Raw genomic sequence first — 144,179 nt, 5'->3', positions numbered from 1 at the left:
TTAACTTCTCCCTCAATGTAGACAAATACCCAACCTTGAGCATTTTCTAACCACTTGAGTTCCCACTTGAAATAATGAGGATATCCACTCCCCATGTCAAGTTCAAAAGCTCATCCATGAGCATTTTCTTTAAAGAAGATTAACCACCTTCCAAGGTTCATGAAAAATAATTTTTCATGTCTTTAAAGAGTCCCTCCCCTTAGAGACATGGTGGTAACTTCTGTCATTACACCAACAATGACTTGGAATCCCTAAACCTTTAGGAAACCCAAATTTAGAAGTTTTGAGGTTCAAATGTTCAAAATTTGAAACAAACCTCAACCTTAACTTCAACTTAGCCTTCCTTAACCAATCCATCCTTGTTTTCAACACGAAACACCCTTTTTATGTACACAAATGTGTATTGAGGGGTTTGGAATGGTTACGTAGACTAAAACAGGTTCAAAATGCTGAAATCAGGCCTTCCTAGCCAAAAATCAACATCTTGGATCGATTGGAGTTGGGTTCCAATCGATTGAACCTTTCTGAATCGATCCACTGATCGATTCAGACTACCTGGATCGATCGGCTGATCGATCCAGCGAGCTTCTGCTCGCGGAGACTTGCCTTCTGAATCGATCCACGGATCGATTCAGGCACTCCAATCGATCCATGGATCGATCGGAGCTCTGATAGTTGCTGAAATTCCATTTCAGTCAACTTCAGAAACCCCTAGAAAATTCTACAAAAATCATGAAATTTCGTGTAGACATTATTTAGGACAAACTTTATCAAGGAAAAATAGTTTTCTATGAAAATACATCATATTTTCAAAGATTGACACAAACTTGAAACCTTGCTAAAACTTTAGTGTTTTCTTCAAGTTTGTGTCTAACTATTCAATGGTGATTATTATCAAAAGATAGCCTTCACCAAGGTTTTCCAAAAGCATTTTAAAACATTTTTCAAACCAATATCCCACCATGTTCCTTGGTCATAATGCACATGACTTGTATATTAGCTTTCCCAAAGATGGGAAACACACATAACTATGTGTTTTGATGAACCTAAAACTCAAAAGAATGTACTAAATCAATATCTTGAGTTTTGTTCATCTTCCTAACATCTCACTTGTATCTAATGTGCACTAAAACACATACAAGTCACCTTATAGTCCTTGTGAGATGTGAGATTTCGGTTTTGCCCTATTCTAGGGATCATGCATATCTATCTAGGCATTTGAGAGATATTAGACATCCACCTAGGATGTCACTTGTTAATAAGTGTTGTTAAATGCTGTTTGTCCTTAATTACAAGGAATTAAACTTAATGCATGATTATGTTATGGCATACATCAAAATGAAATTATTTTCAAAAGAAAATATATATCCTATAACTACATGATGTATGGATGTCATGACATGGTATTTTTGGACTTTTCATAATAAAACATGAATGTAAACATAAATATGATGTCATGGCATATAATGGGCAAGCAATCATGGCAAGCTTTAGCATAAATAAGAAAATATACCTAGATTACCTATCTAAGTATCCTTAAACACTTAGCTAGCTCAAAATATACCACTTGTTTTAACTTAATACGTTAAACCTAGATTGCCCTAAATGCTTCAAAGAAATGCCAAAACCTAAATTGACATTTCTATTTCTCTTGATTTGTTTATGCCACTTAAAAATTAAGCATATCCTCAAATGTTGGCATATTCCATTTTTCCTCAAGAGTAATCACATAAATCAAAGCCCGGATTGCCTTAAATTTCTAAGAGAATACCAAAATCCCAACTTGGTATTTCTCTAGGTTTTCCCAATTTATGTCATTTTAAGATAAAATCAATTTTTCCACCATTAGGCATATTTTACTCTTTCAAGGAGTAAATAAAAATTCCATTTCATTTTCAAAGGTTAACAAAAACCTTGAAAATGCTCCTTGAGTGTCAATTTCCTCAAAGTTGGGTTAACTACCCTTCTAATCAGAGTTGACACTCTCTAACCCATCTATGGGGTAGAGAAGATGCTCCTAGGAACCCAACACCTATTGGTGCTCCTTGGATGCTCTAGGTACTCACTAGGGATAACTTCCCTAGATACCTTCCTAGTGACCTTGTTAGTAACTTTCTTAGACTTCTTGGAAGTCTTAGTCACATTGGTGGCAAAAATACTCTTAGGGATGACCTCCCTAGTATTTTTGACTTGACCTCTAGACTTAGGGTTTGTTCCATAACTATATGGAACCCTATGATAACTAGGCATATCCCTTTTTGCTTTGGGTTTGTATCCCAAACCTCTATGGCCATTGGATGACTTTTGTACCCCTAAACCTAGGTTATGCCCATTTTGCCCTAATAGGATATTTTCCATCCATTTTAGGGTCTTCTCCATTTTATCAAGTCTTGACCTCAAGACTTGATTTTCCTTCACTAAGTCCTTTGTATTTGATTTTTCATTTGTTCCATGAGCATTTTTATTCTTGGGCTTGTATCTATTATCCTTAGTGTTTTTGCCCAAAAGTCTATCTACCTTCCTAACCTTAGGTTGGTTGGTCTTGGCATGTAGGGCCACATGCTTTTCCTTAATGCCCTCATGCTTTCTATTCTTATGGTAAATTGCATTAAAATGATAAAAATTTGAACTATCATGCTTTTTACCATAATGTAAAGGGATAGGCTCAATGAATGTTACCTTCTTCTTTACCTTAAAGGCTCCCCCTTGACTAGAGCTTCCTCCATGAGCCTTGACCACCTTCTTCCCCTTAGGGCATTGACTTCGGTAATGCCCCTTTTGATTGCAAGAGAAGCACACAATGTGCTCCTTGCTCTTCTTTGTCCCGGGGGTGGTCTCCTTGGGCTTCTCCTTGCCCTTTTGTGCCACTTGACCCTTCTTCTTGGCCAATTTAGGGCACTTGCTCTTGTAGTGCCCATGTTCCCTACATTCAAAGCATATAATATGATTTTTATTATTAATTGAAATGTTTATACCTTTGCTTGTAGGGGTGACATCTTCTCCTTTTGATCCGGAGGTAGAAGCTTCCTCTTGATCCGAAGATATTCCTCCATTTGATTTTGCTTGACTTGCGGAGGTGGAAGCTTCTTTATCCTCATCTTCTCTTGACCCGGATGTGGAGGATTCTTCTTGCTCTTGCTCCGGTGTCAATGAAGATTGCTCCCCCTCAATCCTAGAGGTGGAGGCTTCACCTTCTTCTTCATCCTCTTGTACATGAAACAAGGAATATGCTCCTTCCTTGCTCTTTTGATTGCACTCCTTTGAGGATGAAGCTTCTTGGACTTCCTCTTCTTCGGAAGTTGAGCATCTCTCAACTTCGGAGTCCTCCTCTTGATCTTGCTCCAATGAGTCACCCTCTTTGGATTCCTCTTGATTCGGTACAGTGGAGGGTTCTTCATGGATTGTTGCCAATTTGCTCCAAAGCTCCTTGGCATCGTTGAATTCTCCGATTTGAGCCAAAATGTGGCTAGGCAATAAGTTGACCAAAAGCTTGGTCACTTTATCATTTGCCTCGCTCCTTTGAATTTGCTCCAAGCTCCATTTGCTTTTCTTGAGAAGCTTGCCCTTGGAGTTTGTTGGAACTTTGAAGCCTTCCATTAGAGCAAACCATTGCTCTATCTCCATCATAAGAAAATTTTCGATTCTTGATTTCCAAGAATCGAAGCTTGTGGATGTGTATGGTGGAGCCACCCTTGTGTCAAATCCAAGTCCATCTTGGAATTACATCTTGAAGTTGAGCTTCTTGAATTCTTTGACTTTGATGAATTTGCTCCAACTTCTTCACCCTCTAGCTTTGCTTGTTTTGTTTGCCCCTTCCGGCGATGATTCCGGTGAAGAGCGGTCTCGCTCTGATACCACTTGTTAGGACCAAAAGTAGCTAGAGGGGGGGTGAATAGCTCGTCGCTCGGTAGTTACTCGGCGTTGCTTGTTTCTTCTAAGATGTGCAGCGGAAAATACAGAAACAAATCACACAACGCTAACACGGTTGGTTTACTTGGTATCCACCTCACAAGAGGTGACTAGTCCAAGGATCCACACCACGCACGCACCCTCCACTATGAAAACACTCCTTTTCGGTAACTACCAAGGGCGGAGAAGCCCTACAAGACTCTCAGTACAAGAAGAAAGGAAAGGGAAACAAAATACAAGCGCAAAGCTTACAATGAGTACAGAAAACCCTAACCCTAGCTTCTCTTCTTGCCTTTGATCCGCCTCTTGACTTGGAAAGCTTCCAAGATCCTTCAAGAACTGGCGATCTGATCTTTGAGAGCGCTGTGGAGGAGTTGGCGAGAGATCTGGAGTGAATCGGTGAAGTAATACCGAAGGAAATGAACGCTTGCGGCTTAAATAGACGCTAACGGTCGAATCCCGATCGATTGGAATGCTCCCAATCGATCGGGGAGGCTTTGGATCGATCCACGGATCGATCCAGAGCGCCTCTGTGCTCTGGAAAAACTTCTGGATCGATCCACGGATCGATCCAGCACTTATCGCGCAAAGCAGCAGCGTCCCAATCGATCCACTGATCGATTGGGACCTCTGGATCGATCCACCGATCGATCCAGAGGGGTTCTGTTCGCGGGGACTCACCGGATCGATCGGTGGATCGATCCAGATCTTCTGGATCGATCCACTGATCGATCCAGATCTGCTGGATCAATCCACGGATCAATCCAAACCTGCTGGATCAATCGGCTGATCAATCCAGATCTTGGTTTTTGCCCAAAACCAAGCCCAAAGCCCCCTAAACCAACATCTAGTCAACCATGACTTGTTGGTACATAAGACCTAGCATCCGGTCACCCTTGACCAGCTAGAACTCTCTCACCAAGTGTCTGGTCAATCCCTTTGACCCATTTGGAATTTTCTCTTCTTGCCAAGTATCCGGTCACTCCCTAAGACCTACTTGGACTTTTCTTCCTCGTGCCAAGTATCCGGTCAATCCCTTTGACCTACTTGGACTCTCACCAGAAGTCTGGTCAACCTTGACCCATCTGGATTCCTCTTGCCTGGCTTCACTCACCAGGACTTTCCCAATTGCCTAGCTTCACTCACTAGGTCTTTCACCTGGCTTCACTCACCAGGATTTTCCTCTTGCCTAGCTTCACTCACTAGGACTTCCTAATTGCCTAGCTTCACTCACTAGGTCTTTCACCTGGCTTCACTCACCAGGATTTTCCTCCTGCCTAGCTTCACTCACTAGGACTTCCCAGTCAAGTATCCGGTCATCTTTGACCTACTTGACTCTTCTGCAATCAACCTTGCATTGTCAAACATCGAAACCCAAACCAAAACTCAAGCTTGGTCAATCAGGTCAACCTTGACCTGAGGGATATTGCACCAACACTATGCTCCTCCAGATTTATAATACAAGAGGCCTATGAGCTTCAATGGAACTATGACTTTCCTCCATACCTAGCCACCCTTACTTCCAAGGATCGTCCTCATCTTCCTCCTCCAGCGAGTGTGGCCATCTTCTGGGAATAGGTCCTATGTGGTTTCAGGTTCCCTATTCATCCCTTTTTTGTTGATGTTAGTAGGTATCTTGACCTTCCTCTAAATCAACTCATCCCCCAATCATTCTCTATTATGGTTGATTTTGTTGTCGTTTCTCGTTTACTTGACTTTCCCTTATCTTACTGACTATTCCACCATTTTTTCATTCCTCGTCAAGTGGAAGATAGTGTTTTTAAGTTTCAATCACGCCCTAAAACCACTCTGTTCCATAGAATTACTCCTCCAGGAGAATGGAGGGACAACTTCTTTTTTATGCATCTTCCTTCTCCCCAACCATATCCTATAACCTGGCGTCGAAACCTTTCTCCCATTCCCCAATTAGGTGATATTTCTAAAGATCCCGCTCTTCGCTCTTCCATGGGAAAATTAAAAGGAGCAAAGTTCAACCTACCTGCCTTAATCACTGAAGGCTTATTGTTTGTCTTTGGTCTTAGTCCATGCGACACAACCTTGGATGTTCCCTTTGGTAAGATTATTCTCCTTATGTATGTTTTTGATCATTTTCATATTGTTTTTAACATGAATTTCTCTCTTTTTCTAGTTGATGCTATTCTTCCTACTTTCATATACAAGAATACTTGACTAACAACGGCAGTCTTTACTAGAATGGGGGAAGACTTACTAAGGGATCGTGTCTCAATCACCCTTCCTCTTCTTTTGATTTATTACCTCCATCTGAGTAACCCCAGGAATCATCAAGCTCATCAGATCAGGAAGATCCCTTCGTTGTGAAGTGTAAAAAACCTCGTGTCTCCTCCCCATGTCCACTTGCTTCCACCATAGCTACTTTTGAACAAATTCCTATTACTTCTTCCTAAAGCTCCTACACTAAAGGTAAGGAACTCGCCCCTTCTACATATACTCGTTCCAATTCTACACTAAGTATGATGAGGCCAAGGCTTCTCACTCCTATGTCTCTTGCTATTCCTCTAGCTGTTAATGCTGAGAGGAGTAGGTGAGATCAAGATGATCCCCGGTGAGGGAACAATAGACTTCGGTTCAACCTAGAGTTTCGACGAAACTCAAAGTCAGAACCGGATAGTCAGAGACTGTCAAATTTCAGTTTATATATATTATTTTATGTCTAGACTAACTTTATTTTGCAGAAAATAAGGGACTGGAAAAATTTAGTCCGGGCGCCCGGAAGGGGTTCTGGCGCCTGGAACTGGTCTGGGCGCCCAGAGTCAATTTAGGTGCCCAGAACTCAAAAGTTATCGCCAAGTTAATGTGGCGCGCGTGGAGTGGCCGAGCCACGTGGTCCAGGTGCCCGGAGCCCCTCCGGGCACCCGAAACAACTTATAAAAGTAACTTCGACCAAGAGCTTCAGGACAATACAACGAACAACTTCCGCTTCTTCGAGCTGTTCAGAAAACACTTCCACGACCCCCGAAAGCTCCAACGACGTTTTTTCTAAAGATTTTCTTCTGTCGATATTATTTTTATTTAGAGGTTCCTTGTACTATAACTATAATCATTTTGTATTATTTCGGATTGATTAGTATTACCCATCAAAAGTAATCTTACGTGCGGATCTTGGAGTAAAAATCACCATAGACTCCGAACTAAATAAAATCTTAATATTTATATTATATATTTTATTTTTCACTGCATATTTTATTCTAAACTAACAAATTAACCATGCATAGTATTCATCTCGTTCCCGTTCTAACGCTTTCTATCCTCCTCCTCTCTCTCTTGATGTCTCCATGTTTGATTTAAAAGTCCGTAGTTTTTTTTTTCTTCGTTCTTTGAGATTTTTTATTAAAATGAATAAATTTAGAAATTATTAACTAGAAAAATCTAATAATCTAAAAAATTTCCAACAGGAATTAATTTTTAAATTTTATAATCATTTTTCTATTTGCAAAAGATCACGCTGTTTGCACAATTGTTGTAGCTAATTTTTCGACATTTTGAGATATATCTAAATTCTCTAGAAACCCCATTACATCAAACTTTTTTTAAAAAAAATCTAGTCTCCAATAATCCTGCTTATTATATGAAACAAAAACAAATCAACAAAGATAAATGACACCACAATTTATATGGATTTTTTTTTCAAATAAGACGCGTAATCCTGGAAGATTAAATTTATAGATTACCCATCATAAGTACTTTTCAATTTACCTTATAGTCAATAAAAAATTTCTATCAAGCTGAATCAGTAATACTAAATTTAATATTACCTAATTCTTCTATCTAATCATCTAATACGGGTATCTTCAAAATTAATTGATTCAAATTAATTATATATTTAGTACCAATTAAAAATAATAATAATAATAATAATAATAATAAAATAAAAAATATTAGGTCATAGCTCTATTTTCTGTCCATGAACATTGAAAATAATTGTCAATGTCATTTTTTAAAAGAAAACTACATCTTCTTTTGAATAATTGGAATATTAAAATTTGTAAGAAGTGTCAACCTAATAATATGTAGAGAAAAAAAATCTTACAAAAAATTTTTAAAAATAGATATATAAATTTATAGCTCATTATTATTATTTTTATAGGTCTATCACTTTAGAATAATAATATTTCAGGAATAGATATATAAATTCATACCTTATCATTTTACTTTTATATTTTTCATCATTTGATATGTCTATCCTTATATATATATTTTTTTTTTAAAAAAAATTTCTATCATTTATTATAAAAAAAATATATTTATTAATTTCCTGATGCAAGTTGTAGGCTTCACAATTGTTTCCTATTTGCAAGGCTCCACAATTGTCTTCCCATTCATTTCACCAACTACCTACCTACCTGCTTCCATCAAGATGATGATGATGATGAAGCCCGCGTGTGTGTTCTCTTGCTCGGTGGCCGTGCTGCTCCTGCTCGTCGGAGCTCCGATGGTGGTGGAGTCGGCGACGTGTGACCCATCGCAGCTGTCTTCTTGCGCCGGCTCAATCTCGAGCTCGAGTCCGCCGTCCAGCCAATGCTGCGGAGCATTCAGGTCTCAGAGCCCCTGCTTCTGCCAGTACATGAGGAACCCCAGCTTGGCTCCCTTCATCAGCCGAGGCCGGCAGGTGGCCGCCACCTGCAGAGTGTCCCTTCCGAGCTGCAATTAGCTGCAGCAAGCAGCTCGATCTCATCGTCACCGATCGTCTTAAGTCTTAACTATGGCCGCATATGCATCTACTAAATAAAAAAGAAAGACACTGGCTCTGTTTCGATATCTATATCTATATATGCACTTCATCTTCAGAATAGTTTAATTTGGCTGCTTTTAATTTGTAGTACCATCTCAAAACACACCAGAATTTAGATCAGATTGGAGTAACAACAGAATCATATCACTAAACTCAAACTTTGATGTTGAGGAACTAAAACTGAAATGGAATTTCGTCTCTGACTAATCTGACAAAAGTAGATAGATATCTGTATCATACGGTAATTCTCGATCGGTTTTGTTCACTGGGCCAACCGATGTGCAAAGTTTTCATCAGTAATATTTCTTAATTAATCAAGTTCATTCGAGTAAACGGACAAACTCTTTTTCCATGATGGGACCCGATTACAAGACAGATTCAAACTTTAATTAGTCCCTTAAAGAGTCGATCATCTCAGAATAGTAGAGAGTGATTTATTTATTTGCTGCTCCAAGTTTAACTTTTGAGTTTTGAAAACTTGACTGGGTCAGTGCTTTAGTCGACATGCCCTTAAAGCAACGGAAACTAAAAATAGACATTCTAAAATTCATCGTTTTAAAAAAAAGATTATACAAATAATTTAAATAGTCTAAAAAAATCTAGCATTGCAAAAAATAAAAATAACCTTAAAAGAAATTAAAATTTTTTGAAGCTCCACTTTAAACGACATTTTAGAACTAACATCGAGTCGTTACCGATTAAACCCATAATCAATTATAAATATCTAAATTAATTCTAATTTGATATATTATATATTTCAGGATCCAACCAAATTAAAAGTTATGATTTTTTAAAATGTATTACTCCATAACATAACCGCCAGTCAAAATTTCAAACCTCTAGGCTTTATACTCATAGCCTTGCTTTGGTCTGTTTATGGAAAAAAAAAAAATAGAAAACACAATAAATTTGCTATAAATTTTCCTTATATTGGCCGATAAAAAAAACTACTGTCATTTAACGACAAATATTTTTGACGAAAAATTGTCACTAATTTACGGCAAAATTTGCAATAAAAATATAAATTATCTTAATTTAGCAATCAATTTATGACAAAAATATTTTCTCACAGATAAGCAACAAAATGAGATTCATCCCTAAAATCATTGGAAAGTAGAGATGAACTTTAATATTCGTCGTAGATTGATTTGTCGCAAAATCTGGGACGAATAATAGATTCGTCGTAAAATCTGCAATAAATTCATGGATTCGTCGTAGAATAATAATTTTTATTTTTAAATTTAGACTTTTCAAAATAGGTTGAAATACCTACAGAGCTCAGAATGAGATGAAACCAGTTCTTATGAGTTCCTATAAATCTCCTGATTATATAAATGCCCTCAAATATTAATTATACTCAATGTATGGAGATCAATTATTTTTCAAAAACAATTAACATTTTCTGAACACATTTGCATTAAAAAAATCATCGATTGAACAAAATTAGTATTTGAGGAAACTTATATAATCATGAGATTTATAGGAATCCATAGAAAAAGGTTTATGTTATTTCGAGCTCTCTTAGTATCTCAACTGTCTCTGAAAATTTAAAATTTATATATAAAACTATTTGTCAAATGTGCGACGAATTTAAAAATTCATCGTAAATTTGAAACAAATTTGTAAATTCATGGCAGAATGTTAAATTTTTTTTTTAAAAAAAAAAACATTCAGAAGCTAGTTGAGGTAGCTAAAGAGCTCGGAATGACATTAAATAAATTCCTATAGGTTTCTATAAATCAACTGGTTATATAAATGCCTCAAATATTAATTTGACAGAATATATTTTTTCTTCCAAGGCTAAATCAATTACGTGCAGTTAAGACTTAGTAAAATTCCTATAAGGAGTTATAAATTTAATAAATTAGACTTATTTTGAAATATTCGAAGATGGTTGATGGACCTAGAGATCTTGAAATGACATAGAGCCAGTTCCTATGGGTTCTAATAAATATTATGATCGTATAAATGCCCTCAAATATTAATTTTACCTAATATATTAAGATCAGTGTTTTTTTGAAGGCGATTAACATTTTTTGAATAATTTACATTCAAAAAATCATTGGTTAGGTAAAATCAGTATTTGAGGGCATTTATACGATCATGATATTTGAGAAGAACTAGTTAGGTAAAATTAGTATTTAAGAAGAACTGGTTTTATCTCATTCCAAGTATTCATCACAAAATGACAATTTCTTTATTTAATTTATACTTTCTGAAATCGATTGAGGTACCTATAGAACTCAGAATGAGATGAAACTAGTTCCTATGAGTTCCTATAAATCTTCTAATTATATAAATACCCTCAAATATTAATTTTACCTAATATGTTGAGACCAGTGATTTTTTGAAGGTGATTAATATTGTCCAGGCACATTCACATTCAAAAAATCACCGGTCGAATAAAATTAGTGTTTGAGGAAATTTATATAATCAGGGGACTTATTGAAACCCATAGAAATCGATTAATATTATTCTGAGCTCTCTAAGTATCTCAACCAGCTTCACAAGTTTAAAATTTTTATATAAAAATATTTGGCAAATTGCAATGAATTTCTAAATTCGTAGCAGAATCTTATTTTTTTAAAAAAAATAAATAAACTTTTTGAAGCTGATTGAGGTACTTAGAGAGTTCAGAATGATATGAAACAAATTCTTATATGTTCTGATAAATCACCTAATTATATAAACACCCTCAAATAATAATTTAACTGAATATATTTTTTCTTCTATTGCTAAACAATTGTGTGTACTTAATACCTAGTAAAATTTCTATAAGGTGTTATGAATTTAACAGGTTATACTTATTTTAAAATATATGAAGAAGGTTAATGAATCTAGAGATCTTGGAATGATATGTAACCTATTCCAATAAATATCATGATCATATAAATGCCCTCAAATATTAATTTTACCTAATATATTGAAATCGATAATTTTTTGAAGGCGATTAACATTTTTCGACAATTCGCCTTCAAAAATCACTGGTTAGGTAAAATTAGTGTTTGAGAAGATTTATATAATCAGGAGATTTATAGAACCCATAAAAATTGGTTTCATCTCATTCTGAACTCTGTAGGTACCTCAATTGGCTTCGGAAAAAAAGGTCAGTCTGGTGCACGAAGCTCTTGCCATGCGAGATCCCAGGAAAGGATCCATTATACGCAGTCTTATCTTGCTTTTTGCAAGAAGTTGTTTCCAGGATTCTTTCGGAAAATATAAATTAAAAAAAAATTATCATTCTAGGATTCTTCGCAGAATGATATTTGTTTTAATTTATTTTTTTTTCAAAGTCGGCTGAGGTACTTACAGAGTTCTGAATGAGATGAAACTAGTTCCTATGAGTCTTTTAAATCTCCTGATTATATAAATACCCTCAAATATTAATTTTACCTAATATATTAAGATCGATGATTTTTTTTAAGATGATTAATATTTTTTGACACATTCACATTTAAAAAATCACCAGTAGGATAAAATTAGTATTTGAGGAGATTTATATAATCAGGGGATTTATAGAAACCCATAGGAACTAGTTTCATATTATTCTAAACTCTCTAAGTACTTAAACCAACTTTAAAAATTTTAAATTTATATATATAAATATTTACTAAATCTGTGACGAATTTAGAAATTCGTCACAGTTTTGTGACAAATTTAGAAATTCTCCACAGATTTGAAATGAATTTCTAAATTCGTCATAGAATGTTAATATTTTTTAAAAAAAATAAACTTTCTGAAGCAGGTTGAGATACTTAGAAAGCTATATGAAACAAGTTTATATAGGTTTCTATAAATCCCCTGATTATATAAATACCCTCAAATAATAACTTGACTGAATATATTTTTTTCTTCCATTGTTAAATCAATTACATGCACTTAAGACTTAATAAAATTCCTATAAGGAGTTATGAATTTAATAGGTTAGACTTATTTTAAAATATCCGAAGATGATTGATTGACCTAGAGATCTCAGAATATTATGAAACTAGTCTCTATGAGTTCCAATAAATATCATGATCATATAAATGCCCTCAAATATTAATTTTACCAATATATTGAGATCGGTGATTTTTGAAGGTGATTAACATTTTTCGAACATATTCACATTCAAAAAATCACTGGTTGCATCAAATTACTATTGGAGAAGATTTATATATTTAGGAGATTTATAGGATCTCAATGGAACTAGTTTCATGTCATTTCAAGCTCTTTAGGTACATCAACCGGTTTCGGAGAGTATAAATTAAAAAAAAATGTCATTCTACGACGAATCCTTGGATTGGTCGCAGAATGCAAATTTTTTAAAATTTTTAATTTAGACTTTTCGAAGCTGGTTGAGATACATAGAGAGCTCGAAATAAGATGAAATCAGTTTCTATGAGTTCCTATAAATCCTCAAATTATATAAATACCCTCAAATATTAATTTTACCTAATATATTGAGATCAATAATTTTTTTAAGATGATTAATATTTTCTAGACACATTCACATTCAAAAAATCACAAATTCGATCAAATTAGTATTTAAGGAGATTTATGTAATTAGGATATTTATAGAAACTCATAGAAACCAGTTTCATGTTATTCTAAACTCTCTAAGTACATCAACCAGTTCCAGAAAGTTAAAATTTACATATAAAAAAATTCATTCTACGATGAATTCTTGGATTTGTCCTAGAATTCTACAATGAATTTGTTTTCATTGCAAAAAAACCTTAAGTTTTTAACCACCCAATCCCTTTGCCCTATTGGCTTTTTGCGACGGTGGCGCGTGCAAGCTTTTTTTTGTGGCGATTTTTGGCAAGGTAATATTTTTACCCTTCTCTTCCAACTCTGATGACTGTGCTAACACTCGGCCAGTTGTGGCTGGCCCTGGCTGGTCGCGACTAGCCCTGACCGCCCGCGGGAGCTCGCAGCGGGCCCTGGCCGACCGTGGGAGGCCACGACTGCCCCTAGCCGGCCGCGGCTGCCCCTGGCCACCGCTAGGCTTAGCCAACCGCAGGATGCTGTGCCACCCTTGATAGTCCTTGCTCGGCCCGTGCCGCCCTTGTTTGGCCCTCGCCACCCTTGCCATGCCAAGCCGGTCGAGATTTGTTGGTTGACTCCAACATTGTAATCATGTTTATAGCGAGCTTATTTGTGTTTCTCGACATGTATAATAGACTATGTAATATTGTTTCGGCATGTCTATATTAGACTTGTTTGAGAGACACTCGACGTCTTTGTCGACCTCTATTTAGTATACCTACACCCCTGATTTTAATTAATAATGATAGCATTATTATACTATTTCATGTTATTTATTTTTATTTGTATGTGCACTTGGTACATATTGGCCATTAGTGTGTTGTCTAGGAGTTTTTATTAATATAATTTATTGGAACAGACAAAATGCAGAATGAAAGAAGTTGAATGTATAACAAGAATTTGTCTGACTGTCGGGGATTAACTAATGAGTTTATCACTAGCTTAAGGCAATTTTTGAATTTTACATCTAGTCAAATTGAGTATATGGAAGTAATAATATAAGGTGCTCGTGTAGAAAGTGTCACAATGACATATTTTTACCCTATGATAAAGTTGAAGAACATCTTTGTAGATTTGGTTTTACCTTGAATTATTATAATTAGATATCTCATGGTGAACCATTCATACCTGTCTATCTGATGAGAATTATGAACGAAACATACAAATCTCAGTTAGTGGTGATCAGAGCTATTATAATCAATTAAATTCATATCAAATGATAGTAATAGATGCAGCAGGTCAGAATTTTAATCCTGACTGACACACATGGTACAAGTTCTAGTTATCCTCCAATAGTTGAACAAATGTTTACTACTTATACATCACCCTTGGAGGAGGTAGATGTACCAGGTATTGATGAAATATATCTTAAATTTCAAGAAGCGTTGAGTGCTGTTGATGAACCATTATGGGCTAGTTGTGACATTCACACTAAATTATCTCTCACTACAAGACTGTTGAATGTAAAGACAGAGCATAATGTGTCGCAAGATTATTTTAATAATTTTGTTCAAGCTTTTGAAGAGGCATTGCCACATAATCACATATTGCCTCCTGGTTTTTACAATATATCTTAAGGAGGTTCCCCCACCCTTTGTTTTTTCCACCAATGCTAGAGTTTCAAGGGAAGACAAGGAATAATAGCTAAGTACTTAAGGCATGCTCTCAACCATGTTATTGTTTTAATTAGCCTTTGTCTGGTGTAGTTTCAGATTTTATAGCTTGTAAGGTTGACTTGTTTTCCTTGCTATGATATCATGTTTAGACCATATGAATTGGGTATGTTTTCAATTATGATAATTCTTTAGATTAGCTTCTATAGTTTTGTGAAGTTTCAGATTTTTTTATAGCTTGTAAGGTTGTCTTATTTTCCTTGCTATGATATCATGTTTCGGACCATATGAATTGGGCATATTTTCAATTATGATAATCCTTTAGATTAGCTTCTATAGTCTTGTGAAGTTTCAGATTTTTTATAGATTGTAAGGTTGGCTTGTTTTCTTTGCTAAGGATAACATGTTTCGGCCTAGATAAATTGTGCAAGTTCCCCTACCTTGATTCAAGCTCTAGCTAGTGTGGATTTCGGATTCTAAAGTTTTGAATTTAGTCACTAATTTTATGGGATAGTTCCTCCTAATGATACCTCTAGAATGGGTCCATATTTTCTATGCATTTACCCCTAGAAGGGGGAGTACCTTGCATGATCAAATTATAGAATAGGAGTCCCATGTTTCGGGTTGTTTGTGGTGAGTTTCAAATTTTGTCTAGAACCTTAGTCATCATGATCTTGCTCTACAAGTTGTTCCGCATTCTTTCTATTTGCATACTCTTGGGAACTAAGGAATTGTGCATGCTCAAAATAAGTTATAAACCTTGCAACTTCGGACATGATAAAAGTAAGTTTAAGTTTTGTTCTTAAGAGGTATGTATATGGATGCTTCACTACATTTTTAGCCCTATGCTCCTAGTTGTTTCCATTAGAAGATAGGAAACTTTTCCATGCTTAATTCAACTTGCAAAACTAGTAAATTTCATATTTATGAAGGTATGTTTAAATTATATTTTTAAAGGTTAATTATTATAATGTTGCACTACAAGTTCCTTCATGTCTATCTCATAGCTTGACTTATTTTAGTCTCTTAAGTTCATGTAGGTTTAGGGTACCCCATGTAAGTTTTGGTTTTGGTTGTATGTATGTGTTAAGGAGATGATACCATGTTAGCTTTTATAGATTTGTAGGGTTCGGATTGTATAAGTCCTCATGCTCTTTTATTACTTAGAAGTTGATACCATGCTAGCTCCTAGAACTTGTAACTTTCGGATTTCTATTTTAAGTAGGCTTATGTTTTCTTCTTGCTACTCATCATAATAACTTCACATGTTTCATGTGACTTTCGGATTCTAGTTTAGAAAAGGTTTGGATTTAGTTAAGCTCATGTTTCCTTTCTCATTATGATAACCTTAATATGCTCATGGAATAAACCCACTTATGAAGATACACCTATTAATAATGTATGTTTTGGAATTAATGATAATATTCATGTTTGTTTCCTTGCTTTAATGTGTTAAGGGTGAGTAAGTGCATGTTCTAGGATGGTGGTATGATCCGGGGACTTACGCCCGGTGAGCGTGCCAAAATCAATTATGTTATATTCTGGGATGGTAGTATGATCGGGGGACTTACGCCCGGTGAGCGCTCTAGAATCAGTTAAGTTATGTTCTGGGATGGTGGTATGATACGGGAACTTATGCCCCATGAGTGCACTAGAATTAATTTGGTTAAGTTCTAGGATAGTAGTATGATCCGAGAACTTACACTCGATGAGCACGCCAAAATCAATTAAGTTACGTTCTGGGATGGTGGTATGATCTGGGGACTTATACCTGGTGAGCGCGCTAGAATAAAGGGAAACTCTGATCCTAAGTTCGGACCCCCACCAACCTAGCGCCAGCGTAGTTGTTTGATCAATAACTTATGTTACGGTACTACTAAGTGAAACTAGGACACCATAACGATATGTACGCGTGCAATTATGTTCAAGATATGTTCATGTTTATGCTTATGTTTACGTTTACGTTTATGCTTATGTTTATGTCTATGCCTGTGCCTATATTCACATTCATGTCTATGTTTATTTCATATTCTTATGTTTATAACAACCCATATGATTGTCTACACGTCTAGTATATACCAGTAACCAAGTCCTAGGTACCTAGCGCATGTTTTCCCCTAGTACACTAGGGTATAGATGTTAACTACTGCTTAATATAGTTTTGAACATGTTGAGTCCCTCGACTCATAGACTTTGATTTTTTTTTCAGACAACGAAACCAATGAGGCAGGAGACATTGACCAGTGAACCAGCTTAGAACAATGACAGTACAACCCGAAGACCTTCCAGTTTAATTTTGCATTTAGCTTTGTTTATTTTTCTTCAAGTCGTTTATGTAATTTTATTTGAACCAAGAACCACTATGGAAGTATGAGTATGTGGCGTCTACAGTTTATGTATTATTCTTATAAAAAAATTAGGGGTGTTACAGAATTAGTTCTTTCGGTGGAAAGAATTGATGTTTGCAGAGACAGTTGTATGCTACATTGGAGAGATGATGCAAATGCAGATGTTTGTAAATTCTATAACAAGCTACATACAAGAGTAATAGAAGGAATCAACAGTGACGTAATGTAGGACCCTTGGTGGCCAGCTTAAGGGGGGTGAATAGCCCTGCAAAGAAAAATGAACCTTCCTCAAAATTTATAGCTTTTTATTAAACTAATACTTGCATAAAATAAATACGAGACTGAAAAAGAAGAGGCACAAAAGGGTTTACTTGGTTACAAATGGAGAGAATGTTAATCCAAAGAAGTTGAAAACTCACTAAACTCTTCTTCAGGCGGAGAAGACTCTTTACATCAATTAAAGAACTCGATTACAAAACAAAACTTAAAGAAGAATCAATCACAAGTGTGTACAAGTGTTGTTTTGAACCATTGGGACCAGGGTTGTATTTATAGGCCTAGTCGGGGCTCCTGGAAAGGTTCCAAGTGCCTTTAGGGGGATAAAACTTTATCCTCGTTGTAACGGATCGCGTCAAATGTGATCCGGATGAAATTCATGGTCCGGGCACCCGGACCTAAGTTAACTTTATATTAACTATTTGGTCTCGATTCTTGCTCCGGCTCCGCTCGCTTGGGTCTGAGTCTTCCACTCTGACTCTACTTGCTTGGATGATTTCGGCCACCGGAATAGGGTTCACCCAAACCCAACTTCCGGCCTTCGAGCAATCTTTCGCTCCGACATCTCGTCCCTCGGAAACGTTACACGCCTCCTTCTCGTCCACCCACATACTCTTCCACAGCACCTCATCCCTCAGACGCATAGATCCTGTCAACTCTCTCCCGTGCCGTCCTTCTCGCTAGCTACGTCTTTCGGTCGACTTCCTGTGCTCCTAAGTTCCTGCACACTTAGACACAGGGGTTAAAACCAACAGGATCTAACCTGACTTGGTTGATCATATCAAAACTACCTTGGGGTACTAACAATCTCCCCTTTTTTGATGGAACAACTCAAGTTAAGTTAGGATAAACAACATAAAGAAATAATAACAAGGTAATAAATTTGTAACTCACTAATGTGCAAAAATTTACATTACCCTCTCCCTAGACTTAATCTTCCCTTTTCTCCCTTTGATCACATTAAATAGTGTACTTTTAACATGACTTTGGAAAATCTAAAATTAAAGTCTAAGTAAAATCATAAAACTTTTTAAAATTTACATTTGGATAACTAATTTATAGAAAATTTTCTAATGGATAAAAAAATTTGAAGAATTGTTTAGATATAGAAAAATAAATTCGCTAAAATAATTCTAACATATATGATTTTGTCAAATGAATTTTAATGATCAAAATTTTTTTAATAGAAATTTTGACAAATAATTTAAAGCATTAGTTAAAATAATTAAATGCTTTACAGTTAATCAATTATATATTTATTTCAGTAATTAGCTTCTAGGTTGTAGCGAGATACTAGACCTTCTTGGTTATTGGAACAACAACCACTTCTAAACAAAGTCATTTAAATAAATTAAACATTTAATTTTCTTTCTAAAAGCTCTAAGTCCAAAAAAAAAATAATCAATCTAAATATGATTTTTAAAACCAAAATAGATTCCTTCCTACAGAATTAATCAAGAATTTTTTAGGAAAATATTTCTGTGATATTTTCCTAATTTGACCCTTATGATATTTGAGATACCAGTTAAGTCCTGAATAATTTCTAAAATTAGAAAGAATAAAAGTTGAGCATGCACTACTTTTCAAATTTTCTATTTCCTTTTTTAATTTTTCATTTTCTATTTTTATTTTGTCAAAATCTTCTAATCGACAAGAACCAGCTAAGGATGATTTTAACTCCTTATTTACTTTCTCTAACTTGTAGCAATTTTTTGATAATATTTTCATAAATTGGAAGAACTTGTCAAGAGGAAGAGACCGTACCTGACTTACCTTGTTGATCCCGTAATCTGAAGATCCCCCTGAAGTACTGTTTTCTTCCGATGTCACTCCCCCTTCATCGATGCTCTCGATACTCATTTTGGATGAACTTGCTTCGTCTTCGTCTTCTTGATGACTTGCCACTAGCACAAGTCCAACGAGGGCCTCTATCTCCGATTCGGACGACATTTCGTCTCACGTCGCCTTTAGATTATACTTGGTCTCGGATGACTTCTTGTTTTTTCCTTGTCCTTATCCTTGCTTTCCAATTGTGGGCAGTTATCTTTCACATGCCTTTCTTCATTGCAGTGGTAGCATCTTACTTCTCTTTTTCTTGTACCCTGCACTTGATTAAATTTTTTAGTTTTAAATAACTTTTTAAATTTTCTTACCATGAGTGTCAATTCATCATCATCGAGAGAAGATTCAGAGTCTCGTTCATCCATTACCTTTAAGACAATGTTGTGTTTTGGCTCCTTCTTCAGATCTGCACATCTCATTTCATGGAATTCAAAAGTTAAAAACATTTCTTCTAAAGTACTTGATTCTAGATTCTTAGATATATAATAACCATCTACTAATGATGTTCATTCAGTAGTTCTAGGAAATGCGCTAAGCGCGTACCTCGAGCCTATCAGCTCTCTCCTGTGTCGTCCTTCTCGCTAGCTGAGTTTTTCGCTCGATTTCCTATACTCCTAAGTTCCTGTACACTTAGACATAAGGGTTAAAAACTAACAGAACCTAATCTGACTTGGTTGATCATATCAAAACTATCTTGAGGTACTAACATGTAAATCATACAATCAGATGTTTTATTTGACTTTAACTCCTAGGTTACTAAGGTTTTATGCATCAAAGGAAACTACTGAACACATGTCTTGACATGCAAAATCAAACAGAAGAGGGGCTAATATGTCATCCATCATATGTAGAGGCTTGGAAAAATTTTGATAGAACATATCCGGAATTTACAAAAGAGATTCAAATATTAAATTAGGTTTATGTGCTAATGGTTTTGATCCGTTTGACAAATCGGGAAGCAATTATTCATGTTGGGCAGTTATCATAACTCTGTATAATCTTCCACCTAGGATGTGCATGAAAACACCATATATGTTTTTAACTTTGGTTGTGCCTGGCCCGTAAAATCTGAAAAAGTTAATAGATGTTTATATGCTACCACTAATTGAAAAACTGAAATAATTATGGGATGAAGGTTTGCCAACATACGATGTTCAAACTAATTAGATGTTTGTAACGAAGGTTGCTCTTCTTTGGACCATAAATGACTTTCCGGCTTATGGTATGCTATCGGATTAGAATATTGCTGGGATACATATAGGGTGCCCAATATGTATGGAGAGATTAAAGTTAATCAAATTGAAATATGGAAAGAAGATGAATTATTTTGATTGTCATAGATAATTTTTACCACCAAATCATATTTTTAGAAGAAATAAAGATGAATTCACTAAGAATAAAATTGAAAAAAAAAACCTCCATTGAGATTAACTAGTGAAAAGATTTGGTGGCGAGTGGTTAACTTTCCATCTGTTATTGAAGACCCATATGATACAACATATTAATTTGGAAGTGTACATAAATGGACTAAACGAAGTATATTTTGAGATTTACCATATTGATTTAGTCATTTGATTCATCATAATTTCAATGTAATACATATTAAAGAATATTTTTGATAATCTGATAATTACAATGATGGATATCAACGAAAAAACCAAATACAACTTGAATGCAAGAAAATATATATGACTCCTTTGTAAAAGACCTACTCTTGATGATGATGAAAATAATAGAGGACCAAAGACAAAGGCAGTTTATACATTAAATAAGGATCAGAGACGTATTGTTTGTGAATGGTTGAAATTATTTAAATTTTCATATGGGTATGTCTCTAATCTTGGAAGATGCGTCGATATGAAAAGGTACAAATTGATTAGTTTGAAAAGTCATGATTGTCATATCATCATACAAAAACTCATTCTTATTGCTTTTAAGAAACTTTTACCAAATATTGTATGAGGTATCATTACAGAGTTAAGCATTTTTCTATATAATATTTGCTCCACAGTTTTGAGACAAACATATGGAGAAGTTAGAAAGAGAAATTTCAATCATTTTGTGTAATTTGAAAATAATATTTCCACCCTCATTTTTGATTCTATAGAACATCTTTTGATTCACTTGTCATGCGAGGCCAAAGTTGGAGGACATGCCCATTTTCTATGGTTGTATCCATTTGAAAGGTAAAAGTTTTTTCTTTTATACTTCGACAATCTGAATGCATAAAAAGTTCACACTATTTATTATATATTAATATCTAATAATTTTTTTTATTACCATCAGATTCCTATTTCATTTGAAAAAAAAAGTGAAAAATAAGACACGAATTAAAGCCTCTATTGTTAAGGCATACATTGTGGAGGAAGTAACAACTTTTACATCATATTATTTTAAGTCTCTCATTTAGAGCAAAAGGAGAAGACTAGGAAAAAATGATGAGGATCCTATTGATCCTAATTTGTACTCATTCTCAATTTTTATGTATCTTGGTCGACCAAGTGGTCCATGTAAGTAAAGATATTTAATTGGTCAAGAATGGCGAGCAGCCCATACATATATTTTATTAAATTGACCGGAAGTATCATCGTATTATGAGTTAGTATATTATTTTTATTTTTTAATTATATTGCTTATGCCGTAACTTTTAGTGTTATAATTTATTTTTTTATGGTAGGATTTTTGAAAACTTATATTCTAAATTGTCGACACATGAGCTTGATCGCTTATGCCAAGAAGAATGTGCACCATGGTTCAAATCATATGTAAGTAAATAATTTAAATTTGGTTTATATATATGCAGACTTTTAACAATTATCATATTTGACTTTAGGTTCATGATAATCGAGCTCACCTTGCAAAGAAATGATATTCTATCTTTCATGGGGTCCAAAAGTATTAGTACGCACTTGCCCAACTTATTTTATAAATGAGTATAATTTTCATACTCAAGAGTATGGAATGAGGAAGAGTACAATGAATAGTGGGGTTTGTGTACAATCATCCAATGATGGAGATGAAAGCAATAATTTTATGCTTTGTTGATGAAATTATAGAGATAGAATATCCTGGGCCAGAAATGCAAGTTATATTATTTATGTGTCATTGGTTTGACCCTGTCAAAGGGATGAGGTGCATCCACGGTATAATTTGGTTGAAATAAATTATAAGAGATTGTATAAGAAATATGAACCATTTGTGTTGGCACAACAAACAATTCAAGTATTCTATGCTTCATATCCTAGTTTGAAGCGTGACAAAATTGATTAGTGGGTTGTTTGTAAAACGAAATCATGAAAAAAAATTGAAGCACATTGGGAAGACATTGCATATCAACAAGAGAAAGTTGTGAATACATTTCGAATCAAGGAATATATTATTACAACATTAAGAGCTCCCAGAGGAGTAGTGATAAACATGGATGCAGGTGAAATTGATGATGATAATGAGGAGGAGGAGGAGGAGGAGGAGGAGGATGACGACATGGATGAGGATGACAATGACAATGATGACTTCAATTGTTGATGATGAGTAAGTTTTGTTATCTTAATATAAAAAAAGTTATGATCTTTTATTTTCATATAAGGTATTGATTGGTTTGTTTTGACTAACTTTAGTTTAAATCTATAAATTTAGAAAAATCATAGCTTAATGTTCTGTACTAATATCTTATTCATAAACTTATATATATATATATATATATATATATATATTATCTACTAATGCTCTGTATTTTTTGCTATATTTTATAGGTCATTAGAGATGATATCTATCGACGCAGGATTCTCAGACACTCTCTCTTAATAAATATGGTAAGTTTTTTTCTTTATTATGCATCATTATATTTTTAACTTCATCCTATTTGTGAATTTTCAAAACATCTTTAGATGGGGTGGACGTAGACTGAGTTTGCACGTCTAGTCAGCACCTAGCAGTGCACCTATGCCCCCCTGATCAAGTTGTAGGACTATCACATTCGCCTTCACCAGTACCGGTAGGACCATCACATTCCCCTACGCCAATATAGACAGGACCATCACATTCGCCTTCACCAGTACAGGCATGACCATCACATTCGCCTATGCTAGTACCTTCACCACACCAATTGGCAAATCCAATTCCTATCATATGCTCATTTTCTGAGGTACAAGATGTTCAAGAATCTATAATCCCCTACGGATATTCGCAAGTATAAAAATAATATTTTAATTTTTTACCTGTATTTTATAAGTCTTATTATAAAGTAGGATTAAAACTTGGTTGGATCACTTCAATTGTCAATTTTGATTGAGTTTATTTATTTTAATAATTGAGTTCTGAAATGCATCAATTATGTATTTTATTCTATTTCATGATCTACTAGTATACTCATCCTCTACTTATTTTAACAACATTGTCCACATAATGATTTGGTAATGCTTATATTTCATGATGTTTTAATGAGTTACTTTATTTTCAACTAGATCATAAGGTTACTTTATTTCATCTTTATTCATCCTCTCATTTTATGATAAACTCTGAAAATATTTTGATGTGCTACTTTATTTTCAAATAGGCATCTTTATTCTCAATAATGAAAAACTCTAAGAGTTGTTTGATGTGGTACCCTTTAGATTAGTGTATGATCATTATTCTTTTTCTCATGTATTTAAAACTCTGAATAATATTTAATTAGCATCCAATGACACTCTTCATGTGTTTAATATATTAAATAATTGGACTATTCAACCATTGGATTGGATTGGATTGGATTGGATTGTGGTATTTATAAAATATGGTCAATTTTAATTGCTAGTTTAGGGATCTTAAAAATATGATCACCCATATCTTCTATTTTCAGACTTTTCTTATTACTATTATATTTAATAGTCACCATTCAACATAGGTTCAAAAATTTGGTGCATATTATTTAAGAAATTAATTGAATCATGAATAATCATTGGATGGGGGATTTAATGTCATATTCAAGCACTTCTATCATCAATAAAAGAGTTATATGCTGGAGTGAGTTTAAGGTATAAATGATTCATTTTATATCTAAAATAAAATTAACTATATATGCTCAATTGTTTTATTTTATATTCAATGGATATATAATTGGGACCCTATCTATGAATTGGAAATTAAGAAGATTTTCAAACAAAAATGTGGCGATCAGGGAGGGAGCCACTTTGTATCACAGAGGATAATTGGAGTAAGATCAACAATTTTTGGGCAACTAACGAAAGTAAACAACGAAGTCAATAGAATAGATTAAATCAATTTTATAATTCTAAAAATTCATCTGTGACATATGATGCAGGAGATTCAATTAATATAGATAAGCATAAACGCATAATGGTAAATTTTTCACTCCCCTAATAATTTTTTAACTCTCTAAATAATTTTTTAATATGCAATTATTTAATTATTTCTAATCCTGTTTTTTTAGACCAAAGATATAGGGAAGGAACCTTCATTCATAGAACCTTTCACCAAAACTTTCACAAAAAAGACAAGTCTTAGAGCGGGACTAGAGCCAGGGGCGGAGCTAGGATATTAGTTTAGTGTAGGCAATTGCAGCTACCGCTGACGGACATGTTGCGGAGGGTGCCTCGTCCAGTTCCGACAGCAGCCCAACAATAGTGAAGCAACTAAAGCTCTCCGCTTTACAAGTCATGTTGTCGTGTATCATGCTAAATTTTTTTTTAACATCATCTGCCTAATTTTTTTCTTATACTTGTATGGAAAACACAACAAGAAAAGAAGTGTATCAATATGTATCTTGCTTTCGGCATACTGCATATGCTTGTTATGCTGTTTAATTAGGAAAAAACAAATACTAGAGGAGAGAATCATAAAATTAAGGGTGGTTTCGATGCCTACATCTAGCAATAGAAAAAATATGTAAAAAATTAATGTTTTTATTCAATAATGTATTTGAAGTACAATGAAATTTTATAAAGAATTTGGGATTGTAAAAAATATTATTAACATGCATCAAATATTATTGTAACAAGACAAAATGAACAAACATTTTTTCTTTTTTTTTTTGTGTCGTCTGCATCATTTATTTTTTTTCCTAGATAATGTTAATAATATTTTTTAAGTGGGTCATGGCCCAGTGTGGGCAGCTGCCCACACTGGGCCTATGCTGGCTCCGCCCATGACTAGAGCAAAAGCAGTGAAGGTTTGGAGTAATTAAAAACATATGTGTTTTTAAATTATTGTTATAATAAATTTATTTTAATTTTGTCATTATAATACAGGAAAAATATGATGAGCTCGAGATAGCACATAGGAGTTCATGTGCTAGTGAGAAAATTAAGTCATCTGTCAGTAATAATTTAGATTTATGGCTGAAGGTTAGTGGGGGACAGAAAAAGGGAAGGATATTAGGAATGAGTTCTTTAAGCAAAAATCATAGAGTTTTTTAAAACAAAAATCATAGAATTTCTCATAAATCCTATTCCACCTCAACAATAGTCACGACTCAGATTAATACTTTGACTAAAGAGGTTTCACATTTAAAAGGCATAATATTAGAAAGAGAAAAAGAAAGGAGAGCTAGAGATGCAGAAATGAGAGCTAGAGATAAAGAAATTGGAGTTATGCGTCAACAATAAGATTTCATTATGAGACATCTTCATTTAAGTTCCGCTTAAAGTCATTTTCCTTTTAGTTTCTGTGATAATGGTGACGATGATGATGGCGATGATAGTGGTGATGGATCTTCTTGTATGAATATTATTTATCTCATAATTAGTATTTTTTAAAAAAACATTAATTATTTGATTATGAATGTTTTTTTTTGTTAATACTGCTAATTTGTTTGAAACAGGATTGGTCAAACACAATAAAAATCAATGTCAGAGTAAGTAAATATTATTTTTTGTGTTCATTTGTAGTAATTTCTTTTTTGTAATCAATGATATTGTTTGTATTTTTATTTTGATCTAGGTAAAAAAGGATATTGAAAGATGGAGAAGATGATTTGGTGATGTTTGGATATTTGGTGATGTATGGATGGTTTAAAACTTCTTATGATGTTTGGATTGTATGGATATTAAATCTTTTGTGATGTTTGTATTTTGATGTGTGAAATGTTTGGATTGTGTGGATATTTTGTGATGTTTGGATTTGATATATGAATTGTGATTTGGTTTAATGTATAGTTTTATTTTGTTAGATATGATGTGTTGGATAGGATGTGTATAAATTTGATCTATAATTTGATAGATATTTTTGTATTAACCTGATTAAATATAGAAAATAGTTCATTATGGATATTTTTTACGTTTTGCGATGAATTTTGTGAGAAATTTTTTTTGTCGCAAATCTATCGTAATGCATTGAAAAAACAATGATGAAATTTGCAGCGAATCTAGAAATTCGTCACCGAATCTATGACAAATCAAGGAATTCATCGTAGAAATCTACAACAAATTTCGAAAGTCGTCACAGATTTTGATAATGAATTTAGTTATTCGTCATTGAATTCAGCGATGAATTTCTTAATTTGTCGCAAAAATTAGCAATGAATTTCGTTGGAAAATCTGTTGATCCTACTCGAAAATCGTGGAGACAGAAAGCTGATGTGGTTGCATGTTCACTGGATGTAGACCACTCTCTGATCTGCAAACACAAGAAACGTCATTGTCGAGCTAGGGAAGGGGTCTCCGGCTTTGGTCCTCCGATGCTTAAGTCAGTCACCAGCATGAAGAAGAAGACGGAGCAACTAGAATACAAGCGCAAAAAGTGAATTACGCGTACCTCCGCTGGTGTATAGACCCCCCCCCCCCTTTTATATAATGCTCTGGTGGGCGACGTGCACACTTTCCGAGGTGTGGGTATGTTCTCCTATTAGTTGTGAACATGTTCCTCAATTGGTTTTAGACACGTGGTCACAGACACGTTCTCTAATTGGTCGTAGAAACATTCTCTGATTTGTCCGTCGTATGATCCGCCTGTAAACCCTGCTACGTGCCTACGGTGTCATCTCCCAAAGTATATCCAAATACACGTCAGCGTTCCTGCCGATCGGCCGAGCGGGGAAGCCGCTCGGCTGGTACTCTTCCGCTTTGTCAACACGGATATTCTTCCTTGTGGTGGCCGGGTATAGTAGTTTTTCTCCTTTTGCTCGGATAAGTGCTTTGGTGACCTTAGTGTTCTGCCATTCCGCAACATTGTTCTGAGCTAGACAGGGGCCGGCACGGTCCGCCTCTTGCCGATCAGACACTGCCCTGCATCGCTTGACACTTGTAGTCGCCCTCCTCTCTGCCACTATAGGTAAGCCCGTTGACATCCTGGCGTTGACCACCTTGGTTTTGACCTCTACGTCGGCTGCTCTCTCCGTCCTTTGACCCGCATTTAGTGGCCCCCTTTTATCACCGCATCATCTGCGATAAAAAAAAATTGTGGCAGATGTGTATCTAAATTCTGCGAAGTTCCAACTAATTTTGTGACAAAAATAAGATATTCATCGCAAATTTTGTGATGAATTTTATTTTCATTGCACTATAAACAGCCTCTTGCAAAAAAAACAGGGTAAGACTATGTACAATGGATCCTTTCCCGGGACCCCGCATAGCGGGAGCTTGTGCACCGGTCTACCCTTTTTTTAATTTTATTTTCATTGCAAAAATCAACAATAAATTTAAAAATTCATTGCAAAATCTACGATGAAAAAAATTCATTACAGATCTGCGTTCCTAAATGTTACTGAGTTTCCAACTAATTTTATGACTATCATATAATTTATCACAAAATTACAAAATTTACATTGAATTTTTATTTTAGTCACAAAGATTTGGGACGACTTTTTAACAAATAAATTTTGTCATAAATTTTTTTCAATGATTTTTTATTTGAAATTCGTCACAAAATTGGTCGAAACCCCCTTTTAGTGTTGGTCAGCTTTTGACAAATATATTTTTTTTCTTTCAAAATGAGGTGTATAAAAATAAGGGGTTTCTTTTCCCTAATCTTTCCTTTAGTTAATTACCTTTCAATCTATTTTCTTTTATTAATAATCTTTAGAGATTTATATTCTGATGATATCCTTTAATTAGAATATATATAGCTCCCGGGGTAATTCTTGCAGTACTATAAAAAAAATTATAATTGGATGATAATTTTAAGAATATCGGATTAATCAGTTTAAAAAATTAGATATCTGTATTAAAAAAATAATTTTGTGTCTCCATAATTTACTGATATTTATATTTTATATTATTTGGTTCTAATAAAAGGCAATAATTAACTAGCACTGTTGGCATATGTGAATCCCTAAGAAGAGAAAGTGATGATTTTTTTAAAAAAAAATGTTAAACCAAAACAGACAATTACCCTAAAAAGACATTATTATTATTATTATTATTATTATTATTATTATTATTATTATTATTATTATTATTTCGGTGTTAAAGTTATTATTTCACAATCTCTTTTAATATCTTTAAATAAGGATAAATCTCATCACTTTAAGTCTCTAATCTCATTAATTATATATTTTTTTCTTAAGTTATTTTTAAAGGCTCTTAGCTATTTTTTACCCAAAACATATTATTGAATACCAAAATAAGGATAATGATGTGTAAATTTTCAACAGAATGCCACAAATATTCATCATCCATATTTGGGCAGATTCCCATTTGTGGCCCCCTCTCCATTAATGATGGATACTTATACATGGACAACAATGGAAAAGGACTTCCGATTTAATTATCTTCTTAAAAAAGTGCATATTTTTTTCTTCTAAATTTAAATAATTTTAATTAAATTAATAAACATATTTTTATATAATATTTATTTTACGTATAATAATTTTAATTAAATTAAAATAATTCTATTGATAATAATAATAATAATAATAATAATAATAATTTATCTTTTAATACATGAAATATAGTCAGGACATCTAAATTGTATAAAATAAGAAAGGATAGCTTTAATAGCTCGATAGACAAAGACACTTAACGGGCCAAAGGAGGAGAGATACCCTCCCTTAGTTATCTTTTCAGTGACTCCACTTGGTCTTCAAGATGACGTATCTTTACTTTGTTCACAACTTCACTTAAGCGCGACTCCAACAAGTCATTCAAGGTTTGAGTCTGCCTCTCCATTGAATCGGTAAAATGCTCATGATTCTTCAAACAAAGTTGTGTCAAGAGGTCATTAATAGCTTCCAAGTCGGCGAATATTTTTCAACACAAGGCCAACATAGAGTGAGACAAAGATATGTTGGCTCCCAATGTAAAAGATCGGATCATAAAATGAATACTCAGAATAAAAAGGGAATCATTTACCATGCCCGATGTCCAGGAGTCTCCAAAGGAGGCAAGGAACCGCGATCACCCATCTAGGCCTTGAGAGTGTGATCGACGCAAAAAAATGAACACGGAAAGACACGAAGAAGAGAGAAGTAAGAAGGTTTTTTTTTAGCCCCTTCAGGGAATGCTAGCAATATTAATGGCAGACATGAAAGGTCACGCGATACCGGTGGTAGGAAGAACATATTCAAAGGAGACAATAATTATCAAAAGAGATATCTCCGAGCTGGTGAACATCAAACTAACAAAAGATTCAGAAAATGATAACAGAGGTACATCCAATTACAACAAGGAAGAAGGTCAAGGGGGTCAAAAGAATAGTCCTGTTCAAGTAAGGTTGCAAAATCAAAACACTCAATTATTTAGACCTATTTTTTGTGTGTTCCACTATTTGGTCATTTTTGTCTATTTTCTGTTCAATTAACACTAACATTAACTGCTTCCGAGCAACACTATAATGGCCAATGTGCAAGATACACCCCTACTGCCTTTGGGCACTAACACCACTATTTCTGAGTAATACTATAATGGTGTAAGTACCAAGTAACTGGTACTTCCGAGCCACTAATAGAAGTTAATGCGCCAAATATATTCCATCGCCCCGAGCATTGACACACACTGCTTTCGAGCAACTCTATAGTAACCTAATTAAGTATATTAAGTTATTAGAGTAACCATACAGAAAGAAGAACCGTTACCTGTAGAAATAATTAGACTTCATTCAACTTCACTTTTTAGTCTGACTTGAAAAGGGGGGGCATATGATTGTAGGTGGATTTTTTTTTTCTTTCTTTTCTAAAATCAGACTTCATTCGACTTCACTCTTCAGTCTGACTTAAAAGGGGGATATCTGATGGTAATCAGATTTACCTCGGGTTGAAAGTCGATAGGGTAATATTCTTCAGGCTAGCAGGGTAATATTTTTTTAAAGCTAGCAGGACAATATTCTTCAGGCCATCAAGGCAATGTTCTTTATATATGGACAGTAGGGCAATATTCCTTAAAGTCATCAGGGTAATTAATGGTAATCAAGTTTACCTCGGGTTGAAAGCTAGCAGAGCAATATTCTTCAGGCCAGCAGGACAATATTTCTTAAAGCCAAGAGGGTAATATTCTTCAGGTCATCTGGGCAATATTCTTAATGAGGACGGCAGGGTAATAACTTCCTTAAAGCTAGCAGAGCAATGTTCTTTATATATGGCCAGCAGGGTAATATTCCTTAAAGCCAGTACACAAATTGGTAGGGCAATATTCTTAATGAGGTCGGTAGGGCAATGACTTTCTTAAAGCTAGCCAGGCAATGTTCTTTATATGCCAGTAGGGAAATATTCTTTAAAGTCAGCAAGGCAGTATTCTTATGTCATTAGGGCAATATTCTTAATGAGGCCAACTAGGCAATGACTTTCTTAAAGTCAGCAAGGCAATGTTCTTTATATATAGCCAATAGGACAATGTTCCTTAAAGCCATCATGGTAATATTCTTAAGGCCGGTAGGACAATATTCCTCATACCAACAAGGTAACATTCTTAGCAAGGCTAGTAGGGCAATATGTGTAATAAAGACAACCGGGCAATATGATTAAGTATGTGTGGATTGTAAACAAATTAACACTTGATTGTCTACATGTGGTAAATCGGGAAAGTAATAGAGATAGCTCATTCAAAGGTCATCTTTCCCTTACGTGGATATTCTTGAAGCCTCTTCATCTTACGTGGAAGCCATGGATTGGTCTCACTACAACAAACTCTTGGACCTGCATCATCACGAACTTGGGCATGAAAGGGAGAGGAAGCACAGACTAGGATGACGTGAAGATTCCGTTTCTGAATTCTATATATACACTTTGGTCAGTGATTACGAGGTACGTTGATTTTCCATATCTGAAATTGTAGAGGAAACTCCTCCAAGTTCTCTATAGATGATTTTCTCTTATATTCTCGATCGAATACTTACTAGAGCCTCGGAGGAGTCGACCCAACTCTAACTAGTATTACGATTTCAAATCTTGCGGCATCAGTCATTGGAGGCGACTTGTGAAGCAGGATGATCCAGGAAAAGGAACCAATAGAGATATCAAAAAATTTAGTATGGTATAATACAGTATCAAAATTTTTAATATATCGTTAAATTGATATGATTTAATATATTTCAATATATATACAAAATTTTTGATATTTTTTTCACCGCCCTACAAACTACATTTTTTTTTTGTTTTTTTGAAAGAATATTAAAATTTGTATGAAGCAGTCAATATATATATATATATATATAGCACCTCTCGCCTGCGGTGCTTCGGTGCGGTTTTGGTGCGGCAACGATTACCTGGACGCCACGTCAAGGGAGTTAAAGCAAGTGGAAACAAGTCGCGTCAAAACAAAAACATCTCCTCTCGCCACGGTGCTCAACTCTCCAAATAAAAAACCCAAGCAGTCTATCCCTGCGTCACGCCTCTCTCCCCGCGATCCCTCCCTCGCCGCGAACATCTCCTCGCCGTGGTGCTCAACTCTCCAAACAAAAAAACCCTAGCAGCGATCAGTGCCTCTCTCCCCGCAATCCCTCCCTTGTCGCGGCACTCTCGCCGCGATTAGCCTGCTAGATCTCCCTCCCTCGCTCGCCTCTCCTGCTAGAACCCTAGCTGCGACCTCCCTCCCTCGTCACGGCACTCTCATCGCGATCAGCCTGCGAGATCTCCCTCCCTCGCTCGCCTCTCTCGCTAGAACTCTAGCTGCGGGCTCCCTCCCACCAAAACACCGCCTCTCTCGCCGCGAGCAACCCGCGAGAACCCTAGCTGCAGCCTCTCTCGCCGCGAGCAGCCCACGAGAACCCTAGCTCCTCTCTCCCCGTGCCTGGGTTCCTCGCCGCCACAAGGCCGACGAAGTCTCACAGGCGCCCTTCCATCCCTGCTCAGTTGCCGGTGGAAACCAGGTAATTTTTTATTTCCCAAAAATTATGTTGAAGCTTTCCTTAACTTGTTTTTTTTGTACTTATATTGTGGAACTATGGTTGCATTAGATGATCTTTTCTTGATAACCCTTATTAATTTTCTACAATTGTTTGGTACCTGGTTAATGGTATCATGAATTCTTTGTCGGATATACAAAAATGAAAAATATTAGATGACAGTTGCTCACTGTATTGTAGGATTGAGCTTAAGGTGCTATTTTGAGGATTTTGTTGATATTCCTCAATTGCTGTATAGGAATTACCAGAAAACCTGTAAATTTAGGGGAATTAACTTAATCATAATTGTGGAAAAAAATGCTCATATACCTGTAAATTTGGGGGAATTAACTTGATCTTTTCTGATTTGTCGTTCTCATTTTCCAAGGTATCTATTATTTATTTCATTACAATTTGTACATTAATTGATCATGGTTAACTTCTTTATGTAAAACAAACATATATAGATGTTGGGATCATGACCATGCAACTTAAGTTGGTTGGAAACAATATCAAGTATAGAGTTTAGAGGTTATAATGAACTACTATTGGATGCTCCATCCACTGATGTACTTGGTGAGTTACATCTTCTTTGGTTTTATGACTACTTGAATATAGTTCATGTTTTAAGCTATTTTATCTTGACCCCATAGGTCATCCGAGTTGGTATGTGGTGGGATGCTTGCCACATGAGGCCGCGGGGTCGAAACTCGGGGTAGTCGGGGCTTAAATCCCCGGTCCCTGTGCAACTCACCCCACCTGCCACATGCTCTCTCAGGATGCTATGATTTACCTCCCTCGTGATGGCCTTGGGTCGGGTGCGGCGGGGGCGCTGGGGGCGAGCGATTTCGCCTTTTTTGCCACATGTTTTAAGCTATTTTATGTAAAATGTTAATTAATGAAAAATTGATTATTAGGTTGTTATTTCATGGCATCATCAAGTTTTAGTAGCATCGAAAACACAAGATTTCAATCTGTAACATGTAGAGACTGCGGACAAAGAACATTGGTGTGTGTTTTTCGATCAACCAAGAATCCTGGAAGACGGTATTATAGCTGTAGGCAACATGGATGGCAAAAGTGGATGACAACCGATACTAGTTCATCTGGCAATATTGAAAGTGAACACAATACTTCTCATGGACATAATCTGGGAATAATCCAAATACCGAAATTCATTTGGATATCAGTGATGGTGAACTTAATTCTCTTAGCTATAATCCTAATTATGTTGTTAGTTCATCTTGTTATTTAGTGTTAAGTAATGTTCTTGCTGCCAATCAAAACACCAATCTCGAAAATATTGTAACAATTCTTAGCACTTTTAGATGCTTTTAATATTGTAATATTATTCCCTTGAGATGTGGTTATTGCATTATAGGCTCTCGAAAATGTTTCATGGATAGCAAATTGTGATCTTGGAGACGTTCTAGGAAGATATCCTTGCTTGAATCTGGGAAATCAGGTATATGATTAAACATTGAAAACTCTAAGTGTATAAAAGCCAAACTTGTAAAGCAACCTATATATTAGCTCTTATTTTCCGGATTTATTTGTCTAAATGCCACTCCAAAAGAAGCAACCGGTAGTATCATGTGCAAATGTCACTCCAAAAGAAGCAGACACACTACAAAATTGTTATTTTTTGTATAACCTAAACATGCAAATTGTCGTGATGAAAGTTTGAAGGCCAACTTCAAATTGTCATCTGGTTATGTGCTGCAGACTTCCAACATTCCGTTACATGACAGCATGACACACCATTTCGAATCTCTCCAGGGATTTGAAAGAGCATTTGAGAAGATTGCAGCAGCAATCTGATTCTAGAAGGTGGGCAGCAGTGATGGAGATGATGCGCAGGGTCGGCCCTGGAGGAGGGCGGCACTGGGCAATGGCCCTGGGCCCAGAATTTGAGAGGCCCATTTTTTTTTTTTTTAGTATTATGTATTATAGGCATGTAATTGGGGTCTTGGCTAGTTGGGCCCAAATTCATATTTCAGAATCTTTTCATATTGTCTTTTACTTTTATCTTTTTAGGCATGTAATTGGGGCCTTGGGTGGTTGGGTCCAAATTCAAATTTTAGATCCTTTTAATATTGTCTTTTACTTTTATCCTTTTAGGTTGTAATTTACAAAATGGAAAACAAATGAAAAATGTATTAAGAAAAATATTTTGAAAAATCTTGAAACTGATAATATTATAGGCGATTTTACAAATAGAAATGTTAGAAGAAATCGTTTAAATGAATTGCATATTATTAAAAATTTATTTTGGATTTTTTTTCGCCCTGGGCCTCTTGAGTCGAAGGACCGGGGCTGATGATGCAACAACGGGCAGCTGAGGTTGCAGGGAGAACTTGACAAAGAATAACGAACTTGTTCAATGGGCAGATGGCTCTGCCAATTAATCTCCCTCCACGATAAAAGATAAAACTTGATTTTAATGAAGAATGTAGTAGGTGTTTATCGAGAGATGCTGAGTTGAACCTTCTGTCTTTCTTACATTTATCCAATCTCTGAGACTTCAGTTCATCAATGATGTTATCAAGATGTATCTGGTGAGAATAGCTTCATCTAGGTTTTGCAACAGCATTTCCAATGACAAGGCCAAGCTTAATTGCTAAACATGGGTTGCAATTTTGCTTTGATGTGTTAATTGATGCAAAACTGGATGCTCGAAAATAAATTTCTGTTGATTGTGAATGAGAACTTGAAAAAACTTACGGTTTGTAGTTCATCCGCTGCAATCCTGAAGAGAATCAAATGCTAGCCTTACTATGATTTGTTATCTGAACAATACAGTAGAGTAATCCTTTGTCCTTTAGTTTTCTCTTCATCACCCAGTTCGTCCAATTCCTTCTTAGCTTTGGTGAAACAACTTTGGCAACAACAAATACCAATAATATCTGGAGAAGTTCTTCATCTGCCGTAGCAACAGAAACTGCTTTGTATCTTGTTACTGTCATTTGATCTATATGTTATGTTATGGAAGTAAATCAGTATTACTATAATGAATTATGTCTGAACAAGTTGTTGGCATATAAACGTTTTTTTGTTACACAGATTCGACAATAGTGCAAGTTGAGTTGATAATCTTCACTGGACAAAGAAATGTGGAAAAGGATCCTCTTTCACACACACACAAATGTGATAAGAACAAACAGCATATACAGTTGCACACAATGTATGGAAGATAAACTTACCAAGTGCAGTAAAATCAGGTTCAACTGTAGCTCGAACAAATAGGGTTCTAATTACCTCCTTTTTATTCGTATACAGTTGCACACAATGTTCTATTAGATTCTGGACCTTAGAAAGAATTGATAGTTGGGAATTATTGCAAAAAGACAAGTCACAACCAATGTGTGCATATGTGTTATCCTACATTGAATTAACCATAAGGATTAACATAGAAAAATACAGCAGTTAGCAAATTCATTTTGTTCGATGAGAAAAAAAAATGGTAGCAAAAGCAAACAATTATCTTCGGAGTAATATAATTCAACAACAATTATCTCTCTTCACGCATACATTCTACAACTGAAAATACATGAACAACTATCCATTCTAAATCAATAGGCTTGAATCCAAGAGTAGACCCGACCCCGGGCCGGGTCTGGCCCGGACCCGGCCCGGGCCCGTAACCGGGTCAACGGGCCGGTTGCCCGTTGACCCGGTTCGCCGGGTCGAACCGGAACCGGCCCGGCAAGTTGCCGGGCCGGTTCCGGTTCATTGGATGTAAAACCGGCGAACCGCCGGTTAACCGGCGGTTCATAGCCGTTGGAACCGCCGGTTAACCGGCGGTTCATAGCCGTTGGGAGGGTTTTTAGGTATTTTTCTTCAACTGTTAGGATCATTTGACCGTTTTTTGATCAATGGCTATGATTTAGTGTCCGTTACTATCAAAACTCTATAAATAGAGAGCTTATTTCATCATTTTTCACACACATCTTCTCTACTCTTAATCTCATTTTCGTATTCTCTAATCTCTACACGCTTTCGTTTTCAATTACAATGGAAGGAGGCCGCGTATTCTCATCTCGAAAGCGCATAATGAATCAATGGAGGAGGACCCCAACATTCAATCCACCGATGATGAGATCGAGCATCTTCCGAATCCGACACCCGACACACAAGGAAGTACCGATGCAATTACTTCTAAGGTTCGGGAACTTCCTCCTCTAAAATCTTCTATTTTTACTAAACATTTTGAGAAGGTCACTCTTTCGGGAGAAATGCGTGCAAAATGTAAGCACTGCAATGCTTCCTACAAATTCCAAGGCGGCTATGGGTCGTTGAAACGACATGTAGAAACGAAGCACCCGACGGAATATGGACTCGACCGTTCTCAAACACAATTATCAAGATTTTCTTCAACTAGCGATAGTACCGATTCCGGTTTATTTTTATATTCGGATAATAAATTAAGAGAATCATTAGCTAAATTTGTTTCCGTAGAACATCTTTCTTTTAGTTTTGGATCTAAATGCACATTTGAAGATTTTTGTAAAGAATCTCTTAATCCATGTGCTAAACGTGTTCCTAGGACTACACTTACTCGTACAATTAAAAAATTAGTAAAACAAGGAAAAAAGAATTTAATTGATGAATTTAGTAAATTAGATAATAAAGTTTCTTTATGTTCCGATATTTGGAGTGATCATTGGCAAACACATTCGTATATGGGTGTGACTTGCCATTGGATCGATAACTCTTGGAACCTCCAAAAAAGATTATTAGCTTATAGAGTTTTTGATGAATCACATAATGCTCATAATATCGCACAATTATTATGTTTAATTTTAGAAGAATATGGTTTAACTCATAAAATATTTTCAATATCATTAAATAATGCTAGTTCTAATACCGCTTGTATAGATGATCTAAAATTTGTTTGTCAACCTATTATTGGAGGTTTATTTTTTCATATTCGTTGTGTATGCCATGTTTTAAATTTATGTGTTCAAGATGGGTTTAAAATTTTTGAAAGTTATATTAAACCAATTAGAATTGCAATTTCTTATTTATGGTCTCATCCATCTATAATGAAACAATGGGGTAGGTTTTGTAAAATTAATGGAATGAGACCTAAAAATTTCACGTGATGTACCAACACGTTGGAATTCAACATACCAATTATTACAAGATTCATTTCAATATAAAGAATTATTATGTTCATTTTTGCACAAAACACTAATGCTAATATATATTTATTTTCACAACAATGGAATATTTGTAGTAGTATTTGTGAAATTTTAAAAGTATTTAATGATGCAAACCGAACAACTTTCCGGTGTTTATTATCCCACGGCTCAATTAGTTTTAGAAAATTTTTCTAATATAGTATTAGTTTTAAATGAACATATTAATAATGAATCTTTATCTCCTTGCATCTTAGCTATGAAAACTAAATGGGAAAAATATTTTTATTTAATTCCTGAAATTTATTTAATTGCATTTGCTTTAGATCCTAGATTTAAATTAGAAGTTTTACAAGAAATGTTAACTTTATATTATGATGCTTTAATTCCAATTAAAGATTCTTCTTCCCCTGATCCAGCTAATATTATATATAATGTTAGAATTTATTTATATGATATTTATAATCAATATTATGCAAAATATGGAACACAAATTAATATTTCTGAAATTCAACAAACTACTAGTAGTAATTTAAAACTTACAAAAGCACAACTCTTATTAAAAGAACGGACAAAACGTCCACGGGGATCCTCAAGTTCCACACAGGAACTTGAGAATTATTTTACGACTTCTTTTGATTTTAATGAAGCAGATAGCGAAAACTTCGATATCTTAAAGTGGTGGTCACAGAAGGCTCAAAGCTTTCCCGTTCTCTCCGTGATCGCAAAAGAAATTTTAGCTTGTCCAGTGTCAACTGTTGCTGTGGAGCAGACGTTCAGTGCCGGCGGCAACATATTAGATGAACGACGATCAACTTTGTCTCCCGACTCATTGGAAGCCCAAGCATTACTGGACGATTGGACCAGAGCGGAGAAAAGAATCCAAGGAATGCAACTTTCAGATGACGAAGTTGAAGATTTTGATACTGAAGGAACAAATACGACAGGAACAGGAAATGGAAGTGAATGAAAATGTAAAAGGATAAAAATGTAAAAGAACTACGTGGGCTTTGATTCCCCTAAAGGGATACGTAGGCAACTTAAATAAGTGCAAGCCCTTTTTTTAATAAATTTTAATTTCTAATTTTTAATGTTTAATGTTTAATTTTTAATTTTTAATTTTTATTAACATATTAATCTTGAACCGTGATGAACCGTGAACCGAACCGTGAACCGGCGGTTCTGAACCGTGAACCGTAACCGTCTTGGGCGGTTAAGGTTAAGGGTCGACCTGCCTGGAACCGTCGAACCGGCGGTTCCGAACCGTCGAACCGTCGGTTCCGAACCGTGGTCAGGTCTATCCAAGAGTTCTAGAAAGGATTAATAGCCACGTCATCCTTAGTGTTGCCTCTGTTAATTAAATGCTATGATAAGTTGAAGCAAGTGACCTAAAATCAATAAGAAGCTAATGATTATTCTTCTTAAATGTTTCATCAGTAAGAAGCAAGAGACATGATAATATAATAGAAAACAATTATCTTTCTCTTCACATGAACAACTAATATCAGAATATACTTGTTTGTGTCCCAATATATGAATATGAAGTTCCTGGGCACGTGTTTCTGATAATAATATATGAAAAATAGTTACTAGCAAACTTTAACCAAGTTATGCTACAATATTTGTATCAAAACATAGTGACAAGACTTATCCATGCAAACATAATAAACCTGACAGGAAGAATGCATCAATGGTCCAAATTTCTATTATTGAAATCTCTAAACTTGACAAGTTGGTACCCTACTGAAAACTGTTTTGTCAATACTTTCTTAGCTACTGAAACACTACGATGTGAGCATAGTAAATGTGCCTTTGATGGAGTTGAGAGCGGATGATTATGGGTTTCTACGAAGTTACACACAACCCAATTAGGCCCCGTTTGTTTCTTGATAAATGCAATATTTGACTTACAACCCGTTCTAACTGCGCCACATGCTCTTTCCCTTGTTAGTTGATTAGGGTTTGGATGTTTATTGTTCCGCATTAGATCTGTATGCTCTTCTTTAAACTGACAATTTGTTTCCATGTCACTTCATTTGTCATCTTATTTTTTCTGCTCGTGCTATTCCTTGAACTAAATCCGGCTTCTCGTGCATATTGGTTATAGAAAGAATATGTTGTTGGTGCAACCTTAGGTCAAGGTTGACTTGGTTGACCTGACTCGAGTTGGTCAAGGGTGACCTGACTCGAGTTGTATTTTGATGTTTGACAATGTTTGACGAGAGTAGAAAAGTTGTATTCTGATGTGTTGACAAGAATACAAACTTGGGAGATTATTGGTGCAACCGTAGGTCAAGGTTGATCTAGTTGACCTGAAAAGTCCAAGCAGGGAGCTTGGCACTGGAAAAGTCCAAGTATGGAGACTTGGCACTGGAAAAGTCCAAGCAGGGAGCTTGGCACGCGAAAAGTCCAAGTATGGAGACTTGGCACGGGAAAAGTCCAAGTATGGAGACTTGGCACTGGAAAAGTCCAAGCAGGGAGCCTGGCACGAGGGAAAGTCCTAACTGGGATGTTAGGCAGTGGAAAAGTCCTGGTGAGTGAAGCCAGGCAGTGGGAAAGTCCTAACTGGGATGTTAGGCAGTTGGAAAGTCCTGGTGAGTGAAGCTAGGCAGTGAGAAAGTCCTAACTGGGATGTTAGGCAGTGTGGAAATTCTGGTGAGTGAAGCCAGGTGAAAGTCCTGGTGAGTGAAGCCAGGCAAGGGAAAATCCAGATGGATCAGGGATGATCGGACATCTGGTGTAGAGAAAAGTCCAAGTGGGTCAAAGGGATTGACCGGACACTTGGTGGAGAGTCTTAGCAGGTCAAGGGACTGACCGGATGCTAAGCATGATGTACCAACAGGTCAAGGTTGACCGGATGTTGGTTTGGGAGACTTGGGACTTGGTTTGGGCAAAAACCAAGCTCTGGATCGGTCTGCAGATCGATCCAGCGATACGTTTGTGTATCTGATCGATCTGGTGACCGATCAGATAACAAACAGAAGGGTTCTGTAAGACATCTGATCGGTCTGGAGACCGATCAGAAGAGTTGAGCAGAGACACAGCCACCTCTCGTACAGAGAGGTGGGATCGGTCCGGGGACCGATCAGACTGGGGCCTGATCGGTCCCCATGACCGATCAGCAGGAAGCCTGATCGGTCCACGGGACCGATCAGGGTACGCACAGAGAGTTGGGCAACTCTCTGTGCTCTATTCTGATCGGTCTGGGGACCGATCAGCATAGAGCCTGATCGGTCCCCACGACCGATCAGACCAGCCCCAGACCGATCAGGGTGATGCCTGATCGGTCCACACACTAGCCGTTGCGACACAACGGCTAGATTCTGTGTCTTCTGTGTCTTCTTCGCAGGTGCAGGTATAAGACCTCTACAGGAGACGAAGAAGATAACAACTCTCTTCCTCACGACACTGCGATTTGAGCTTTGCTGAGCTCCTCTTTGCTGAAGCTTCGCGTGAGCTTCGTGCTGGTTTTCTAGCAGCTAGCATCCGTGAAGCTGCTGCTTCATCAACGGACTCCAGACGAGAAGGCAAGCTTGTTTGTTTTACATTCATATTGTTCTTGCTCTTCTTTGTATCTCCTGTATTGCTTTTGCAAAAGATTGTGGCGAGGTTTCTCCACCCATAAGGAGTTCTTGTTAGCCGGTTTTCCAGGGACTCATCCACCGACGGATTGATAGGCTTCGTCCACCTTACGGACACGCCGAGGAGTAGGAGTTCATCTCCGAACCTCGTTATATGGTTTGTCTTTCTTCTCTTGTTTTCTTTCTACGTTGTATTTCCGCTGCACTAACCTAATCGTAGGAAGAAACGCGAAAGTTTGGGGTCGGCTATTCACACCCCCCTCTCTAGCCGTACAAAGGATCCTAACAAGTGGTATCAGAGCGAGGTCGCTCTTCGACGGATCAACACCCGGGGGAGCACGGGCTAGAGATGGATCTCTATGGAGAAGATGTCACGATTCAACCCTTCTACGAGTCTCACGACAACTTCACATATTGGAAGGTAAGGATGATGTATTTTCTTAGGACTAATATGTTAAATTGGTTTTGTGTACAAGAAGGGTTTTCCCCTCCGATGGATGAGGAAGGAAAACCTATCAAGAAGAAGGAGTGGACGAAGGAGCAAATCCACCAATCAACTATCAATGATGAGGTAACGAAAATCATTGAATTCTCTTTACCTAATGATGTGTTGTGTAGGATAGGTGAATACAATAATGCCAAGGAGTTGTGGAACAACTTGGCCAAACTCCATGAGGAGAGCCCCACTTCAAGCCATGAAGAGGAGCCTAGTGAGCCAAGTAGCTCACATCGTGGAGGTGAGGAATTAGAAGTTAAGGGCTACTCAACATCTAAAGAAGAAGAGGAGGTGAGTTCTTCTTCAAGAACGGAGCACGAAGAAGAAGCTTCTACCTCCGGGAGGGATGAAGAAGAGAGCATCCATCCATCCTCGACCCTAGGTAACTCAAACACTTTAAGTTCAAGTAAATTGCATATAATGTGTTTTGAGTGTAGGGAATTTGGACATTACAAGAGTAAATGTCCAAAGAAGACTAAGAAGACTCCACCGGCGCCAAAGATCAAGGAAGTCGGAGTCCCAAAACGCAAGGGCAAGGAGCACGTGGTGTGCTTCCAATGCAAGCAACGGGGACACTATAGGAGTCAATGTCCAAGGGGGAGGCAATCTCACAAGGACAAAAGACCAAGCACATCGATAGGGGGAGCTAAGGCAAACCCTAAGGTAACCTCTAAGGTTCATTTTTGCAATTCTAATAAAATGCATGCTAGGAATTTTATTGCACTTGTCGATAATAACAAGCATGATAACCTTAGGAATCAATACATGTGCTTAGGAGCTAAACATGTGAGTCTAGATAAGGATAATTCTAGAAAGGCTAACCCTAGAATTAACTCATCTAAGGCTAAGGAGAACCTAGGTAGAAACCCCAAGACAACTAGACATATGCCTAGGAATACCTCAAAGAAAAATGATAAATCAAAACTTGAGGTATTAGAGAAAGAAAATCAAGTCTTGAGGTCAAGACTTGACTCTCTAGAAAAGGTTCTTAAGGATTTGACTCTAGGGTCTAGGGGTCAAAAACCCAAGTCCAAGGACAAGAAAGGTTTGGGTCACAAACCTAAGTCCCAAGTGGTCAAGCCCACTTATCATAGTGTTCCATTCGATTATGGAACAAAACCTAGGGCTAGGAAGACCACCACCAAGGTCACAAGGGGAGTCACCCCTAGAGTTGATCTTGATGAGTCCCAAATGACCAAGGCTTTAAAGCCTAAGAGGGTCATTAGGAGGGTTGCTAGGGAAGTCATCCCTAGTGAATATTTAGTGAACCCAAAGAGCTCAAATAGGTATTGGGTTCCTAGGAGCGTCTTCTCTACCCCATAGATGGGTTAGAGAGTGTCAACTCCGATTAGAAAGGTAGTTAACCCAACTTTGAGGAAATTGACACTCAAGGAGTATTTTCAAGGTTTTGAGAACTTTTGAAAATGAAATGGAATTATCATTTACTCCTTTGAAGAGTTAAATGTGCCTAAAGATTGGAAATTTCATTTTTAATCTTATTTGGCACAATTTAAGAAAACCTAGAGAAATACCATAATTGGGATTTTGGTTTTCTCTTAGGGATATATGGGCAATCTAGGGTTAGATTTTAAGTTAGCTAAGGCTAAGGATACTTAGATAGGGAATTTAGGTATCTTAGTTGTGCTAACTTGTCATGATTGGTTGTCATATGCCATGCCATGACATCATATTTATTTTATTATCATTTGAAATGTCATGATAATGCTTAGGCTAGTTTATATGTCATGCTTTATTTAAGTTTTCAAACTTTATGCCATGACATCATGACATTGGCACATGTTATTATGTATGACATCATTATATGCCATGTCATCATCTTGTGCATTAATGATCAATGAAATTGATTTAAGGATGAAAAACACATTTTGATATTGAGATCAAATTTGTGTTTAGAAAATGCATGAGAACTTAGCCTAAGTTGACCTTAATCCATATCTCACATCAAATTGACTTGAATGTGATTTGATACACCTTAGATGTGTGTGAGATATTAGGATCATGAGTTAGGATCAAGGTGCATAGTCCTTGTACCTAGATGACCCTAATTCAAGAAATTGAGGATCATAGGGAAAGCTTGTGTACAAGTCATGTACATCTAGCCCTAAGATTATGGTCCCAAATTCAAATGGTTTTAAAAGCATTTTAAAATTGATTTGAAAAATCTTGATGAAGTTTTCCTAGTGATAGCATTCATCATTGAACATTGTGATACAAAGTTGAGTTAAACTTGAACTATTTCAAAGTTTTTGAACTTTGTATCAAGATTGAAAAATGGAAGTTATTTTCATAGAAAACTATTTTTCCATGATAGTATATGTTATGAGGAATGTATCCTCAAAATTTCACAATTTTTCGAATTTTCTGAAATTTTCTAGAATTTCTGAATTTCGGGAAGAAAATTTAGAAATCAGAATCAGGTTGGGGACCGATCCGGAGGTTCCCTGATCGGTCCAGGTCTGTGTGGATCGGTCCGGACCGATCCAGAAAGCGTGGATCGGTCTGGGGACCGATCAGTGCGTGCCAGTTTCTGATTTTCAGCTGTTGGTCTGAAATTTCAGCTGGAAGTTGGGTTTTGTGGATTTCTAAAGTTTTGAAACTCTCCAAGACATTGTTGGTGCAATGGTCAAGGGGGAGTTTTACCTAATTGTCAAGGGGGAGTTGACTTTTAGGGGGAGTTTTTACTCCAAAATACTTTTGAGGATTAGTGATATGGGATTATCACTAAGTTGATTGTTGAGTTTAGTATCAAGGGGGAAATTAAGAGTTTCAATGAAAGGTATGGGACTTTCATTAGGAAGAAACTCTTGACCTTGATACCCTCCTTTTTCTTTTTGATGTGTGTCAAAAAGGGGAGAGCGTTCATTGGAGAATTATTGGAGAACCCAAGTTAGGTTATCGGGTTAACCTAAGCTAGGGGAAGAATGTCAAAGAATGTTCAAGGAAGAACATTGGAATTCTTTTTGATGTGTGTCAAAAAGGGGGAGAATTATTGGAGAACCCAAGTTAGGTTATCGGGTTAACCTAAGGGGAGAATGTCCAGAGAATGTTCAAGGAAAGAACATTGGACATTGGAAGATGGTTGGAAAACCTAAGTTAGGTTATCGGGTTAACCTAACTTGATTTTGGATTTTGTCAAACATCAAAAAGGGGGAGATTGTTGGTGCAACCTTAGGTCAAGGTTGACTTGGTTGACCTGACTCGAGTTGGTCAAGGGTGACATGACTCGAGTTGTATTTTGATGTTTGACAATGTTTGACGAGAGTAGAAAAGTTGTATTCTGATGTGTTGACAAGAATACAAACTTGGGAGATTGTTGGTGCAACCGTAGGTCAAGGTTGATCTAGTTGACCTGAAAAGTCCAAGCAGGAGCTTGGCGAAAAGTCCAAGTATGGAGACTTGGCTGGAAAAGTCCAAGCAGGAGCTTGCGCGAAAAGTCCAAGTATGGAGACTTGGCAGGAAAAGTCCAAGTATGGAGACTTGGCACTGAAAAGTCCAAGCAGGGCGCAGACGAGGGAAAGTCCTAAGGGGATGTTAGGCGGTTGAAAAGTCCCGTGAGTGAAGCCAAGCAGAAGTCCTAACTGGGATGTTAGGCGGTTGGAAAGTCCCGTGAGTGAAGCCAAGAAAGTCCTAACTGGGATGTTAGGCGGTGTGGAAATTCTGGTGAGTGAAGCGGTGAAAGTCCCGTGAGTGAAGCGGGGAAAATCCAGATGGATCAGGGATGATCGGACATCTGGTGTAGAGAAAAGTCCAAGTGGGTCAAAGGGATTGACCGGACACTTGGTGGAGAGTCTTAGCAGGTCAAGGGACTGACCGGATGCTAAGCATGATGTACCAACAGGTCAAGGTTGACCGGATGTTGGTTTGGGAGACTTGGGACTTGGTTTGGGCAAAAACCTTTTATTTTCATATAAGGTATTGATTGGTTTGTTTTGACTAACTTAAGTTTAAATCTATAAATTTAGAAAAATCATAGCTTAATGTTCTGTACTAATATCTTATTCATAAACTTTTATATATATATATATATATATATATATATATATATATATATATATATATATATAATCTGCTAATGCTCTGTATTTTTTGCTATATTTTATAGGTCATTAGAGATGATATCTATCGACGCAGGATTCTCAGACACTCTCTCTTAATAAATATGGTAAGTTTTTTTCTTTATTATGCATCATTATATTTTTAACTTCATCCTATTTGTGAATTTTCAAAACATCTTTAGATGGGGTGGACGTAGACTGAGTTTGCACGTCTAGTCAGCACCTAGCAGTGTACCTATGCCCCCCTGATCAAGTTGTAGGACTATCACATTCGCCTTCACCAGTACAGGTAGGACCATCACATTCCCCTACGCCAATATAGACAGGACCATCACATTCGCCTTCACCAGTACAAGCATGACCATCACATTCACCTTCGCTAGTACCTTCACCACACCAATTGGCAAATCCAATTCCTATCAGATGCTCATTTTCTGAGGTCCAAGATGTTCAAGAATTTATAATCCCCTACGGATATTCGCAAGTATAAAAATAATATTTTAATTTTTTACCCTGTATTTTATAAGTCTTATTATAAAGTAGGATTAAAACTTGGTTGGATCACTTCAATTGTCAACTTTGATTGAGTTTATTTATTTTAATAATTGAGTTCTGAAATGCATCAATTAGGTATTTTATTCTATTTCATGCTCTACTAGTATACTCATCCTCTACTTATTTTAACAACATTTGGTAATGATAATATTTCATGATGTTTTAACGAGTTACTTTATTTTCAACTAGATCATAAGGTTACTTTATTTCATCTTTATTCATCCTCTCATTTTATGATAAACTCTGAAAATATTTTGATGTACTACTTTATTTTCAAATCGGCATCTTTATTCTCAATAATGAAAAACTCTAAGAGTTGTTTGATGTGGTACCCTTTAGATTAGTGTATGATCATTATTCTTTCTCTCATGTATTTAAAACTCTCAATAATATTTAATTAACATCCAATGATACTCTTCATGTGTTTAATATATTAAATAATTGGACTATTCAACCATTGGATTGGATTGGATTGGATTGTGGTATTTATAAAATATGGTCAATTTTAATTGCTAGTTTAGGGATCTTAAAAATATGATCACCATATCTTCTATTTTCAGACTTTTCTTATTACTATTATATTTAATAGTCACCATTCAACATAGGTTCAAAAATTTGGTGCATATTATTTAAGAAATTAATTGAATCATGAATAATCATTGGATGGAGGATTTAATGTCATATTCAAGCACTTCATCATCAATAAAAGAGTTATATGGTGAAGTGAGTTTAAGGTATAAATGATTCATTTTATATCTAAAATAAAATTAACTATATATGCTCAATTGTTTTATTTTATATTCAATGGATATATAATTGGGACTCTATCTATGAATTAGAAATTAAGAAGATTTTCAAACAAAAATGTGGCTATCAGGGAGGGAGCCACTTTGTATCACAGAGGATAATTGGAGTAAGATCAACAATTTTTGGGCAACCAACGAAAGTAAACAACGGAGTCAATAGAATAGATTAAATCAATTTTATAATTCTAAAAATTCATCTGTGACATATGCAGGAGGTTCAATTAATATCGATGAGCATAGAAGCATAATGGTAAATTTTTCACTCCCCAAATAATTTTTTAACTCTCTAAATAATTTTTTAATATGCAATTATTTCATTATTTCTAATCCTATTTTTTTAGACCAAAGATATGGGGAAGGAACCTTCATTCATAGAAACTTTCACCAAAACTTTAACAAAAAAGACAAGTCTTAGAGCGGGACTAGAGCAAAAGCAGTGAAGGTTTGGAGTAATTAAAAACATATGTGTTTTTAAATTATTGTTATAATAAATTTATTTTAATTTTGTCATTATAATATAGGAAAAATATGATGAGCTCGAGATAGCACATAGGAGTTCATGTGCTAGTGAGAAAACTGAGTCATCTGTCAGTAATAATTTAGATTTATGGTTGAAGGTTAGTGGTGGACAGAAAAGAGGAAGGATATTGTGAATGAGTTCTTTAAGCAAAAATCATAGAGTTTTTTTAAACAAAAATCATAGAATTTCTCATAAATCCTATTCCACCTCAACAGCAATCACGACTCAGATCAATACTTTGACTAAAGAGGTTTCACATTTTAAAGGCATAATATTAGAAAGAGATAAAGAAAGGAGAGCTAGAGATGCAGAAATGAGAGCTAGAGATAAAGAAATTGGAGCTATGCGTCAACAATAAGATTTCATTATGAGACATCTTCATTTAAGTTCCGCTTAAAGTCATTTTCCTTTTAGTTTCTATGATAATGGTGGCGACGATGATGATGGCGATGATAGTGGTGATGGATCTTCTTGTATGAATATTATTTATCTCATAATTAGTATTTTTTTAAAACATTAATTATTTGATTATGAATATTTTTTTTTGTTAATACTATTAATTTGTTTGAAACAGGATTGGTCAAACACAATAAAAATCAATGTCAGAGTAAGTAAATATTATTTTTTGTGTTCATTTGTAGTAATTTCTTTCTTGTAATCAATGATATTGTTTGTATTTTTATTTTGATCTAGGTAAAAAAGGATATTGAAAGATGGAGAAGATGATTCGGTGATGTTTGGATATTTGTTGATGTATGGATGGTTTAAAACTTCTTATGATGTTTGGATTGTATGGATATTAAATCTTTTGTGATGTTTGTATTTTGATGTGTGAAATGTTTGGATTGTGTGGATATTTTGTGATGTTTGGATTTGATATATGAATTGTGATTTTGTTTAATGTATAGTTTTATTTTGTTAGATATGATGTGTTGGATAGGATGTGTATGAATTTGATTTATAATTTGATAGATATTTTTGTATTAACCTGATTAAATATAGAAAATAGTTAATTATGGATATTTTTTTACGTTTTGCGATGAATTTTGTGAGAAAAAAATTGTCACAAATCTATCGTAATGCATTGAAAAAACAATGATGAAATTTGCAACGAATCTAGAAATTCGTCACCGAATCTATGACAAATCAAGGAATTCATCGTAGAAATCTACAATAAATTTCTAAAGTCATCACAGATTTTGATAATGAATTTAGTTATTCGTCATTGAATTCAACGATGAATTTCTTAATTTGTCGCAAAAATTGGCAATGAATTTCGTTGGAAAATCTGTTGATCCTACCCGAAAATCATGGAGACAGAAAGCTGATGTGGTTGCTTGTTAACTGGATGTAGACCACTCTCTGATGTGCAAACACAAGAAACGTCATTGTCGAGCTAGGGAAGGGGTCTCCGGCTTTGGTCCTCCGATGCTCAAGTGAGTCACCAGCATGAAGAAGAAGACGGAGCAACTAGAATACAAGCGCAAAAAGTAAATTACGCGTACTTCCACTGGTGTACAGACCCCCCCCCTTTATATAATGCTCTGGTGGGCGACGTGCACGCTTTCCGAGGTGTGGGTATGTTCTCCTATTAGTTGTAAACATGTTCCCCAATTGGTTTTAGACACGTGGTCGCAGACACGTTCTCTAATTGGTCGTAGACACATTCTCTGATTTGTCCGTCGTATGATCTGCCTGTAAACCCTGCTACATGCCTACGATGTCATCTCCCAAAGTATATGCAAATACACGTCAGCGTTCCTATCGATCGACCGAGCGGGGAAGCCACTCGGCTGGTACTCTTCCACTCTATCAACACGGATATTCTTCCTTGTGGTGGCCGTGTATAGTAGTTTTTCTCCTTCTGCTCGGATAAGTGCTTTGGTGACCTTAGTGTTCTGCCATTCCGCAACATTGTTCTGAGCTAGACATCGGCACGGTCCGCCTCTTGCCGATCAGAAATTGCCCTGCATCGCTCGACCCTTGTAGTCACCCTCCTCTTTGCCACTATAGGTAAGCCCGTTGACATCCTGGCACTGACCACCTTGGTTTTGACCTCTACGTCGGCTGCTTTCTCTGTCCTTTGACCCGCATTTAGTGGCCCCCTTTTATCACCGCATCATCTGCGATGAAAAAAAATTGTGGTAGATGTGTATCTAAATTCTGCGATGTTCCAACTAATTTTGTAACAAAAATAAGATATTCGTCGTAAATTTTGTGATGAATTTTATTTTCATTGCACTGGAAACAGCCTCTTGTAAAAAAAATAGGGTAAGACTGTGTACAATGGATCCTTCCCAGGGACCTCATATGGCGGGAACTTCGTACACCGGTCTACCTTTTTTTTAAATTTTATTTTCATTGCAAAAATCAGCAATGAATTTAAAAATTCATTGTAAAATCTACGATGAAAAAAAATCATTGCAGATCTGCGTTCCTACATGTTACTGAGTTTCCAACTAATTTTATGACCATCATAAAATTTATCACAAAATTTACAATGAATTTTTATTTTAGTCACAAAGATTTGGACGACTTTTTTACAAATAAATTTTGTCATAAATTTTTTTCAATAATTTTTTATTTGAAATTCGTACAAAATTGGTCGAAACCCCCTTTTAGTGTTGGCCAGCTTTTGACAAATATATTTTTTTTCTTTCAAAATGAGGTGTATAAAAATAAGGGGTTTCTTTTCCCTAATATTTCCTTTAGTTAATTACCTTTCAATCTATTTTCTTTTATTAATAATCTTTAGAGATTTATATGCTGATGATATCCTTTAATTAGAATATATATAGGTCCCGGGGTAATTCTTGCAGTACTATAAAAAAAATTATAATTGGATGATAATTTTAAAAACGTTGATTATTTAGATGGATGTCTGTATATATTTTTTTAATGTATCCCGATGGTAGGTAAAAAATTTAAAAAAATAATTTTGTGTCTTCATAATTTACTGATATTTATATTTTATATTATTTGGTTCTAATAAAAGACAATAATTAACTAGCACTGTTGGCATATGTGAATCCCTAAGAAGAGAAAGTGATGATTTTTTTTAAAAAAATGTTAAACCAAAACAGACAATTACCCTAAAAAGACAACATTATTATTATTATTATTATTATTATTATTATTATTATTATTATTTCGGTATTAAAGTTATTATTTCACAATCTCTTTTAATATCTTTAAATAAGGATAAATCTCATCACTTTAAGTCTCTAATCTCATTAATTATATATTTTTTATTAAGTTATTTTTAAAGACTCTTAGCTATTTTTTACCCAAAACATATTATTGAATACCAAAATAAGGATAATGATGTGTAAATTTTCAACAGAATGCCACAAATATTCATCATCCATATTTGGGCAGATTCCCATTTGTGGCCCCCTCTCCATTAATGATGGATACTTATACATGGACAAAAATGAAAAAGGACTTCCGATTTAATTATCTTCTTTAAAAAGTGCATATTTTTTCCTTCTAAATTTAAATAATTTTAATTAAATTAATAAACATATTTTTATATAATATTTATTTTACGTATAATAATTTTAGTTAAATTAAAATAATTTTATTGATAATAATAATAATAATAAATTATCTTTTAATACATGAAATATAGTCAGGACATCTAAATTGTACAAAATAAGAAAGGATAGCTTTAATGGCTCGACAGACGAAGACACTTAACGGACCAAAGGAGGAGAGATACCCTCCCTTAGTTATCTTTTTAGTGACTCCACTTGGTCTTCAAGATGACATATCTTTACTTTGTTCACAACTTCACTTACGCGCAACTCCAACAAGTCATTCAAGGTTTGAGTCTACCTCTCCATTGAATCGGTAAAATGCTCATGATTCTTCAAACAAAGTTGCGTCAAGAGGTCATTAATAGCTTCCAAGTCAGCGAATATTTTTCAACACAAGGCCAACATAGAGTGAGACAAAGATATGTTGGCTCCCAATGTAAAAGATCGGATCATAAAATGAATCCTCAGAATAAAAAGGGAATCATTTACCATGCCCGAGGTCCAGGAGTCTCCAAAGGAGGCAAGGAACCGCGATCACCCATCTAGGCCTTGAGAGTGTGATCGACGCAAAAAAATGAACACGGAAGACACGAAGAAGAGAGAAGTAAGAAGGTTTTTTTTTTAGCCCCTTCAGGGAATGCTAGCAATATTAATGGCAGACATGAAAGGTCACGCGATACCGGTGGTAGGAAGAACATATTCAAAGGAGACAATAATTGTCAAAAGAGATATCTCCGGGCTGGTGAACATCAAACTAACAAAAGATTCAAAAAATGATAACAGAGGTACATCCAATTACAACAAGGAAGAAGGTCAAGGGGGTCAAAAGAGTAGTCCTGTTCAAGTAAGGTTGCAAAATCAAAACACTCAATAATTTAGACCTATTTTTTGTGTGTTCCACTATTTGGTCATTTTTGTCTATTTTCTGTTCAATTAACACTAACATTAATTGCTTCCGAGCAACACTATAACAGCCAATGTGCCAGATACACCCCTACTACCTTTGGGCACTAACACCACTATTTCTGAGTAATACTATAACGGCCTAAGTACCAGGTAATTAGTACTTCCGAGCCACTAATAGAGGTTAATACGCCAAATATAATCTATCGCCCCGGGCATTGACACGCACTGCTTTCGAGCAACTCTATAGTAACCTAATTAAGTATATTAAGTTATCAGAGTAATCATACGGAAAGAAGAACCGTTACTTACAGAAATAATTAGACTTACATTCAATTTCACTTTTTAGTCTGACTTGAAAAAGGGGGCATATGATTGTAGGTGGATTTTTTTTTCTTTTCTATAATCAGACTTCATTCGACTTCACTCTTCAGTCTGACTTAAAAGGGGGGCATCCGATGGTAATCAGATTTACCTCAAGTTGAAAGCCGATAGGGTAATATTCTTCAAGCTAGCAGGGTAATATTTTTTTAAAGCTAGCAGGACAATATTCTTCAGGTCATCAAGGCAATGTTCTTTATATATGGCCAGTAGGGCAATATTCCTTAAAGCCATCAGGGTAATTAATGGCAATCAAGTTTACCTCGGGTTGAAAGCTAGCAGAGCAATATTCTTCAGACCAGCAGGACAATATTTCTTAAAGCCAGGAGGGTAATATTCTTCAGGTCATCCGGGCAATATTCTTAATGAGGACAACAGGGCAATGACTTCCTTAAAGCTAGCAGAGCAATGTTCTTTATATATGGACAGCAGGGTAATATTCTTTAAAGTCAGTACACAAATTGGTAGGGCAATATTCTTAATGAGGTCGGTAGGACAATGACTTTCTTAAAGCTAGCAGGGCAATGTTCTTTATATGCCAGTAGGGCAATATTCTTTAAAATTAGCAAGGCAATATTCTTAGGTCATTAGGGCAATATTCTTAATGAGGCCAACTAGACAATGACTTTCTTAAAGTCAGCAAGGCAATGTTCTTTATATATAACCAATAGGGCAATGTTCCTTAAAGCCATCATGATAATATTCTTCAGGCCGGTAGGGCAATATTCCTCATACCAACAGGGTAACATTCTTAGCAAGACTAGTAGGGCAATATGTGTAATAAAGACAACCCGGCAATATGATTAAGTATGTGTGGATTGTCAACAAATTAACACTTGATTGTCTACATGTGGTAAATCGGAAAAGTAATAGAGATAGTTCATTCAAAGGTCATCTTTCCCTTACGTGGCAATTAATGAGTGGATGATATGCATCACTAGGTTAAGTGGATATTCTCGAAGCCTCTTCATATTACGTGGAAGCCATGAATTGGTCTCACTATAACAAACTCTTGGACCTGCATCATCACGAACTTGGGCATGAAAGGGAGAGGAAGCGCAGACTAGGATGACGTGGAGATTTCGTTTCTGAATTCTATATATACTCTTTGGTCGGTAATTACGAGGTACGTTGGTTTTCTATATCTGAAATTGTAGAGGAAACTCCTCCAAGTTCTCTTTAGATGATTTTTCTCTTATATTCTCGATTGAATATTAACTTGAGCGTCGAAGGAGTCGACCCAACTCTAACCAATATTACCATTTCAAATCTTGCGACATCAGTCATTGGAGGCGACTTGTGAAACAAGAGGATCCAAGAAAAGGAACCAACAGAGATATCAAAAAAATTAGTATGGTATAATACGATATCAAAATTTTTTAATATATCATTAATTTGATATGATTTAATATATTTCAATACATACTATATACAAAAGTTTTGATATTTTTTTCACCACCCTACAAACTACATTTTATTTTTTTTTTGTTTTTTTTGAAAGAATATTAAAATTGGTATGAAACGGTCAAAATATATATATATATATATATATATATATATATATATATATATATATTAGTTATGGAATGCGGTTAGTTGTAGGCTCCACAATTGTTTCCTTTTAATAGGCAATTTTTTCCTATTTAATAGGCTCGTCTCTCATTCACTTCACCACCTACCAACCTGCTTCGATCAAGATGATGACCAAGCCCGCGTGTGTGTTCTTATGCTCGGTGGCCGTTCTGCTCCTGCTCATCGGAGCTCCGACGGCGGTGGAGTCAGTGACGTGTGACCCGTCGCAGCTGTTTCCCTGTGCCGGCTCAATCAAAGGCTCGAGTCCTCCGTCCAGCCAATGCTGCGCAGCGCTCAGGTCTCAGAGCCCCTGCTTCTGCCAGTACATGAAGAACCCCAAGTTGGCTCCCTTCATCAGCCGAGCCCGGCAGGTGGCCGCCATCTGCAGAGTGTCCCTTCCGAGCTGCAAGTAGCTGCAGCAAGCAGCTGGATCTCATCGTCACCGATCGTCTCAAGTCTTAACTATGGCCGCATATGCATCTACTAAATAAAAAAGAAAGACACTGGCTCTGTTTCGATATCTATATCTATATATGCACTTCATCTTCAGAATAGTTTGGCTGCTTTTAATTTGTAGTACCATCTCAAAAACACACCAGAATTTGGATGAGAAAGGAGTAACAACAGAATCATATCACTAAACTCGAAATTTGATGTTGAGGAACTGAAACTGAAGACTAGTTCATCCATGACCGCCGATCAAAATGATTTCAAAACTCTACGCTCTGTTGCTCTGTTTCACCCCTTTATCCGATTAATTAGTGGACGAATTAATGACTCATAGCCTTGCTTTGGTCTGTTTTATGAAAAAAAAAGTCAAAAAAGACACAATAAATTTGCCTTTTGTATATCTACGTACTTATATCAGTTCAATAGTTTTGGGGATGTATATTTTAAGTTTGGCAGATCTACAAAGCAAGAGCATTATCGTAGGAAGATGAAAAGTAAACATGAAAGAGTAAAAGACCACGGCATAAATGACATAAATGATGATATATCCATCATTAATATTAAGTCTTATATTATATATATATATATATATATATATATATATATATGAGGTGTATGAAAATAAGAGTTTTCCTTTTGATTTCCCTAAACTTTGCTTTAATTAATTACCTTTCAATCTATTTTCTTTTTTAAATAATCTTTAGAGACTTATATTTTGATGATATATCGATCAATTAGAATAAACAAAGTTGTTTTGTTTTTAATAATTTAATGATATTTATATTTTATATTATTTGGTTCTACTAAAAGTTGCAATAATGAACTAGCACGATAAGCTGTTGGCACATGTGAATCCCTAAGAAGAAAAAGTGATGAACCTTTGGCATATGTGAATCCCTAAGAAGAAAAAGTGATGATATTTTCAAAAAAAGTTAAACCGAAATGGGCAATTGCCCTAAAAAGACATTTATTATTATTATTGGGGTGTTAAAGTTATTCTTTCATAAACCTCTTTTAAGATCTCTAAATAAGGACATTAGGTAATTAGAAACGAGATTAGAGACTTAGGCCAATTCAACTTTTAGTAAAGGCTAATAAAAGAGAATCAGTCAGTTAATCCATGATTATTCGATTGATACTCTGAAAAATAGATAAAGATATTTGGATCAAATTATCAATCGATTAATTGTTAAATCAATCGACTAATATCAATTTAGAATCGAACAAAAGTGAATTGGAATCGGTGAATCAGACTCACATGCTCAGTTCGATGGTGTACGAAAATAAGGATAATTATGTGTAAATTTGCAACAGAATGCAACAAATATTCATCATCCATAGTTGGGCAGATTCCTATTTATGACGTGATGACGTCCTCTCCATTAATGCTGGACACTTGTACATGGATAAAAATTAAAAAGGACGTCTATTTTAATTATCGTTTTTAAAAAAGTACATATTTTTTAAATTTAAATCATTTTAACTAAATTAATAAATATATTTTATATAATATTTATTTTATGTATAATAATTTCAATTAAATTCATATAATTTTATTCTGCACAGTAATAATAATAATAATAATAGTAGTAGTAGAAAAGTTATCTTTTCCATTTTTCTTTGGTAGAAAACGAGAATTCTGTCAGCCATGGATTTAAATCGGATTTATCATGTTGTCTCAATTTATTAAATAATATAAACGCATTGAATTAAAGTTTTTTAATTGATCATCAAATGAACCTAAACGACCCATCTCGTGCGGGTTACCAGTTCAGATGGATCGATTCATGAAGGGCTCGAATTAATTCACAGATCGAGAAGAAGAAAAAATTCAAAATTCAAAATTTAAAATTAAAATTAAAATTTCAATGAACTTCTGTTGACTGTTTAATTTTCAATCCAAATTTAAAAATTATAATTTTTTATGTTCTGTAATCCGTAATTCATCTTGGTCAATCAGGTTGATGGATGTTTGATGAGTCCGGCCCGCCCCGCCCCATCTTCGGCCCGTTTAACAGCTCTGTTTCCCTGACTAAAATAATAATAATAATAATAATAATAAAATAAAATAGTTATTTGTTTGTTTATTTTCTGCCAAGTACACCACCATGGTCCCTTCCGCATTAAATGCTTGGTACGCGCATGCACATAATTGGAGAGTACTAATAATGTGCAGGGCATAGAGAGGTGACGTGCTGCCCACTAAGCATTGTCTTTAATTAATTGATCATCTTAATTTCTAATAATCCAAAGGTAAAAGCGTCCCATTTTTCATCTCCATGTGCGTTAAATGCACGCATGATTCATGCATGCCTCCATGCAATAATGACTCGTTATTTAAAATGGTTACACTTTGTATATGAAGATCTATCAGCAACTTCAATTTCTCCTCGTGGCTGACCAGACGGGTGATGGTTTAAAGAACAAACTTTGGATATAAAAAATGAATATCCCACACAAGTTGACTTACAGTAAATTTTTTTTAACATTTGACCCTTATAATTAGAAGATGGGGAGCTTTGTTGTAATGATAAAGTCATTATTTTATTATCAAAATGTTACGAATTCAAATCTTACAAATAACTTCTTACAAAAAAAAAAAACAAGGTAAAACTTCATATAATGAATTTTTTCTCAGGATCTCATATAATAAGAGTTTCGTGTATTAAACTATCCTTCACCTTATAATTTAGAAAAGGACGATAATGAAAAGACGCCCCTCATTATTTTTTTGTATATTAAAAAAAGGACATTGCCATCCATAAGGATATTTTTGAAGAAGGATTTGATTTTTTGACATGTTTAATTTCAAATTTAAATTCTCAACTGTTTGATATGTTTAACCATATTCCCTTTTAGGAACCGTAACACAAATTAAAATATTTAATTTGTTTAAAATTTTTATATTATAATAATTGTAATTTTGGAGTTGTTATGATGTAAATTTAATTTGTTTACCTAATATTTATATTGTAGTCATTATGAAATCATAGCCGTTACAACTAACTCAAGTTTGTCATGTTCGTGTGCCAAGACTCTGATAGAATAATCCACTAGTGACGTGACAAAGGTATTGGCTACTACTACTACTTAGAACCACCGGGGGAAGGAGGTAGGAGGGAGGAACCACTATCTTTCGATAATAGAAATTGAAAATAGGAGTTAGAATGACATCGGGATGTCCCAACATTATCACTCCGATGCCCAAATAAGAATCAGTCCGAGGATGGAGAGCCAAGTGAACTAATGAATAGTTGAGAGTTATATTTTCAAAGAAACCCTATTTGCCTCCTGCTTGTTACCTTTTATGCTATCTTCGATGACTTTTTGTCTTCCTTGTATTAGTAACTATTTATTTCTCTTATCGATTTTACAGCTTTCTAGGGTGTTAATAATTATCATTAATTGATGTGCTAATGATTATCATTAATGCCCCTCATCTCTCTATCTTCAATAAATTGGTAGGTAAAGCTAGCATTCTCTTCCTTATAACGATGGATTATCTATTCAATGAGACTGTTCTTAATTTGGAAGGAACGAAAGCATAACCGCTCAATAGAACTTAGGCATTACCGGTCGAGGGCCTAGGGAATAACCGCTCTGAAAGATTGAGGCATTGCCAGTCAGGGACCAGGGAATAACGCTCAGGAAAAGTGTAGCATTGTCGATTGGGGACTCAAGGAATAACCGCTCGAGAAGACCGGGACATTGCCAGTCGAGGACCAAGGAATAACCGCTCAGGAAGACCATGACATTGCTGATCGAGGACCTAGGGAATAACTGTTCGGGAAGACTGGAGCATTGCTGGTCAAGGAACACTCATGGAATAGCCACTCGGGAAGACCGAGACATTGCCAACCGTGGATGGTGTCACCCGAATGAGTGTTGACCGAATCCTATTCGATCAATCGGATTCTAGCCTATCATACCTTAGCCAACTTATCGTTGACTTGACTCATGCCCTCCATGTTAATAGATATCTTGACCTTTCGGAGAAACACGCGAAAGCTCTTCTATTTCAACATATCAATATAGTCATTATAAATGTTATAGTAATTATAGTTATAATAATTATAGTTATTTAGTTATTACACTATAGATTTATCGTCCTTACCAGGGCTTGACATGCCGTGAATCCTCTTGAAAGAGAGGGGTGCCTTCGGGAACGCGGACACAGGTGGTGCATGGCTGTCGTCAGATCGTGCCGTAAGGTGTTGGGTTAAGTCCCGCAACGAGCACAACCCTCGTGTTTAGTTGCCACCATTGAGTTTGGAACCCTGAACAGACTGCCGGTGATAAGCCAGAGGAAGGTGAGGATGACGTCAAGTCATCATACCCCTTATGCCCTGGGCGACACACGTGCTACAATGGTCGGGACAAAGGGTCGCTATCCCGCGAGGGTGAGCTAACCCCAAAAACCCGTCCTCAGTTCGGATTACAGGCTGCAACTCGTCTGCATGAAGCCAGAATCGCTAGTAATCGCCGATCAGCCATACGGCGATGAATTCATTCCCGGGCCTTGTACACACCGCCTGTCACACTATGGGAGCTGGCCATGCCCGACGTCGTTACCTTAACCACAAGGAGGGGGATGCCGAAGACGGGGCTAGTGACTGGAGTGAAGTCGTAACAAGGTAGCCGTACTGGAAGGTGCGGCTAGATCACCTCCTTTTCATGTATATATATATAATCACTATATAAATATGATATTACTTAAATGTCCTTGATAATAATTTATAAAATATATTCTGACTGATTTATGATCATTTAACACTGCCCTAATAGGTGTAACAGGAGATAATGATCTCGAACAGACGAATAGTATATGTTGAGGACATTGAAGACAACTGCAGAGTGGGATGCTCTCATGTTCAAATTCCAAAAAAAAACAGAAGCTCTCTTTTAAAAACCACTTCACTTTTCGAGGGGTAAAATGTAATTTTGTAAACTCTACGAGTAAATTCATTACTCATAGGACTTGGAAGTTTAAACTTCATCAATGCATAGGAGCAGCAGCAATTACAGGGTTGACTTCATTTAATGCTTCATATATAAATGATGGCAATGGCAGGGACCAACGTACTTTGACACAAACCAACCCTGCTGCTCCGGACCTAATTAACATACACGATATTAATCTTTAACCAAATACATATTTGTTTACTCTAACCCAGCTCCGGATCTCTTCTTCTGTTCTTCCACGTCGAAGCATTCATTTTAAATCGATCAGTTGCTTCATTAAAAGCTCATCGACTCCCACGGATCAGGAATCTCAGACGTGCAGCTGCGGCATTTTCGGCCATCTCATGCATGCATCCTCTCTCTCTCTCTATATATATTAATCAAATTCCCTGCCATTTGATATTTTGATGCATCACACCACCTTCGATCTTATATATATACGCCGGCCTGCAATTAGAATTACACGTACAGTCGCCTCTGATCACTGCTATGATCAGTTCTTCCATGGCTCTCGCAAACAGTAGTACTGACATCTTCGAGTATTCCTGGTCTCCTCAAATGACACTCAGCGTGATCGACAATATTGGTCACTCGCCGGAATCCGTGTCGGCTTCTGTGGCCGGCAGCGGCGGCGGGTGGCTGTGTGGCTCCAGCTCCGCCTCGTTGCTCGACTTTGCCGCTGAGGACAATGACTGCGAGGCCTGGATCGACCAAACTTACTCTGAGACTGTGAATGGACGCATGATGATCAGTTCGCCTGAGAATTCCAAACGCCGGCAAAAGGGCCCGATTCTGGTAATTCTAAGCGCTCGAATACAATCCTCCTCCGTTGACGTCTATTTTGGCGAATTCTCCATTCTGAGGCTGAGTTACTGTATTTAAATTTGATTAGGACTGTGACCTACCGAGCCCTAAGAAGAGATGTGGCAATGGCATCACAAGAACAGCCAAGGACAAGCAGAGTCCATCCAAGAACCCTCAGAGCATTGCAGCAAAGGTACGTACGTATTTGCACAGAGAGAGACAAATATTAATTAATTTGATGTTAATTTGCTTAATTCAATTAATCAGAAATAATTAACCGGTTCAGTTTCGGTGTCGCAGAACCGGAGAGAAAGAATTAGTGAACGCCTGAGAATTCTGCAAGGTCTCGTGCCAAATGGGGCAAAGGTAGATTTGGTCACCATGCTCGAGAAGGCCATTAACTATGTGAAGTTTCTCAAGTTGCAAGTGAAGGTAACTTAAAATATTGTACCTTTTCTTCTTTAAATATGTAGATTGAGAGAGATTTTGTTGGTCACTGTCCAGGTTTTGGCAACTGATGAGTTCTGGCCAGCACAAGAAGGGATTGCACCTGATGTTGCTCAAGTGAGGGAGGCAATCGATGCCGTCTTATCTTCCAGCAGAGATGGAAATCCTAGATCATACTAATGATCAGTGAAACGTTTTTTGTTCAGTTTTTGAGACGTAAATGTTGGCTGAAACAGAACTGTAAAACATCCTCAGTCTGTACAGTTCAACTGAAGATCATAGTGAATCGAGTGAAATTCACAGAAAGTACCTTTGAACCATCAAATAAGTGCTTGATTTGTAACAAAAGATATTTGTTCTTGATGGTGTGACCCAAGTTCAATTTGCAATAGTAAATGCACTGACATATACAAATCCATGCTTCTAAACAAAGGGGAGTGGAGGGGCATGAAAAGTGTAGAGAAACTAAGTTCTTTTAGTGTAAATAATGAACATAACACAAATTTGTTACTCATGAAAGCATTTGTAATGTTGCAAAATAACTACATGTGGTTAAGTTTTTGCATTGGATATGGAATTCTTGACACACGTATCAAACATTAATTTTGATAAAAACGAACTTTAAGCCAAACTATCAAACAATACAAGAAGATACACTAACTTTGATCGACTCAATTGTTAGCTAAAATACCAGACAGTGTATAAGATCTGATTAAGGAAAATAACAACCTGTGGAGTTTTTGTTTTTGCAGGAAGCCATACAAAAAACTGCCTCCTGCAAATGCTTTTACTAGTGGCGTGAAAAAAGGCCAAACTATATGTTAAAGCTCGAGTTTAAGTCAAATCTAGATTTAGAAGAAGAAGAAAAAAAGAGGGATATATGCAAAAGAGTAGGAGTGCAAATGCCACATGAACCATCTTTATGCATCTTTTTGATGACTCCAATTGGAAAGCGAGTAGTCAGAAGTAGAACCAGGGTTACCAAGTGCCAACTGCTGAAATATTCTGATGTCTGCTGAATTAGCAATATCGAACGCTTCACTTTGTCCTGGTGTTAAACCACTGGTAATATCAATGTCGGTGAAACTGTCAAGAACTCGGACCACCTGTATTAACGAAACATTAGTTCACAACAACAACCAGCTGTAAATGCCAACTAATTGCGCTTTTGCACCATTGAACTCTAAAAACATATCATTAATCATCAATAATACATCCCTCAACTTTATTCATAAAAAATTAGGACCGGAGTTGCTAGTATTCATTGTCACCTTCCCCATTTGCGGTCTCATTGATGCTGAATGTCGGATACATGCAGCGGCTGCTTCAATCATACGAAGCATTTCTCTTTCGTCGAAGTTCTTTTGAAGTCTATGGTCAGGTAATTCCCCAAGCTCTCCAGTTGCAAGTGCATGAGAAAGCAATGGTCGTGCCTGGATTTCATTAGCAACTAAGCAAGATTAATAGCACAATTATTAAGTCAAGAAGATATCTGAGACAAATCAGACACTCACGTAATAAGTGCAATCAGTAAGATGGTTCACTTGAAACTCGTGTAATAAGCACAATAAGTTAGATGGTACACTTATCAACTGAAATCTCATTTAAGAGCAGGGCAAACTATGGTTTAGCTACATGTGTTTTATAAAATTCCAATGTGCATACCTCTAATTTCTTTTCCAATCACTTTGCTTGATTAATAAAGTTAAAAATTGCATTTATACTTTTTTGGGTAAAAAGGTATCCAAAAAATTAAATATGATTTAACCAAAAAAATGGAAACAAAAAATTGTGAAAAATTCACCATCCATGAGTGTTAGTGTGATTATAAGTCAGAAACGTGCCTTGTTTGATTAATTATAGGTGGGCCAAATGATACAAGCAAAAATGGTTTTAGACAAATTAAAATGGGAAGAACTACAACATAATAGCAAAGACAAGAACGACCAGTTAGTTTCAATCTGTAAGATCCTGTATGACAGATGAGTTTGATTAATACCAGTGATAAAGATATCGATCTCAGAAAATGAAATAAAACGTCTCAATCACATACTAATCTCTAGATTAAGCATGGTATATGTAAGGATGCATTACAATCACAGATGACAATTCTCTGCAAAATCAAATCTGCCTAGTGAGAGAACCATTAACACACAAAAAAAAAATACAATGGCAAAAATGAAGCCTATAAAATGAAAAATTTTAATCATACCCACACAACAAGGCTCTCGTCACCAAATGGCTTTGTGTAGTCAACAGGCTTTTGCCCAGTAATAAGTTCCAAAAGCACCACACCAAAAGAAAAAACATCAGATTTTTCAGTCAATTTGCCACTGGATGCATACTCCGGAGCCAAGTACCTAAAAATACAAATGACATATATGTTTAGAATGGAAGTCACAAGATTCTGAACATCCACAATCATTCTGATTAAAATTTAAATATTTGCAATAATGACATGGTTCACCTACCCAAATGTCCCCATTACACGGGTAGTTACATGTGTGTGAGCATCTAATTCCAAAGCTAACCTTGCAAGTCCAAAATCAGAAACCTGCTTCATAATGAAGCATTAGCAAAAGAAGTGAAACTACTCTAGTGAGAGAATGGACATTGATCTACTAAATAAAAATCACTATGATGAGGAAAACCTGAGCTTCAAAATTGTTATCCAGTAGAATGTTGGAAGATTTTATATCTCTGTGAATTATTTTTGGATCACCTGATTATAATTCCAACACAAATATTAAACAAAATTGCAGCTGGATAACTAAATAACTGTAAATATATTGCTGATGAGCATTCATATAATATTACAATCCTCATGCAGGTAAGCAATGCCACGAGCTGCACCGGCAGCAACCTTCACCCTGGTAGCCCAATCCATTGCAGGTCTTTTGTTCCCTGAAGATGTATTGAAAAATTGAATGACTCTTCATAGAACTCATCAATTTTAGCTACAAAAACTAAAGAGTACTTCAATAAATAAATAGTAATCATACCATGAAGATGAGATTCAAGTGTTCCATTAGGCACAAAATCATATACAAGCAGCCTTTGGTTGCCTGATATGCAGTACCCTACAAGAGAAACCAAATGGCGATGGTGCACACGGCTTATAATCTCCACTTCAGCTTTGAACTCACGGTCACCTTGCCTGCTTTCAATTTTTAATCGCTTCACGGCCACTTCTCTTCCATTAGGTAAGCACCCTTTGTAAACAGAACCAAATCCACCCTCTCCCAATATTTTGTCAGGCGAGAAACCATTAGTTATTCTGTATAACTCTTCATATGAAAATGAAGGGGTTGCGCCAGCTCTTGATGTCTCAGGTAATGAATTGATTCTTGAAGTGGCTCCAGGGTTCCGGCGAAGCACAAGAGGGTCTGTTTGGGACCTCAGAATAGCTGGATCTGATAGGTAAAATCAACATATCATGTAATGGCCAGAAGGGAGTCACAAAACATTTTGTCATCTAGTTACTTATGAAGGTAAGATGTCATGAATCTGAAAATAAATGAGGATTCATCTCACTCACAGGTCAGTCGCAACCAGAGACTGAGAGAGAGAGAGAGAGAGAGAGAGAGAGAGAGAGAGAGATCTCATTACTTACAGCTAAGTAATGAGATTTATGAATCACCTGACACTGAAGATGCAAGTGGCGCAGGTATGGCAAACCCTGCATTGTATTCAGCAACAGCTTTCCTGCGCTTCCTGATAACGTAAACTGCCAGTGCAACCAAACCAAATGCAATAACAGCTGCTACCACTCCAATAGCCACAACGGATCCAGTCTTAAGGCCGCTACCATGTTCAGGCGAACTTGAATTTCTTGGTCCATCGGGAGTACTTGTAGATGGAGGAGAAAGACTCGGTGGATTAGGAGTCGCTGAAGAATTCCTGGGAGGACTGGGTGGTGGCAACCGAGGAGGGCTTGAGGACGCCGGTGGAGGTGGTGGTTGAGAAGGCGAACTCCTAGGTGGTGGAGTACCTGGAGGCGGTGGCCTAGATTGTGGAGGCTGTGACGCTGGAGGAGGTGGGGATGGAGGAAAAGGTGGAGGCGCAATGGGAGTAATCGGCCCCGGAGGAACAGAAGGAGAAGGAGGTGGAGGTGGAGAGGCGACAGTGGAAGGTGGCGGCGGAGAAAGAGATGGCGCCGGCGGCGATGGGGCAGTACCTGAAGGAGGCGAAATGGCGTCAGGTGGCGGAGAACGAGATGGCGCCGGCGGCGAGGGGGCAGCACCTGATGTAGGCGAAATGGCGTCAGGCGGCGGAGAACGAGATGGCGCGGGCGGCGAGGGGGCGGCACCTGAAGGAGGCGAAATGGCGTCAGGCGGCGGAGAACGAGATGGCGCCGGCGGCGAGGGGGCAGCACCTGAAGGAGGCGAAGTGGCGTCAGGCGGCGGAGAACGAGATGGCACCGGCGGCGAGGGGGCAGTACCAGAAGGAGGCGAAGTGGCGTCAGGTGGTGGAGGTGACGATTGAGGTGGCGCGGGAGATGGTATTTGGGGAGGAGGTGGTGCGCCGGAGGCAGTGGGAGAAGAAGGTGAGGGTGGAGACGCCGTAGATGTCGGAAGAGAGGCCGGGGAAGAAGGGGAAGGCGAAGAAGACATCTTTCCCTGCAATTTTCACTTCTTTATCTTCTTTGCAACTATGAGAACAAACTCAAGATTTCCATTCCTTATCGTATATGAATGAAATCAACATCCCCATTTCACGATTTTTTCGACATCTTTCTCTCCCTTTAAAGGAACTCAAAACAAATCAACAATCTCGAGTCGCAAGAATGCCTCCAATTTACCACGAAAAACTAAATCACAAACAAAACCCTACTTCCATCCATCCATCCACCGAAGGTAAAACCCTAGTTTTCTTCTTCGCGGTGGTTTATGATTCACCAAGATTCAAACTTCTGTTCGACAAACACGTCAAGGTCAAACCTTAACATCCTCGGCGATTTCACAATAAGCCCGCGAGACTGGCAACTAAAGAAAGAAAAACTCGCACCTGTTCTTGAGCAGAAACTCACACGGTCCGACCTTTTCCGCAAGATTCCGCCGCGAATCGCAGACCCAAAAGCTGCCAGTGGAAGCCGCCGATCCGAGAAGCAAATGGCATATGTCAGATTTTTGTTTAAAAAAAAAAACTTTTTCTTGGTAAATGACACACTTGAAAATTACCTCGAAATTCCTACCTTCCATTCTTGAATGCATTCGAGTTATTGGTTGTTTAGTTGCGGAAATCAAACCATGTTCTTGAAACAGATAGTTCTTTATTAGGATCATACTCCTGCGTGGATTCCTATTTTAATGCTTACTTTTTCGACGTGGTGTTATTGGGCCATGCAGTTAAAAGTTGATGGCGAAGACCAGAGTTGACTTGTCACACAATTAAATGGAAATTCAAATTAAATATAGGCCTCCTATCGATTTTATATTTCATCTTTTAAATAATAATAATAATAAAAATAAACCAAATTAAGAATTTTTATTTAATGATACCCCTCGTTTTATTTTTTTTCATGAATAAAATTATGAACGATTTATGAATAATATTCACTGATAAAATTTATAAATTATGTTCATCCATAAAATTTATATTAAATTTATGATAGATAAATAAACTCTCTAAAAAACAAATAAGCTCGTAATAAACTAATTAAATAAGTTTAGAATAAACAATCGAATAAGAATAAGTTTAAATTAAGATTTTATTAATATCTAAACGAATCAACAACTGAGTAAGCTCGTGGAAGAACTATTTCAATGACTTATTCATTTTAGGTTTGACTAATTTATCAAAAAAGTTGGACAAAAATGAGAAGGATTTTTGTTTTTTTTCCAAATCATCACAAGGGTATCTTGCTTAATTTTTTTTAATTAAGAAAATGTCTCACCCCACTATTTAACCATGTGCAATTATATAATTATCTTCTAGTACTACTTATATTGTTTTTATTATTATCTCACATCTTAATTTTGAGTCGGTCAAAAGTGTTATAACAACATCAAAATCATAGCTACTACATATGTTATAACAACTACGAGTTTGTAGTTGTTATAATCAAAATCCGTAGTTGTTACAATGTGAATGTTAAATGAGTGAGTCGAATTTGTATTATAATTGTTATAACAGTTATAGCAGTTATAATTTTGTAAATACTACACCATCAATGATAGATGAACAAGGATGAATCTATGTTGTAGCAGCTACAAAATCATAGCTGCTACAGTATTAATATTTTTGAATATGTTAAGTAAACGTTGTAGCAGCTACAAAGACATATCTGTTACAAACACGTCTGACCGACTTAGGATTTAAATGAGAAATTTAGGTGAAAGTAAATAATATGAATAATATTGTAGAACAGTTGAATAATTATACATGACTAAATAGTGAGATGTAGTACCTTTTGATAAACCCAATTGTTATCTCTAATACATGTAATAATATTCCTTGTGCACAGAGTCAGTCATTGTGCTAGGATAAATTTTTTTTTGTGATTTATCTATCTATATTTTATCGTGGGACTGACGATACTATTAGTGTAGGTTGCACTACTAATAATCAGGTTTTGAGTTATGATAAATAAGTTAAAAGTTAAATGTGTTGTTTGTCTAACATTTTTACTAAATGAGCAAGACTTGATGGGTCCAGAGGACCGAAACACCGAGCTAAAGTCTAGTTAGGTTGATAGTTGGCACGAAGTCCAACTAGATTGATAGCTGGCAGGGGACTTCAGATTGGTTGAGATCTAGCAGAAGGAAATCCAGTTGGGTTGACAATTGGCTGAAGTTCAGATTGGTTGAGATCTGATAGAAAGTCCTGGTGGGTCAAGGGACCTGACATCAAGAAAGTATAAAATTAGTAAATGGAGGTAAGCAACTAGAGAAAAGATCCAGTGAAAATGTGTTCCCGGTTGAGGGAACAGTAGGCATTGGTCTGACCAATAGTTTTGGTGAAATTCAAAGTCAGGATCGGACAGTCCGAAGACTGTCAGAGTTTACCTTACTTTATATATTATGTTTGTTTGGACTAACTCTTTTTTGCAGGAAATACAAAGGAGCAAAAGAGTTGTTCGGGTGCTCGGACTCCGGGCGCCCGGGGTTGATCTGGGTGCCTGGACCAACCTCGATGAGGCGGGTGGGTGTCTGGCTAGGCACCCTAGCAGTCCGAGCGTCTGGAACTAGTCCAAGTGCTCGGACCAGAAAAGTTCATCCAAAAGTTGAGCTAGAGTGAGATGAGTGACTATCCCACGTTGACAGTCCAAATGCCCGGAGGAGATCCGGGTGCCTGGAGGTGGATAAACTTCAGGGATGAAGTTTCGACGAGAGCTAAGGATGGCAATGGGGCGGGTTCAAACCCGACCCCGTAATAACGGGTCTAAGGCGGGTCCGGGGCGGGTCCTGGGTTTAACCGGACCCATCCCAAACCCATATATATATATATATTTTATTAATATAACTATAATTTTTCTTATATTTAATAATTAATATTTTAATTAAAATTTTATTTTTATAATATTTTAATTAAAATTTTATTTTTATAATATTTTAATTAAAATTTTATTTTTATAATATTTTAATTAAAATTTTATTTTTATAATATTTTAATATTGAAATAAATATATTTTAAATATGGCGGGTCTAGCGAGTCTTTCGTTCTTGCACGCTGCTTCGAAAAAGCTCTTACGATGCTGTAACACCCCTCTGACAACCGACAATCAAGTTCTACTTATCTTCTCTGTTGTCAATAACTTGTCTTTATAATTCTTGTACTTCAATTTTGTAACTCATTTTCAAATTATTAATGGATTGCCTAATGAAAGAACTCAATGAGTACAAGCCTTGATGTAGGAGTTTTTGAAAGCTCCGAACTAAGCAAAAAATTACTTGTGTTAGTGCTTGACTTTTCTTTTTCTCACTTTTGTTCTTTAGTTTTATTTCCGCTACAAACCCGATATTTTTAAAAGAAAAGAACATTTTCAAAATCACGTGATTCACCCCCTCCTCCTCACGAATTCACGATCTAACAAGTGGTATCAGAACAATGTCACTCTAAATTGATGAAACCACCAATCAAGAAATGAGTTTATTTTTAAAAAAAATATATATCATTTATGATTAAAAAATATTCTTACGTCTTTTTTTCATTTCTATTTTTTATCATTAGTCAGAATTGGTAAAATATCCCGTTTGAAAAAATTTGTCATAATATTTATTATTATTTTATTTTTTTCTCAAAAATGGTAAAATACTTTTATTTTCTTATCTCTCACACAACTTACCCCAAGACATAGTCTAGAAATCTACGTGAATTCTTTTTTAGTGTTGAAAAATGGTGAACAAAGAAATGCTATGGCGAAATGTCAACAAACCACCTACATATGAGATATACAAGGAGAAATTCAATCTATACAGGATGCAAATGAAAAGATTCGTCATGATGAACGACTTTAATTGTGGCATAGCATTGAAGCAATCTTCTCAGAACTCCGAAGCAAACCAAAAGGTAATAAAGTTAATTTCAGATTTATTACCTAACAAAGTTACATGCAGGATAGAAAAGATCAAAGATGTCCAAGAGTTTTGGACTTGCATGATCAAGCTTCACGAGGAGTCGTTGAAGTTGGAGGAACAAGATAAAAGTGAATCCAGACTCGAGTCAAATTCAACAGAGAAGCCTACTAAATTAGGAGGTGCGCTTAAGGATAGTATAATTTACCAAAATACCCATATTAGTAGTAGTTTGAATAATTTGCATGAACCCGAGGAGTACCAAGGTCACCATTGTCGGGTGTGGTGGAGGAGACCCCGCCAGAACATCAACCACCGGTAGAAATCAATCTAATCGAAGAATGCACCAAGGCTGGAGGAAATGGAGGAGATAAACAACCTCAGCAAAAGAAGTCTTGGGTCGGTCTTTTCAAAGATAATCGGAAGACAAAGCTCGCAATGTCACAGGACCAATATCAAGCTAAGGGCGAAAGACTTACTTTTGCCTATGATGACATTGATGACATTGATAATGCAATGGGATTCTGTCTTGTCGGCTGCTTCATGGGCCGACACCCTGGGATAGATGGCGTAAGACTTATTGGTGCTCGATGGAAGATTAATCACAAATACTTCTTGCACAAAAATGGGTGGGTGGTCTATCGTTTTGACACAAAGGAAGATCGTGAAAAGGTGTTGAAGGGCGGGCCATATTTTGTATTTGGTATTCCTATTTTCTTGAAGATCATGCCAAGGTGTTTTCTCTTTAATAAAGATTGTCGCTTTATTCTTGCTTGGATTCAAATCCACAGGCTGCCGCCGGATTATTGGACGCAAAAGGTGCTAAGCATGATTGGATCGGAGGTTAGAAAACCGTTGTACACTGATAACTTGACGCGTTCAAGGGACTGTTTGGAGTATGCTAGACTCTTGGTGGAAATTCCAGCCATTGAAGAGAGGGTGTATGAGGTTCCCATCACTTTGCCTCATATTGATTGAGCTCATTTGATTGAGTGAATCTACTTGGAGTTCAAGATTTATATTGATTAGAGGATGACACGGTCTATGCCTCATATTGATCAATCTAGATGTCAAGGATAGAAGAACAGTTGTCATATATTGTGAGGAGTCACAATTAGTAGTCACAAGGTGATGTTGGATTGTAACTTGGGTAGTAATGATGTGTTACTAGATACCGCTCATTACTTATGCTTCTAAATGGGTTTAGGAGCATTGCCAACGTTACAAGAACCTATAGGATCACACATAAAGGCAATTAGATGGAGATTATGTTCATTTGATGAACCTAAAGGATTAAGTTCATGTGATGAACCAAATTAGATTAAGAGTAATCCAAATTGTGCTAATTGAGTTGGACTCAATTTGGTTTATGTGTTAAGTGAGTCTAATTTAGACTTAGACTCATTTAATTAATTTAATTCAATGAATAGAGATTCATTAAATTAAAATTGACTTGAACCAATGGTTAGATTAGATCAACCAAGGGAGAGAAGTGGTCAAGTTTGACTTGACTTAAGTAGGAAGATGAAGAGTCAAGTTTTGACTTGACTTTGACTTGACCAATGCCACATCATCAAGGCTTCTTCATTTGGTCAAGTTTGACTTGACCAAATGTCACCTCATGGGAGTTACCAAGAGTTGTGACTCTTGATATTCCATGGGGGTTACAAGCCTTGAAGTGGCCGGCCACTTAAAGATGAAATTGAGTGCATTTGTGTGCTAATTGATTTCATCTTCCTCCTCCTCTCAAGCTCTCATCTTCTTCTCCCTCTCCTCCACCTCCTTGGCCGAAACTTCTAAGGGTGCTAGCACGCCTTTTAGTTGTTTTCTCCATCGTTTGTTCGTGTGGATACACATAGAGGAGTATCTACTTTGATACTCTCGAGATCCGGTGAATCTTAGACGAGCGGGATTACGCGAAGGGCTTCACATCAAGGGTAACATCTTTATCTTGTAGATCTAAAGTAGATCTAGGCTTAGAAAATATGTATATGAAATTTTATTTCTTCGCACGGATCTATGGCATGGGGATTTCGGGGTTTCCACAACGCAAAAAATGGTTTTTGCGGCCCGATGAACCCAACAGGAAAAGCATTTCTACCAACAAAGGGCAAAGAATACGTACCTAAAGAGCGTTGACAAATGCACTAAATTTTTTCATGATGTGGTGAAGAGGAACAACAAGAGAATGCTATTATTACACTCACCAAAAGGGATGGGGAGCAAACATCCAGCATTGGTGAGGTGGTGGAGGAATTTGTAAGCTTCTTTCATGACTTGCTTGGCAAAATTGAAACATGCAAACCTATGGACAGGACAGCGGTAATATCCCTGGAAGGAATCTAACTGGATCCCAATCAGAAGGGTTGATAAGGACGGTGGATGAGGAAGAGATCAAAGAAGCCCTACATGACATTGGATGTGACGAGGCACCAGGTCCGGATGGCTATGGGGTGAAAATTTTCACTTCATCGTGGGACATTGTAGGTTCGAATTTTATGGCAGCAGTTCAAGAGTTCTTTCAAGAAGGGAATTTCTTAAACAATGGAATCATACACTGACCACCTTGGTGCCAAAGGCGGATCATGCCCCAGGGGTGTCGGATTATCGGCCTATCTCATGCTGCAATATTTTCTACAAGGTAATATCCAAGATCTTGGCGAGTCGATTAGATTCGATTTTGGGCTTCTTGTTGGATCTGGCTCAAGTGACATTTGTGCAAGGAAGATCGATAGGAGACAATATTAATTTGACCCAAGAACTCCTACGGAAGTATGCTCGAAAAAGAATATCACCAAAGTGTATGATCAAGGTTGATTTGAGGAAGACATTTGACATGGTGGATTGGGAATTTCTTATAGCGGCACTCGTTAGTTTTGGTTTTCCCCAACGGTATTGTGGATGGATTAGAGAATATGTAACTACGACCTCTTATTCAATCTCCCTCAATGGTTGCATCTATGGATACTTTAGCGGACGATGCGGTTTGAGGCAAGATGATCCTTTATCTCCTCTCTTATTCGGTTTATGTATAGAAGTGCTCTCAAGAAGATTGCAGGTCACTTGTTCGTCACCCTCATTTCGCCATCATTCTATGTGCAAAGAGGTTGACATTACTCATTTAGCTTATGCTGACGATTTGATATTGTTTGCTCGGGCGGATGAAACCTCCATCAATGTGTTAGTGGGTTGTTTGGAACAATTTGGTTGTGAGGTAGGGCTCAAGGCCAATCCGTTGAAATCGCACATATATATGGCTGGGGTTGATGTGGGGGTGAAGGGTCGGCTCCTACAGATAACTGGATTTCAAGAAGGTACTTTTCCATTTCGATATTTGGGTATTCCACTAGCGGCGGAGAAGTTGCAGATTGCCAACTATGACCCCCTACTTGAGGCTATTACAAAGAAAATAAATTCTTGGCCAAAACATACATTATCATATGCGGGGCGGCTTGAATTGGTGCGATCGGTGCTACAAGGTATAGAATGTTATTGTTTTTTTTTTACTTCCTAAACCTGAAGGAGTTATTGAAAAAATTAAAGCAATATGCCGAATGTTTGTATGGTCTACTAAGTTCCCTTCAATTACATGGGACACTTTTAGTCTTCCTAAGCATGATGGTGGATATGACCTCCGAGACTTAAGTGCGTGGAATGAAGCTCTATTAAGTAAAACCCTTTGGGCAATCCAATCAAAGACGGACTCGCTTTAGGTAAGATGGGTTCATCATCACTATATTAAAGGGGTTGATTTTTGGCAATGGAAGACAAAAGCTTCGGACTCGCCACTTATCAAGAGACTTGTGCAAATTCGGGACAAGATTCAAGTTGCCATGAATGGAAATGGGGCAGCAAATATGAAGTTGATTGAGTAATTTGCAGCGAGGAAAAAAGGAGTAGCAAATGCCTATGATTTCTTTAGACCAAGGGGTGCTTGAATGACTTGGGGATCCTTGATTTGGAGGCTGGAAATTTTACCAAAGCATCGATTCATTGTTTGGCTACTTTTACATGGCAAGTTACGAACTGCGAATAGGATGCTCTATGAATCAAACAAAGAGTGTATGCTTTGTCGACAACAAGATGAATCAATTAGCCATTTGTTCTTTGAATGTGTTGGTGCGGCTAGCACTAACGATTTAACCCAGGTTTTGATGAATGACAAATAGGTTAAGTTAGTCTTGTTGTTGTCTGACACTTTGATCGAGTGTGCAGGAGAAGTCCAGACAGGTCGACGGGCTGACCGGATGTCTGGCACGAAGTCCAGCTAGGTCGACGGGCTGACCGGATAGCTGGCGAGAAGTCCAAGCGGGTCGACGGGCTGACCGGACGCTTGGCGAGAAGTCCAGTTAGGTCGACGGGCTGACCAGATAGCTGGCGAGAAGTCCAAGCGGGTCAACGGGCTGACCGGACGTCTGGCAGGTAAGTGAGGTAAGTCACTGGAGGGGAGTGACTGTGAGGACGCGTTCCCGGGAAGGGGACATTAGGCGTCGATCCGGCTTAGATCCATTTCGGATGTCTAAGTCGAGATCGTGACTAGATTCCGGTCTCGGAAAGACGGAATCTAAGTCATACTCTTTTTATCCATCTGTTGAACTTTAACTGTGCTAACAATCTGTTTTACAGGATGTATATTTGCCTCGGACTAACTTTGTTTTGCAGGAAAAGGGAGTTTTCTGGAACAAGGTGGTCCGGGCGTCCGGAAGGCGAATTTTATCCAGACAAGTCGTCGTCACGAGCATCTTGGTTTGAGCAGTTACGTCACACTCCAGGCGCCCGGAACAACATATAAAAGAAGCCCCAGGCAGGAGCTTCAATATCAACTTTTACTGAGAACGCTTCTACTGCTGATCTTACTGCTCGACGTTCAAGTGCGACGTCAACTACGCTCCGACAAAAGTGCTCTTCCGGTTTTTATTTAATTTTCCTTTGTCGGTATTGCTTTATTACTAGCATTTCCTGTACTTATTCTGTAATCATATTTTGACTTGTTAGTGATTGCCCAACGAAAGTGGTCAAGGACCACGGGCCTTCGAGTAGGAGTCGTCACAGGCTCCGAACGAAGTAAAAATATCTGTGTCTACTTTATTTTTCCGCTGCGATTATACTCGTCTTTTTCGAATCGATATTCACCCCCCCTCTATCGAATCTAACGGTCCAACAAGTGGTATCAGAGCAGGTACCGCTCTGATTTGGTGCAACCACCAATCAGACAAGGGGTGAATTGTTTTTTAATTAATTTTAAAACTGGTGTTTCGTTAACTTAATATTTCACTAATCAATTTAAATTAGTGCAACACGAATCTAGATTTTTTTTTCATTTTTCTCTTCCCGCACTACTAATCCAAGACCAAGTCTTGGGATTTTTTTGGTTATTTACCTGTGCACAGAATGTCCCAACAAGAAGGATTCAGCACAGTGCAACCTCCACTCTTCAACGGGGACGACTTCCCTTACTGGAAGAAGCGCATGGAGGTCTACCTCAAGACAGACTTCGACCAGTGGATGAGCATTACGAAACCTTACAAAATTCCAGTGGACAACGCCGGGAATCTAGTGGATCCTGAAGACTGGACAGCAGATCTCAAGAAAAAAGCATCAACAGAAAATAAAGCGATCAACACTCTACAGTGCGGATTGACAAGACAAGAATTGAACAGAGTCGGTCCACACAAAAACGCTAAAGAGCTATGGGACAAGTTGATCGAACTGCATGAGGGAACGAGCCACGCTAAGGTAACAAAACGAGACCTGCTTCTAAATAAAATTTTTAATATAAAAATGCAGGAAGGAGAAACAGCGAATCAACTACACGCGAGGATCAAGGACATCCTCAACGGGCTTCATGCAATAGGCCACCAAATGGAGAACAGAGACTTAATAAGGTACGCTTTAAACGCTTTTCCACGTAATAGTTTGTGGGCATCAATAGTGGATGCCTACAAAATTTCTAAGAATCTTTCTAACTTAAAATTAGACGAGCTGTTTTGTGAATTAGAATTACACGAACAAACTAATGCTGGAGCCGAGAAAGGTATAGCACTATTTGCAGGTTCCTCCAAAGAAAAGAAAAGCAAGCCTGAACTTGAAGAAGACTCCGATCAAGATTCTGAAGACGAAGAACACCTGGTGAACTTGGTAAGAAAAATGTTCACCAGGAGAAAGAGGAGCTTCAGCAAAAAGGATCTTCAAAAGATCAGCTCTCCCTCAGAACAAAAGAATGTGACTTGCTACGGCTGCAACAAAAAGGGACATTACAAGAACGAATGTCCAAAACTAAAGTTCGACAAACCAAAGCCAACAAAAAAGAAAGCACTCAAAGCAACGTGGGACGACTCCTCGGACGAATCGGAGGAAGAAGAGCAGAAACATCAGAGCCACCTCGCACTGATGGCCCGCGAAGCCGAAACAGATAACGAGTCGGAAGATGAAGATGGGTCTGAACCCGAAACAAGCCACGAGTCCGTACTCGTTTCCGAAGGCCCGAATGAGGTATACTTTAATTTAAACAAATTTTTTTTAGAATTATTTCCTGTTTAAATAGTAAATTAACTAAAGTAGAAAATGAAAACAAATCACTTCTTGAGGAAAATCAAAACCTCAAGGAACAATTAAAAAATTCGAATCCAACTCAAGATCTAACACTTGAAGAGGAAAATCTATCGTTAAAAAATGATGTTAAAAATTTAAAAGAAATGCTAGAAAAATTTACAACAAGATCAAAAAATCTAGACTTAATCTTAAATAATCAAAAAGCATGTTATAATAAAACCGGACTAGGATATAAGTCGAATTCAAATAAAACCTTCAAATCATTAATAACCCAATACAAGTCAACCAATCTAGCTTGGGTTCCGAAAGCGTGTCTGACCACGCAAGTAGGACTTAATCAATATTATATACCTAAAGAAAAAATACATTATATAAAATTAAATAAACCAAACCAAAATCCAAAATACAAACCTAAATCAAATTCAAAATCTAAACAGTTTAAAAAACAACAAAATTATCACCAAGTTAACTATAACTATAAAAAGAATCGACACAAGCCTAAAATCAAAACTTAAATTAATGGCCAATAATTCAGGGGGAGGCTCCACCAAAACTAACTTACCCGACAGGGTAACCCAAAACTAACAAACCCGGCAGGGCAATTAGAATTAGAGACCAAGTTTAACTTGAATCATGGTATTGGTGAAATTTTTGGATGATAGTACGTTAGGGAAACTTGGGCATCGCATGTCTAGAAAGATATGGTTTCGATCTGGTGCATTTGGCCAAGTGGAACTGACCGAAGCTACCCTTAAACGAATCCTAACCAGTTAGACCAAGATTTAGTACTAAGTTCCGTGGATAGGACTATTCGGAAAACCTCGAAAGGTTGGTTACTTCTAATGATGTCCTTGTGACTCACCAAGCTTAGAAGTTTATCCGAAGAATGCCTATTTGTGGAAACCAAAGCTAAGTCTGAATCTAACACAAGTTAAACCAAAATTCTGTAATCAAACCAATTTCATCTCACAAAATCATAGGATTCCTTGATTGATAATATAGATCGGGTGAGATGAATAAGGCTTAAAAAAAAAAAAAATTAATTTCAAAATTTTAATTTTAACTTAAAAATTAATTTCAAAATTTTTAATTTTAACTTAAAAATTTATTTTTAAAATTTTAATTTTAAACTTAAAAATTAATTTCAAAAGTTTAATTTTAAAACTTAAAAATTATTTTCAAAATTGTAATTTTAAACTTAAAAATTAATTTTAAAATTTTAAACTTAAAAATTATTTTCAAAATTCTAATTTTAAACTTAAAAATTAATTTTAAAATTTTAATTTTAAACTTAAAAATTATTTCAAAATTGTAATTTTAAACTTAAAAATTAATTTTAAAATTTTAATTTTAAACTTAAAAATTATTTCAAAATTTTAATTTTAAACTTAAAAATTAATTTTAAAATTTTAATTTTAAACTTAAAAATTATTTTCAAAATTTTAATTTTAAACTTAAAAATTATTTTCAAAATTTTAATTTTAAACTTAAAAATTAATTTTAAAATTTTAATGTTAAACTTAAAAATTATTTTTTTAATTTTAAACTTAAAAATTATTTCAAAATTTTAATTTTAAACTTAAAAATTATTTTCAAAATTTTAATTTTAAACTTAAAAATTTATTTCAAAATTTTAATTTTAAACTTAAAAAATTATTTTCAAAATTTTAATTTTAAACTTAAAAATTAATTTCAAAATTTTAATTTTAAACTTAAAAATTATTTCAAAATTTTAATTTTAAAACTTAAAAAATTATTTTCAAAATTTTAATTTTAAACTTAAAAATTAATTTCAAAATTTTAATTTTAAACTTAAAAATTATTTTCAAAATTTTAATTTTAAACTTAAAAATTTATTTCAAAATTTTAATTTTAAAGTTAAAAAATTATTTTCAAAATTTTAATTTTAAACTTAAAAATTAATTTCAAAATTTTAATTTTAAACTTAAAAATTATTTTCAAAATTTTAATTTTAAAACTTAAAAATTATTTTCAAAATTTTAATTTTAAACTTAAAAAATTATTTTCAAAATTTTAATTTTAAACTTAAAATTTATTTCAAAATTTTAATTTTAAACTTAAAAATTAATTTCAAAATTTTAATTTTAAACTTAAAAATTATTTTCAAAATTTTAATTTTAAACCTAAAAATTATTTCAAAATTTTAATTTTAAACTTAAAATTTATTTTCAAAATTTTAATTTTAAACTTAAAAATTTATTTTCAAAATTTTAATTTTAAACTTAAAAATCATTTCAAAATTTTAATTTTAAACTTAAAAATTTATTTCAAAATTTTAATTTTAAACTTAAAAATTATTTTCAAAATTTTAATTTTAAACTTAAAAAAATTATTTTCAAAATTTTAATTTTAAACTTAACAACTATCATCAAAATTTTAATTTTTAAACTTAAAAAAAAAACTATTATCAAAATTTTATTTTAAACTTAAAAATTATTCTAATTTTAAACTTAAAAATTATTTTCAAAATTTTATTTTAAAACTGAAAAATTATGTTAAAAATTTTAAACCTTAAAATTAAATTAAAAATTTTAAATAAACTTAACTTCAAACCTAATTTCAAAAAAAAGAAAAAAAGGGCGGGCGCCCCTGGTATTCCTCTCCCGGCGCCGGATGGAATCCGGGCGCCCGGAGTCCCCTATAAATAAGGGGCAGCAGGCGCCCCCAACCTTTGCCCCACTAATTCTCACTTTTGCCAAGGTTCACTTTGAACCTCAGTGCGAAAGTACTCTAAATCAAAATTTTCTTGCGGTGAAGACGCTATTGCGATTCAACCGAGGTCGTCAAATCTATATTTTTCGATGGCTCCTCGGTAAAAAATTCTTCCCCTCTCTAAAATTTTATTTTTTGTCTTCTCAATTTTTTTTTGAATATACTTTTATTTATATACAGTAGGAAAAGAACAAATACTGGTGCTGGACCCTCCAATGCTAGTACAGACCCTAGGTTTCCCACAGACGAACTTAGGATTAAATTTGAGTCCACCATTTATAAGGCCATTAGGACTACCTGCATAGATAGATCGTTCTTTCTAAGGTCATATCCCTCTGCTTTAGAGGTTATAGGCCACTATAATTTAAGGAACCTTGTCGAATGTACCAGTCCAATAAACATAAGTCTGTGTGCCGAATTTTGCAATAACCTAGTAAAAGTAGACGATCTCACCTATACCACTAGGGCAGCAGGCACCGATATCGTATTTTCCCCTACGACTATCCGAGAGTTTTTAGAGTTGCGTCCATCTACTTGCTCCTTTTTGTGCTATCCTCCGAGGGATCTACCGTTCGAAGATCCCTACTCACATATTACTCTCGATACGATTTATTCATATTTTTTCGGGGGAGAGAGAGATCCCACGGTGACACAGTTTAGGTCAGTAGAACTTCGAGTCCAGGACTACGCTCTTTATAGGGTTGTAGTCCTTTGCATTTTACCACTGACTACTCGAGACATCGCTGTGATGCGCCCTTTCCATTCGTTCTTACTTTATGCCCTGATTCATAGGTTAGAAATTGACATCAGCCTACATATCTTCTCCACCATCATCTACTCAGCTGGATTCGTGACTGACAGTCGAGTCCATATGCCATTTGGTCACATTATGACAGCCTATATGTCCTCGTTGCACATTGATGTCACTAGAGGAGACGTTGCCCATATGACCGAGTTCGATGTTATATCCTCTCGGAACTTTTCCCTAGCCGGCATCCAGATAGATAGAGATGACGTGACTATGTCTTGGCGGAGGGGGGCACAGCACCAGCCCGATCTAGACCCACAGATGGACGAGTTCATGCTCGCACTATTTCCAGAGGAAGCCGCACCGGCTCCACCACCACCCCCAGCTTGAGCACCACGACACGCTCCCCGCACTCTAGCCGACCGTATGACCGGACTAGAGAGAGCTATGGCGAGTCTCCAGCAGGAGAACTCTGATTTTCATCGGGACATACGGCGAGAGGTTGCCGAGTTACGAGCTGCCGGGGACACCCGACACACTGAGCTGATGGCACTTCTTCGATCCTTGGGATCTGGACCACCCCCTTCATCATCTCAGTAGCTTTAGTGATGACCTACTTCTGTAGCTACACTACTTGTAAAATATTTTGGATTTATCTAGTGGCATTTCAAACTTACATTGAATATGTTCTATCTTAATAGGCTAGGATCTTTCAAAAATACTTTCAAAAATGATTTTACCAACTTATAGGCTAAACTTATTTGTTTTCAAAACTTTCCATTTTTAGACTTTCAAAAACAGTTTTGACCTTAGACTAGCTTTCCATCCTTAGAAAGCATGTACCCATAGGACTAGTTTTTGAGCATCTCACCAACACCTTAGGTTTACCTTGCTTGTGTTTGATAAACATAGAAAGGGGTGAGATGCATAGGCCAACTGTCTAGACTTAAGATGCTTATTTCAGTGCATCAGCATAAGTCTGGACGTTAAATACAATTCAGATATTAATCAGATTAAAGTTCATCAGTCAAGTCAAACACTGACTGGTTATAATTAACTTATTCTGACTAACCAAGTGAAAGCTACTATCTTCTGATAGTTAGTTAGTACCTAATTGGTTAGACAGCTGGTTAGAGTTAAGTATCAAGTTCAGAGGGAGAATTAACTCAAAATTTTTTGTGTTTGAAAAATGCTTTTTAAAACCTAACCTATGTTTGAACATTGATTTACAAAAAGTTAAATTTAACTAAGTATTTGAAAAAATGTGAAAGTTTAATCTCACCTAATTTTCAAACCTGATTTGATAAGTTAACTATTTCCAAATTTAGTTTTTATCAAATTAACCTTAAAAATTAATTTTTGACAAAAAAAAATTTTCTAGAAAAATTACTTAATTTTTTTTTGATTTGAAAAATCAAAGTTGAAAAAAAAAAATTTGAAAAAAAATGTTACTTAAACATAAAAAGTAAATTTGAAAAACCTATTTTGAAAATTTCCACACGCTTGAGAGTTAACTTGATTAACTTTAAATCTATACTTTTCAAAACTCAACCTGTCTCCCCCAAGTCAACTTGACTATTTTTTAACTTGGTATTAAAAATTGCACTCTTATCTTTCAAATTTTGAACCAAACTTAGATATCTTTCAAAATTTGATTACATGTTACAGTAACTCTTCACTATGATTTTTGACCTTTGTTCATTTTTTTTTTATGAATGTCAAAGGGGGAGGAGGGTTAGGTGGTTAAGTTAGCTAAACCAATTTGAAAACACAAACTAACTTTAAAACCACACAAATGCGTTGTTTCTTGCATATGCTTTCACTAACTTAACCAGGTTGTCATTCCATCAAAAAGGGGGAGATTGTTGGTGCGGCTAGCACTAACGATTTAACCCAGATTTTGATGACTGACAAATAGGTTAAGTTAGTCTTGTTGTTGTCTGACACTTTGATCGAGTGTGCAGGAGAAGTCCAGACAGGTCGACGGGCTGACCGGATGTCTGGCACGAAGTCCAGCTAGGTCGACGGGCTGACCGGATAGCTGGCGAGAAGTCCAAGCGGGTCGACGGGCTGACCGGACGCTTGGCGAGAAGTCCAGCTAGGTCGACGGGCTGATCGGATAGCTGGCGAGAAGTCCAAGCGGGTCGATGGGCTGACCGGACGTTTGGCAAGAAGTCCAGACGGGTCGACGGACTGACCGGACGTCTGGCAGGTAAGTGAGGTAAGTCACTGGAGGGGAGTGACTGTGAGGACGCGTTCCCGGGAAGGGGACATTAGGCGTCGATCCGGCTTAGATCCATTTCGGATGTCTAAGTCGAGATCGTGACTAGATTCCGGTCTCGGAAAGACGGAATCTAAGTCATACTCTTTTTATCCATCTGTTGAACTTTAACTGTGCTAACAATCTGTTTTACAGGATGTATATTTGCCTCGGACTAACTTTGTTTTGCAGGAAAAGGGAGTTTTCTGGAACAAGGTGGTCCGGGCGCTCGGAGGGGGAAGGGATCCGGGCGCCCGGAAGGCGAATTTTATCCAGACAAGTCGTCGCCACGTGGAGCATCTTGGTTTGAGCAGTTACGTCACACTCCAGGCGCCCGGAACAGCATATAAAAGAAGCCCCAAGCAGGAGCTTCAATATCAACTTTTACTGAGAACGCTTCTACTGCTGATCTTGCTGCTCGACGTTCAAGTGCGACGTCAACTACGCTCCGACAAAAGTGCTCTTCCGGTTTTTATTTAATTTTCCTTTGTCGGTATTGCTTTATTACTAGCATTTCCTGTACTTATTCTGTAATCATATTTCGACTTGTTAGTGATTGCCCAACGAAAGTGGTCAAGGACCACGGGCCTTCGAGTAGGAGTCGTCACAGGCTCCGAACGAAGTAAAAATATCTGTGTCTACTTTATTTTTCCGCTGCGATTATACTCGTCTTTTTCGAATCGATATTCACCCCCCCTCTATCGAATCTAACGGTCCAACAGAATGCCCCATAACGTGTGAGTTGTGGAGGAAGGTCAAGCCTTGGTTGGAGCTTCAACATGATTTCAGATCAGTAGGGGAGTTGCTGCAAGTTTTCGGACAACATTATAAAGGAGGCAACCGCAAAATGAAGGCTCGATACCTTGGCATTTCCAATATGATTTATACTCTATGGGAAGCCCGCAATAAATGCAAATATGAGGGGATATCTCCTGATGTTGAGAGGATATTTCGTAAAATTCAAATCCATGTCGATCGGTTCATTGATCTATCCTCGTCCTAACACTTATCCGTTCGAGTTGGATTAGTGTTCGTGTTCTGATGACTTGTCGTCCAAGGTGTGTGCTTGCATCCATGGTTGACTTTGCTGTGTCAAGATGTTTCTTTGTAAATTGTAAGTGGATTGCTTGGGTTGAGTGTGTGGACTTATGAACGTGTCATGCATAAAGTGATTTGTATATGATGGGGGTGTGAGGTGTCATGCCAAGAGTGATTTGTATAAGGTGGGTCGTGGGGGGTGTGAGGTGTCGTGCCAAGAGTGGTTTGTATATGGTGGGGTGTGAGGTGAGAGGCATGGGAGAGGGTGGTGAATAGATCCACCTATTTGATCTATCTAGTCTGCAGTAAATGGCTCGCGGTAAAGACAGTGCCAAATCCGTTGATGGCTGGGGCTTTGCCAAAAAGCCCAAGAGGGTGAATAGATCCATCATAATGATCTATCTAGTCCGCAGCAAATGGCTCGCGGTAAGGACAATGTCAAATCTGTTGATGGCTGGGGCTTTGCCAAAAAGGCCAAAGAGGGTTCATAGATCTACCATAAGGATCTATCTAGTCCGCAGCAAATGGCTCGTAGTAAAGACATGATAAATTCGTTAATAGCTGACCACTTGCTAAAAGTGGGACGACGTTCTAAGAAGTGATGTTTTCTATTTGATGTCCGTGCTTTGAAGCCACTGCTTGTGCAATGCTCTTGCCCGTGTTTTCCCATGGCCGAACATCACCTGCTCATCACATTGGTTATGCTCGCTCACGTTATTTGATTGCCTTTTGAATTGCATGTCATGGAGTTGTTTGTTATTGTGTGAGCGAGTGATTGGTGGCTTGCTTGACTTTGTTTTATGGTCATGGTGTTGTGCGATATATTGTGAATGAGTGATTGGTTGTTGGTTTGACTTTGTTTGTGAGAGTATGAGTTGCATTGAGTGCATTATCATGTAAGTGAATTGTGGGATGATCAAGGGGTTTACCTCGACTGTAGAGGATAAACTCATAGCAATGTTGTATGTTTTTGACATTCAGTTCGAGAGTCTTTTCCTCTCAAACCAGTTTTTATACATATGTACCTATTTCCGTTGAATAATCTACATGATAATTTAGATAAATATAAAATTATCCCAAGTATGGTACATGAAAATCTAAATTTGTATGATTAAAATTTAATTAAAAATTCATAACTACAAAATAATTTAGATTTGGTCAAGTCAATCATGAATTTGATCATATTTACATCAACCTTGATTTGGTCAAACAAAACGATGATTAAATCGATTTAAATAAATTAATTAATTCAAACATTAAGATAAATTTGAATTTAAAACTTTAAAAATGATAAAATAAATCTAGATAAAATTAATAAACACCTTAATAAAATATTTGATAATCTAGATATGGTTAATCTAGACGTTTCTATCCAAAATCAAGATAATTTAATTAATAAAAATTTAAATCTTAAGAATAATAATGAAACTAATCTAATAAATTCAACTAAAAATTTAAACTTAAAATATAAGGATAAAATCAAACATTTTGATAAAATCAAAACTAAATCTAACAAATTTGAAAGATAACATCTTAAACAAAGATAATCTATAGCTAATTCAAAATTAACAATTAATAAAAAGTTAAAGATTAAAGATAAACTTTTAAAGAAAGATAATTCAAACAATTTAACTAATTCAAAATTAAGAATCAATAAAAAGTTAAGTAATAAATATAATTATTTAAACAAAGACAATTCAATTAATTTAATAAACTCAAAGTTAAAAGAAAATTTAAAACTTAAGTACACTCTTTAAAGCACGCCAATTTAACCCATTTAATTAATTCAAAATTTAAAACTTGAACTTAAATTACAATTAATTAAAAATTATTTAAACCTTAACTAAAAAATTGAGTAAGCTTAATTAAATAAAAACTTAAACTCAAGTTCAGGGGAGACACCAAATTAGTTGGCACATACGAAATAATAGTTTATCTGGTTAGGTGATTATCACTAGTTTAATTAGAGGCAAAAGTTTAACTTAGCAATCAGTACTGGAGAAGTTTTGGATGATAGTAAATTAGGGAAGTTTTATCTATACATGTCTAGGAATATATGGCTCCAACCTGATGCATTTGACTTAGTGGAACTAATTGAACCTACCTCTTACTAATCTTAGTTGGTTAGACTAAAGTTTCGTACTAAGTTCAATGGGCAAGACTATTTAAAATTTTTTGAAAACATGGTTATTCTAATGATGTTCAAGTAACTCACTACAGCTTAGACGTTTATCCAAAGAATACTTGTTTATTGAACCCAAAGCTAAATTTAAATCTAACACAAGTTAAACCAAACCCTGAAATTCGAACTTAACTCATCTCACAAAATTATAAGATTCCATGATTGAAAATATAGATCGGACAAGATGAATAAGGATTGATTAAAATAAATTGAAATAAATTAAATTAAAGTAAATATACATTTTTTTTTAAAAAAAAATTAAATAAAAATCAATTAAATTAAATTATAATTAATTTTAATTAATCAATAATCAATTACTTCTACTTTTCTATCATAATTAATACCAATTTACTACTGGAATCCAAAAAGTAATAACTTAATTAATTAATAATCGATTAAAACTTATTGTTTAATAATTGATTAATTTAAAATACTTTTTTAATACCAATGAAATAATCAAATTCAGAATTAAACAATAATTTATTTCATAACACTAATAAATATAAAAGAGTCATTATCTCAATAATTAATTTCTTTGAATTTATTAATCTATCATATCTACAAATAAGTATATTTTTCTTGAAAATTAACACCTTAGGTTAAGGGGAGGATATTTCTTTAAATGATTTCCAAGTTCTAAGTTAATTTTTACTTATATTTTCTAAAAAATTTCATCTTCTTAGTGTTTAAAAATTTGTCTTTACCTTAGTCTAGATCAAATTTATAGAAAGCATGATCCTATAGTTCTGCATAACGAGTATCCCACAAACATACTAGGTCTACCTTAATTATGTATTAAAAAACTTAAAATGGCGTGAGATACATAAATATTTTTGCCTGGACTTTAAATGTTTATATCAGTGCATCAATATAAGTCTGGACAAAAAATATGACAGTATATTGATCAAGTTAAGTAGTATGTTTTCAGCAAATATCTAACTAGACAATATTACTTAACTTAACTAATCAAGTGAAAACTGTTATCTTCTAGTAGCTAGTTAGTAACAAAAGGTTGGGCATTTAGAAACTATTTTTAGATGAATATTATTTTTTAAAATAATATCAAGTTAAGGGGGTGAATCTGCTTAGACAACTTAAACAAGTTTTGAAATTTACTTTGAAAAATATTTTAAAAAATATTATACAAAATTCATGCAAATCTTTATGTTTTGAAAATAACTTATAAATTTTTAAAAAATGTTCTTGAAAATATTTAAAAATTGTATTAAAATTTGCTTTAAAAATAGATTTGAAAAATTCTTGTAGTATGCTTTATTAAACTTGTTTGAAAAATATTTTGGAAATGTTTCAAAACTAACTTGCTTAAATTTTTTGAAAATATTTTCCAAAATTCTTACAAGGTTTCAAAATTTCCTTTAAAAATTATACATTTGAAAATTTGAAAAGATTAAACTTTTGAAAATATTTACAAAATTACTTTGGAAATGGTTGAAAATAATATACACTTTGAAAAGTAAAATGAAAGTGTTTTGAAAATTGCATTGAAAACTGCTTAAAAATATTTGAAAAATTTCTTTCAAAATTTTCTTACTAACTTTAAAAATTATTTGAAATAATTTACAAAATTTAGCTTTGGAAAATATTTTGTTTTTACAAAATTCAATTTTTAAAATTTTGAAAATCTTTTGTAAATTTTGAAAAGTTTCTTTCAATTTTTTTTCATGTACTCCTTCCTACAATAAACTTGCAAGTTTCTCTGAAATTTTTTTTTACCTTTGTAAAATTTATTTGAAATAGTTGTTTTCAAAAACTTGTTTTCAAAATTACTATTTAAAAACTTGAAATCATCATTTGAAAACTTGTTCAAAAATCTTGTTTTGCAAAATCTATTGATTTTGCCTAAATTCCATTTAAGTTGTTCAAAATTTTCCAAAAATTAATCAAACAATTGGTTGAAATATTTGTATTTTTTTAAAATAGTTTGAAAGTTAAGTTGTCAACTTTTATAAACAATTGGAAATTTGTACTTAATGTGTTGCATTATTTTTTGATGTATGCTAAGGGGGAGGATAATGGGTCAAGTTAGAAAAATCAACCCATTTTACTTAAATTTGCATTACATGTTTAATATTTGCTTATTTGCATATTTTTTTTCTAAATTTAATCCAGCTTTTCATTACATCAAAAAGGGATAGATTATTACTGCAAGTTGTACTAATAATCAAGTTTTGATATATGACAAATAAGTTAAAAGTTAGATGTTTTATTTGTCTAACCTTTTACTAAGTGTGCAGGATTTGATGAGTCTAGAGGACCGGAACACCAGGCTGAAGTTCAGCTAGATTGATAGCTGACACGAAGTTTAGCTAGGTTGATAGCTGACAGGAAGTCCAGATTAGTTGAGATCTGGCAAAAGAAAGTCGAGTTGGGTTGACAATTGGCTGAAGTCCAGATTGGTTAAGATATAGCAGGAAGTCTTGGTGGGTCAAGGGACATGACATCAAGAAAGCCTGAAATTGGTAAGTGGAGGCAAGCAACTAGAGGAGAGATCTAGTGAGAACGCATTTCCGGTTAAGGGAATAGTAGGCGTTGGTCCGATCAAGAGTTTCAATAAAACTCAAAGTCAGGATCGAACAGTTCGAAAACTGTCAGAGTTTACCTTACTTTATATATTATGTTCGCTTAGACTAGCTCTTTTTTGCAGGAAAGACAAAGGAGCAAAAGAGTGGTCCGGACGCTTGGAAGGATTCGGGCGCCCGGACTCCAGGTGCTTAGAAGGGATCCAAGTGCCTAGACTTTGGGCGTCCGAGATTGATCCAGATTCCTGGACCAGCCTCAATGAGACGGGTGGGTGCCTGGCTAGGCACCCGGGCAGTCCGAGAGCCTGGAACTGGTCCAAGCACCTGTACCAAAAATGTTCATCTAAGAAGTCCTGGTGGGTCAAGGGACCTGATATCAAGAAAGTCTGAAATTGGTAAGTGAAGGTAAGCAACTCGAGGAGAGATCTAGTGAAGGATGTTTTCCCGGTTGAAGGAACAGTAAGTGTCGATCCGATCAAGAGTTTTAGTGAAACTCAAAATCAGTATCGGACAGTCCGAAAATTGTCAGAGTTTACCTTACTTTATATATTATATTTGCTTTGACTAACTCTTTTTTGCAGGAAAGGCAAAAGAGCAAAAGAGTGGTCCAGACACCCAAAAGTGGATAAACTTCGGGATGAAGTTTCAATGAGAGCTCGCCACGTCAGCATAGTCCAGGCGCTCGGGGCTATAAAAGAGGCTTCGACCAGCAGCTTCAACGCAACATTTGCTACAATTGTCATTCTTGTGCGCTACTCCTAAAAAGCTCCTACGACGCTGTAACGCTCCTCCAACAATCGATTGTCAAGTTCTACTTATCTTCTTTATTGTCGGTAACTTGTCTTTATAGTTTTTGTACTTCAATTTTATAACGCATTTTCAAACTATTAGTGGATTTCCCAACGAAAACACTCAATACGTGCGGACCTTGAAGTATGAGTCGTCGAAGGCTCCTAATCAAGTAAAAAAATTACTTGTGTTAGCGCTTGACTTTTCTTTTTCTCGCTTCTGTTCCTTAATTTTATTTCCATTGCAAATTCGATATTTTTAAAAAGAAAAGAACATTTTTAAAATTACATGATTCACCTCCTCCTCTCATGTACTCACCATCCAACAGATACTGGGCTATTTGAGAAAAAGTAATATCACCTTTTACTTTAATAATATCAATAGGTGGCTCTTGAGCATGGTGCAATGACAAATGTGTTCATTGCATATATTTTCCTCCAATGATATAAAACATTTAGGACGTTGACTACGGGGCGTGAAGTCACTTGCGCATTTGGATTTACTCGATGGATGAATTGGACTGTGCCTTTGAATTTATCAGAAGAATTAAGGGAATTCAAGATTAATTAGTTGAGCCTGGATTATAAAATAAAAATAAAAATAAATAATAATATCAATAGGTGATTTTGCTTTATGCTATTTTTAATGCTCTGTTTACTCGAATGCATTGATCAACAAGAGAAAGGAATTCATCGTGGAAATATTTCTCTAATGTTATGTTTCCTTTGAGGTGTAGATCGAGGAGGAAAAGGAATACCTAAGGAAAACAAATTTTTTGAATGAAGGAAGATAAAGGAAAAGAGAAAGAAAAGGAGAGAAATGAATCCTGCAAAACGCCTGCTGAAGGAAAAGGGAAGAAAGAAAAGACAAATATGAGGCAAATAAGAAAAAAAAAGGGCAACATCTTCTGGTCCAGGAATAGCCTGAGCGTCATCACTGGGTTAATATGTCCACCTTAATGAAAACCCCTCCACGATCAACAACAACAAAAATCGGAGAGCCGCGAGGCGACTGACTAGCCACGAGGCAGCCCTGCAAGGTTGTACTCTTTCTTCTGATGGAAGAAGAGAAGAAGTAATGTGGGCATCAAGTGGAGCTTGTCCATCTGAGCTCCCATACCTCTTCTGTTGGAAGAAGCCTAGTTCTCTAATCCCCACGACTCTCAATTCTGAAGGAATCTGCATTGGAGCAGATCATTTCGACGAAGGCCATGGCCAGCCGAAGCCATTAGAAGACGACGCAAAGTTGATGATCCTTGCAGGTTACCCAACGTCTCTCTTCACCGTCGAAGAGGAGCTTCTTCATCTCCACCGCCAACCTTCAAGTTCCTTAGGAACTAAGAGGAGAAGTTGTTCGAGAAAACTAGGGTGGAAGAAGCATTGAAGGTCCAAATAAGCTGCAAACGGATGGAGAACAGAGACAGAGGGCAACAAAGGTCCTAGGTGAAGATGAACATAAATTAAGCTTTTGTCCTTTGCATGTCTCTTGCAGCTCAATTATGTTGGTCTTCTCTACTTCAGGTAGTGAATCTGGCGCGTGAAATTGCTGAAAAAAATATTCTTTTTCGTTTTCTATAATGCTTTCGATCAGATAGATGTGAAGTGATTTCGATCATATAGACGTGAGGTGGCCATTGAGTGCGAGGTGACTTTGCAAGGGCACCCCTGCTGCTCGCAGTGAGTGAGAGAACGAGGAGGCCCTTCAGGGCCATCGCCACTTCTCGCGACCAGCGCGAGGCAACCTTGGGGAGCACGAGCCGGTCCTATAGGGTTGCCCGCTGCTTGCAGCGAGTGTGAGGCGGCCGGCGAGTGCGAGGTTGCCGACAAGCTGTCGAGTGAGGCGGCCGAGCGCAACGAGTGACGAGGAAGGAAGGATGGAAAGTGGCGTTCCATCCGATTTTGAAGGGATGAAAATAGGTACATAAATTGGACAGCAGATGGATTTATAAATCTATCCGTCCATTACTTTGCCACAAGTAAACAATAGAAAGGATTAATAATCTATCCTTTTTCATCAAGTAAATGACGGAAAGTTTTTCTCCAGGAACGTTTTCCTCAGTTTTTGAATCCATCCTCCCAAGTAAACATAGCATAAGGAAGAGAAGGGAGAAACGAAGGAAATAAAAATAAACACGAAGAAGAGAAAGGAAAGGAAGACGTCGCAACCTTGCTGTTGGACTTCTCGCGGTGAGGTTTCCTTCTCCAACGAAGACCTGCACAATCTTCACCTCCGCGGATGAGCGTCGCTGCGTCCACTTCCAGACCAACAAGAAGCCGCAATGACAAATGGGACCGATGGGCCCCAAGAAGCTTTGCAACGCCTGCTTCAAGTCCGGCTGCCTAGTCCTGGAGTACTGCCTCGCCACAAGTCTCACTTTCGTCGTCTCCCAACACTCCAACTCCCACACAAGACCCTTGAGTTCCGCTACCAGAAGGAACTCGACCAACTAGTCGCCTCGCCTCAAGAGAGGTCACACATCGCCCGACCTCGCGACTATGTCGCGCACTGCCGAGATGAGATTGGGAGAGCCTGCGAACCCGCGGCGGGCTAGGCCGCGCCTAGTTTGCAGCCCGTCGTCGAGATGTTGTGATAGTGAGCTCAAGATGAAGACGTGTGATGATGGATGGAAAAGTTGTTCCGTCCAATTTGGGCCGATAAGAAAATGAGTTAATTTGATCAACGAATGAATTTAGAATCCATTTGTCCATAGTTTTTTTTTTTTCTAGAGTAAACAAAGGAAAGTGAATGAGTTGGGTGTAATCATCCACGCTTCGAGGTAAACAGGGTTTAAATGTTTCCAAGTTTCTAGATAATTTGGAAAGATAAATGTCCTTCTAGGACGTAACTTAATGCTATGTTTACTCTAGAGTATGGATGAGAAAAGGAAAGGAATCAACGATAGAAAGTTATCTTTGGAGGAATAGAAAGGAAAGGGTGAAGAAATCTTTTCCTTTGCACATTTGTTTACCTTGATAGAAGAAGGTGAATATTTATGATGTAATTTTGTAAATAAAAAAGGGTACATGCGTCATTTTTTTAGTACATAGTGTAATTTTGTGAGTTAAAAAGACTACATGCGTCATTTTTTTTGGTATATGGTGTAATTTTGTGAATACAAAAAGGGTACATGCGTCATTTTTTTTTTTCATCCGTTGTTTTCTATCCGATTTTGAGGTGATCGATTTTGGCTCCAAAATTATCCGCTGATGGATTGCGTTATTTTTCCTTCGAAAAATTTTAATGAAGTAAACGACGAAAATTTTTCCACCGTAAAAATTTTTCCTTAATTTTACTTTCCATTCTCCCAAGTACGAATTTATATCGGGACACATGATACTTATGATATGATACTTAATTTTGCTTTCACATGATACTTAGATATGAAATTCATCCCGTCATACGCATTCTACTTGAATTTATATTCTTTCGTACACATGGACGGGCTTTACGGGCGGTGGAGATGGCGGAATTTTTTGTTTTTTTTTTAATTTTTGGGAAAATGTCTGACTGACCTTCTTAAAGTATTATTTTATAGTATTGCTTGCTTATGCATTTTTGTCCTTTTAATATATTTTCAAGCACCCCGTATTGGAGTATCGGGCATTTTTGCCCTAAACAACGCTGCAGATCGCATATTAATTTATTTAATTTTCTTTTACTGCTGTTCATTCAGTTTTCCTTCTGGGCCGGAGATGGCGAAGCAGCCTATAAAGATTGATTGGGAGACGGTGCTTCCTGAGATGCGCGACAACGGCCCGCCTCTGGAAGTCGAAGTGGTCGCAATGGTGGCGTCGGAGGGTTCGGATGTTGCGAATCTCGCTGATCATGCGTTGCTGGAATCGATTCAGCGGTTGAAGAAGCACCTTTCGTCGGAGATTAGGAGTCGGCTAAGTGACGGCGGCGCCAAGTTGAAGGCATTGCTGTACCAGATGGATGCGGAGCGCAATCGGAGGGATCGTGTCCGTGACCCCGAGGTACGTTGACGGATGCTCCATCGATGTTCGCTTCGACGGAGGAAGCAAAGGATTTGTTACTGTGATTGTTTAGAAGAAGGAGGAATAGAGTGGATGACATTCTATCAATGCGAGGCGACATACGGAGTTCCTAAAAAAAGGGTTTTGCCCAATAGTTAGTTTTAAAAGAGGGACTTTTCACGTTTAATCGGAAAACCTAAATGGAAATAAGGAGATGAAATAGGCTCAATAAGAAGCAAATGGGTTGCAAATGGGGACGAAGTTAACGAACATGTGGTCGTGGCAGGAGGTAAGGTTGAATTTGCATTTGGAAATTAAATAGATTGAAGTGAAGAAAATATCACCATGGTGGAACATACTTCCCGTTTTTTGTTGCACAAACAACAATAAATTGGTATGTTTTGGATGAAATCATTCAAAATTTTAGTTAAAAGATCCCTCTGAGTTTAATTATTATATTAGCCTCTAGCGTTGATGAAGTCTAGTGATTGTAAATTTACTGGTTTGTTATGTTACAGGACACTGGAAGTTGCGATACTACCACTCAGTCAAAAAATATGGAATACCCAGGTACAGTTTGAAATCTTTATTCATACTTGGAAACATTTCCCGAATGAAAATAGGCAGACTTAAGATATGCAATATTTCCTCTGATTTTCACTTTCTCGTTTTGCACATTAACGCCCATGTTTTTATGCCTATCATAACAAAGCTATGATAAAGTTTTCTTTTTAGATATTTTTATATATTTGATATTTCTCATCACACGTTCTATTTGCTTACTTTTGGATTAATATATTACCAAGAAGCCAAGAATCTTTGCAGTTCTCAAAGTGTGCCATATTTCTTATCTTCATTTGTTGGATTTACTGTACTTCAAAATGCTGTATCAATGAAAGCTTACATTTTAAAGGCCATTTCTTCCTAACTTCATCCTGCTTATTTGCGATATACTATTTACTTTGGTGAATTATTATTAAATGTATTGATTGAAGATATTGTAAGTCTGTTACAGGGTCTCTAATTTGGTTTCCTCTATTGGATCATCTCAAGCAAATCTCTTGAAGGATACTAGTCGGATTTGTTTGGTTGGTTTAGAAGGTCCACACTTGGCTAACTCACTGTTTAAATTGTCAAATCCTATAACTTTGTCTGTGCCATTTTTTTTCCTCCTGCAGTAGTTCAGGAAGATCTTAAAACACTGAAACCAAGGTTCCAATCTTATGATTTTAGTTTTTTTTTGTTCCATGAGAAAAAACTGGAACAGATGGTAATCTAAAGATGAGGTTCTTACCTTTGGAAAGACAATGAGAGGGAGGGAAAATAGGAGAGTGAGTAATGACAATATTTCCAAATTCCAACTAATCCTTCCATTTATTACAGGTCACAACTAGCAGATAAATCACTCTTCCTTGTTACTTGCAAGGCAGCTAGTGTAAGGGAACAAGAGAATTCTTTGAAGTGTAATTGTATTCTTGGCTCTTCATATTGATTTTCCTGCCAATAAAGTACACGCATTGAAATAATTTTCCCAAAGGAATATCAATGCTTACTATTAAGAGGTGAAAAATATACATGTTCTTTGATTTGATTGCTCGCTGTTCTATAAGGTTTATAGTTTTTGTAAAACAAAAAATTGATATGATTTTAGAAGAACAAGTTAAAGGAAGGGAAATAACCTAAGTATGTGGGTCACTATTCTAGAGCATCTTAATGTCCAGCATTTCAATGTATGTTTGATAGTATCTAGAGTTTGTTGAACTGTAGAAAATAATTCTTCACTGCTTTGCTTTTAAGAATTGCTTCTCACTCCTTGTCTCTGATACAGTTAAAAATCACAGTGAAAATCCTATACAATCGAAGTTTGCCTCTAAGTTTATAGAGAAGTTAGAAGGAAAGGTAAATGCATGACCTTCTCAATACTATTGTTTTATAACATTGCTGGTATAGCCATTTCAATATTCTATCAGGCAGATGCTGCATTTGATGAGGACTTGAATGTTATCAATCAATGCAAGGCCAATGGCTATGGGGAAAATGGGCTACACAAGAATGAGAGAGGTCATCGGTTTATAATCACTTCACAGAAAACTAAACATTCTTCAAAGCAAACACCTTTCAAATGTGTTGGTAGATTTAAGTTGAGGTCCTTTAGTGATGAGCATGAGGATCCGTGTTCTTCCCATCGTCCTAAAGAGAATTATTACAATTACAAACGGTATGGTCTATTTTTTCTTTGCATTTTTAGTATTCATTATGAATGTTGAGCTTTGAAGCTTATTTTTGAGATATACTTATCAAGTTCTTTATTGTTGTATATTTTCATCAAGTTTATATCTTTAGACCCCCTTGTGGTAATTAGTTTTTGCTCCTCTTTATCCTTTTTGATTGAGTCATTGTTGGTTGTGGCAAGAAGGTTTCAAGGCCCTTTTTTCTTGTTTATGCAAACGCCAAATCATGAAGTCCAAGACTCTTGCACAACTCAAGATTTGAACCTTGCTCTTGACCATGGTTTTTAAAAGCTCTATCTCAAGCTTGTCACATAAGTGACCACTGGCACGTTTTGAAGGGGAGCATAGCAACGATATATGTTTGTACATGGCATATGCATCCTATGTATATAGTTAATAACCCTATTTGGGGTATTTAAGCTAAACTAAATTGACTTAAAACCTTATGCTACCTTATTCAGTAGCTTGTAATTTGTAAAAAAAGGGCAGCTCGGTGCACGAAACTCCTACCATGCGAGGTCCCAAGGAAGGATCCATTGTACGCAGCCTTACCCTGCTTTTTGCAAGCCACTGTTTTCAGGATTCGAACCCGTGACTTGGTCACAAAGCAACAACTTTACCGTTACGCCATGGCTCCCCTTTGAGCTTGTAATTTGTAAGCGCTAACTTAAAACAATTGTATTGTAAGTGATAAATACTTTAGCTATCAATCTAAATAGTTTTTAGTGTTTTATATACCGCTTTTGCCTCCGCATATTGCATATGCGCTCGCTATGCAATAGGTCAGCCACATATCTCCCACATATACCTTTTAAAGTCTTGGTTTTGACTTTATTTTTAGTATTTCTAATGTATGTTTTGTCAATTAATATTTTTTAATTTTTCATTTTTGTGTAATTCATTCTAGGAGGAGGATGAGTGCCCCAGACACTAAGATTAGGAATTCAGTGTCAACAAGTTTAGAAAAGGTCGGTATGCTTGTTTTGTATATCCAATTCTTTGTGCAAATCATAGTTTCTTTCAAATGTTTATGTATATCCAATTCTTTATGCAAATCATAGTTTCTTTCAAGTTCAAACTTCATGTATCTTAAAGATGAAAACTTCACATTACTGGTTTATGTGAAGGTTGTTCTCGCTGTCAGTTTGACAAAGCTATTTCATTATCAAAATAGAAGAGGCCAACTTGGAAATGGTTTTCTTTTAGGTGGTAAACCAAGCACCAATGCACGTCTCAGTCTATGTTGCAACCACAAATGATCTGTAATCCAGTGCACTTTTCCTAAAGCTGACTAGTTCGGGTTAAGTTATTTTGAGCGAAAAATTTTCAGATGAAGTGGAGGATCTGATGATATCAGACAAAATTAAGAAGACATTCAGAATGCTGGAGGAAAAAAAAGATTTGCATCACTCTTGAAAGAGAAATGGGATTGATTACCTAGAACCAATGATGTCTTGTTGTCAGCTACTGTTTTAACATTAAATAAGTTAACATTTTGTTTTAAACAAAATATTAAAAACAAAATCTTGAATACCAAAAATTGGAAGAAATAACAATAACTCCAAAAAAAACTAATTAGTACCAAAATGACCATAATAATTGACCATATGAAAATCTAGCAAAAAAAAATAATGACAACCAGATGAAAATTCAGGAAATACGAAAAAGAAGATAAGTAATCCAATCAAAATCAATCTACTCAACTTTGCATACTTAACCAAAGAATATAATTGGATAGTAAGATACAAATAATTCAAGTCTATAACCTGAAGATAGTAGTCGATAAGACAAATATTATTGGTGATTGATTTGAGTTTGTAGCCTTTTCTCTGCCACTTATTTGTTGCTACAAGATATACTACACTGTAACCAAAGAAATGTGCATTTGGAAGTTCTCCCTTAATCTTTGTAATTATCTTGCACTATATCATAAGCCATAAGTTCTTCATTTCTCATAATGGAAATAGGTTAATAAAGTTGTTCTTTTGGATGAAGAAGAAATTCACTCTGTACAGACATCAGAAGATGGCTCTGATAAATGGTGATACTGTATAACTTTTTTTCCTTCTTTATGTTAGTTAACTGCTGCTTTGTCAAACTGTCTTGCTAATGAGCATTTTCATTTTTTTCCAGGAAGATGGCGATTGTTTATTACCCTTCAAGGTCAGTCTTCTCAAGTATTTGAACATACAAATTATGGGTGTTAATATCATCTCCAAAGCCTCATAACTAAAGTGTCTTTACTTGAAACAGGGAGGATCCTGAATCTGTACAGCTTTCTTACACAGATATAGCATGTCTAGAGCCTAAATCATACTTGACATCTTCGATAATGAATTTTTACATTCGGTAAGTACTACAAGACATGCAGAAGCTTTCCTTATAAAATCAACTTATAAGGATTTTCTTGATTCTTGAGTTAATATTTTTGCTATCACATATTGGTATCATTTAGGGTGTTTTTGTTAGGCTGGAATTTAATGAGAATGGTTATGGAAAATGTGTATATTATTCCATTTTAATGTTTGCGACTGGATTAGATAATTTGAGACGGCATGATTCATTCTAAAAAATGGATCATTTAATTCCATCCATTCCCTACTATAAAAGGTGGAAAATTTCATTGACCTCTATTAAATATAATACTACTTAACAAATTATCTTTGATAAATAAAATAGAGATGATAAAAGGAGTGAATGGAGCAAGTTGATCCAGTTGGATGAATGCACGAGTTGGGTACATTTATTAAACGGTTGAATTGGTCAAGTCGGGTGGGTTGGTCCAGTTGATTGAGCCGATCAACTTGATTGAGTCGAGTTAATTATTCAGGTTGTTTGATTGCATCAGACAAACTAGTTAGGCTAGTTGAATTGGTCAAGTTAGGCGAATCAGTTAAAGTTACAATATTGGTCTAAACCCATATTTTAGAATTATTATTTTATATTACAAATTCTATGGGATTAGTATTTGGAAATTGTAATGCAAGATTAGGTCCAAGTTCATAGTTACAAGTCTTCGAACTTGATTGCATGCAATCTAGATATGAAATCACTACTGGTTTGCTCTGCATATCTTTCATCCTTTTAGTGCGCAAATGAGAGCTATTTTTTTTTAAATGATTAGCCTTTATATTTGCATGTATTGACTATTCCTTTGTGTTTCAGGTATCTGCAGATGTCCCTGTCCTTGGTTGATAGACCAAAAGAACGCTATCATTTTTTCAATACATACTTTTACAAGAAACTTGAGGAAGCAATTTCGCCTAAGGTGCTATTTCTGTAACATGTCATGATTATGACTTATATTCTCTGGTTAATATTGCAAAAATTCAATACAAATAAGAGTTAGTGAAAGTTTTTCCAACGGCATTGCGATCATCTGTGTAACTTTTTATAAGTAAAGTTCCTTTGATTAGGGAGTTTTCATAATTACTTAAGCAGGTTCAATGTCTTTTTAATCAAATTGAAAATTCAGTAAGTGGGATAATTTTGATGTTTGAAAGTGACAGTGAGTGTTGCAGTTGTACAATTTTACCTATTTTGAATACTTGTTTGTCACATATTGCTAACATGTCTTGACTATGCATTTCTTAATATGTATTTTTCCCTTTAACTCAGTTATCTACTGCTGCTGCTGAAATTTTAATGCTTATCAGCAGGTGTGGCTGGAAGTTATTATTTTATTGATTTTTTATTACATTATTTATTCTCATGCAATGCTACTGTGTGTTTTTTTTTAAAAAAATTTCTTGTAGAATACTTGCATGTCTGTATTGGAAGTGCAAAACTATCCTATTCTGCATTCCTTGTTTAGCTTTGTTGGGGAGGTATTGATAGCTGGGTTGCCTATTCTTATTATCCTTATTATCATCATATTTGTGATGCATTGTGTTGACACTGTTGCATGACACCAAAATGGGAGACCTCTTGAATTATTATATATTTCTGGTATCTCTGCCTATTCTTTTATGAAAAAAGGTCGATGCTTGTTGTTCTAAATTTTCAAGCAATTTATGCATTTCAACTTCAGAGTTTTGTGCAATAGTGATTCTGAAATTTCAGTGTAATGACGTATGATGGGAATTTTCAGCATTTACTAGGAAGGAAATGAAGTAGTTTAAGTATGTGTATTTATTAGATGCTTAAACTTCATTTGTTTTGCCTGAGTTGAATTGGAGATAAACTAGAGTAATTGTTGTTGAAATTTCTTCCTCCTCTACTTCCCTCCAACTAAACAAAAGATAGAGAAATTTATAATTTTATTTTCTTCTTTTCTCTATTTCTGACCACATAAAAACACCATTAATTTCCATGGACGACTAGAGGTATAGCATTGCCTGCATATTATATACATTTGAAACCAATTAGTTAATTTCACCTGTTTCGCTCTACATATTATGAATTGAGCTTGCACTCATTTCTCATTCACTTTTGTCAAAACGATAACTAGAATACTTTACTTATTAGGCTAACAAGGAATTTGAGAAACTGAGGAGATGGTGGAAAGGTGTTAACATATTTCAAAAGTCTTACATCTTCATTCCTGTTCACCGAGAGTGAGTACTTTTGTCCATTTCATACCAATAATGTGAACGGATTTAGTAATCTTTTGTTTCATTTTCATGTATTTGAATGTGCTCCATTCTCACAGTGATTAAATGGTATTGGCGATCTTAGTTAAAGGTATTAATGTGAATTTCAAGCATTTTCCATGTCATTCTCTTGATGTAGTTGAGAGACTACTACTATTTTTTTGCTAGTTTTGATGCATCTATTTGTCCAGATTCACGAAGTAGCTGAATCATTTATCCAACCTCTGGCATTTTTTTGTTGATTTTTTTTTTTTGAAAAAACCTATATGATGAAGGATATGCTATGCGGGAGTTATTTGTTTTTGTATTAGCTTTAGCCTCCAAAGAATTTTGATGAACGACATTCCATGTTTTACTTTACTCATATTCTGCTTATTTGGCATAGTAAAAGTTTACAAAATTTGAGGGAATGATAAATCCGATATCTGCCTTCTGCCGTTAGTACGGTAGGAAGATCAGTGATTCTTACAAAACTGGAAAACAAGATGAGTCATACTAGTTTTCCCTATATTTTTCTCAAAAGTCCATTAATAGCTTCTTAGTAGAAATGGGTTTTATACTTTTTGGCTGCAGTTGCAGAGATATCTACTCTCTTGTTTCTGTGACCGATGAGGTTGAATTTCTTTTTGAAGTGATAGCATAATTCCAGGCGAGCGCACAGAACGTGCAAAATTATTTAAATCAATGTTTACTAAATTTATGCTGTTTCTGTAAGCAGTATGCACTGGAGTTTGGTGATTATCTGTATTCCTGCAAAAGAAGATGAATCGGGTCCAATTGTCCTTCATTTGGATTCATTAGGCATTCACAGTAGCCATTTAATATTTGAGGTCATTGACCGGTGAGTTGTCAGTGAAATGCTTTTTTTACTTCTAATATACTTCACATGTTTATTCTTGTTATATCCACACGCCCAATTGTCGTGTTTTAGAGACCAATGGTGTGAGCTTCTGCCTTTTGTTTTCAGTAAACCGCAACTCAAAGAGCATATCAAGTGATTGTGAATGAATGAGTCATGTAATTTCAAGCCAGCCAAAAACATTCTACATTTTAGGTTTGGGATTAAAAATTTCCTGAAATTCAGGATCAAGAGGTTGGATGCAACAACTTAGGTTGTTGATTCTGGCTCTCTACAAAAGCTTAATAGAAAGCACTGAATAGTCAATTATTCTAGAAAAATTTAATAAAATACATTGCTGTAGCTCTTCGTAGCATGGATAGCATTAGAAATTCTCTTTTATACACATCATACCGTATATGTTTGAAGGATTCATATCCATACATGTTTTACAAATTACTAGAAACCCTTTAGCTCCAACTTGCGTTATGTCTTGACCTTTAGACTGAGTTTACTTCGATGGCTAACTAGGAAGGGTAAGGGGAGGAAACAATCTTTTGCACGAGACATATTTGACTTGCCTTATATTACTGTAGGAAATAACTATTAGAAGGCAAGGGGAGGAAATAATTTTAAAATGCATATTTTTAACTATTTCTTGCAAACTAAGATTTAGAAAATTACCTTATGATTCACAGTTGATCTTGCTCCGAGGTTCTCCAGGAGGACTCGCCGGTGCATTGGTTAGGGGTGCAAATGAGTCAAGTCGCTCGCGAGTAGCTCGGTCAAAATTCGACTCGAGCTCAAAATTGACCGAGCTTGAGCCGAGCTCAAGCCCATTTAATACTTGCTCGATGGCTCGTCGAGCCTGCTCGAGATAGGCTAATTTAATATTTTAATATTTAAAATAATTTCCACTTTAAAACTAAATAATAAGTTAAGGAGGTATTTGTGGTTAGAGTGTTTCATTAGGTAAACAAAGGTTGAAGGTTCGAATCCCAGTTTGCGCAGCTTGTTTTTTCATTTAAATTCATTGTTTTGAGCTGAGCTCGAGCTGAGCCTCTTTAGTTTTCTTGAGTTTGAGCTCGAGCCGACCCAAGCTCGAGCTCGGCTCGACTCATTTTCACCCCTAGTGTTGGTAAGAGAGTTGACGCGACTAAGCAATGCCTAAGTTAATCCAATTAGAGAAAATTATCATTAGGCAAAAATACACCCCCCCTTTCTTATTACTATCCTTTTATACATTTTTCCCTCAAACCTTTCACCTGCATTTATTATAGGAAAGTAATGAGCAAATTATTTGTTCATTAATTACAAGAGATCTTTCGTCTCTTTCTAAGTTTTTATTGATGCTATGATTGATGAGGACATAGTAAATGCACATGACTATTAATTTGCTTCTTCTGCGAATTCCCCTTTCTCACGTATTTATGAGCCCTTGATGAACATTGAATATAAGTGGCGTATACAGTAATTCTACATATCGCTGACTTGGTAATTTACCTCCTGAGCAGTAGGATGTCGAGTTATGACACAATTTCTCAAAACCTAGAAACATGTATCAATGAGCCCTTAATGAACATTGAATATAAGCGGTGTTGAGCATTTAATGTAGGTCACAATAACGAGTTAATGCAGTAATTCTACCGATCGGTGATTTGGTAATTTGCCTCCCAAGTAGCAGGATGCCGAGTTATGACACGATTTCTCAAAACCTAGAAAGGGTACTCAAGCGCCGACCAGTGACTCTACTCTCTAAACCCGCTCGGTAAGTCTTAGAAGCGATAAGGGCTTTCCTGGTGAATGAATTGCCCACTCTCGTTTAGCTTGATCATCACCCGAGCGGTGCATCTCCTCTCCTCAACCTTGACTTTGATTGCCACCTCATATGCTACGTTGATTTCTTGACGCCACATGACACCTCTTGTGGATCACCACATCATAAGCCTCCCCCTTTAGTTCAGTCGAAGGAAGTGTACAACTAATTGACTGCAGATGTGACTTAACTAAAAGCTGATTATCATTGCCACGTGGAGAGAGAGAAGAAAGCCTTTTGCATTTATTTATTATAGAAGAATCGGAGAGATTTGTTCATTTATGAGTCGTGGCGCCCATTAATGAGGCGTGCCATGATTGGTGACGTGTCATCCTCAGCCGACCAATAACCTTACGAGTCATCATTTATGAAAATGAGGTCGCATCATGGTCACATCAAGTGATTGACTATTACCAGTTCCAAAGTGTTGACGTAGATGAGTATAGTTTGCACCACATCCAACGACGTCAATTAAATCCCACCCCTTAGCAACTTTTGATCTGACGACGCACATCGAGGAATCAATGCTATATTAGGGTTTCTAAACATTTCATCTTCTTTGTCGCCTCTGTCCGAGTCTCCGACGTCTCTCTTCATCGTCTATACTCCCTTATTCTCATGTAAGTCCTCACTTTCTTTTAGCTCCCTTTGTTTGTTGAGTCTCTTTCTCAAAAAACTTCCAATGACTTTCATCCCATGGTATAAGACCATGCATTCCTCTATGATCGGGGAGTTCGGGTGGCACTTGGCGAGACTATGACATTCCTTCTAATTATGTGATTCGAGTACCTAGAGGGAACTAAGTGCCCACGATGTCTCCTCTCGATTTCACCACATTCTTTTATAGCTAGGTAGAGAGCGGCCTTTGCTTCCCTGTTCCTGAGTTTTTTAGAGACGTGTGTACGTATTTTGGGATTTCTCTTCATTAACTGGCACCTAATGCTATTAGAATTCCGTAGAGGGTGACTATGATTTTTTGGTTATATAATATCCCGCTCACCCCTACATTTTTCTACTACTTCTTTCATCCGAAGCGACTTGAGTTAGGAGCCTTTCATTTTATGTCCCAATCGGGATGTAAGTTTTTAGAAGGTAGTCCTTCGTCTCACAAAGGCTGGAAGAATAAATTTTTCTATTTGAAACCGCCGACCCCTTTCAACTTCCCTACCGGCGGGAGAGTAGAGCTCCCAAAACCACCGCCGCTCGGGAAGTATAAGAAGAATCCCGAATATCAACAGGCGTTAGAGACACTAGTCGGCATGTGCTTCAACTCCATCGCCATCATCCAAAATGAGGGCCTCCTCTATCGAGCTCGTTTAAGTTCTAACGCAGCCGATCTGGAGAAGTCACTCGGTAAGCGTTTCCTAGTCTTCATCTTCTGTGAGAACCTACTTTTCTTGTCGACCTGCAGAGGATACAATGTTGGGCGTTTTGATGGGCAAACTCTTGAAGACCGAGTAGACTTTCGGGCTCTGGCGACGCCAGAAGTTTCATCGGATGCCGCTGATGTTGCTTCAGGTGAGGCCGACCTACCTTCCCCTTGAGAGCCCTTGGGCACGAGCATTGAGATTCTCTCATCCAGCCGAGAGGCCACCACCTCTGAGGCGGATTCCAAAGCACTATCACTCGTGACCGAGCGAGTGGAAGATATTGTTCACTCGGTCCCTGAACCAACTGCAGATCCAGCTCCCCTAGATCTGTAGAGTGGCACTTTCCTCGAGATCGAAGCACCAGATTCCCCTTTGAGAATTAGGAGGGGCAAGCGCCTCAAGCCTTTCAGTCGAGCGGCGGCCTCGCTTGAGAGACCTTCCTCTTGACCAAGAACAAGTATTACTATTAGGGAGCCTTATGGAGAACCCTTAATTAGTTTTCCAATCACCAGTTCTGTGCCCTCTGTATCTAAGACACTACCTATTGTTCTAGTGGGCCCGACAAGAAGTGACTTGGTACCCGAGCCAGAACCTTCCTCGAGCCTTGTCTTTCCTCGGATTCCTCCCAGTCCCCAGCCGATCGGAAGAGATGGCACGTCAGGTCAGTATGCTATAGCTGTTGAAGATGGGTGATTATGCCAAAGTCTTTAGAAAAAATGGACCCGCTAGAAGTTAGCCGCTGCACTAACGGTACCATGCTTAAGGTTCACGTTTTACATTTGTTGCCTTTGCTTCCCGACGTGGTCAATTAAGTTAGATGTAAATTCTTTATGTAGCTATGGTCAGAACACATGCATGTCTATAGTTGCATTCTCGCGCTAGTCACGCAGATTGGTCAACTGCTACAACAAATCACCGATTTGGAAGCGTGAATTGAAGAACCTACTCGAGCGGCCAAAGAGGCTAAAGCAGAAGCTACTCGGGCAAAAGAAGAATGCCTCTAGAGAAACTCGGGCTGCTGGGCTTCGCAAGGAACTCGAACTTTCCATGGCACAAGTATTTTCCCTCCAAGTCAATCTGGATGAAGCAATTCAGAGGGAAAAATCATTGTAGGCCAAAGTTATCTCGCTGGAAGCTCTCCGGGTTGAGCTTACTTCCCCACTCATTGAACAGGAGGTCTGGCTTGCTACCTTGGATAAACAAGTAGCTGATATGCAAGGCTAGCTAACACAGGCTGATGGAGAAGCTGCCACCCTTTGCGAGTAGATGGCTAACGTTATTCAGAGTGAGGCGAAGGTGGTGACTTTGCTGGATGACGTTCAATCAGAGATGACTTCTTACAAAGCCCAAGAAGGAGAGCGCCGAGCGGCTTTCAAAGAAGACTTCTTAAAATCTGAGGAATATTTCGATCTACTAGCCGCTCAAATTTTAAAGAGACTGAAACAAGAGCTTCCCAACAAATTTTTAAAGCGGGATTGGTTCCCCTAGGTACCAACATAGATTTTCTAGACTTAGAAAAAGTATGGGAGGAGTCACATAAGTCTGAAAAGACTCTGTAAGTAATTTGTAGCTTGGTTAATTTTTGTACAACTTTTGAGCTTCTGAAGTCCTTAGAGCTTATATAAATCCTTGCCTTGCTTAAAGATGTTCTAATTATACAGACTTGTGTCTTTAAGCTTTTGTATGTCTGTTGTATATCTGATCGGGGAGAGCATAATGCAATGCTGAATAGGTTGCAGTTGCCTTCCTGAGAGCATAACACTTAGAAAATTTCGCATTTTGTATAACTCTAGCTTTCGTTCGGGAAGGTTGAACCCTCATTAGAGGATGTCTTTGGCTAGCTTCCACTCGGGCAAGTTGAATCCTCGTTAAAGGATGTCTTTGGTTAGCTTCCGTTCGGGAAGGTCGAATCCTCGTTAGAGAATGTCATTGGTTAGTTTCCGCTCGGGAAAGTCGAACCTTCATTTAGAGGATGTCTTTGGTTAGCTTTCGCTCGGGAAGGTTGAATCCTCGTTAGAGGATGTTTTTGGTTAGCTTCCGCTCGGGAAGGTCGAATCCTCGTTAGAGGATGTCTTTGGTTAGCTTCCGTTCGGGAAGGTTGAACCCTCATTTAGAGGATGTCTTTAGTTAGTTTCCTCTTGGGAAGATTGAACCCTCATTTAGAGGATGTCTTTTTGTTAGCTTTCGCTCGAGAAGGTTGAACCCTCGTTAGAGGATGTTATGACATTTCAACAGAAAGGCTGAGTAGTAATGAATTTTTATTTTAAAAAAAGAAGCATACATTTATCTTCAAACAACATGAAGGAGATAAGTTTCAATGACTTTGTAGAGTTGCAAATGCTTGACACTCCATGGTCGAGATAAATTCTTCATCGTAGTTTTGCCTACGAATTGACTCTTCTCCTACCTCGACAGACACCACTGCTTCTGTTCCATAAATTAAATGAAAAGGAGTTTCACCAATGCTTTCTCTCGGAGTTATTCGATAAGTCACAAGATACCAGGTAGTTTTTCAATCCAATTGCCTTTTAGATTGATCTTGAGGCCACGAATAATTTCCTTATTGGCAACCTTTACATTGCTCTGAGGATAAGCTACAGAAATGAAAACTTGCTGAATGCCAAGTCCTTCACACCATTGCCGAAGTTTGTGTCCTTGAAATTGTCGACCGTTATTAGATACTATTTTGTGAGGTATTCCATATCGACAAATAATGTTTTGCTATAACGTTTTCATGACCACTTCTTCTGTGATCCGAGCAAGAGCCTCAGCTTCTACCTATTTGGAAAAATAGTCGATGATGACCGGTAGGAATTTCTTTTTGTCTTGGATCGATTAGGAAAGAGCCTACTATCCATTTCCCATTGTCAAAGGGATATGACACAGTGGAGGTTTTAAGCTAGGCGATGTGACAGAGGCTGATGCTTCTTGCAATGCTCACAAAAGGCTACAAATTTAGCTGTGTCCATCTGTAATGTAGGCTAATAATATCCAGCCAATAACACCTTTCGAGCCATCGATTTTCCTCCTATATGATTTTCGCAGATGTCTTCATGAATTTTCCTCATGGCACAATCAGTGTCATCAAGTCCAAAGCATTTAAGTAAAGGATAACAAAGGCATGACGATATAATTTCTCCCCGATCAGGGTAAACCGAGCAGCTCTTCTTTTAAGTATACGAGCTTTAGCTAAGTCAGCAGGTAGTGTTCCACTCTGGGAAGGAGATCATAGAATTTCGTCAATTTTCTTCCCTCGCGGTAGTATTGCTTATCTAAGCTATGTACAGAGCTTGACAACTCGAGCTATCCAACGTCCACGAGGCTAAAGCGCTTGCCATCTTTGTTAGTTTATCTACTCTCATATTCTCCACTCGGGATATCTTTTGAAGGCTCACTTCTTGGAAGTTAATCTTAAACTGTTTAAACGCCTCGATATATCTTTTCAGCCGCTCGTTCCGGACTTCAAAAGTACCCTCTAACTGTTGTGCCACATGAGCTGAGTCAGAATAACTAATTACCCGAGCGGATCCTTCTCTTCTTGCTGCTTGAAGACCCGATAATAGAGCTTAATATTCAACTTTATTATTAGATGCTGGAAAAATAAACCGAAGGGCTAACTGTATGACATCACCCCGAGGTGAAATTAACAAGATTTCTACTCCGTTAGCCAACCGATTGGAAGAACTATCCACATATATCTTTCAGGTCTCATCATAATTTGGATTGGATAACTCTGCCATAAAGTCTGCTAGAGTCTAAGCTTTAATTCTCGTGCGAGGTTGATATTGAATGTTATATTTTCCCAACTCAATTGTCCATTTTACAAGCCGCCCAGAAACTTCAGGATTAATAAGAACCCGACCGAGCTAGCTATTTGTGAGAACAATAATAGGATGAGCCAAAAAATATGGTCTTAGTGAAGACCAATGCTAAGGCCAATTTTTGTAGTACGGAATATCTTGTTTCTACATTTTTCAATAAATGACTATGAAAATATATAGGGTATTGAATAATACCTTCCTGTCGTAATAGAATTTAGCCGACTGCCTGCTCAGTTGCAGATAAATATAGAAATAGTGCTTCGTTCGCTACTGGTTTGGATAACATAGGTAATCTAGCAAGATATTCCTTGAGTTCATTGAAGGTTTGATCACATTTGGCATCCCACTCAAATTTTAAAGCCTTACAAAGGATTTTGAAGAAGGGCAGACTTCGATCAGCCATTCGGGAAATGAACCTTGATAGAGCTGTTATTTGACCCAACAACCTTTGAGTCTCCTGAAGGTTTCGGGGAGGAGTCATATGTTGCAAAGCCTCTACTTTGTCTAGGTTGGTCTCGATACTTCACTCGGTCACCATATATCTCAGAAAACGTCCGCTCTTCACTCTGAAGACATACTTCTTTGGATTTAGTTTAAGTTTATGCCGCCTTAGAGTGTTACAAGACTCTTGAATATCAGTGATCAAGTCTTGGCCATGAATTGTCTTAATAAGTATGTCGTCCACGTAGACTTTAAGATTTTGCCCGATCTGGTGTTTAAATATCCGATCCATCATCCTCTGATAAGTGACTCATGTATTTTTGAGACCGAACGACATAACATAACAAAATGTTTCATCAGCAGTGATGAAACTTACTTTTTCTTGATCATTTGGATCCAACGGGACTTGATGATATCCCTGAAAGACATCCAACATACAAATATACTCGCAGGTTGAATCTACCATCTGGTCTATGCGAGAGAGAGGATAACAACCTTTCGGGCACACTTTATTAAGATCTCGAAAATCAATACAGACTCGCCACTTACCGCCCGGCTTTGGGAGTAATACTATATTTGTGAGCCAGGTCGGAAATTGCACCTCTCTTACATATCCTGCTTCCAGTAGTTAATCAATCTCTGCTCGGATAATTTGATTCTATTCTGCACTGAAATACCTCATTCTCTGTTTGACTGGTTGGAAATCTGGCAATATATTTAACTTGTGCATTATTAGATCGGGAGAAATGCCTTTGACCTCTTTTGGTGACCACGCGAAGACATCATAATTTTGCTTCAAACAACATATTAGCTGCTGCTTCAATCCTAGCTCCAGATCGGCAGATATTCTTGTAATCCCTTCCTCCCGCTTGGGATGTACACAAATCTCTTCTTGTTCTTTTTCTTTAGGGCGGTGTGGCTTTTCTTCTTTATCTGGTCAAGGTAATGGAAACTCTTGAGCTATTTGTAAAGTCTTCATGGTTCTTCGAGCTTTTCGTTACTCGAGCCGAATAACATCTATTAGAGCAATCTAGGTACCCTAGGTTATGATATTTGGGCAAAGTTTAAGTTAGATTTATTGTTGTATTTGATATGCATTGTGAGTGTGCAGGATACAAGTACAACAAGGAGAGTCCAAGTGTGGTCTTGGTAAAGGAGGAATGTCCAAGGGTGAGTCTTGGCAGTGTCAAGCATGTAGTGTTGACAACGTAAGTCCAAGTGTGAATAGGGGTGTAAATGAACCAAGCCCCTCGCGAGCTATTCGAAGCTCGATTCGATAAAAGCTCGTTTGAGCTCGTTTAATGAGGCTTGTTAAAATAAACAAACCAAGCTCAAGCTTCGGAATATTCGGCTTATTAGCTCGTGAACACGTTCGTTAAGCTCATTAAACAACTTTTAAATAAAAAAATAATAGTTTTGATATTGGATTTATAGATTTTACACTCTACTTATGAAAATTATAGATAAATATATTAAATTTATTTATTAGAATAAAATTATAAATTATAATAATAATATTATAATTTTCTCTAAATATATAATTTAGTTTTTAATGAATATTTAAATTTATGATTTATATTTATTAAGCTCGTTTAGGCTCAATAAAAGCTCGAATAAGCTCGTGAGCCATGAATATATTCGTTAAATAAAGTTCGAGCTCAGCTCGATTATAAACGAGTCAAGCTCAAATATTCAAGAGTTCGGCTCGGCTCGGCTCGATTACACCCCAAAGTGTGACTTAGCAATGGATGAAGTCCTGGAGGCGTGGTCTCTTGGCAAAGGAAGACCTGACAACAATGACAAGATCGATGGAAGCTTCAGAAGGCAAGGCGTGAATGGATGGGGAGGCATCCGAGGGACGCGAGGCTGATGGAGGAGGCTAGAAGACTAGGTCTAAGTTGTGCGGGCAAGACGAGTGCATGAGAGATTGTACTCAAGTAAAATTCTAGGTTTAGGGTTTTACTGCAACAATCACTATAGCAGTCGATTGGTGTTTTCATTAGTCGACTGGTAGTAAACAGAATGCCACTGTTCGCTCAACCCATATGGAGTAGTCGACTGATACTTTCATCAGTTGACTGGTATCGAGTCGTTGATTTATAACGGTGAAATTCCACTTAGGACCAGTCGACTGGTGTTTTTACTAGTCGACTGTTGGTGGGAAAATAGCTTGGTGTTTTCCTTCCGAGCTCTATTTAATAAAGCTTGGGGTGCTTGGGCAAGGTTGACGAAATAAAGGTGGTTAACCCCTATTACTAGTCTTTCAAGTGCCCTAACATCCCAATCATGCTTGTGTGAGTTGTGGTGAGGTTTCTCCACTTACAAGGAGCTAAGTGAGCTAGCCGGAGGTTTTTCGAGGAGTCATCCATCGTCGGATCGGGATCGTCTATCTTACAGACAGTCGTGGAGTAAGAGCTTTATCTCTGAACCACGTTAAATCAATGTGCCATTGGGTTTGTCTTTCTTTTGTTAGTATTTGTTTTTGTATTCTACTGTGCGTACTAACGAGTGTAGGAAACAACGTTTTGGGTGAGACGCTATTCATCCCCCTTCTAGCGGATGTCGAGGTCCCAACAACATCTACATAGCATTTTCGGGATGCTAGTTGATCGCCTCTTATTTCACCTACCCGGTTGTCAATTGAAAACTTGATCTTCTGGTAGTAGGTGGAAACGACTACTTGGAAAACATTAAATGCCCAACGGATGATTCTGCTGATCGAGCCCCTCCTTGCTGCCTAATCAGATGTAATCCCGAGCGCCCGGTTGGCCTCGATATAGGACGAGATAAGTGAGGCGGTTCCACTGCTCTGAGGTTCTCCAGGAGGACTTGCCGGTGTGTTGGCAAGAGAGTTACGCGACTGAGCAATGCCTAAGTTAATCCAGTTAGAGAAGAGAAAATGATCATTAGCCAAAAATATCATCCCTTCCTTTTTTATTATTATCCTTTTATATACTTTTCCCTCAAACCTTTGACCATCTCATTAATGAGGCTGCATTTGTTACAAGAAAGTAATGAACCAATTATTGGCTCATTAATTACAAGACATCTTTTATCTCCTTCTAAGCTTTTAATGAGACTATGATTGATGAGGACATAGTAAATGCACATAACTATTAATTTGCTTCTTCTGCCTGTTCCCTTTTTTCACGTATCTATGAGCCTGTAATGAACATTGAATATAAGCGGCGTTGGACATTTAATGTAGGCCATAATAACGTATTGAGTTAATGCAGTAATTCTATCAATCGGTGACTCGGTAATTTGCCTCCTGAGCAGCAGGATGCCGAGTTATGACACGATTTCTCAAAACTAAGAAAGGGTACCCGAGCGCCGAGCGGTGACTCTACTCTCTAAACCCGCTCAGTAAGGCTTAGAAGCGATAAGGATTTTCTTGGTGAATGAATTGCCCACTCTCGATTAGCTTGATCATCACCCGAGCGGTGTATCTCCTCTCCTCGACCTTAACTTTGACTACCATCTTATTTGTTACATTGACTTCTTGACGCCACGTGGACCGCATCAACAGTCTTTTGCACTGAACATATTTGACCTGTCCTACATTGCTGTGGGAAATAACTATTAGAGTGCTTATTCAACATGATGGTGTGATCTGATTTGGCTTTTGGCTAAAAACAACAGATGGGGTTAGTTTTACTCTCTTATTATAATGTTCCACCATATCCTAGTTAATGGTCTCTTGTTAAAATTGTCAATTTCAGTTTTCTAAATCATGACACCTGCTTATCAAATCAGTGACTTCAATTGTCGTTTTGGATCAAACTGACCAAAATAAATGGAAACACAAGGAAAAAGGGTCAAACAACAAGAAATGAGAGTTAACGACCATGCCAACTGTTTTTGGTTTTTTTTGCCAAATCACTCAGACATGCCATGCCACATCAGTTTCTAAATAGCTGTTTGGAGTTTGGGATGGTAAAACCCTTATTTTGGCCCTTCTAGGTAATTTCCCTTACAATAATTTCTTCTAAACTGGACCAGTAAGGCAGTGGCTGTTGACTATTCTGTTCCATTGGTTGACAGGTCCAACCAAAATGATTGGATTTTTTTAGAAAGTAATAAAAAAAAAATGAAAATACAGGTTTATTTGTCTAACTCATCCATGATTTGGCTTTCACTCTTTCAGATAACTCTCAACTTGGTTTGACTAGCTTTGAATTGTCTATGGACTAAAACTTAGGCCAGAGGGGTCTGATTCGCAGTCGAACTGTTCAAATTGCCTTGTTTCTTTTGGTTTTAATAAAATTTGCCTAAAGGTGGGTCCAAAACTGACATGACTGGACCATGAGGTGTCCCCACATTGCTTAGAAATTGCCTAAAGTCCGGACCAAATATTTGGTGAAAATGATTTAAAGTTTTTGTCTTTGCACAAACTAACCTGAAGTTTCTATTGCTTGAGATTCTCAAGTAATTGCTGGTCAGAACTACTATGACCAGCATGGTGGCACAACTGTGAAAAAATTTAAGGGTGCGGGTCTTATGCTTTTAGCTTTAGTATGTGTATTTAATTTTTGTGAAGTATCTTTACTCAAATTTATTTTTATTTGGATAGACGAATCCATTGTTTTAGAAAGTCTCCTCATAATCCTCTTATTCGGTCATGTAGGCTTATGCAATGGGGGATTTGCATTGCATGCTTATTTCTACAAAAGATTAATGAGGGTAAATAAATTTTAGCTTGTTAAAATCCCAAGTCGAAGGGGAGCATTGACACAATGGTAAAGTTGTTGCTTTGTGACAAAAAGGTCACGGGTTCGAATCCTGAAAACAACCTCTTGCAAAAGTAGGGTAAGACTGCGTACAATGGATCCTTCCCCGGGATCCCGTATAACGGGAGCTTCATACATCGGACTGTCCTTTTTTTGTTAAAATCCCAAGTCCAATCCAAGTAATTGCCAGTTTAAGCAATATGGTTTTTAGCTAATAAACAAATAAATATGGAGAAATTAAAGGAAAAAACTAATAAAAGAAATATTTGGAAGTAATACATACAAAAAGTTAGTGTAGCATATATAAGACTGCAAAATGGATTTGGAAAGTTACTAGAAGGAATAAAATGATAATATTCAAGAATAGTTAGGTATAGCTTCAATAGATGATGAGAGAAAATGCCTTTTAGATGATATTGACATATTCAAGATGACCAATAAATTGTACAGGTAGATGAGTTTAATTTATTAGAGTGGATAATAGAAAATATTAATCATTTGTTAATGTGATAAAAGATAATTTAATTAATTTGAATATTCTTAGTGATGTAGCCTTGCAAAGAGCTCATTAACTGAATGGTGGATGATATCATGGAACCAACTCCAAATAGTTGTGGGTAACCTACTTGATGATAATGATGATCGATAAAAGAGTTGTTCACCAACATAGAAAGGGATCCTAGGTAATATGCTTTTGGTTTTACCTTTAAGTTGTATTATTTTTGGTTGAGTTTTGACAAACATTGTTCAATCACAATTTGGCTTTATTCTGATTTTGAATGGACAAATCATACTATTTTAAAAGCCTCTTCTTGAGGCATTTCTGCAAGGTAAATCAACGCCCTACCTTTGAATTCCAAATTTTATCCAAGTTATTGTTGAGTTACTCAGTTAGGTTCTTGCCAAATAGACAAGCTACAATTTGTAGTTCAACATTTTATATGGACCTAAGATGGTTCAGGTTAATTAGTTCATTATGTTTGGTGATATAGGATTTATATATATATAGATTGATTGATTGCTTAAGTTAATCAATTTGATCAATAAGTGCCTAACATAAAGTTATATATTTAATGGCACATGATGTATGCATAATTCAAGTTATTTACTCAATTAATGTCAACCATTTTCTTTATTTAAGTTGCATTCATATAACTTTTCAATTTGTCAGTATTTAGAGGAACATTCTCAATAATCATATATTCAAATTGGCTGCGACAATTTTGCGCAAGGATTTCTAATAATAGTTATGCATAATTCAAATGTCAACTTCTCTAAAGCTCCAATAGGGGAGTTAGTGGACCATACTTGTGACAAACACAACTAAGACCCAGCACAACCTCAACTCATCTGACTGTGCTAGGGCACAACCTAATTTGAGATGAAGTTAAGCACAACCGTGGCAACCTAATATGCTTGACTGGAATCAGCCTGAGCTCTAATGCCCTATTTTTAAAATCTATAATTTAAAAATATTTTTTGAAAAAAATGAAAATGATAAACAAATTAGAAAAATTAAAATAAATATTTACTAAAATAATATTTTTTTATTAAATATTATTACAATTATTTGATATTATATTTTTTATTGTATAAATTATATAAATTTGGTGGGGGTGGATAAGATTTGTGGGTTGTGTTGGTCTTATATAGGATGGAGCATGACTTGTTTTAGTCCTTTGTTGGCTCGTGCCCACAAGTCCTCCGCTCAACATGGACTCATGTTGGGGCCAGGCTCAACACAATATGGCCCCTAATGGGTCATGTCAGGCATGATAGGAGACAAGATAGGCTGTGCCATGGGCGACCTACGATGCCTCTAACCTCCATGCGCTTTTTTTTCACTCTTTTGTTAAAAAAAAAACTTTTTTCAACCTGCAAGCCGTCATTTGCAGTAATTATTTACCTATTTTGCTCTTGCAAATGTTAGTGGATCAAGTATTCCTGATTCATTATTCATTTTGTTGGTTGTACCTAAACTACATGCGCCAAATTGAAGTATTTTAGAGCTTCAGAATGATATTATGCTAAGTTTCCTGGTGTTGAAAATAGAGTTGCGTCAGAAAATCAGTTTACATCTGTTGTTAAATATATAAATCATTCTTACATATTCACAACAAATCTAATTTGGCTGCAGATATTTGAAAGAGGAATGGAGTTACATGAATCAAAACTCTCCTCCCCAAGATCTTCCTTTTACAGATAAGATATGGAAAAACTTTTCATGCAGAATTGACTACAAAACAATAACAGTAAGTTTATGAGAACATTTTTCAAATCATTTATTCTCCTTTTTTTCGTTCAAAGATCCTTTACAATTTATGCCATATTTCTCCATGATTGATGAAAATTCTCTTGGGTTCATCAAGTAGCATAGACTTATGGGACATGCATGTGATATTGAAAATAACCTCCTTGAGTGTCTCCAGTTCCATTGTTTCATATGATTATGATTCATCATACACACCGCATATATATAACACCTTCCCTCGTGCTGAATTACATATATTCTTTTGTGTAAGTTTGTTGCAAATAGATATTACTGAAGGTCCTCTCAGATACCGTGTGTAGGTTAGGCCAGCTGATCATTTGAATTAAGTTATACATCAATAATATGATGGCTGCACCAATTACCATGGGCAAATTCTTTATCATCTTCCTGGTACCAGGTACCCCAGCAGAAAAATGAATATGACTGTGGTCTTTTTGTGCTCTACTTCATGAAGAAGATTATTGAAGACACACCTGAAAGATTTAGAAGGAAATATCTCTCTATGGTGCGCAAGACATCTTCTAGTGTTTTGTAGCTGGTACTACATACTGTTCTAATTTCATTATCCTCTGTCATCGTTCAGTTTGGTAGCAAGTGGTTCAAATCCGAGGAAGCTTCTGGATTGAGGAAACAGATTCAAGGTCTGGTTCTTGAAGTATTTGGCTCTGCTATGACTGAGAACGATAAAGCAGAATCACCATGTTGCCATGAGTCACCTGAAGATGATTGTCTGCAATGATTTGATCCCTTTCCAACTCAAAGTACTAGTGACATTGCTGAACCTGCCAGAAGTTCGCTTTGCAGAGTGTGAAGTTAAACAGAATACTGATCGGACCTCAAATTAAAGTAGAAAATCTCTCTCTATAATAGGCCTTAAACATGCCATTGAACGAGCTCTAATATTGGTGAAATGAGGGTCTTTATCGTCCAGAGATGCATATTCTACTATCAATTTTGCACTATTTCGTTTGCTTCACTGTATGATTTGTAGCTTGTGAACACAGAATTGTATATATCTGTATACACATTTTGTAGCTGCAGTGCCAATCGGGATGCCAAGCTTGATCAGTGTGTTTCCTGCTCTTCTAATTCTGTGTTTAAGACCCATTTTTTCTTAGATCAATTTAGTTTGTGTCAATTGACCAATTTATTGAGATTTGAATTTTGATTTTTAAATATTCTTTTGAGTGTTGTGTTTTATCATCACGTCACATTTTTGTAGGCAAATGTCTGAAACTAAAACTCGTAAAAAGGACAATCCAATGCACAAAATTCTCGTCATACGAGGTCCCTGAAAAGGATTCATTGTATATAATTTTATCCTATTTTTTTGTAAAAGGTTGTTCCAGAAAACTAAAACTAGTAATGGTAAATAAATTATTTCATAAACTTCACGGGGGGAGAGAAAGGGTTGCACAGGGAGATGAATACCTTTACATCATCATCAAAAATAGACACTACATATTACACAATCTAGATGCATTGCCATAAATAGCCCAGCGCCGCATCTTCCAGCTGCGATTGATTCGCCTGCTCGTTTTCTCTAAGCCTCATTCACCCTTCGAGCAACAAATCTTACCTCGTTAGATCGAGATGATTTAACTTCTCAAGGGCCTTGGTGCCTCCGGAACCACCCGAAGCAACCTTGTTGTTGATCAGGAGGGATCATCCCTCCGCCCTTGGAGGTATCAATCACTTCCAGCATCTTCACCACCTCATTCATCTCTGGCCGTCTGACAGAGTTCGCATCCCAGCAGAGTTTCATCACATTTGCCAGAGTGCTCGGGCAGCAGCGCGGAATGTCTGGCCTCAAGTTCTGCACTTTGAAGAAAGTTAGAAATTTGTGTCTGCAATTCTGGTTGTCATTTTAGCTATTCAACACGAAGAAATGTGCATACCTGTCGCATGACTGCAGACGTGATCTCAGAAAAGCTAAGGTCAGGATAGGGCATATCGCAACAATAAATCTCCCACAGGCAGACACCAAAGCTGTAGACATCACATTTTCGATTGTACGGGCCGCCCTTAAGCACCTGTGAATTTGTTAGTGCCATTGTCACTACAATTTCACAATCAAAGCAAGAAAGTGAAATTGTAGAAGTGTTATGATATTTGAGGATAGGACTATGATATATGAGGATTTCTCCTCCTCCTAATGTCAACTAAATATATAGCCATCAGGATTATATTCGAAGGGTATGAAAAATGTAGAAGCTTACATGTATACTCATACTAAATCTTGTTATGCACCTTATCATCTCAGTGAGAAGTTCAATATATTCTTTTTCCATTTATGTATTTGCATGACTGGTTAAGCAGGAATTTTTTTTTTCAAGAAAGAATAGTTTATCAAGAAAGAATAATTATATTGAAAGGGTGAGAAATTGAAGCATAAAGAATCTAAGCCTTTTCACTATCTAGGATTACCTTCTCTTTCCTTTGCCCAACCTCCAGTTAGAACTAGTCATTCGGTAGACTTCTCACCCTTGCCTAACTTCCATTAAGCATTTTGACAAACAAACATCAAAACTTGCACTAACACTTACAATTTTGATATGCCCGGTGACATAGATTTGCAATACCAAGTTCATGTAGATGTATTATCTGTTAGTTACAATCACTAGAGACTTACAAGACCATTCTTTTGCCATTCAATCACAAGCAGAAGATGGTAAAGATAGTTAGTTGGCATGTGAATAAACCAGAAGCATTCATTTCAAGAATTCTGTAACAGTTGGAGTTGCTGAAGTTTATGAGAAAAATCAACTAACTTTAAATGCCCAAATAGTATGACATACCTCTGGTGCCATATAACCGAGGGTCCCTGTCTCGCCAGTCATATCATTGGGATTTTGAGCCTCAATACGTGCAACACCGAAGTCGGCTATTTTTACTGTTCCCGTCCTATCTAGAAGCATATTTTCTGTCTTGACATCTCTGTGCACAATCTTTTTGGAATGAAGATAACTTAATCTACAAAAACAAATGTAAATTGAAAGAGTAATTAGCGTGTATACATCTCTTTGATCAACTAGCAGAGGCAGGAAATCAGTAAGAAGTACAAATGTGAACAAAATGACATTAACTAAGAGCTTTCAGATAGAAGAATTCAAAGATCAGTGCTCACCCTCTTGCAAGATCCAAAGCTATCTGGATCACTACCTTGAAAGTGAGCTTTCTTCTATGGTGTTTTATAAGAAATGATTTGAGTGTCCCGCCAGGAAGGTATTCAACGACGACACAGCAAACATTGCTGGGCATGCCAAGATGGCCGTTCTCTGTTTGTATGTTTAAGTTTGTTGCTCCAATGGTTGCTCCAATGAACTACAACATGCAAGTTCAAGTTAATTGCAAATGTCAACAAAAAAAAGACATGAGCAGAGAAAAGATGAGTGCATTTTTTTCTCTTTCAAATTGTTTTTTTGACATGGTGAAGGATTGTGGAATTTTATTTTGAAATAAAAAAGTTCTCCAAAAGTATTTTTAAAATTTTTGAAGAAGAAAAGATCTCATGGAGTTCATAGGAGAGCTTTAGTATCATATAATGTTTAATAACTTTTTCAAAATACCCCCAAGGTTTCATTAATATCAAAATGCTCCCTAACATTTCCATCTTACTATCTAAACGTCCTGTGTCCATTTAGAGGTGAACAATTTGGGAGGTAACTTAGAAGGGTGAAATTGTTATTTCAGCACCATAGCACAGTACTTTGACACTAATGAAAATGTTATGGGGGCATTTGACATTAATAAAACCTTAGGGAACCATTTTGAAAAAGCTACAAGCCCTTCTGGTTGCTACAAGTCGATAGGTCATCATTTCAACCCATCAGCCACCAAATGTACAACATATTTAACACAACAGCAGCACAAGTAAATTATTATTTATATGAACAGTGAATATGAGAATATTCTAAAAAAAAGATATAGAAATAGAAAGTGGTTTATCTTAGCTTTATAATAGCATATCCATATGTACCTTAGTGACATTTGGATTATCAAGTTTATGCCAAACTGCGACTTCCTGAGAGAATGCTGCCCGAAGTGCAGCAATTTCAGATTCTGTTCTATTTCCTTCTTCTCCCCATTCAAGCAACTTTACTGCGAATAAAAAGGAATGATCGATTAACCGTGACTACCAATCGATCCGTACATACCACATTGAGTGTGTATGCTATTTTTACCGAACACGAGAGCAAAATGAAAAACACAGAGAGTCAAAGCTAAATCACAGCAAGGGAACTGAGGACTTGATCAAGGTTATTTTAGTTTCATGGCTTATAGCTGTACAGCTTAAGCGAGTAGGTGACAGTAAAAATCTCATTGTTGCTTTCTGATCTTCCTCCACAAGACCAACACCTCCTTATTTTTTTTAGGTAGATTCACATGAAAGTACAAGTAGGAAGCAACAAATCCAACAGATGTCACGGGAAGCACACCCACCTACAAGTGAACTCACAGGCAATGAACAAGATTCTTCTGTATACGAAACCAACTGAATCACTAACTACAAAGGCCAGAGATAACCAGAAATTTAATGGCACCATTAATGCAAGTGCAATCAAGATACTAAGACATTTCAACAATGGACATGCAGATTAAGGAATCCACTGGAGATTACTTGTTTATACAAGAACAGGTTTGACTAAACAAAGATATACTATGAAGATGATGATCTAGTTCAAATGGTTTTCCAGCAATTGGATAAGGGATCGAATCCATCGAAACTACAGCTTACCTACTCATACAGAAGCTGAATTCACTAGAAATTCAAGGAAAAGAAGGCACAGAAGCAATTTCTCAAACAGTTGGCGTGGTCGAGAAAAGCTAGGATACCTCAAACAAAGACCCTAATTAAGAGGAGCAGTCATGAGTCAGAATCTTATAGAATTTTAGTTTAGGCCTCACCGGCGACGTCCTGACCGTCGTAGACCCCGCGGTGTACGGTGCCGAAGGTGCCCCTGGCGATGACTCCCTTGATCGCCAGCTTGGATGTATCAATCTCCCACTCCTCTCGCTGCCTCTCCCTCCTCTCCTCCTCCTCCTTCCCCTTCTCCATCGTCCATGCCCGGCTCAGGTGCCGCTCCAGTTGCTCGTCCAAGCTTTTGAGATCGATCTGGTCCGCCCTAACGAACCCATCTCCGCCCCCTTCCTTCATCTCTCTCTCTCTCTCCCTCTCCCAACGACTCTTCGCAGACTCCTACACCCGCGGAAAGCCAAAAAGATGAGATCTTTACCGGTGCTTCGCTCCTTGCCAATCGTCGCCTCCTCTGCAACTCCCTGTTACTCTTCCCTTCACTGTATTTGCTTTCTCCTCTACCTATCCATGCGACCACATGGGTTGCCTGCTGCTTTCCTCTCTCTCCAATCAAAGCTTCTCATATATGGTCACAAGACCCCAGTCTCTTTGCTGCACATATCGAAAGCGCCGCCTTTTTTTTCCCTGGTCTCTTTCTTTTATCCTCTTTCGCCCAGACTGGGGACTCGCAGGCGCCCATTGCTTTATATGGGGAATTGACCTGCGTGCTCATCCTGGAATTTGCTTCTCTCTTCGGAAAGTGATTACGCACGCAATGTGTGAAGTCATCTTGTTTTGTTTGGACCATAACTGATGAAACGATCGAGGAGCTCAGGAAAAGCAAACGCTCTCTTCGTGAACAAGCACTTCTGCAGATTGCAGCTCTTGTGCACTGTTGAACTCTGCAAAGGAAAGTGACTGCACATGCAACGTGTGGAATGGTCTAATGCTCGGACTATAACCGATGAAACAGGGACCTTAAAATCATGCAGCATCCTCCTCCGTCACCTCGGTTGAAATCTCGGATGAATCATGAAAAATAAATAAATAATAAGTTTTAGGATGATTAATCTGGTCATATAAAAGTTTTTCATCCATAAATTAGAAAGTGTGTATGGTGAAGGTTCAAAAGCTCAGTATTTCATGATCAGGTGCCTTATTTGAAAGGTCAACGGCAAGAAAGATCTTACATAATGAAGTCAAATTACATGACCATCAGATAAATTTATAAATGCTCCCAATGAACAGTCCAACAACCAACATCATAAATTTGGTAGGAGTAAAATGTTTTACCATGCGTCTTAGTAAACTTCATAGACGCTCTAGTCTGCAAACACATAAATTACCTGATAAATGAGTGGCACCCTCGGTTGTGTCAATCGACTACTTTAATTCCAACCGTTATATTGACTGTTACGTTGAAATATCCATAAATGGAATGATATTGTGACGAAAAGAAACATGGCTGCATTTGGTTAGACATGATATAACGGTGTAATGTAATCAAATTTACAATGTTATTAATCTTATTATTTTATTATATTTGGTAATATAATATATGTAATATTTAATTATAAGTATGGTTACATTCTTTTATTCGGTCTCTAATATTTTTTATAAGGATTGTAATTTATATTATTATAAAATAATAAAAATATCTGTGATTTTTATCGGAAGCGACAACCAATGGCGGCGGCGATGGCCGACGGTGCTCGGAGGTGGCGGCAGCGACGTCGATGACCGACGGCGTCGGTCGATGGCAGTGGTCGGTGGCCGACGGTGCCTGGAGATGGTTGTCAGCGGCGGTGGCTAACGGTAGCGCCCAGAGGTAGTGCCTGGCGGTGGTGGCCGATGATGCAAGGAGGTGGTGGCCAGCGGTGGCCGCTGGCGATGCCCGGCGGTGGTGCCGGAGGCGGCAGCTGACCCTTGCGCTCGGAGATGGCGGCCAATGGCAGAAGCGACGTCCGTGATCGATTGATGTTGAAAATGGACTAAAGATATATTTAACATTTAAATTTTAATTAAACTGTAATATTGTAATGTTATAAGATTATATGTTATTAGCCTTGTAATCCAGATTACAAAACTTTATTATCTTTTGTAATCTAAATTACATTACAATACAATTTTATTTTAAAACAGTACCAAACAAAATAATTAATATTATAATATAATCATTGATCCGGTGGTAAAGTAGGATCCAGATGGTAGAGCAGCCAATGACACGTGGGAATCAGAGTCAACACGGTCAACATCCAGTGCCTGGCCAGGCAGCCGCCGTACCTGCTCGAGCAGCAGTGTGACAACCCAACTCAACGCTGGGTTTTCGACGCTCAGAGGTCGAGCGAAATCCCCGCTCGGCCGGACGATAGACATTGCTCGACCACGTGCGGCAAGGCGGAAGCAGGATGAAGCTCTAGGAGGCGAGCAGGCCTCCCACTCGGATCGGTCACTCCAACAGCAATACGGGGGCTCGGCCGAGCAAACTCCCCGCTCAGTCTCGCAGACGACAAGAAGAGCAGGAGGGAATATCTTCTTCGGGGAAAGTGTCACCGACAAACAGCATGGTTAGCGGCATGATCAAGCAGAGAATCGTACGGTGGACGATAGACATTGCTCGACCACGTGCGGCAAGGCGGAAGCAGGATGAAGCTCTAGGAGGCGAGCAGGCCTCCCACTCGGATCGGTCACTCCAACAGCAATACGGGGGCTCGGCCGAGCAAACTCCCCGCTCAGTCTCGCAGACGACAAGAAGAGCAGGAGGGAATATCTTCTTCGGGGAAAGTGTCACCGACAAACAGCATGGTTAGCGGCATGATCAAGCAGAGAATCGTACGGTGGACGATAGACATTGCTCGACCACGTGCGGCAAGGCGGAAGCAGGATGAAGCTCTAGGAGGCGAGCAGGCCTCCCACTCGGATCGGTCACTCCAACAGCAATACGGGGGCTCGGCCGAGCAAACTCCCCGCTCAGTCTCGCAGACGACAAGAAGAGCAGGAGGGAATATCTTCTTCGGGGAAAGTGTCACCGACAAACAGCATGGTTAGCGGCATGATCAAGCAGAGAATCGTACGGTGGAAGTTTCCACTGTCACGTAAGAGATATGCCCGGTTTGTTAAGGTATGGCGTCAGACGTACTTTTCTGACACACTTATTGCATGTATGCTTTGATAAGCGTGCACGTCTTGGTAAGTGTGCACGCGCCTTCAGGGAACCCTATATAAGGACCCCCAGGCTTCGATGGAGGTATGCGCAATTCACCACTATAGCTACAGTTCTCGTTACTCTGCTTCGATTTCTCGCCTCCGGGAACTAACTTGAGCGTCGGAGGGCCGCCGCTAGGAACCCCTTCTCGGCTCGGTTTTGTGCTTGCATGTTCTCGACAGAGGTCTACGCCATCCCGGAGTTTACATGAAGCCAGCAAGGAGCGTCACATCTCCAGCGATCATCGTCTCAGCATTCGGACAGGATCAATCATGGTTATGTTACAAATACACATTATATCCAACCAAAATTAGCCTATATATATACACAACACAGCAAATTTTAAATTTTAATTCATTTTATGTCATAAAAATAGAATATTTTTTTATTGGATAATCAAAAGGCGGGTTCAGGATGGAATGGAATCCACCCGATCCATTTGCACATGGTACTGATTGATTCCCATGTAATGGCGTAGCCATGGCTAGACTTTACCTGGCTCTAGCCCAGTGTAGCGCAGCAATCGAATAATTTTTAAGTTTATATATTGAGATCGAATCTAGCAGCCCAGTAATTTTTAGGCTTCCATCCCAGTGAAACCCAGTAGTCTAATAATTTTTAGGCTTATATATTCAGTTCAAATCTAACTGCATAGTAATTTTTTGACTTATATATTGAGCCCAAATTCAAAAAGGGTTTTCTTCTGTTTGCCGTTCAACGCATCGAGGAGTAGCAAATCGTAGAAAGCATAGTCATAGAACAGCAATAGCTCAGGGTAGTTGAAGATCCTGGCTACGCTATTGTTCCCATGGGCTTCTTAAGAGTATCCACATCAATTACTCTATCCAAAAATTTTATCTTAAATTTTGGATAGAGTAGCTAAACAATCTTTACATTATCTATTCCTTAAATTTAGATTTGATTATTAGTAATTCTCTAAATCTAGGGAATGAAATCTCTACACTAAAAATAAAATAATATTTATTTTTAATCTCTCTCATTCCTTTCAATTTTTTCAATTTCTCTTTTCATTTATTTTATAAATATAATAATAAAAAAGAAGAAAATAAATATAATAATAAAAAAATAGAAAAAAGGAAAAAATATTAAAGAATTAAAGATAATAAAAATTTTAGGTTGATATAGTAAAAAATGATTATTTAAATTTAGTAGAGCTAGAGAGTCATTTATATTAAATTTTATATACAGTGACAGCTGACGCTGGATGCTCTAAGTCTCGGCGCCATTTCTCGACCGTTAGGGTGTTGCTGCGTGATCTGCGTCGAAGTTGGATGGGCGGACTTCGTTGCTCGACAGCTATCTCCTCCTCCTCAGTCGCCGATGTCACACGCGAATCCAGGCGTTCCATGACAAGATTTATGGCTTCTGCCTTGCCGGTGGAGCAAGTCGATCAACCACCGGCTATTCCTTCATACGCCTTCACCTCAGGAAGCTCTCGCCCTATCAGCCGATCTTGCCATTTGAGGTGAGAATACGGAGACAATAATTCTAAGCCTTTCTATTTCTCGCTGAGTTGTAAAGTTCTGGACTTTATTGTGTGCGTCAAAAGCGTGGTTGATGTCCCAAATGGGAAGTCTGCTTGCGCTGGGTGAACTAGGGAAGCATTAATTGAGCATCTCCAATTCACTTCACGGGCACGCCCAGTACAGATCTTGTGTAGTCAGATTCCACAATGAAAGTGATGAAGGGGCCAATGTCAGGCTGTACTCTGGATCAACAGTAGTGTTACTAGATGGTAGGTGCACTTCCTTATGATAGACTGTCATAGTTGTGGGATAATTTTAATCACCATATGCTATAACCAGTTTTACATGCGTAGTCAAGTTCTTTCTTTATGGTAAAGTGCGCTCACTAACTTACGCGTTTTAGGGATGATGTGCACTCTATAACTACTGGAATGATGATAATTATGATCATTTCAGTTGTCATTATTGTTGACATTGTATGAGTTAATTTGCAGGTATTATCTACACACTTGGGGAGAAAGCCAGAGGACATAGTCAAGCTAGATGCTAATGAAAATCCATATGGTCCACCTCCGGAGGCAAGTCTGATTTTCACTTTGATTAGGTCGAGTGCCTAGAATCAAATAACAATAACCTTCTTTGAGTTTTCTTATACTTGTTTCTGTCCTAGAAACATGTTGTGTCCAATTTTTAGCTAGCACATGCTGACTCCTTTCCAAGTAAGTGCAAAGAAGGCACATTTCTAGGTCTTTCTTTATATGAAATCTATTTGTGAAGTACCATACTACTTAAAAGTTGAAATTACTAAATTTTGAATAAAATTCAATTCTACAAGTATTAAAAGACTCAATTAAAATGTAAAAACTGAACCAAACAGAGATTTGATATATAAATTTTCACACAAACCAAAATGTTTAGTAAGAAAGACATATCAAAATTTCGATTTGGTTTGAATGAAATAATGATATTTGTGGATCTTAATTACAGAGGCAGTGAAAGATTCAACCAATCAGCTATATTCTTTAACTTATATTGTAAGTAGTAATAGCAATGTTGTATAAAATTTACAGTTTGACACCGAAACAAATAATGAACACCTCTAATTGTGGATCTTGATTACAGTGGCATAAAAAGATTCAAGATAGTTATCTTCTGTAACCTGTTCATAGTGAAAGCAATATTTGAAATAGTGTATAAATAATAAAAGAGGCCACAGATGACATATCCATCTTGTTTCTATGTAAAAGACAAGCATTCAAGAGAACAATATGATAGAAGAAACTGTTGTGATATGATTACGCTAACACAGTAATCTATAATTGCACCAATAAATGACAAGCATGCAATAAATGGTAATAAGAGTAAGGTTAAGAATTTGTGTATCTCCGGTTGAAGCGTCGGGCTTGCCGACTGTCTTTAGAGAATTTATTGTCGCCCACGGTGCAGAGGCTCTCCGGCAAAATCCTCCCAAGATTCGACAACTGCTCGCGCCGTTCGTAGGTGCACTCCAAGACGAACGCCACACTCGGACTCAACCTCAGATCGTAGAACCAAGCCTCAGAACTTGGAAAGAAGAAGAAGAAGAAGAAGGAGAAAGCAGAGAGCAGAGAAATGCTTTGCTGTTTTCGGAGTGAGTTGAGAAGGAGCAGAGGAAGTGTATTTATACACTTGAAGCAGTGCAAAGGAAGCGACACACGCTTTGCTTCTGCTTCCTCATCTCACGCACGGGTGCGTTGCTTCGCATCCTCACGCGACGTGGACAGAATCGAACAGATGCCGTCGCGCTGCTTCGCTTCCTCGCGCGGACAGAACCGAACCACCAGGTGCGAGGGACAGAACCAAACCGGACCAACAAAAATAAACCAGGTCACCAAACTGGCAAAAACAGACCAGGCCGCCCGCAAGCGCGAGGCCCACGAGCTGGGGATTTGCACCCCCCCTACGCGCGATGATCGCGTGCATCGCGCCCGGTTTATGGATTTCCGGCTCGAACCCCCCGAACCCACCTGATTAAGGCTCAGCCCGCGCATGCGTGTAAGTCCCCTTAACATTGCTAAGCATGGGTGGAAGGACTCCATATATAAGGCCTTCCAACCTTCTTGGCTTAGCAATGTGGGACTAAAAGCATAAGGAATAATGTGAATTAAAAACTCAACAATCCCCCACTAATTCAAATTATTTTAGTCGAAAACAAAGATAAGTTCTGAGGCTTGGTTGCAATGAGCTTTTAATGAAAATACCTTCCGATTTGAATTTTCATCTAAGTACACCAATCTTATTCACATAGGTTTGAAGAGAACTGAGTCTTGATCTTAAACCTTTTATATGTGAAGATCAATTGGTAACAACTCATCACTGGCGACGGTTGAATCCTTCTGGGTTGGTGCATTACGGCCATGCCACCGAATCTTGTTTCATAAATGCTAAGGAGAGTTACTTAGACCCCCACACTGCGGCCCCACAGTTACACTTACATAGGTGAGTTCTCCAAGGATGTACTGCAAGCATCTTGTCATTAAGACCTTGAACTCATTAAGAGCTCCTAAGCTCATCCTTACTAGCAGTCAAACATCTATCCAGGAAAGAGACTATGAGATTACATCTCAATCAATTTGATGCTTACGATTCATCCTTATAGCTTGTTTATACCACATTGAACCTACTTCTTGGGATCTCCAATCAGATAGGTTGGGTTGCTGCTATAGATGAATCCAGGACAGACCTCAGTCCCATTCCCTTACTGGATCTCTTGATTTTCTCATAATCAAGCCCTTTAGTGAGTGGATCAGCAATATTGTCCTTTGAACTTACAAAGTCCAATGACACCACTCCAAGAGACACTAACTCACGAATAGACTTTAATCGTATTCGTACATGTCTCTTCTGTTTCTGGTTATACTTGGAGCTTCTAATCTGAGATGTTGTTGTTTGATTATCACAGTGTACTGAAATAGAAGGTATTGGCTTCATCATCAAGGAAATTTCAGAAAGAAGACCCTTCAGCCAATCAGCTTCAGTTACTGTGGTATCCAAAGCACACAATTCTGCCTCAGATGTAGAACGAGTTATAATCGTCTGTTTAACCGACCTCCAAGCAACTGCACCGCCTCCAAGTGTAAAGACATAACCAGTAACGCCTTTACACTCAGCAGTGTCCGCTATCCAACTAGTATCACTATATCCCTCCAGGACTGCAGGGAATCTCCCATACCACAAGCCCAAGGATATAGTGCCTTTTAGGTATCTGAGTACTCTGTCTAATGCATCCCAATGCGTTCTGTTCGGACAGCTGGTAAACCTGCTCAATTTCGATATAGCAAAAGAAATATCAGGTCTAGAACAATTTGCTAAATACATTAGACTACCTATTATTTGTGAGTATCTTAATTGAGACACTGCCACACCACTCTTATTCTTATGGAGAGTTTTTGAAGGATCATACGGTGTGACTACAAATTTAACTTGGCTATAGTCATATTTCTCTAATACTCTCTCAATATAGAGTGACTGAGAAATTGCTATTCCATCAGTTGATCGAGTCAACTTCAGCCCTAAAATCATGTCAGCACAACCCATATCCTTCATATCAAACTTACCACTTAAGAGGGCCTTAGTCTCATTAATAATAGAAAGGTTAGAACCAAAAAGTAGAATATCATCTACATATAAACATAAGATAATACAACTATCACCTTTCATTTTAGCATACACACATTTATCAGAGTCATTCATTTCAAAGCCAAACGATAGCATAGCACTATCAAATTTTTCGTGCCACTGCTTTGGGGCTTGCTTCAAACCATAAAGAGATTTAACTAACCTACAGACTTTATTCTCATTTCCAGAAACTACATGTCCCTCAGGCTGATCCATATATATCTCTTCTTCAAGATCTCCATTAAGGAATGCCGTTTTGACATCCATTTGATGAACCTCAAGATGATATATGGATGCCAATGCTATCAACACTCGGATTGTAGTAATTCTAGTAACAGGAGAATAAGTGTCAAAATAGTCAATCCCTTCTTTCTGTTTAAATCCCTTAGCAACTAGGCGGGCTTTGAATTTATCTACTGACCCATCAGGTTTTAGTTTTCTTTTAAACACCCATTTACATCCTATAGTGTTACACCCAGGAGGTAAATCTACCAACTCCCAAGTGGCATTAGAGATAATAGAGTCAATTTCATTTTTAATGGTCTCTTTCCAGTGCTTAGCTTCAGGAGAAGTCATAGCATCTCTATATGTCACAGGGTCACTTTCTATATTATAGGTGATAAAGTTCTGGCCTAAATCCGTAGACACACGTTGCCTCTTGCTTCTTCTCAGTTCTGTACACTCACTAGATTCATCTAGTCTAGAGTGACTTGAGGAAGGTATACCTTCTACGGATAATGGGGCCTCTTCGGAAGCAGGCTTATCTCTAGTAGGAATACTAGATATAGACTGAGGTGTTCTTATCTTCATAGGAAATATATCCTCAAAAAATGTAGCATCGCGAAGTTCGATAATAGTATTTGCATCTATTCCAGAAATTTCTGATTTAATAATCAGAAATCTATATGCAATACTATTTTGAGCATAACCCAAGAAGATACCATCTACGGTCTTTGGACCAAGTTTTTTTCCTTCTGTGTTCAGGTACTAGTACCTTTGCAAGGCACCCTCACACTTTAAGGTATTTCAAACTTGTCCTCCGGCCTTTCCAAAGCTCATATGGGCTTTTATCCCTAGACCTCATGGGGATTCTATTTAACACATGGCATGCAGTGTATAGAGCTTCCCCCCACATGAAGTTGGGTAACCCAGAACTGCCTAACATGGAATTAATCATATCTTCAAGGGTTCGATTTTTTCATTCTGCTATACCGTTGGATTGAGGACTATATGGAGCAGTTACCTCATGAATTATACCTGTATCTTGACAAAATTTTTTAAACAGCTTTGAGGTAAACTCTCCACCCCTATCGGACCTTAACCTCTTAACAGATTTATTTGTTTGATTCTCAGCTTCAGATTTAAAAATCATAAATTTATCTAAAGCTTCATCCTTAGTTTTCAGCAAATAAACATAACAATAACGAGAGTGATCATCAATGAAGGTGATGAAATACCTTTTATGATCTCTCGTTATTACACCGTTAAACTCACAACAGTCAGTATGGATCAATTCTAAAATATCAGAATTTCTCTCAACTAATTTGAAGGGTTTTCGGGTTTGTTTATATTGCACACAAACTTCACATTTTTTCTTATCATTTATAGCATGCTTAGGAATCATGTCTAGGTTCATCATCCTTTTCACGGTATTAAAATTGACATGTCCTAATCTGTCATGCCATATATCATAAGACTCAATGTTATATGAACAACCAATATCAGTAGATTTATTTAAGGTAGCATTTTCTACATTGAGTTTAAATAAACCTTCATTAAGGTAACCTTTTCCAATAAAGGTTCCTAAATATAATATTATGACTTTATTACATTTAAAGTTCAACTCATAACCAGCACGGACTAACTTTGACCCGCTAATCAAATTCCGACGGATCGCTAGAACATGATGCACCTCATGCAGTGACAGGACTTTTCCAGAGGTGAACCTTAGGTCAACTTGTCCTATCCCAAACACCCTGGCTGTAGAATGGTTCCCCATGGTCACGAAAGTGCCTTCAATTACCTGATAAGTAAGAAAGGCAGAGCGATCAGCACAATAGTGCACATTTGCACCTGTATCAACTAACCATTCATTAGGTTGATAGATCAAGTTTAGTTCGGGTTTGAAGGTAACAAACTTATTGCTGGTGTCGTCACTAGCAGTCACGACATTTGCTTGTGCTTTGATGTTGGATGTATTGCTTTGGTTTTTCTCCTTGTCTTTTCACTTAGGGCAGAATTTGGCATAATGTCCAATTTGTCCACATGCCCAGCACGGCTTGGTTACATTTTTCTTTTGAACCTTTGGTTTGGGTTTCATCTTGTTCTTCATTTTCTGATTTTTGAATTTCTTCTTGTCAGATGAGACTACTACATTTGCCTTTGGAATAAAATCCATAGGCATTCTTGTATCATCATTTTTATGTTGTTTCCAATGTTCTTCTTCGATATTTAAGGCAATCATCAACTCTTCTAGAGAGATTTTACCTCTCCGATGTTTAAGAGTCATGCCAAAATCTTCCCAACTCGGAGGCAATTTTTCGATGATTGATAAGACCTAAATTTTTCGGGTAATGGGATATTTCCTTCGGCAAGACCATGAATTTGAACTTGGAATTCATGTGTCTGCTCAATTACATATTTGCCTTCAACCATTTTGAAGTTTAGGAATTTTGCCACAGTGTACTTTTCTAAACCAGAATCTTCGGAGTTGTATTTTTTATCCAAAGATTTCCACAGCTCTTTAGCTGAAGAGGTTGAACAATACACATCAAATAGTGCGTCTGAGAGGGAAGACAGGATCCTCCCATGACAGAGATAATCCCTTTGCTTAAACCTCTGTAAGCTCTTCATCAGGTGAAGGAGGATCTGTTTCTATAATAGAGAATAGCCCTAGCGTAGTAAGCCAAAATTTCATCCGTTGTTGCCAACGTCTGAAGTTTTGCCCGAAAAATCTTTCGGGTCGGGCGCTAGTCTCATCAGACCCCGTTACCCTATCATTCATCATGTCTATTGATGCTACAATAAATTCTCTAAAATTGTTGTGATATGATTACGCTAATACAGTAATCTATAATCGCACCAATAAATGACAAGCATGCAATAAAACGGTAATAAGAGTAAGGTTAAGAATTTGTGTATCTCCGGTTGAAGCGTCGGGCTTGCCGACTGTCTTTAGAGAATTTATTGCCGCCCACGGTGCAGAGGCTCTCTGGCAAAATCCTCCCAAGATCCGACAACCGCTCGTGCCGTTCGTAGGTGCACTCCAAGACGAACGCCGCACTCGGACTCAACCTCAGATTGCAGAACCAAGCCTCATAACTTAGAAAGAAGAAGAAGAAGAAGAAGGAGAAAGCAGAGAGCAGAGAAATGCTTTGCTGTTTTCGGAGTGAGTTGAGAAGGAGCAGAGGAAGTGTATTTATACACTTGAAGCAGTGCAGAGGAAGCGACGCACGCTTTGCTTCTGCTTCCTCATCTCACGCGCGGGTGTGCTTCTTCGCATCCTCACGCGACGCGGACAGAATCGAACAGATGCCGTCGCGCTGCTTCGCTTCCTCGCGCGGACAGAACCGAACCACCAGGTGCGAGGGACAGAACCAAACCGGACCAATAAAAATAAACCAGGTCACAAAACTGGCAAAAACAGACCCGGTCGCCCGCAAGCGCGAGGCCCACGAGCTGGGGATTTGCACCCCCCTGCGCGCGATGATCGCGTGCGTCGCGCCCGGTCTCTAACCCCCCGAAACCACCTGATTTGGGCTCAGCCCGCGCATGCGTGTAAGTCTCCTTAACATTGCTAAGCATGGATGGAAGGACTCCATATATAAGGCCTTCCAACCTTCTTGGCTTAGCAATGTGAGACTAAAAGCATAAGGACTAATGTGAATTAAAACTCAACAAAAACACATATTACATGTCATGTTAATATGCCTTCACTAAGCTTATATCAATTGTTTGAAAAAACACGATAACAGAAAACGATCTCGCCGTATATCTATTGTTGGAAGGACAGGATGGTTGAATGCAAGTGTATCTTGCCATATCATCTGTTACAAGCATATCTTACTTAGTGATGAATACAAGTTGTCATAAATAAGCCACATATCCATTCTGTTTGTATGAAAAAAACAAGCACTCCAGAAAACCAGAAAACAGTATTGCAATGGAAACATGCAATGTGTATCGCCTAAGGATATTGTTCATTAGACTTGTATAAATTGTTTGAAAAAAGGATAACTGAAACAAGCATCCTTTCCATAACCAACTTCTTTCTGATAATTAATAGGTATCTGAGGCTTTGGGAACACTAAAATTTCCTTATGTTTACCCTGACCCTGAGAGCCGCCGTTTGCGTGCTGCTTTAGCTGAAGATTCAGGTCTTGAATCTGATTATATACTTGCTGGGTGTGGTGCAGATGAGTTGATTGACTTGATAATGAGGTTTTAAATTCAATGCCTTCAATTTTCTTGTTTAACTGAGCTATCGGCTAGGATTAAAAGATGCTTAATAAATTATACTAACTTCTGATCTTGTGCAGATGTATACTCGACCCTGGTGATAGGATTGTGGATTGTCCTCCAACATTTACAATGTATGAGTTTGATGCAGTTCCAAGGCAGTTCCTCATTTGATGCAGTTCCAAGGCAGGCAGATTTTTCTTTGGACATTCCCCAAATTGTTGAAGCTGTAGAAAAGGAAAAGCCAAAATGTATTTTCTTGACATCTCCAAATAACCCGGATGGAAGGTAAATAAAAATTTGATGAGTTATGGGTGAATCTGACCATGAAGTTAGAGATGACTTCTATGCAGTTGGTTTGCATATATATATATATATATATATATATATATATATATCTGTTTTATTATGTTGCGCACCGCCCCATGTGTGACGCTCATGCGCGACTGAGAGCGTGGGCCGCCTGGAAGTGAATGTACTTGGGGTTCCTGGATCACTTCCGAGCGCCCCACACTCTTTGTCGAGCATGGGCGTTGTGCACGGGGCAATGCGCAACATAAAACTCCTCTCTCTCTCTCTCTCTCTCTATATATATCTATATATATATATATATATATATATCCTCATTTGGAACCTAAATTCTATATATAGAGAACCTAAGCTCCAAATGAGGAGAGAAGGGCTAGTTAGAGAAAAATATAAAATCTATACTTACTTTGATGAGGAGGGAGGAGAAGGGGATGAAAAAAAATAAATTCCAACTACCGAATTTGGTGGAAATGAGAGACCAAGGGATCTCTTCTGAGTTGCTTTCTCCATCCATCGTTCCATTTAGACACAATTTTTTCTCCCCTTCTCCTTTTCCATGCATTTTGCATCCCTCCCCTAAGTCCCCTTTGAGTTAACACAGCTAAGTAAAAGTTTCCAAAGGCCATATAACTTGATTTATTTATTATTATTATTTTGTGTAATTTGAGTTTTTAAAGACTTTTGTTTTATAAAATATGTCTCTGATAATTTTTTGATTGCAATACTACTTGTGCTTGTCCAGCATTATCAGTGATGAAGATCTTCTAAAGATTCTTAACTTGCCAATCTTAGTTGTGTTGGATGAAGCATACATTGAATTCTCTGAACTTGAATCAAAGATGAAGTGGGTAAAGAGGCATGAGAACTTGATTATACTCCGAACCTTTAGCAAAAGAGCAGGTATGCTTTAGTTTTCCCTTCTTGTCATAGTCATCTCTGAGCAGAGATAAATTGAAAAGGCCTAGCTAGCAATTGATTCTCATCAGATGTTTATGAAGACCAATTTGTTGAACTTGAAAATTTGTTGCAGGGTGCATACTGAATGATTAAGAAATAAAAGTAAGAATTCTTGCTTCAATTTTAAAGGGAAATATATAAAAAAATTCATTGTTGAAGTGAGTTAAGTTTGATTAATGGTGCATTACATGGTGCAAGGACGCATAAAATAACACTTGATAAGATTTTAATAGAATGCAGTGTAAAGTATCACGGTCCCTTCTTATTTCTGTAATGTGGTAAACTATGGCTGGCCTTATATCACTTCATTGCTGCAACAGAAACAAATAGGAACTACAGACTTTGCAGGTGATGGTATGTTTTTTATCTGCAGTCTTAGATTAAATGAGCAATGGTCTAGTTGCTATAATTTTTTAGGTTTTTCTGCATGCTTGTTTTCAGCTTCATTTCTTATTCTACGTTAAAGAATGTTTGTCCTCTTCCTAGTTTTCCACTTTCTCTGCTATTTTGTGCTTGAGATACATAGTTTAGTTGACATTCACATTATATAACATAGGACGTTTGTGTTTCTTGATGTTCCAATGGATGCTTATGCTGTGAGAGTATTTTTCATGTTTATATGCCCATTCATTCGTTATATCCTCTTGTTAGCTTATTGTTGCAATAGAAAGCACTGAAAATTTCAGGTTCTTTTGTTCATAAAGGTTTACCACATGCAGATGTTATCCACCTTTTCTTTCTTCAATAATTGTGATATTTACTTAGTGGTTGTTGCAAAAACAGGTTTAGCTGGGCTTCGTGTTGGCTATGGAGCATTTCCTCTTAGCATCATCCAATGCTTATGGCGTGCAAAGCAACCATATAATGTGTCTGTTGCTGCTGAAGTGTCTGCATGTGCTGCTTTGCAAAATCCAGAATATCTGGAGGACATCCCCCTCCTTGTGTGTTTTTGATTGATCCGCTTGAACATTAGTGATTAATGAGTATTCCGTTTCTTTGTTCAGAATGTTAAGACTTGTTTGGTCCAAGAAAGGGGAAGGTTGTTTAGTCTTCTAGAAGAAGTGCCCTACCTGAATCCATATCCAAGTCATTCCAATTTTATTCTTTGTAAGGTCACATCTGGAAAGGATCCTAAGAAACTTAAGGTAATTGATTTTGAAAATAATTACAAATCCATTTATCCAGTTCCAATTCGTTCCAATTTCATTCTCTGTAAGGTTACATCTAGAAAGTATGGTAAGAACCTTAAGCTAATTGATTTTGCAAATAATTACAAATCCGATTATGTATCTGTCTATTTGTAGATTTAGATGGTACTGGCTTTTTTATGCATAGTTACATGGTACTGGCTGTTTGATTCTCCTTGTTTCCTTTAGTATTTATGTCAAGGAAAAAACTCCCAAGTCTCCAAATGGCTATTTGGACAACTTTTTGTTTTGCAAATCCCAGCTGTATAGAACCTTGCCATCCTAATTTCCAGCTATCTATAAGATTTGTTCTAACTTACCCTTTGTTGCATGGTCTCAAATTATTGAGTAATGCAGCAAAACTTGAAAAAAAAACAGCCCAGCATCTTGTATAGTCCAAATTAGTTCAAACATGTTCATTCATTTAAAGTTTCTGAATGCCCCAGTCACCACTAAATTTCATCCGAATTGAATCTATATAATCCCCTGCATTCTATACATTGCAGGGGCATCCTGTGAAACTACATTCAATACAATAGAGCATTGCTTCATCAAAACTTTTATTGCAATCAATGTTCAGTCCTAATGAACTCATGAAATAATAAATGTACTTTCTGATTCTCAATGCAATTCGTCACTGACCAACACTAACCAATTAAAGAATGGGCATTTGGGGTAGAAGTTTCTAGTTTGGCGTGTAATTGAGTAGAGAATAGGTGTTCTAGGTCGAAGTCGATAGAATAACTCAAAGTATATAGCACATTCAGTCCACTAGATTAGGTGTGCTGCTCGTGAAAAAAGGTCTCTATTCTGATTTGCATCTGCTTGTTAGTTTCAGGATATCCTAATCACTTTCCTGTTTCAGTAAATTTTATTAAGAGTCCCTGGAAATATATGGAATTAACTCTGTTAAACTTCATATAATGTATAATATTTTGTAGCAATTTGCTGCTAATTTTCTGGTTCACATCACACTTATCTACTTAACCCAGTCTAAACTGAACATCTCAAGCTGCAGCGATTCATAGCAAGAAACTAAATTGTAGTAAATTAAATAAGGTTTATTCTCTGGTTCATTTTCTTCAGTTGGATTTCAAAACAATCATAAGGAAACCACGTCAGTCAGATTTGGATACTCCCATTACTTTTTTACAGCATGATGTGGGCAAACCGTAAGTGCACGATCATGTTGTCAAGTAATAAAAGTTAAATCTATAGGGACTGGTGATTGAATTCCAGCTTGCTAGTCAGACTTAATTGTCCAGACCAAATCAATTTTGATAGTGTCATGAACACGAAAATCAACAACTAAAGTGGAATGAGAAAAGAGAGATAAAGATAGTTAGCTTAGAAAGACAGTAAGGGCAGTAGTGGTTTAATCAGAGGAAACCCATGTAGCAGCATAAATGCAGTAAAGAAACAATAGCAAAGCAGAAGTGGATGTAGTCAAAGAGAGAGAGAGAACGATTCTAGGGCTTCAGTTTCACTTCTATGCAAGTAAACACTTTATCTATGTTTGAATTCCTATCCTCAATATTAACTTGTGTAGGTAGACTATCCTATGTATCTGGTGTAAACTTTTGGAACTACACCGGCATACTAATCTCAATTATTGCCTACTTTCGGTGCGGGCTAAATTAAGATTGTAACCTAAGTAGGGCTCTGTCATGAGACTCCATGACCCCTAAATGACTATTCTCTTAATATGTGATGATGAATTAAGATTAATCCATTAAACTCTATGATAGTCTAGGGTTCCTCGTGGCATACCGATCTACTCTCGTAGCTGACTCTCCGTGTCTCGGTTGGAGGATTGCGTTCACCTCTCGATCTATCCCCAAATTCCTGTGGCATACGAATCTCGTGTTTTTGGCATCGAGATCGTGTTAACATAGTAGATTTGGACCACAAATCACATATCATATAATAAGAAGGATTAAACATGCATAGATCAAACAAAATAGCGTTTACAGCACATAAAGCTACTCCTTAATCCTACAGTCCAGAGTTTACCCCATAAATGCAGGTTGCATTCCTAAATCATGATCAGAATTCAAAAATCTAATTACAAGTTCAGAGAATCAGAGAAATGAGAGAAAATGCTTAGGCTCGATCGAAGAATCTTCCTCCTTGAAGTGTAGATGGTGTTGGATCCACCCAAGATCGCCTCCTGGAGCTTCTTAGGGGTCCTTGGATGACTCCAGATCGAGATTCCCTTTTAAAATGGAGGGATCAACTTAAATAGGTGTTGGAGTGGAGGTCTGACATGGGACGCTCCTGGTAGCACTGGCACCTATGTCAGGTGCGGTTGCTTCAGAGCATGAGCGAACATGGGCCGTGCCGCTGGGCATAGGCGCTCGTGTTCACTGTTGGATGTTGAGCATGACTTGTGCCATTGGGCACGCGCACACTGGATCAGAAGCCGAAGGAAACACGGGTCGTGCCACTGGGCATAAGCGCTAGTGTTCACTACTGGATGTTGAGCACAACCCGTGTCACTGGGCACAGGTACTCTGGATCAGAAGCCAAAGGGAACGCAGGCAGTGCTAGGCATGGGCGCCCGTATTTCGTACTAGAAATCTCTCAACTTGATTTTTCAATCTTTATTTTCACTCCATTCCGTGCCCTAATATCAGAAATGCACAAGAGCAGTATCTTAAAATGGAAATGTATTAAAATGAAGCATAAAAAAAATGAAATCATGAGATATTTGCATGCAAAATAGGTTAAGAAATACATTAAAACTAATCAAAATCCTTATATAAAATAGACACATCACAGCACAGGAATTTGCTATCAGACAGGCAAAAATAACCAAAATACTCCGCTTCCTATCTAATTGTATAACTATTACTGTTAACTAACTTGTTGATTTTGTTTACTATTTTGCATTACATATAGCGTAAATTCATTCAATTGGCTAATTCTGTTGCCTTTACTGTGTGCGATGATAATTGTACTGCATCTTTGGTTATTTATTTACCTTCTTTAATGGTTGCTAGTTTGAAATGTTGTAATTTTCTGATTCAAATTTCTGTTGGGAAGCCAGAGCATACAGATGTTCTCATGAAGTGTCTCAATCTTCTCAACTGATCTTCCTCTTTCAAAGGTTTCAACACTGCACCTAATTAGTATTTATGAGATCACAATGCCAAAGAATCAGCTTAATTTTCCTTTTAAGCTGAAAAATATGCCTTTTACAGTTTAGTCAATTGGGCTTGTTATTTTCTACCCGTAGTCAAAATATAAAGATGCCAGAAGAATCAGACACCTCTGTAAACTTAAAACTGCTGTATCTTGCTTTCCAACTTCTAGATTTGCTGAAAATACAAAATCTACGATTAGGTTTCTCACTGACCACTATCGATGATGACATTCTCGTCGGTTGTATTTTAAAGACAAAATTCAAATCATCTTACACCAAAAAAAAATTGGCACCTTATCGTACGATATATAGATTATTCATTCATCACTAAATTTTAAATTTATCGTCCAACTTTTTCCTTCTATAATTTCGTAAGTGCGTTCGCCACATCCGCCTGTTCATCAGCCGCCCGACCCACTTATGCTATTATTACTTTCAAATAAAAGGACGCCATTTTTAATTTTTAATCAAAGGAGGCTACAAGGTTCCCGTGATCGAGTTACACCTGGTATCTTTGTCACATGTATTATGTCGGACAGATTTAATTTGTTTAATAATATTTACATGGTAGGAGTTATAAATCCAGCCGTTACGATTTCGTAATTCTAAATATAAATTTATCTTATTTAAAAATATAATTGTTTAACAATATCGGCCTGTTCATCAGCCGCCGGACCCACTTATGCGCTATTATAGACGTCCTTTTTAATTTTTAATGAAAAGGACTACCTATCCTATCTACATAATTACATGGTAAAAGTTACGAATATGTAACTACTGCGATGTTATAGTAATCATAATTTTATAATTATTATAATATAGATTTATCTGGTTCAAAATATTTATGCTATAGTAGTTTTAAAATCATAATAGTTATAATACAGATTTATCTTGCCTACAAATATTTACATTATAGTATTTTTGGCACTAGGGTTGACTCAATTGGTAAATATACATGATAATAACTATAGAAGTAGACTGAAACTCATAAAAAAAATTTATCATCTCTACAAATTCCGTTCATGTATTTGTCAATTTGGGTTCTTCTTGAACTTTTTTTTTTTTTAATGTGGAACAGTCGTGAGGGGCCACGATGTAACGGTGATATTGATACAATTGATTGATGATACTGATAGGGTTGTAAATGAACCAAGCGTTCGTGAACAAGTTTGGTGTTTGGCTTGGTAAGAGCTTGTTTATTTTCGTTCAATATACATAAGATTAATTAAATAAACAAACTTGAACAACTCGTTAAGCTAAACAAAAAAGCTCGAATACATATATGTTCAGCTCGTTAACGCTCGTGAATAACGTTTGTGAACAATATTCGTGAACAACATTCATGAACAATGTCCACAAACCATATTCATTAATAAAACTCTTTTCAATATGCTAAATAAATAATAAAATAAAATAAATAAATAAATTTAAATTATTAAACTCAATAATCAATCAAACAATTAAAAGTTTCAAACAATCAAACAAGTTTGAATCGAGAGCTCGATAACATCTAAACGAATTAAGCTCGAACCAAACTTAAGCCAAGCTCGAACCAAGCTTAAGTCAAGCTTGAATTGAGAACTTGATAACATCTAAATGAACCAAGCTTAAGCTAAGCTTCAAACAAACTCAAGCTCATAAAAAATAAACCAAGTCAAGTTTGAACACTTATTTTAAAAGCTTGGTTCATTTTAAGCTCGGCTCGGCTTGGCTTGGTTATCTTATCAAACAAGTTTGAACATCTCAAAGCTCGGCTCGATTTGTTAACAACCCTAGATATTGGATGACATGAGATAATAATGTGCGAATAATATAAATATATATTGATTGCTTGTGGGGTGGGATCTCCTTTTTGTTCATTAAAATAAAAATTCAGAAAAAAATAAGCCTTTTTTTTGCTATTAATTATTATGTTACGGTGTAGGTAGGGCTATACAAGCTTAGCCGAGTTAAGATTTACGATGTTCAAATTTATTTGATAAGATGGCCGAGCCGAATCTAAATGAATCAAGTCGTTCAAATTGGGCTTGGTTTCTTTTTCATGAGCTTGAGTTTGGTTTGAGTTGAGTTTGAGATTGGTTCATTTAGATATTATCGAGCTCTCAATTCAAGCTTGTTTAATTGTTTGAAATTTTTTCATTATAAACTTGTTTAATTAATTATTGAGTTTGATAATATAAATTTATTTATTTATTTAATAAATTAATAAAAAATTTATTGATGAATATAATTTATAAATATTATTTATGAATATTATTCATGAAGATATTCACAAACATCAAGAAACTTAAATATATATATAGACACATTTACGGTGCTAGACTTAGGCAAGTAAACGGCGTCTGCAGGTTTAGTGGACAGCGTAGACACCACAGTTTGAGTGACAGAAATTAAAGCAGTAGTTGAGAAAGAAGAGATCGATCAAGCAAGGGATGGCAGGGAAGAGCAGGATTCTAGTCATCGGCGCCACCGGCTACATTGGCAAGCACATCGTCCTCGCCAGCGCCCGCCACGGCCACCCCACCTTCGCCCTCGTCCGTGAGACCGCCGCCGCCACCGATCTGAACCCAGCCAAGGCCAAGCTTTTCGAGGACTTCGAGGCCGCCGGCGTCACCCTCGTCCATGTACAATAATAACACATTTTGTTGTAGGAATTTTTGGCCGTCAATGCAGTATTTTGGTTTCCTCTAAACTGAAAAACAGGGGGATTTGTACGACCACGCTAGCCTGGTGCGCGCCGTCAATCAAGTCGACGTCGTCATCTCCACCGTCGGCTTCTCGCAGCTGAAGGACCAAACCAAGATCATCGACGCCATCAAAGATTCCGGCGCCGACATCAAGGTCCGCACTCTTCCTCCCCCCAAACCAACCAACATACATACACCCACGCGCCCCTCTTCGACATGCAGAGGTTTTTACCTTCCGAGTTCGGGGTCGACGTTGACCGCGGCCACTTCGTGGAGCCGGTAAAGCCAATGTTAGACATCAAGGTGCAGATTCGCAGGGCCGTGGAGGCTTCGGGGATCCCTTACACCTTCGTGGTCAGCAACTGCTTCGCCGGCTACTTCCTCCCAACGCTTGCGCAGGCTGAAGCCACCGGTCTCCCTACCGACAAAGTTATCATTTTGGGCGATGGGAACGTCAAAGGTAATTAACGAACTAAACTAAACTAAACTAATCTAAAGGCACGTTCCGATCATCATGAGTTTCGATCCATTCTGTTAATTTGCCAATTCAACAGCTATGTTTGTTGATGAAGACGACGTTGGGACATACACTCTCAGAGCAGTGGATGATCCCAGGACTCTGAACAAGGTTCTCTACATGAAACCACCAGCCAACATCTTGTCTCACAACGAGCTCGTTTCCCTTTGGGAAAAGAAAGTAGGCAAGACCTTTGAGAGGGTCTACGTTTCCGAAGAAGAAATCCTGAAGAAGATCCAAGGTTCTGATTAATCAGGATACCATAATTTTCAGTAGATCAACAGATGACAGTTTGATTCGATTGCTTAATTTGTTTGATTGATTTTCCCTTCTTTTTTTATTTTGCAGTGTCTCCGGTTACATTGAGCTTGAGTTATGCGATCTATCACTCGGTGTTCATCAATGGCGGCGACACCAGCTTCGAGATCGAACCATCATTCGGCGTGGAGGCTTCGGAGCTCTACCCTGATGTCAAATACATTAATGTGGATGAGTACCTGAATCATTATCTTTAAGAGCCAGTGCTGCATTGTCAATTTTCAGCAGTTATATATGGATGCAAATAAATCGTTCTGTAATGGTTTCTTTCTTGTTTATTATGTATGTGAATTTTGCATGTCTTAGCCATTTGCACTAATAGTTAGTAGTCATCTATGATTTACCTCCTCCGTGTTGGCCTAGGGACGGGTTGGCGGGGGCACTGGGGGCGAGTGAATTGCCTTTTGCCACATAATCAAAATGAAGTATTCCAATTATTTAGGGGTGATAATTTTTGACCCGACACGAAAACACGATCCGAACCGAACACAAAAAATCAGGTTAGGGTTGGGTAGTTTCGGGTTCGGGTTGAAATCGGGTCGACCCAATTGACCCAATTAATAAACAGGCCGGGTTCGAATCAACCTGAAATGACCCAATTACAACACGCGAATCCGTTTATAAATAATTATAAATTTAAACTAAAATTACAAATTTAAAAAAGTTAAAACCATAAACATAGAGATATGCTATTGATTGCAATGTTGCCATAGCTTATCATTTATGATATGGATTTTCAATTTGTGTAGATAAATGTTATTTTTAATTTTTAATTTAATATACAAAATTTCTTTAATGAATTCAGGTCATGTTCGGGTCAAACGGGTCAAACGGGTTAAACGGGTCGGGTTCAGGTCAAGTGCAAATAAACAGATCAGGTTCAGGTTGAATAGATTGACCCGAATTAATAATCAGGTCGAGTTCAGGTTGTCATTTGCCAACCCATCAACCTGCCAACCCGAACCCGTCAACCCGAACCCGAACTGAATTACCACCCCTATAATTATTTAACCATGATATCGCAGTCAAATCTTTACTCCAATATGAATAAACAAGTTTTTTTTCTTCTTATTAATCCTTCATTATATTTATGCAAATCATGAAAGGTTTTTTTAAAAATAAAAAATAAAAAAATTAAAAGGACTGATCTCGTCTAAAATCGGTGAGGTATGAAATATCGATGAGTTGGCTAGAATGTGGCCCAAGTTGTTATGACCAAGAGGAGAAAGAGGGTGAGCTATAAGTTGATTGAATTGTTGGATCTCTAAGAAAAAACTAAGAATAGGGAGTCGAGAACCCCCAAAAGTCCTTGGTCAATGATGCCTACAAGGTTACTAAAAGACAAAAAAAAAGGTAAACAAAGCATTAGAAGAAGTCCGGATTGCCTCGACCTTCCACTCTGATGCTCAAATCAGATATCCATCAATGAAAATGAAATAAGGCATATGTCTAAGTAAATGTGTATAAAAATCTCCACATACTTTATTGGTTGGTCCTAGGAAGATTGTATTGGTTCCACTGTACAAAAATTTTGTACAAGTGTCGAACCTTTTCTAAACAACATATTGTGTTCTTTAAAAGGTTAAATTAGGAATCGCAAACGGAACTTAACATCATTGATTCCAAATTTAACTTATCTATTTTTAATGGTTTAGATTTGGATCACAAGCGGAACTTAACACTATTGATCCAAATCCACCTACGTTATAAATTACATTAAATATTAATTTCCAAAATTGACTTCCAGGACTGCATGGCGAGTCACATGACCTTCTTAGGTATGGGAGCATCCACCACCGCCTAGACAAACCTTTTTAAGGAAAGCTAATATTTAATTTCCTTATATAACTCTAGGTTTAACAAAAAAGAATAATCGAATCACAAATTCGAAAAACAAAGAAAAACACAAACATGAATTACTAATTCGAAAAACTAGATCTAATGCCTCTTGTGTTTGGAATTCTAACAAAGAAAAATAACTAGCATGATGCGAAAGAAAATTACTAGTTATACATTTTCTTTGCAAGCTAATGACCTCAAGATCTTCTGTCGTTTTCCTCGCCTCGCCTTGGACGTCGTGTGGGCGACGATCCTCCAAGATGAACACCACCCAAAACTCCTCTTCCTTCTCAAACTTTCGACCACCACCACCACAAAAGAAAAGAGAGCAAAGGGAGAAGAGAGGGAGAGAGGGCTGACTACCAAGAGAGTCTCCACCAAGAGAATAAGAGTTGTTATCTCATGAGGCCTCCTCACCCCTTCTTTTATATTACTTGCCCAAGGTAAATAAGGGAAGAATTTTTACAAAAATTAAAATCTTCTTCTAGTTTTTCCTTTTTCCTTTTTATTTTTCCTTTTCTTTCCTCTTGATTGAATCAATCACCAATCATTGATTGGTTTGATTTTATTTTTATTTGGCCGGCCCCTTGCTTGAGCACCAAGCAAGGGTGGCCGGGCCCTTAAAGAGGAAGAAAAAATATTTTTAATAAAATTTTATAAAAGAAGAAAACCTCTTATAAAATTTTACAAGCTTTCTTTCTAAAAGTGGATGTTAAAAAAGGAAAGTTTCAAAAATTAAAACCATATTTTAAAATTTAAAACTTCTCTTCTAAAAATCTCTTTTTTTAACATGGTTGCTAAAAATAGAAAATTTTAATTTTAAAACTTCTCTTCCTTTTTTCTAAAACCATGAGAATGGTTAAAAAAGAAAAGTTTTAAAACTTTTAAAACTCTCTATTAAACCATGTGACCTAATTCAAATAAAGAAATTTTTTTAAAATTAAAATCTCTCTTTTAAAACTTGTAATTTTCTACAAAGAGAAGATTTTAAAAATTCAAAACACCCCTCCTATTTGAATTAATCACGGTCGGCCCCTACTTGCTTGGTCACCAAGCAATAGGGCCGACCCCCATAGAGGAGGATGTGGCCGGCCCTTGCTTGGTCACCAAGCATTGGACCGGCCCCCTTCTTGGACACCAAGATGAGCTTATATTTGGATGAACTTGAGGCTTTAATGAGGCTACGATAGGGACCTAGAGGAGAAATTGGTTTTGGCCTTCCGATGAGCTTGAGTATCCCGTGTTTGCCCCGAACACACAACTCAAGTTCATCAACAACAACTCATTCCACTAGAGAGTTATTATTGCACTACCGCACCAATCCCAAATTACATTTATGGGCTCGTTCTTATCATGAGTGTGTCAGTCTCCTTGTGTTTAAGATAACAAATGTCCACTA

The 144,179-nt window shown here is 37.0% G+C and overlaps 5 protein-coding genes and 1 pseudogene across 7 annotated transcripts; 4 read left to right on the top strand and 2 right to left on the bottom strand.

Annotated features, from left to right (window-relative positions):
- Positions 1–60,026: 60,026 nt before the first annotated feature.
- Positions 60,027–60,953, top strand: LOC121990122 (transcription factor RHD6-like). The gene is made up of 4 exons (XM_042544341.1): positions 60,027–60,317; positions 60,415–60,519; positions 60,627–60,758; positions 60,831–60,953. The coding sequence occupies exons 1-4, from the start codon at positions 60,027–60,029 to the stop codon at positions 60,951–60,953; spliced, it is 651 nt and encodes a 216-aa protein (XP_042400275.1).
- Positions 60,954–61,451: 498 nt separating this feature from the next.
- On the bottom strand, positions 61,452–66,090 carry LOC121991792 (proline-rich receptor-like protein kinase PERK9). The gene is made up of 9 exons (XM_042545830.1): positions 65,954–66,090; positions 64,414–65,852; positions 63,776–64,186; positions 63,591–63,677; positions 63,425–63,495; positions 63,245–63,327; positions 62,986–63,133; positions 62,045–62,206; positions 61,452–61,879 (listed from the first exon to the last, which is right to left on the bottom strand). The coding sequence occupies exons 2-9, from the start codon at positions 65,384–65,386 to the stop codon at positions 61,694–61,696; spliced, it is 2,121 nt and encodes a 706-aa protein (XP_042401764.1). The 5' UTR covers positions 65,387–65,852; positions 65,954–66,090; the 3' UTR covers positions 61,452–61,693.
- Positions 66,091–91,575: 25,485 nt separating this feature from the next.
- Positions 91,576–115,297, top strand: LOC121991791 (ubiquitin-like-specific protease 1D). 3 transcript variants are annotated; one of them, XM_042545827.1, is made up of 14 exons: positions 91,696–92,105; positions 92,624–92,675; positions 93,934–94,004; positions 94,076–94,323; positions 95,244–95,304; positions 96,304–96,377; positions 96,470–96,499; positions 96,590–96,685; positions 97,502–97,604; positions 98,804–98,892; positions 99,647–99,769; positions 114,082–114,196; positions 114,614–114,721; positions 114,800–115,297. In XM_042545827.1, exons 1-14 carry the CDS (start codon positions 91,824–91,826, stop codon positions 114,953–114,955), a joined length of 1,608 nt encoding a protein of 535 aa, XP_042401761.1. In that variant the 5' UTR covers positions 91,696–91,823; the 3' UTR covers positions 114,956–115,297. The 3 variants fall into 3 exon arrangements, with proteins under 3 accessions (XP_042401762.1, XP_042401761.1, XP_042401763.1); XM_042545829.1 differs by having other exon boundaries at positions 91,779–92,499; XM_042545828.1 differs by lacking the exon at positions 99,647–99,769 and having other exon boundaries at positions 91,576–92,105.
- Positions 115,298–115,579: 282 nt separating this feature from the next.
- Positions 115,580–119,901, bottom strand: LOC121991790 (serine/threonine-protein kinase STY13-like). Its single transcript, XM_042545825.1, has 6 exons — positions 119,125–119,901; positions 118,196–118,317; positions 117,344–117,540; positions 117,015–117,189; positions 116,115–116,249; positions 115,580–116,032 (listed from the first exon to the last, which is right to left on the bottom strand). Exons 1-6 carry the CDS (start codon positions 119,372–119,374, stop codon positions 115,823–115,825), a joined length of 1,089 nt encoding a protein of 362 aa, XP_042401759.1. The 5' UTR covers positions 119,375–119,901; the 3' UTR covers positions 115,580–115,822.
- A 3,610-nt stretch (positions 119,902–123,511) lies between these two features.
- LOC121990120 lies at positions 123,512–137,367 on the top strand (annotated as a pseudogene).
- Positions 137,368–139,738: 2,371 nt separating this feature from the next.
- On the top strand, positions 139,739–141,260 carry LOC121991789 (eugenol synthase 1-like). The gene is made up of 5 exons (XM_042545824.1): positions 139,739–140,043; positions 140,123–140,260; positions 140,329–140,566; positions 140,661–140,864; positions 140,972–141,260. Exons 1-5 carry the CDS (start codon positions 139,852–139,854, stop codon positions 141,136–141,138), a joined length of 939 nt encoding a protein of 312 aa, XP_042401758.1. The 5' UTR covers positions 139,739–139,851; the 3' UTR covers positions 141,139–141,260.
- Positions 141,261–144,179: the final 2,919 nt, after the last annotated feature.

The sequence above is a fragment of the Zingiber officinale genome, chromosome 6B (assembly GCF_018446385.1).
Source record: "Zingiber officinale cultivar Zhangliang chromosome 6B, Zo_v1.1, whole genome shotgun sequence".
Classification (NCBI taxonomy): domain Eukaryota; kingdom Viridiplantae; phylum Streptophyta; class Magnoliopsida; order Zingiberales; family Zingiberaceae; genus Zingiber; species Zingiber officinale.
The sequence above is the reverse complement of the archived record's forward strand: the minus strand, read 5'-3'. Positions and strand labels throughout refer to the sequence as shown.

Bases quoted from the DNA above. Each gene is read 5' to 3' on its own strand.
- LOC121991791 (XM_042545827.1), top strand. From the start codon at position 91,824: ATGGCGAAGCAGCCTATAAAGATTGATTGGGAGACGGTGCTTCCTGAG. The intron at 97,605-98,803 runs GTGCTATTTCTG...TTTACTTATTAG, and splicing joins AGGAAGCAATTTCGCCTAAG to GCTAACAAGGAATTTGAGAA. The intron at 114,197-114,613 runs GTAAGTTTATGA...TCCTGGTACCAG, and splicing joins TTGACTACAAAACAATAACA to GTACCCCAGCAGAAAAATGA.
- LOC121991792 (XM_042545830.1), bottom strand. From the start codon at position 65,386: ATGTCTTCTTCGCCTTCCCCTTCTTCCCCGGCCTCTCTTCCGACATCT. The intron at 63,328-63,424 runs GTTTTCCTCATC...ATTATGAAGCAG, and splicing joins ATAACAATTTTGAAGCTCAG to GTTTCTGATTTTGGACTTGC. The intron at 61,880-62,044 runs GTGACAATGAAT...TCGTTAATACAG, and splicing joins TGAGACCGCAAATGGGGAAG to GTGGTCCGAGTTCTTGACAG.
- LOC121991790 (XM_042545825.1), bottom strand. From the start codon at position 119,374: ATGAAGGAAGGGGGCGGAGATGGGTTCGTTAGGGCGGACCAGATCGAT. The intron at 117,190-117,343 runs GTGAGCACTGAT...TTGTTTTTGTAG, and splicing joins GCTTTGGATCTTGCAAGAGG to ATTAAGTTATCTTCATTCCA. The intron at 116,250-117,014 runs GTATGTCATACT...ACAAATTCACAG, and splicing joins TCGGTTATATGGCACCAGAG to GTGCTTAAGGGCGGCCCGTA.
- LOC121991789 (XM_042545824.1), top strand. From the start codon at position 139,852: ATGGCAGGGAAGAGCAGGATTCTAGTCATCGGCGCCACCGGCTACATT. The intron at 140,261-140,328 runs GTCCGCACTCTT...TTCGACATGCAG, and splicing joins ATTCCGGCGCCGACATCAAG to AGGTTTTTACCTTCCGAGTT. The intron at 140,865-140,971 runs GTTCTGATTAAT...TTTATTTTGCAG, and splicing joins AATCCTGAAGAAGATCCAAG to TGTCTCCGGTTACATTGAGC.
- LOC121990122 (XM_042544341.1), top strand. From the start codon at position 60,027: ATGGCTCTCGCAAACAGTAGTACTGACATCTTCGAGTATTCCTGGTCT. The intron at 60,520-60,626 runs GTACGTACGTAT...TCGGTGTCGCAG, and splicing joins CTCAGAGCATTGCAGCAAAG to AACCGGAGAGAAAGAATTAG. The intron at 60,759-60,830 runs GTAACTTAAAAT...GTCACTGTCCAG, and splicing joins TTCTCAAGTTGCAAGTGAAG to GTTTTGGCAACTGATGAGTT.